This window comes from Oncorhynchus clarkii, chromosome 28, assembly GCF_045791955.1.
Source record: "Oncorhynchus clarkii lewisi isolate Uvic-CL-2024 chromosome 28, UVic_Ocla_1.0, whole genome shotgun sequence".
Classification (NCBI taxonomy): Eukaryota; Metazoa; Chordata; class Actinopteri; order Salmoniformes; family Salmonidae; genus Oncorhynchus; species Oncorhynchus clarkii.
In genome coordinates this window covers 47,287,320-47,431,498 of record NC_092174.1, presented here as the reverse complement: position 1 = coordinate 47,431,498, position 144,179 = coordinate 47,287,320, and the positions used below count along the sequence as shown (strand labels likewise).

Below are 144,179 nucleotides of genomic sequence, written 5' to 3'. Positions count from 1 at the left end.
CTGGTTTTCTGATCCAAACCGCTACCTCTTTATTAAGGTATCTGTGACCAACAGATGCAGATCTGTATTCCCAGTCATGTGGAATCCATAGATTAGAGCCCAATTCATTTCCATTGACTGATTTCCTCATATGAACTGTAACTCAGTAAAATATTTGACATTGTTGCATGTTGCGTTTATATTTTTGTTCAGTGTGTATTCTGGGGGGGGCGACAGGTAGACTAGTGGTTAGAGGGGAGGGACGGCAGGTAGCCTAGTGGTTAGAGTGGAGGGGCGGCAGGTAGACTAGTGGTTAGAGTGGAGGGGCGGCAGGTAGACTAGTGGTTAGAGTGGAGGGGCGGCAGGTAGCCTAGTGGTTAGAGTGGAGGGGCGGCAGGTAGACTAGTGGTTAGAGGGGAGGGGCGGCAGGTAGACTAGTGGTTAGAGTGTAGGGGCGGCAGGTAGCCTAGTGGTTAGAGTGGAGGGGCGGCAGGTAACCTAGTGGTTAGAGTGGAGGGACGGCAGGTAACCTAGTGGTTAGAGTGGAGGGGCGGCAGGTAGACTAGTGGTTAGAGGGGAGGGGCGGCAGGTAGACTAGTGGTTAGAGTGTAGGGGCGGCAGGTAGCCTAGTGGTTAGAGTGGAGGGGCGGCAGGTAACCTAGTGGTTAGAGTGGAGGGACGGCAGGTAACCTAGTGGTTAGAGTGGAGGGGCGGCAGGTAGACTAGTGGTTAGAGTGGAGGGGCGGCAGGTAGACTAGTGGTTAGAGTGGAGGGGCGGCAGGTAGACTAGTGGTTAGAGTGGAGGGGCGGCAGGTAGACTAGTGGTTAGAGTGGAGGGGCGGCAGGTAGACTAGTGGTTAGAGTGGAGGGGCGGCAGGTAGACTAGTGGTTAGAGTGGAGGGGCGGCAGGTAGACTAGTGGTTAGAGTGTAGGGGGGGCAGGTAGTCTAGTGGTTAGAGTGTAGGGGCGGCAGGTAACCTAGTGGTTAGAGTGTAGGGGGGGCAGGTAGCCTAGTGGTTAGAGTGGAGGGGCGGCAGGTAGCCTAGTGGTTAGAGTGTAGGGGGGGCAGGTAGTCTAGTGGTTAGAGTGTAGGGACGGCAGGTAGCCTAGTGGTTAGAGTGTAGGGGGGGCAGGTAGCCTAGTGGTTAGAGTGGAGGGGCGGCAGGTAGACTAGTGGTTAGAGTGGAGGGGCGGCAGGTAGACTAGTGGTTAGAGTGGAGGGGCGGCAGGTAGACTAGTGGTTAGAGTGGAGGGGCGGCAGGTAGACTAGTGGTTAGAGTGGAGGGGCGGCAGGTAGACTAGTGGTTAGAGTGTAGGGGGGGCAGGTAGTCTAGTGGTTAGAGTGTAGGGGCGGCAGGTAACCTAGTGGTTAGAGTGTAGGGGGGGCAGGTAGCCTAGTGGTTAGAGTGGAGGGGCGGCAGGTAGCCTAGTGGTTAGAGTGTAGGGGGGGCAGGTAGTCTAGTGGTTAGAGTGTAGGGACGGCAGGTAGCCTAGTGGTTAGAGTGTAGGGGGGGCAGGTAGCCTAGTGGTTAGAGTGGAGGGGCGGCAGGTAGCCTAGTGGTTAGAGTGTAGGGGCGGCAGGTAGACTAGTGGTTAGAGTGGAGGGGCGGCAGGTAGCCTAGTGGTTAGAGTGGAGGGGCGGCAGGTAGCCTAGTGGTTAGAGTGGAGGGGCGGCAGGTAGCCTAGTGGTTAGAGTGTAGGGACGGCAGGTAGCCTAGTGGTTAGAGTGGAGGGGCGGCAGGTAGCCTAGTGGTTAGAGTGGAGGGGCGGCAGGTAACCTAGTGGTTAGAGTGTAGGGGGGGCAGGTAGCCTAGTGGTTAGAGTGTAGGGGTGGCAGGTAGCCTAGTGGTTAGAGTGTAGGGGGGGCAGGTAACCTAGTGGTTAGAGTGTAGGGGGGGCAGGTAGTCTAGTGGTTAGAGTGTAGGGACGGCAGGTAGCCTAGTGGTTAGAGTGTAGGGGGGGCAGGTAGCCTAGTGGTTAGAGTGTAGGGGCGGCAGGTAACCTAGTGGTTAGAGTGTAGGGGCGGCAGGTAGACTAGTGGTTAGAGTGTAGGGACGGCAGGTAGTCTAGTGGTTAGAGTGGAGGGGCGGCAGGTAGCCTAGTGGTTAGAGGGGAGGGGCGGCAGGTAGACTAGTGGTTAGAGTGGAGGGGCGGCAGGTAGCCTAGTGGTTAGAGGGGAGGGACGGCAGGTAGTCTAGTGGTTAGAGTGGAGGGGCGGCAGGTAGCCTAGTGGTTAGAGGGGAGGGGAGGCAGGTAGCCTAGTGGTTAGAGGGGAGGGGTGGCAGGTAGCCTAGTGGTTAGAGGGGAGGGGCGGCAGGTAGCCTAGTGGTTAGAGGGGAGGGGCGGCAGGTAGACTAGTGGTTAGAGTGGAGGGGCGGCAGGTAGCCTAGTGGTTAGAGTGTAGGGGGGGCAGGTAGCCTAGTGGTTAGAGTGTAGGGGCGGCAGGTAACCTAGTGGTTAGAGTGTAGGGGCGGCAGGTAGACTAGTGGTTAGAGTGTAGGGACGGCAGGTAGTCTAGTGGTTAGAGTGGAGGGGCGGCAGGTAGCCTAGTGGTTAGAGGGGAGGGGCGGCAGGTAGACTAGTGGTTAGAGTGGAGGGGCGGCAGGTAGCCTAGTGGTTAGAGGGGAGGGACGGCAGGTAGTCTAGTGGTTAGAGTGGAGGGGCGGCAGGTAGCCTAGTGGTTAGAGGGGAGGGGAGGCAGGTAGCCTAGTGGTTAGAGGGGAGGGGTGGCAGGTAGCCTAGTGGTTAGAGTGGAGGGGCGGCAGGTAGCCTAGTGGTTAGAGGGGAGGGGCGGCAGGTAGACTAGTGGTTAGAGTGGAGGGGCGGCAGGTAGCCTAGTGGTTAGAGGGGAGGGACGGCAGGTAGTCTAGTGGTTAGAGTGGAGGGGCGGCAGGTAGCCTAGTGGTTAGAGGGGAGGGGAGGCAGGTAGCCTAGTGGTTAGAGGGGAGGGGTGGCAGGTAGCCTAGTGGTTAGAGGGGAGGGGCGGCAGGTAGACTAGTGGTTAGAGTGGAGGGACGGCAGGTAGACTAGTGGTTAGAGTGTAGGGGCGGCAGGTAGCCTAGTGGTTAGAGTGTAGGGACGGCAGGTAACCTAGTGGTTAGAGTGGAGGGACGGCAGGTAGCCTAGTGGTTAGAGTGGAGGGGCGGCAGGTAACCTAGTGGTTAGAGTGGAGGGGAGGCAGGTAGCCTAGTGGTTAGAGTGTAGGGGTGGCAGGTAGACTAGTGGTTAGAGTGGAGGGGCGGCAGGTAGACTAGTGGTTAGAGGGGAGGGGCGGCAGGTAGACTAGTGGTTAGAGTGGAGGGGTGGCAGGTAGACTAGTGGTTAGAGGGGAGGGGCGGCAGGTAGACTAGTGGTTAGAGGGGAGGGGCGGCAGGTAACCTAGTGGTTAGAGTGTAGGGGTGGCAGGTAGCCTAGTGTTTAGCGTGTAGGGGGGGCAGGTAGCCTAGTGGTTAGAGTGTAGGGGCGGCAGGTAGCCTAGTGGTTAGAGTGTAGGGGAGGCAGGTAGCCTAGTGGTTAGAGGGGAGGGGCGGCAGGTAGCCTAGTGGTTAGAGTGTAGGGGCGGCAGGTAGCCTAGTGGTTAGAGTGGAGGGGCGGCAGGTACCCTAGTGGTTAGAGTGTAGGGGCGGCAGGTAGCCTAGTGGTTAGAGTGTAGGGGTGGCAGGTAGCCTAGTGTTTAGCGTGTAGGGGGGGCAGGTAGCCTAGTGGTTAGAGTGTAGGGGCGGCAGGTAGCCTAGTGGTTAGAGTGTAGGGGCGGCAGGTAGCCTAGTGGTTAGAGTGTAGGGGAGGCAGGTAGCCTAGTGGTTAGAGTGTAGGGACGGCAGGTAGCCTAGTGGTTAGAGTGTAGGGGAGGCAGGTAGCCTAGTGGTTAGAGGGGAGGGGCGGCAGGTAGCCTAGTGGTTAGAGTGTAGGGGAGGCAGGTAGCCTAGTGGTTAGAGTGTAGGGGCGGCAGGTAGCCTAGTGGTTAGAGTGTAGGGGAGGCAGGTAGCCTAGTGGTTAGAGTGTAGGGACGGCAGGTAGCCTAGTGGTTAGAGTGTAGGGGAGGCAGGTAGCCTAGTGGTTAGAGGGGAGGGGCGGCAGGTAGCCTAGTGGTTAGAGTGTAGGGGAGGCAGGTAGCCTAGTGGTTAGAGTGGAGGGGTGGCAGGTAGCCTAGTGGTGTTCTCATAGAACTGATATGTTTCATCAGTATTTAATATGACGTTTATCTCATCAATACCTCTCAACATTAATGTCTCTCCCTCCCCAGATCCTGTTCATTAATCTGTCTGTCTGTCTGTCTGTCTGTCTGTCTGTCTGTCTGTCTGTCTGTCTGTCTCTCCCCAGATCCTGTTCATTAATTTGTCTGTCTGTCTCTCCCCAGATCCTGTTCATTCATTTGTCTGTCTGTCTCTCCCCAGATCCTATTCATTAATTTGTCTGTCTGTCTCTCCCCAGATCCTGTTCATTCATTTGTCTGTCTGTCTCTCCCCAGATCCTGTTCTGTACATTGAACACCCATAAGATCGACATGGAGAAGCTGCTTGGTGGTCAGATCGGCCTGGAGGACTTTATATTTGCCCACATTAAAGGGATTAAGAAGGAGGTGGAGGTGTTTAAATCAGAGGACGCCCTGGGCCTCACCATCACAGACAACGGGGTGGGATACGCCTTCACCAAGGTATGTAGGAGTTCATCTGTTGATACGATCGTCCATCCGTCCGTCTATCTGTCTGTCTGTCTCTCCCTCCCCAGATCCTGTTCACTTTATCTATCCGTCCATCTATCTGTGTGTCTGTCTGTCTGTCTGTCTGTCCCTCCCCAGATCCTGTTCATTAATCTGTCTGTCTGTCTGTCTGTCTCTCCCTCCCCAGATCCTGTTCACTTTATCCATCAGTCTGTCTATCTGTGTGTCTGTCTCTCCCTCCCCAGATCCTGTTCATTAGTCTGTCTGTCTGTCTGTCTGTCTGTCTGTCTGTCTGTCTGTCTGTCTGTCTGTCTCTCTCTCCCCAGATCCTGTTCACTTTATCCGTCCGTCTGTCTATCGTTTATCAATAATCTAACAGTCAATCAATCGAATAGATTGAATCAATGAAATCAATCAATTTATTGAATCGTATCTTATATATTATACAATGGTTGAATCATTAAAGGCCCAGTGCAGTCAAACACTATAACGATACAGGGCCCAGATGCAGTCAAACACTATAACGATACAGGGCCCAGATGCAGTCAAACACTATAACGATACAGGGCCCAGATGCAGTCAAACACTATAACGATACAGGGCCCAGATGCAGTCAAACACTATAACGATACAGGGCCCAGATGCAGTCAAACACTATAACGATACAGGGCCCAGATGCAGTCAAACACTATAACGATACAGGGCCCAGATGCAGTCAAACACTATAACGATACAGGGCCCAGATGCAGTCTAACACTATAACGATACAGGGCCCAGATGCAGACACTGGAGGCAGATGTTTAGAGTCTCTGATTATAAAACAAGGGGCAGGAAAGAGACGGGCCGTGGACAGGCAAAATATCAGAGACAGGTCGGAGTCCAGGAAGTACAGAGTGGCAGGCAGGCTGAATGGTCAGGCAGGCGGGCTCAATGTCAGGACAGGCAAAGGTCAGAACCGGGAGGACTAGAACAACAGAGACTTGGAAAAAGCAGGAGCACGGAAAAACACGCTGGTTGACTTGGCATGACAAGACAAACTGGCAACAAACAAACAGAGAACACAGGACTAAATACCCAGGGGATAATGGGGAAAACGGGTGACACCTGGAGGTGAGTGGAGACAATCACAAAGACAGGTGAAACAGATCAGGGCGTGACAAAAACATGATTTTCCTGCATTTTATATACTGTATATTTCCACACTATGAGGTTGGAATAATACTGGGAAATTGTCCCACTCAGACCCTCTCTACCAATAACAGCTAGGTTCCCTCCTCCACTCAGACCCTCTCTACCAATAACAGCTAGGTTCCCTCCCCACTCAGACCCTCTCTACCAATAACAGCTAGGTTCCCTCCTCCACTCAGAACCTCTCTGCCAATAACAGCTAGGTTCCCTCCCCACTCAGACCCTCTCTACCAATAACAGCTAGGTTCCCTCTCCACTCAGACCCTCTCTACCAATAACAGCTAGGTTCCCTCCCCCACTTAGACCATCTCTACCAATAACAACTAGGTTCCCCTCACCACTCAGAACCTCTCTACCAATAACAGCTAGGTTCCCCACCCCACTCAGAACCTCTCTGCCAATAGCAGCTAGGTTCCCTCCTCCACTCAGAACCTCTCTACCAATAACAGCTAGGTTCCCTCCCCACTCAGAACCTCTCTGCCAATAACAGCTAGGTTCCCTCCCCACTCAGACCCTCTCTGCCAATAACAACTAGGTTCCCTCCCCACTCAGACCCTCTCTGCCAATAACAACTAGGTTCCCTTCCCACTCAGACCACCCCCAGACAGTCCGAGCAAAATTCTTGCTTTAGAAATGATTCATGATTATTGAAGAGATGCAAGTTTAGTACTCCTTAAGGTCAGAGTTTTCCACCAACGTCTTGCATAGAGAGAGTGAAACCGATTGCTCCAAGACGCCACCTTGTGTTCGTGAAGCGTCATGTCATCATGGCATCTTCAGCGCATTACACACCAGTGATTTACTTTGTGCTTGATAAGGGTTTTGATTAATCAGCGTTTACATTGGACAGATAAGACAGACACCCCAACATCAGACAGACACCCCAACATCAGACAGACACCCCAATATCAGACAGACACCCCGACATCAGACAGACACCCCGACATCAGACAGATGCCCCGACATCAGACAGACGCCCCGACATCAGACAGACACCCAGACATCAGACAGACACCCCGACATCAGACAGACACCCCAGGGGACACAAACCTGCTTAGGGACAATGGCCTGAGTCCCAAATGGCACCCTACTCCCTATGTAGAGCACTACATTTGACCAGGGCTATTCCCTATATAGGGCACTACATTTGACCAGGGCTATTCCCTATGTAGGGCACTACATTTGACCAGGGCTATTCCCTATGTAGGGCACTACATTTGACCAGGGCTATTCCCTATATAGGGCACTACATTTGACCAGGGCTATTCCCTATATAGGGCACTACATTTGACCGGGGCTACTCCCTATGTAGGGCACTACATTTGACCAGGGCTACTCCCTATGTAGGGCACTACATTTGACCAGGGCCCATAGTAATAGTGGATATTGAGAAGTGGTATGCAAGGAGCTGGTCGTTGATGAGGATTTAGTGAGTGAGAAACTCCATCTCACAATTCAACGGCTCAGACACGAGACGTATGTGGTAGGGTCTACAGACAATCATGGACTACAAAAAGAAAACCAGCCAGGTCGCGGACACCGATATCTTGCTCCCGGACAAGCTAAACACCTTCTTCCCCCGCTTTGAGGAAAACACAGTGTCACCGACGCGGCCCCCTACTAAGGACTGTGGGCTCTCCTCCTCCGTAGCCGAAGTAAGACATTTAAATGTGTTAACCCTCGCAAGGCTGCCGGCCCAGGCGGCATCCCCAGCCGCGTCCTCAGAGCATGCTGGAGCTGGCTGGAGTGTTAATTAACGGACATATTCAATCTCTCTCTATCCCAGTCTGCTGTCCCCACATGCTTCAAGATGTCCACCATTGTTCCTGTTCCCAAGAAGGCAAAGATAACTGAACTAAATTACTATTGCCCCATAGCACTCACCTCTGTCATCATTAAGTGCTTTGAGAGACTAGTCAAGGATCATATCACCTCCACACTACCTGACACCCTAGACCCACTCCAATTTGCTTACCGCCCCAATAGATCCACAGACGATGCAATCTCAACCACACTGCACACTGCCCTAACCCATCTGGACAAGAGGAATACCTATGTGAGAATGCTGTTCATCGACTACAGCTCAGCATTCAAAACCATAGTACCCTCCAAGCTCATCATTAAGCTCGAGACCCTGGGTCTCGACCCCGCCCTGTGCAACTGGGTCCTGGACTTCCTGACGGGCCACCCCCAGGTGATGATGGTAGGAAACAACATCTCCACTCCACTGATCCTCAACACTGGGGCCCCACAAGGGTGCGTTCTCAGCCCTCTCCTGAACTCCCTGTTCACCCATGACTTTGTGGCCAAGCACGCCTCCAACTCAATCATCAAGTTTGCAGACGACACAACAGTATTAGGCTTGATTACCAGCAATGACGAGACGGCCTACAGGGAGGAGGTGAGGGCCCTCGGAGTGTGGTGCCAGGAAAATAACATCTCCCTCAACGTCAACAAAACAAAGGAGATTATCGTGGACTTCAGGAAACAGCAGAGAGAGCAGCCCCCTATCCACATCGACGGGACTGCAGTGGAGAAGGTGGAAAGCTTCAAGTTCCTCGTCGTACACATCACTGACTAACTGAATTGGTCCACCCACACAGACAGCGTGGTGAAGAAGGCGCAGCAGCGCCTCTTCAACCTCAGGAGGCTGAAGAAATTTGGCTTGTCACCAAAAACACTCACACACTTTTACAGATGCACAATCGAGAGCATCCTGTCGGGCTGTATCACCGCCTGGTACGGCAACTGCTCCACCCACAACCGTAAGGCTCTCCAGAGGGTGGTGAGGCCTGCACAACACATCACCGGGGGCAAACTACCTGCCCTCCAGGACACCTACACCACCCGATGTCACAGGAAGGCTGAAAATACTCATTTTCCACCATAATTTGCAAATAAATTCATAAAAAATCCTACAATGTGATTTTCTGGATTTTTTCCCCCTCATTTTGTCTGTCATAGTTGAAGTGTACCTATGATGAAAATTACAGGCCTCTCACATCTTTTTAAGTGGGAGAACTTGCACAATTGGTGGCTGACTAAATACTTTTTGCCCCACTGTATATAGAAAGGGAAACACTGGTCACTTTAATGTTGACATACTGCTTTACTCATTTCATATGTATATACTGTATTCTACTGTATTTCAGTCAATGCCACTTCAACATTGCTCATCCTAATATTAATATATTTCTTAATTCCATTCTTTTACTTTTAGATTTGTGAGTATTGTTGTGAATTGTTAGATATTACTGCACTGTTGGAGCTAGGAACACAAGCATTTCGCTACACCCGCAATAACATCCGGTAAAAAATGTTTTTGTGACAAATAAAATGTGATTTGATTTTTGTCAGCCTCAGCAGAATCAGCCTGTATTAGATTGATAATTAATATTCACACAGCAACCAAAACCCATCCAGCACAGAACAGATGCCCCTAAATTAGGAGATAAATCTGCATTGCAAATATCTGTTCTTTATTTAAACTCTCTGAAGCCTCTCATTATCAAAGAGAAGCCTTTCAACTTCTCCTTTATAGGACGTTTCTTGAAGCCATTTTTTTTTTTTTCGGGATTTACCTGTAAAGGATAAATCATAGCATCATTTATTTGTTGTAACTGATTGTAGTTAGAACGTTAAAACATATTTCAGAAGTAGTTTTTGTCTGAAATCAAAGAAGTCAAAAAGTTGTGATTGTAACTGATAATGAACCTGTAAGTCGATGTCGTTGTTTTTGTTTGTTTGAATTGTTTCCGTGTTCGCTATGCGGGGGAACGATAAGACAAGCGGAACTAAGTGGCTCAGAACTGTTGTAACGGGGACTATTGTCGTAGTAACACACTTAGCTAAGTTTTCATGTCTTCGGGGTTCGTTCTTAAAGGTTGAAGCGTGTATGTTAGGATGGTGACGTTATAATAATTAAGGGTGAAGCGTGTATGTTAGGATGGTAACGTTATAATAATTAAGGAGGAAGCGTGTATGTTAGGATGGTGACGTTATAATAATTAAGGGTGAAGCGTGTATGTTAGGATGATAACGTTATAATAATTAAGGGTGAAGCGTGTATGTTAGGATGGTGACGTTATAATAATTAAGGAGGAAGCCTGAATTCATGCCAGGAATAATAAATGTGAAGTTTTTTATTTCCTCCCTTCTGTAATAAGCAGCCAATGAGGTATTTTTCCTTTATTCATGTGTTTAATCTGATACTGTTATAGCTCCGGCTAAACTGTTTATGTATGTAAGCACTTCAGAGTTACACCAAGCTAATAAGTCACTAGTAAGACAAGAAGGTTGTAAGAGTGTGCTGAACTGTATTTTCATTTACTTTATAGTTCTCACAGAAGGTGATAATTCTGACTAAAACGACAGAATAAAGCCGCCAGATAAAATCAAGGAACGGTTGTGTTCTTGGTTACTGGAGGGAGCTACAGTGATAATGTTAACATTTGGCTTTTGATCTCTCTCTCAGTCGCTCTCTGTCTATATTCAATTAAATTCAAGGGCTTTATTGGCATGGGAAACATGTGTTAACATTGCCAAAGCAAGTGAGGTAGATAATATATAAAGTGAATATATAAAGTGAAATAAACAATAAAAATTAACAGTAAACATTACACATACAGAAGTTTCAAAACAATAAAGACATTACAAATGTCATATTATATATACAGTGTTTTAACAATGTACAAATGGTTAAAGGACACAAGATAAAATAAATAAGCAATAAATATAGGTTGTATTTACAATGGTGTGTGTTCTTCACTGGTTGCCCTTTTCTCATGGCAACAGGTCACAAATCTTGCTGCTGTGATGGCACACTGTGGAATTTCACCCAGTAGATATGGGAGTTTTTCAAAATTGGATTTGTTTTCTAATTCTTTGTGGATCTGTGTAATCTGAGGGAAATAGGGTCATACATTGGGCAGGAGGTTAGGAAGTGCAGCTCAGTTTCCACCTCATTTTGTGGGCAGTGAGCACATAGCCTGTCTTCTCTTGAGAGCCATGTCTGCCTACGGCGGCCTTTCTCAATAGCAAGGCTATGCTCACTGAGTCTGTACATAGTCAAAGCTTTCCTTAATTTTGGGTCAGTCACAGTGGTCAGGTATTCTGCCACTGTGTACTCTCTGTGTAGGGCCAAATAGCATTCTAGTTTGCTCAGTTTTTTTGTTCATTCTTTCCAATGTGTCAAGTCATTATCTTTGTGTTTTCTCATGATTTGGTTGGGTCTAATTGTGTTGTTGTCCTGGGGCTCTGTAGGGTGTGTTTGTGTTTGTGAACAGAGCCCCAGGACTAGCTTGCTTAGGGGACTCTTCTCCAGGTTCATCTCTCTGTAGGTGATGGCTTTGTTATGGAAGGTTCGTGAATCGCTTCCTTTTAGGTGGTTATAGAATTTAACGTCTCTTTTCTGGATTTTGATAATTAGTGGGTATCGGCCTAATTCTGCTCTCTCTCTCTGTCTCCCTCTCTGTCTCTACCTCTCTCTCTGTCTCTCGCTCTCTCTGTCTGTCTCTCTCTGTCTCCCTCTGTCACTATCTCAATTCAATTGACTTTATTGACATGGCAAGTTCCTTATTACTTACATTGTCAAAGTATACATATAGAAAAATAGAAAATATATATTTATATATCAATAAATGGTGGGACACACAGCAATAATAATAGTAGTAGTGGACATGAGATTACCATTAACAACAACTACAACAATATTAATGAGAACAACAATACATTAAAGCAATAGTAGTAGACTATATTAACATGACTGAGCCGACACATGACGTGGTAGTAGACCAGTGTCAACATGACTGAGAAGACACATGACCTGGTAGTAGACCAGTGTCAACATGACTGAGAAGACACATGACCTGGTAGTAGACCAGTCTCAACCTGACTGAGAAGACACATGACCTGGTAGTAGACCAGTGTCAACATGACTGAGAAGACACATGACCTGGTAGTAGACCAGTGTCAACATGACTGAGAAGACACATGACCTGGTAGTAGACCAGTGTCAACATGACTGAGAAGACACATGACCTGGTAGTAGACCAGTGTCAACATGACTGAGAAGACACATGACCTGGTAGTAGACCAGTGTCAACATGACTGAGAAGACACATGACCTGGTAGTAGACCAGTGTCAACATGACTGAGAAGACACATGACCTGGTAGTAGACCAGTGTCAACATGACTGAGAAGACACATGACCTGGTAGTAGACCAGTGTCAACATGACTGAGAAGACACATGACCTGGTAGTAGACCAGTGTCAACATGACTGAGAAGACACATGACCTGGTAGTAGACCAGTGTCAACATGACTGAGAAGACACATGACATGGTAGTAGACCAGTGTCAACATGACTGAGAAGACACATGACCTGGTAGTAGACCAGTGTCAACATGACTGAGAAGACACATGACCTGGTAGTGGACCAGTGTCAACCTGACTGAGAAGACACATGACTTGGTAGTAGACTAGTGTCAACATGACTGAGAAGACACATGACCTGGTAGTAGACCAGTGTCAACATGACTGAGAAGACACATGACCTGGTAGTGGACCAGTGTCAACCTGACTGAGAAGACACATGACATGGTAGGGGACCAGTGTCAACATGACTGAGAAGACACATGACCTGGTAGTAGACCAGTGTCAACATGACTGAGAAGACACATGACCTGGTAGTAGACCAGTGTCAACATGACTGAGAAGACACATGACCTGGTAGTAGACCAGTGTCAACATGACTGAGAAGACACATGACCTGGTATGAAGGACAAAACAAAACAAGATGGGATATATTATCAACATTACATTGCACTTTTCACTGGCTGTCCCTCAGGTTGTGGCAGAAGGACACATATTTGGCTGCCAAAACTGCACAGAACCAGTTGGCTGAGGGGGACTCTTCTCTTGTTTCATCTCTTGACATTTAAGGGCAGTGTGATGAAATGTCTTATAGATGTCTCTCTCTCCCCCCAACAGCGTATCAAGGAGGGCAGTGTGGTGGACAAGGTGAAGGTGATCTCTGTAGGAGACCACATAGAATGCATCAACGGGAAGAACATTGTGGGATCACGTCACTACGAGGTGGCTCGCATGCTGAAGGAGCTGCCGAAAGACCAGATGTTCACCCTCAAACTGGTGGAGCCCATGAAGGCCTTCGGTGAGTGGACAGCTGGGGACTAGTGTAGGCTTTAACATTTGTAGAGATGAAGGCCTTCGGTGAGTGGACAGCTGGGGACTAGTGTAGGCTTTAACATTTGTAGAGATGAAGGCCTTCGGTGAGTGAACAGCTGGGGACTAGTGTAGGCTTTAACATTTGTAGAGATGAAGGCCTTCGGTGAGTGGACAGCTGGGGACTAGTGTAGGCTTTAACATTTGTAGAGATGAAGGCCTTCGGTGAGTGGACAGCTGGGGACTAGTGTAGGCTTTAACATTTGTAGAGATGAAGGCCTTCTGTGAGGGCATAGGACAAGGGCAGAGGTCTCCAACTCTATAGGGGGCTGTAGGGTGTGCAGGCACTAACACAACTCATTGTAGTCCAGATTACCTGAAGTTATCACCTAGAGAGAGAGGTTGATGTGATTCTAGTTCTAGTGATTCTTGATGCTTTGTCACATATATACCAGCCCAGTTGTAAAAACACATTTGTATGTCAGAGATACATTAGCCACATTTAAAGCATTATCTCTGAAACCGTTTACTTGAAGTGTATTATTGTGCTGAACAGAGATGCTGGAGCCGCGGTCGAAGGGATCCAAGGAGGCCAGTGACAATAAGATGGGGACAGGGAGAGGGACTCTGAGACTTCGCTCCAGGGGCCCTGCTACCGTAGAGGAAGTGGTGGGTGTATTCATGTCCCCTTACACCCCTCCCAATACCACCCATGCCCCTTGTGATAGGGGGTTCCCGCTGATGTTGGGCTAAGCAGTGGTTTGTACCAAGTGATGTAATCATTTGTATCATTATCATTACTGTACAGTATATTATCTATTACTATACAGTATATTATCTATTACTGTACAGTGTATTATCTATTACTGTACAGTATATTATCTATTACTATACAGTATATTATCTATTACTATACAGTGTATTATCTATTACTATACAGTATATTATCTATTACTATACAGTATATTATCTATTACTATACAGTATATTATCTATTACTATACAGTATATTATCTATTACTATACAGTATATTATCTATTACTATACAGTATATTATCTATTACTATACAGTGTATTATCTATTACTATACAGTATATTATCTATTACTGTACAGTATCTATCACTATACAGTGTAGTATCTATTACTGTACAGTATATTATCTATTACTGTACAGTGTATTATCTATCACTATACAGTATATTATCTATTACTGTACAGTGTATTATCTATTACTATACAGTATATTATCTATTACTATACAGTATATTATCTATCACTATACAGTATATTATCTATTACTGTACAGTGTATTATCTATCACTATACAGTATATTATCTATTACTGTACAGTGTATTATCTATTACTATACAGTATATTATCTATTACTATACAGTATATTATCTATTACTGTACAGTGTATTATCTATTACTGTACAGTGTATTATCTATTACTGTACAGTATCTATCACTATACAGTGTAGTATCTATTACTGTACAGTATATTATCTATTACTATACAGTATATTATCTATTACTGTACAGTGTATTATCTATTACTGTACAGTATATTATCTATTACTGTACAGTATATTATCTATTACTATACAGTATATTATCTATTACTATACAGTGTATTATCTATTACTATACAGTATATTATCTATTACTATACAGTATATTATCTATTACTGTACAGTGTATTATCTATTACTGTACAGTATATTATCTATTACTGTACAGTATATTATCTATTACTATACAGTATATTATCTATTACTATACAGTGTATTATCTATTACTGTACAGTGTATTATCTATTACTGTACAGTATAATATCTATTACTGTACAGTATATTATCTATTACTATACAGTATATTATCTATTACTATACAGTGTATTATCTATTACTATACAGTATATTATCTATTACTATACAGTATATTATCTATTACTGTACAGTGTATTATCTATTACTGTACAGTATATTATTTATTACTATACAGTGTATTATCTATTACTGTACAGTGTATTATCTATTACTATACAGTGTATTATCTATTACTATACAGTATATTATCTATTACTGTACAGTGTATTATCTATTACTGTACAGTATATTATCTATTACTATACAGTATATTATCTATTACTATACAGTATATTATCTATCACTATACAGTGTAGTATCTATTACTGTACAGTGTATTATCTATTACTGTACAGTATATTATCTATTACTGTACAGTATATTATCTATTACTATACAGTGTATTATCTATTACTGTACAGTATCTATCACTATACAGTGTAGTATCTATTACTGTACAGTATATTATCTATTACTATACAGTATATTATCTATTACTATACAGTATATTATCTATTACTATACAGTATATTATCTATTACTGTACAGTATCTATCACTATACAGTGTAGTATCTATTACTGTACAGTATATTATCTATTACTGTACAGTATCTATCACTATACAGTATAATATCTATTACTGTACAGTGTATTATCTATTACTGTACAGTGTATTATCTATTACTATACAGTATATTATCTATTACTGTACAGTGTATTATCTATTACTGTACAGTGTATTATCTATTACTATACAGTATATTATCTATTACTATACAGTATATTATCTATTACTATACAGTGTATTATCTATTACTGTACAGTATATTATCTATTACTGTACAGTATATTATCTATTACTATACAGTATATTATCTATTACTATACAGTATATTATCTATTACTGTACAGTGTATTATCTATTACTGTACAGTGTATTATCTATTACTATACAGTATATTATCTATTACTATACAGTATATTATCTATTACTGTACAGTGTATTATCTATTACTGTACAGTGTATTATCTATTACTGTACAGTGTATTATCTATTACTATACAGTATATTATCTATTACTATACAGTATATTATCTATTACTGTACAGTGTATTATCTATTACTGTACAGTGTATTATCTATTACTGTACAGTATATTATCTATTACTATACAGTGTATTATATATTACTGTACAGTATATTATCTATTACTGTACAGTATATTATCTATTACTATACAGTGTATTATCTATTACTATACAGTGTATTATCTATTACTGTACAGTATCTATCACTATACAGTGTAGTATCTATTACTATACAGTATATTATCTATTACTGTACAGTGTATTATCTATTACTGTACAGTATATTATCTATTACTGTACAGTGTATTATCTATTACTGTACAGTATATTATCTATTACTGTACAGTGTATTATCTATTACTGTACAGTATCTATCACTATACAGTGTAGTATCTATTACTGTACAGTATATTATCTATTACTATACAGTATATTATCTATTACTGTACAGTGTATTATCTATTACTGTACAGTATATTATCTATTACTATACAGTATATTATCTATTACTATACAGTGTATTATCTATTACTATACAGTGTATTATCTATTACTGTACAGTGTAGTATCTATTACTGTACAGTATATTATCTATTACTGTACAGTGTATTATCTATTACTATACAGTATATTATCTATTACTGTACAGTGTATTATCTATTACTGTACAGTGTATTATCTATTACTGTACAGTGTATTATCTATTACTGTACAGTATATTATCTATTACTATACAGTATATTATCTATTACTGTACAGTGTATTATCTATTACTGTACAGTATATTATCTATTACTATACAGTATATTATCTATTACTATACAGTGTATTATCTATTACTATACAGTGTATTATCTATTACTGTACAGTGTAGTATCTATTACTGTACAGTATATTATCTATTACTGTACAGTGTATTATCTATTACTATACAGTATATTATCTATTACTGTACAGTGTTATCTATTACTGTACAGTGTATTATCTATTACTATACAGTATATTATCTATTACTATACAGTGTATTATCTATCACTATACAGTGTAGTATCTATTACTGTACAGTATATTATCTATTACTGTACAGTGTATTATCTATTACTATACAGTATATTATCTATTACTGTACAGTGTATTATCTATTACTGTACAGTATATTATCTATTACTATACAGTATATTATCTATTACTATACAGTATATTATCTATCACTATACAGTGTAGTATCTATTACTGTACAGTGTATTATCTATTACTGTACAGTATATTATCTATTACTGTACAGTATATTATCTATTACTATACAGTGTATTATCTATTACTATACAGTGTATTATCTATTACTGTACAGTATCTATCACTATACAGTGTAGTATCTATTACTGTACAGCATATTATCTATTACTGTACAGTGTATTATCTATTACTATACAGTATATTATCTATTACTGTACAGTGTATTATCTATTACTGTACAGTATATTATCTATTACTATACAGTATATTATCTATTACTATACAGTATATTATCTATCACTATACAGTGTAGTATCTATTACTGTACAGTGTATTATCTATTACTGTACAGTATATTATCTATTACTATACAGTGTATTATCTATTACTATACAGTGTATTATCTATTACTGTACAGTATCTATCACTATACAGTGTAGTATCTATTACTATACAGTATATTATCTATTACTATACAGTGTATTATCTATTACTGTACAGTATATTATCTATTACTCAGAGAGGAGTGTGGAATATCTTGTGTTTTCCAGCCGACAGAGTTTGAGGAGAGAGCAGTGAAGAAGGTGGATGACCTACTGGAGACTTACATGGGTATCAGAGATACAGAACTGGGTAAGTACACACGCACGCACACACACGCACACGCACACACACGCACGCACACACACAGTTTCAACAGCAACATTTCAACCACTGAGAGAGTTGTATAAATTTGTGAAAGCTCCCCGAGCTAACTAACCCTCTCCCCCCTCTCCCCTCTCCCCCCCTTTCTCCTCTCTCCTCGCTCCTCTCTCCTCTCCTCTCTCTTCTCTCCCCCCCTTTCTCCTCTCTCCTGTCTCCTCTCCCCCCCTCTCTCCTCTCTCTCCCCCCTTTCTCCTCTCTCCTGTCTCCTCTCCTCTCTCCTCTCTCCCCTCTCTCCTCTCTCCCCCCCTTTCTCCTCTCTCCTCTCTCCTGTCTCCTCTCCTCTCTCCTCTCTCTCCTGTCTCCTCTCCTCTCTCCCCTCTCTCCTCTCTCCCCCCCTTTCTCCTCTCTCCTCTCTCCTGTCTCCTCTCCTCTCTCCCATCTCCCCCCTCTCTCATCTCTCCTGTCTCCCCCCTCTCTCCTCTCTCCTGTCTCCTCTCCTCTCTCCCCTCTCTCCTCTCCCCCACTCCCTAGCGGCGACCATGGTGGAGGTGGGTCGGGACAAGAAGAACCCTGATGAGTTTGCCATGGCTCTGGACGAGGCTCTCGGGGACTTCGCTTTTCCTGATGAGTTTGTGTTCGACGTCTGGGGCGCTATCGGAGACGCCAAACAGGGACACGTTTTAACTTCCCCCTGATTCCCTAGCCTGGTCCCAGATCTGTTTACAGCTGGCAAGACCTCACAAACAGATCTGCGACTAGGGCTTTAGCCTGGTCCCAGATCTGTTTACAGCTGGCAAGACCTCACAAACAGATCTGCGACTAGGGCTTTAGCCTGGTCCCAGATCTGTTTACAGCTGGCAAGACCTCACAAACAGATCTGCGACTAGGGCTTTAGCCTGGTCCCAGATCTGTTTACAGCTGGCAAGACCTCACAAACAGATCTGCGACCAGGCTACCAATCCCCCAGAGTACCACAGCTCCACATCTTCAACCAGCCAACTGGACAAATACCAGCCAGTAGAAAAAGAGGCTACGGGTGCCTCTGTTTTGTAGGGTTACCAGTGTTGCACCCTAAAAGACAGAATCACTTCAGTCATGTCCCACTCAACCTAGTTTTCTGCTTGTGTCCCAAATGGCCCCCTCATATTCCCTTTATAGTGCACTACTCATAGGGCGCTGGCCAAACGTAGTGCACTATATAGGAAATAGTGTGCTATTTGGGATATACATTCTATGTCCTTTTTCCACAGGTTACAAAAGGGTTCTGATGTCTGAATCACCACTACAGCACTTGTCTTTAATGACTGTGGTGAACTGACACTGAGGATCACATACAGTAGACTACTGTATATCAGGGCTTTAATGACTGGTGAACCGACATGGTGATCACATACAGTAGACTACTGTATATCAGGGCTTTACTGACTGTGGTGAACCGACACTGAGGATCACATACAGTAGACTACTGTATATCAGGGCTTTAATGACTGTGGTGAACCGACATGGTGAACACATACAGTAGACTACTGTATATCAGGGCTTTAATGACTGTGGTGAACTGACACTGAGGATCACATACAGTAGACTACTGTATATCAGGGCTTTACTGACTGTGGTGAACCGACACTGAGGATCACATACAGTAGACTACTGTATATCAGGGCTTTACTGACTGTGGTGAACCGACACTGAGGATCACATACAGTAGACTACTGTATATCAGGGCTTTAATGACTGTGGTGAACCGACACTGAGGATCACATACAGTAGACTACTGTATATCAGGGCTTTAATGACTGTGGTGAACCGACACTGAGGATCACATACAGTAGACTACTGTATATCAGGGCTTTAATGACTGTGGTGAACCGACACTGAGGATCACATACAGTAGACTACTGTATATCAGGGCTTTAATGACTGTGGTGAACCGACACTGAGGATCACATACAGTAGACTACTGTATATCAGGGCTTTAATGACTGTGGTGAACCGACACTGAGGATCACATACAGTAGACTACTGTATATCAGGGCTTTAATGACTGTGGTGAACTGACACTGAGGATCACATACAGTAGACTACTGTATATCAGGGCTTTAATGACTGTGGTGAACTGACACTGAGGATCACGTACAGTAGACTACTGTATATCAGGGCTTTAATGACTGTGGTGAACTGACACTGAGGATCACATACAGTAGACTACTGTATATCAGGGCTTTACTGACTGTGGTGAACCAACACTGAGGATCACATACAGTAGAATACTGTATATCAGGGCTTTAATGACTGTGGTGAACCGACACTGAGGATCACATACAGTAGACTACTGTATATCAGGGCTTTAATGACTGTGGTGAACCGACACTGAGGATCACATACAGTAGACTACTGTATATCAGGGCTTTAATGACTGTGGTGAACCGACACTGAGGATCACATACAGTAGACTACTGTATATCAGGGCTTTAATGACTGTGGTGAACTGACACTGAGGATCACATACAGTAGACTACTGTATATCAGGGCTTTAATGACTGTGGTGAACTGACACTGAGGATCACGTACAGTAGACTACTGTATATCAGGGCTTTAATGACTGTGGTGAACTGACACTGAGGATCACATACAGTAGACTACTGTATATCAGGGCTTTACTGACTGTGGTGAACCAACACTGAGGATCACATACAGTAGAATACTGTATATCAGGGCTTTAATGACTGTGGTGAACCGACACTGAGGATCACATACAGTAGACTACTGTATATCAGGGCTTTAATGACTGTGGTGAACCAACACTGAGGATCACATACAGTAGACTACTGTATATCAGGGCTTTAATGACTGTGGTGAACTGACACTGAGGATCACATACAGTAGAATACTGTATATCAGGGCTTTAATGACTGTGGTGAACCGACATGGTGATCACATACAGTAGACTACTGTATATCAGGGCTTTACTGACTGTGGTGAACCAACACTGAGGATCACATACAGTAGACTACTGTATATCAGGGCTTTACTGACTGTGGTGAACCGACACTGAGGATCACATACAGTAGACTACTGTATATCAGGGCTTTACTGACTGTGGTGAACCGACATGGTGATCACATACAGTAGAATACTGTATATCAGGGCTTTACTGACTGTGGTGAACCGACATGGTGATCACATACAGTAGACTACTGTATATCAGGGCTTTTTAGAATAGTTCTTAAAATGTTGCTGTGGAGTCTGAACAGCAGCGATGTAGTTATAGTGATGTATTATATATCGATACCTCTGTTAAAGACCCCCCCACACCCCTCTACTCCATCGATACTTCTGTTAAAGACCCCCCCACCCCCCTCTACTCCATCGATAATGCTGTTAAAGACCCCCCACCCCCTCTACTCCATCGATAATGCTGTTAAAGACCCCCCCACCCCCCTCTACTCCATCGATAATGCTGTTAAAGACCCCCCACCCCCTCTACTCCATCGATAATGCTGTTAAAGACCCCCCCACCCCCCTCTACTCCATCGATAATGCTGTTAAATACCCCCCACCCTCCTCTACTCCATCGATAATGCTTTTAAAGACACCCCCACCCCCCTCTACTCCATCGATAATGCTGTTAAAGACCCCCCCACCCCCTCTACTCCATTGATAATGCTGTTAAAGACCCCCCCACCCCCCTCTACTCCATCGATAATGCTGTTAAAGACCCCCCCACCCCCCTCTACTCCATCGATAATGCTGCTAAAGACCCCCCCACCCCCCTCTACTCCATCGATAATGCTGTTAAAGACCCCCCACCCTCCTCTACTCCATCGATAATGCTGTTAACCACCCCCCACCCCCCTCTACTCCATCGATAATGCTGTTAAAGACCCCCCACCCCTCTACTCCATCGATAATGCTTTTAAAGACACCCCCACCGTCCTCTACTCCATCGATAATGCTGTTAAAGACCCCCCACCCCCCTCTACTCCATCGATAATGCTGTTAAAGACCCCCACCCTCCTCTACTCCATCGATAATGCTGTTAAAGACCCCCACCCCCTCTACTCCATCGATAATGCTGTTAAAGACCCCCCACCCTCCTCTACTCCATCGATAATGCTGTTAAAGACCCCCACCCCCTCTACTCCATCGATAATGCTGTTATTCTACACAGCATTGAGGATATTATGTCTTAAAAACAAGCCTGGCCTTTGGACCATAAGACTATACCTGTGACTGATATAGAGACTGATATAGTGACTGATATAGAGACTGATATAGAGACTGATATAATGACTGATATAGAGTCTGATATAGAGACTGATATAGAGACTGATATAGAGACTGATATAGAGACTGATATAATGACTGATATAGAGTCTGATATAGAGACTGATATAGTGACTGATATAGAGACTGATATAATGACTGATATAATGACTGATATAGAGACTGATATAGTGACTGATATAGTGACTGATATAATGACTGATATAGTGACTGATATAGAGACTGATATAGTGACTGATATAGTGACTGATATAGTGACTGATATAGTGACTGATATAGAGACTGATATAATGACTGATATAGAGACTGATATAATGACTGATATATAGACTGATATAGAGACTGATATAGAGACTGATATAGTGAATGATATAGAGACTGATATAGTGACTGATATAGTGACTGATATAGTGACTGATATAGTGACTGATATAGAGACTGATATAGTGACTGATATAGTGACTGATATAGAGACTGATATAGAGACTGATATAGTGACTGATATAGAGACTGATATAGAGACTGATATAGAGACTGATATAGAGACTGATATAGTGACTGCTATAGAGTCTGATATAGTGACTGATATAATGACTGATATAGTGACTGATATAGTGACTGATATAGAGACTGATATAGTGACTGATATAGTGACTGATATAATGACTGATATAATGACTGATATAGTGACTGATATAATGACTGATATAGTGACTGATATAATGACTGGTATAGTGACTGATATAGTGACTGATATAGAGACTGATATAGTGACTGATATAGTGACTGATATAATGACTGATATAATGACTGATATAGTGACTGATATAATGACTGATATAGTGACTGATATAGTGACTGATATAGAGATTGATATAGAGACTGATATAATGACTGATATAGTGACTGATATAATGACTGATATAGTGACTGATATAGTGACTGATATAGTGACTGATATAGTGACTGATATAGAGACTGATATAATGACTGATATAGTGACTGATATAGAGACTGATATAATGACTGATATAGTGACTGATATAGAGACTGATATAGAGACTGATAGTGACTGATATAGTGACTGATATAATGACTGATATAATGACTGATATAGTGACTGATATAATGACTGATATAGTGACTGATATAGAGACTGATATAGTGACTGATATAGTGACTGATATAGTGACTGATATAGTGACTGATATAGTGACTGATATAGTGACTGATATAATGACTGATATAGTGACTGATATAGTGACTGATATAGTGACTGATATAGAGACCGATATAGAGACTGATATAGAGACTGATATAGTGACTGATATAATGACTGATATAGTGACTGATATAATGACTGATATAGAGACTGATATAGAGACTGATATAGAGACTGATATAGTGACTGATATAGTGACTGATATAGTGACTGATATAATGACTGATATAGTGACTGATATAGAGACTGATATAGAGACTGATATAGAGACTGATATAGAGACTGATATAATGACTGATATAATGACTGATATAGTGACTGATATAGTGACTGATATAGAGACTGATAGTGACTGATATAGTGACTGATATAGAGACTGATATAGAGACTGATATAGTGACTGATATAGTAACTGATATAGAGATTGATCGAGACTGATATAGTGACTGGTATAGAGACTGATATAGAGACGGATCGAGACTGATATAGAGACTGATAGTGACTGATATAGTGACTGATATAATGACTGATATAATGACTGATATAGTGACTGATATAGAGACTGATATAGAGACTGATATAATGACTGATATAATGACTGATATAGAGACTGATATAGTGACTGATATGATGACTGATACAATGACTGGTATAATGACTGATATAGTGACTGATATAGCACCTTATTCCTCGTTATAGTGCGCTATATAGGGATTGGGGTTCCATTTGGGATACACGTGAGGGACAATTAGTATCTGATTGATTTAAAACCAGCAGTTCCTTATCAGATACAAATGTCTGAATCTGTGAGGAACATTGTGAAACACCATGTCTTCTAGAGCCTACAGAGGACTTTGCTGGGTTTTTATTCTAACTATGGAGAGTGAACTAACATTCACTTTTCGTATCATTTTTTTTCTACAGGCTGCTTAGTATGTAATTGAACTGTAGTAGATAAATACTTCTACTTTATTTTTTATTTGTTCAACTAGAAAATTGTTCACTTGATATTTTAAGCTGGAAAATGTTTTATACCATCTCAAGACCTGGCTCCACCAACAAGTGAAATTCTCTTTTGGAATTCAGAATTCTCTTTTGGAATTCAGATTTCTCTTTTGGAATTCGGATTTCTCTTTTGGAAATCAGAATTCTCTTTTGGAATTCAGAATTCTCTTTTGGAATTCAGAATTATCTTTTGGAATTCAGATTTCTCTTTTGGAATTCAGAATTCTCTTTTGGAATTCGGAATTGTCTTTTGGAATTCGGAATTGTCTTTTGAAATTCGGCAGCCATCTTGAAAGGCTATGGAGGTGTCACTGTTAAAAATGTCTTACACTGTTGAAAGAAACTACTGTAGATTGAAATGAAATCAACACACTGAATTGGAATAGTAATTCTTAGTGTAGTATTTGTATTGAGTTGTTTTCTATTGAACATTGCAGCTTCATAGTGTTTTCTGACAATACATAAAGGGATCAATCACTGTTAGATTCAAATAAAAAATACTAGTTCACAGCTGAGTGTTGTATTATTATTCATTCACTTCAAAGGAATCCATGTGTATATATTCTGTATGCTCCATTCAACAGACACTATTATCCAGTCACTTTTAGTCATCTGTGCATACATGTTACGTATGAGTGGTCGCGGGAATCGAACCCACTACCACTAGAAGCACCCTGCTATACCAACTGAGCTACAGAGGCCCGCAGGAGATCGAGCTGGACCACGACGTGTTATAGTCTTTGAATAGCCAGTCAGTGGTCCTGCTCTACGCATGACTAATTCAGCGTTCACGTGCTCGTCGGGAACGAGGAAACTGACATTTCCGACGTGCTTCGTTGAACCAGTCAACAACTTGAACGATTTCCAAGGGAAATCACATACAGCTGTTCTGTGTTGAGCAGTTAAGAAATCAAATGCTTCTCCTATATGCTTAATTTAGTTATTTTATGCAACTTTAGTTGGGCTATGTGTTTAGATGTTTAATACATTATAAGGCCGCATGATGCTACTAATGATGACATGAAAAAAAAAGTTGCATGAAGGGCACGAGCGCTGCTCTGCTGATTGCGCAGGTTGCACACTCTTTATCCAGTTTGACAAGCACATGATAATATTCTCAACCATCAGACTATGCTTCATGTTTATCAGTTGGAGTGGAATTATTATTATTATTAGAATGGCCCGTAAAAAAAACGGCATCCATATTCTGCACTGGAATAGCGAATGGAGGTGACATGCAAATCTAATCAAATGTATTTATATAGCCCTTCGTACATCAGCTGATGTCTCAAAGCGCTGTACAGAAACTCAGCCTAAAACCCCAAACAACAAGCAATGCAGATGTAGAAGCACAGTGGCTAGGAAAAACTCCCTAGAAAGGCCAAAACCTAGGAAGAAACCTAGAGAGGAACCAGGCTATGTGGGGTGGCCAGTCCTCTTCTGGCTGTGCCGGGTGGAGATTATAACAGAACATGGTCAAGATGTTCAAATGTTCATAGATGACCAGCATGCTCCAATAATAATAATCACAGTAGTCGTGCGTCTTTAATATGCTAGCATAGTCAGCGAGGCCATAGGGCTAGGGGAAGCTTTTCCTAAAGTAAATTGCCAAAATGATATAGCCTAATTAGCATACTCCTGTCTACAGAAATACAATAATTTAGAAAAGGCTACTAAAGCATGATTTGGCCACAGATATTCATTCGAGTCTTTAAAAAAATGGTGGATTGTTTTAAATCTTATTGCCTACAGTCAGTCAAAAGGAAAGGCAGCGCGTAATTTGGGCAGATTATTGTCAAATTGCTACTCTCTGTGAAAATTAGAGAGGCCAAACCAGGCATATTGAAATATTTCAAAATACAATCGCAGGAAAACATAGTTTGGAAAGCGAATAGTTATTGCTGTAAAGAGAAGACAATGAAAATACTAATCTCTCTTTTAGTTATAAAAATTCTAAAGTTAACTAAATTGTAGTTGAATTTAACTGTGGGCCTTTCTTATTGGCACCAGCAGAGGCTGGGCTGGAAGACTACCTGTCACGTTCTGACCTTTATTTCCTTTGTTTTGTCTTTGTTTAGTATGGTCAGGGCGTGAGTTGGGGTGGGCAGTCTATGTTTGTTTTTCTATATTTTCCATTTCTATGTTTGGACTGATATGGTTCTCAATCAGAGGCAGCTGTTTATCGTTGTCCCCGATTGAGAACCATATTTAGGTAGCCTGGGTTTCAATGTTGGTTTGTGGGTGTTTGTTTCTGTGTCTGTCACCACACTGGGACTGTTTCGGTTTGGTGACAAAATGGATGGCACTGTGAAAGACTGCATCCAATTTGCTGAGTAGAGTGTTGGAGGCTATTTTGTAAATGACATAGTCGAAGTCGAGAATCGGTAGAATAGTCAGTTTTACTATGGTATGTTTGGCAGCGTGAGTGAAGGAGGCTTTGTTGCAAAATAGGAAGCCGATTCTAGATTTAATTTTGGATTTGAGATGCTTAATGTGAGTCTGGAAGGAGAGTTTACAGTCTAACCAGACACCTAGGTATTTGTAGTTGTCCACATATTCTAAGTCAGAACCGTCCAGAGTAGTGATGCTAGTCGGGTGGGCGGGTAGCGATCGGTTGAAGAGCATGCATTTAGTTTTACTAGCATTTAAGAGCAGTTGGAGGCCATGGAAGGAGAGTTGTATGGCATTGAAGCTTATTTGGAGGGTTGTTAACACAGTGTCCAAAGAAGGGCCAGAAGTATACAGAATGGTGTCGTCTGTGTAGAGGTGGATCAGAGACTCACCAGCAGCAAGAGTGGCATCATTGATGTATACAGAGAAGAGAGTCGGCCCGAGAATTGAACCCTGTGGCACACCCATAGAGACTGTCAGAGGTCCAGACAACAGGCCCTCCGATTTGACACACTGAACTCTATCTGAGAAGTAGTTGGTGAACCAGGCGAGGCAGTCATTTGAGAAACCAAGGCTATTGAGTCTGCCGATAATACGGTGATTGACAGAGTCGAAAGCCATGGCCAGGTCGATGAATCCGACTGCACAGTAATGTCTTTTATCGATGGTGTTTCGTTCTTCTTCTTCACCTCTTCCTTTACTGACCGGTGCATGGTGTTTCGTTCTTCTTCACCTCTTCCTTTACTGACCGGTGCATGGTGTTTCGTTCTTCTTCACCTCTTCCTTTACTGACCGGTGCATGGTGTTTCGTTCTTCTTCACCTCTTCCTTTACTGACCGGTGCATGGTGTTTCGTTCTTCTTCTTCACCTCTTCATTTACTGACCGGTGCATGGTGTTTCGTTCTTCTTCTTATATTGGTGATCGCACAATTTAATCTGAATCCCGCCACCTACTGTGCAGGAAGTAAACAGGATTCCCAAAAATGGAACAAGATACTACCATAAAATAAATAAACTAAACTTTTCTGTAAAAAAAACAAAAACAGCTGATTCCTACAACTGATCCCTACACAACAGCTGATCCCTACACAAAAGCTGATTCCTACAACTGATCCATACACAACAGCTGATCCCTACACAAAAGCTGATTCCTACAACTGATCCCTACACAACAGCTGATCCCTACACAAAAGCTGATTCCTACAACTGATCCATACACAACAGCTGATTCCTACAACTGATCCATACACAACAGCTGATTCCTACAACTGATCCCTACACAACAGCTGATTCCTACAACTGATCCATACACAACAGCTGATCCCTACACAACAGCTGATTCCTACAACTGATCCATACACAACAGCTGATCCCTACACAACAGCTGATCCCTACAACTGATCCATACACAACAGCTGATCCCTACAACTGATCCCTACACAACAGCTGATCCCTACACAACAACTGATCCCTACACAAGTCAAGGGGAACCAGGGAGGGTGGGTCTTCCTTTAGACCCACAAACTTTCCTGCCGCAGCCAAAATAATGTTACGTTTCTTAGACTTCTTTGAGACTTGTGCGTACAGTTTATAACTGTGACAATGAACGCCACAAAATCCACCTTTTTAACACACAGGGTGTCTTTTGACTGGCACCAAACATTTACTACAGGCTGCGGTGTATCCACTACCAGAACTTCACTCAATTATGTTAATTCGTTTCAAGCATAGGAGATTCGATAGAGCAGTCAATATTTTGCCACCTCCATATCGGTCGCCTTTACAGGGCACACTCCAGGAACTCAGGATCCACACTACAATTACAACACGGTTATCCTTCTACACACCGTTCTTCAATATACTCTGTCCGTCTGCATACACTTTAAACATGGCATAATCCTTTATAATTCTTACACTGCAATGTTTTGGGGACAAAACGAATACAGCGTATTTTACATAACCAAGCATCACATGCGTGGGTATTTACTATTTATCAATAAACAACAAGCCTGAAAGACGTTCATGGTTTTCTCCATTCACCCAGCGGGTCAGACACCGGGCACTAACCACAGGAAATGTTCTTCAGGTATTCAACCTGAACAGCAATTATCCTTTTGGCTGAAAATCTCCACACTAAGAAATATTGGCACCTTGGCGGTGAGAAAACACATTTCCAATCCGCCAATCGTCGCCATTCAGCAACCGCGAGTTTCCTCCTGCGTCCCAGTTCCGCTGTGGACCTGTCTGGACCTGTGCTGCACCGGGTGACTGATCAACCCAACAGGCTACCCACGCTGTCTTTACACGGGTAAATGATTCAACTGTGGACTGTAAGACAAAGATAACAGCCCTGAAATAATACACGTTTCTCTCGGGTTTACTTTGAGCATCACATTTGTCTTGTTATCATGTCTGGCTTGCTGGCTATGTTACCCAGCTAGTTAGTTTAGCTATGGTTTCTTCAGTAACGTTAACCTTTATCTAACTGGTTAAATAGTCACCTCGCCAATCATCTCTGAACCTTTTATTTTTTTAGAAATGCATGAAATAAAAATAAAATTAACATGCTAAATGACAGATAGATAGGTAGCTGCAGATGTTATGTCTAGCTGAGTGTTAATGTTTTAACTAGGTGTTTATCTAGCTAGCTTGCTCGTTACTAACAATGTTATCTAGTTAACTAAATATCTCCATAGATATATATATATATATAGCCAGCTCAACCGTCAGTTTACTCAACAGCTTCCTTAATTTGTAACGAGGTCAATTCAACATTTCCACAGTGGTTAATCTGTAGTAAGAGAATAGATTCAGTGACTGAAACAGGTTACATTCATTCTGTAATGAGTATAGGCATACGTTTCCCGTTCGTCATTTGTTGTAAATGAATTCATGGAAATATTGTCTGTCTCTCCCTTTTTCAGATAAAGCCATGAACCAAGAGAAACTCGCCAAACTTCAGGCTCAGGTCCGGATAGGTGGAAAGGTAACTAACGACCATCTGTACATTTTGAATGGACATTTTATTATGACACAACTGTGAGGACACGTCTTCACTTTTCCATATCTGGTAATCAAATCAAATTGTATGTCACATGTGCCGGTGTAGACCTTACAGGGAAATGTTTACTTACAAGCCCTTAACCAAAAATGCAGTTCAAGAAATAGAGTTAAGAAAATATTTACTACATAAACTATAAGTATTTTTATTTTTTTAAAGTAACAAGATAATTACATAACAATAACAAGACTATATACAGGGGGTACCGGTACTGAGTTAATGTACAGGTTAGTCGAGGTAATTTGTAAAGTGACTATGCATAGATAATTAACAGCGAGTAGCAGCAGTGTAAAAACAAATGGGGGGAGGGGGGAGGGGGGAGGGGGGGGGGGTGTATCAATGTAAAAAGTCCGGGTGGACATTTGATTAATTGTTCTGCAGTCTTATGGCTTGGGGGGTAGAGGCTGTTTAAGGAGATTTTGGTCCAAGACGCTCTGGTACCGCTTGCCGTGCGATAGCAGAGAGAACAGTCTGACTTGGGTGACTGGAGTCTTTGACAATGTTTTGGGGTTTCCTCTGACACTGCCTAGTATAGAGGTCAATGTAATGGCCAGGGTTGGGTTACACAGTTATAACTGCCTAGTATATAGGTCAATGTAATGGCCAGGGTTGGGTTACACAGTTATAACTGCCTAGTATATAGGTCAATGTAATGACCAGGGTTGGAGGTTACCAAACCAACTGCTCCCTAACTGCCTAGTATAGAGGTCAATGTAATGACCAGGGTTGGAGGTTACCAAACCAACTGCTCCCTAACTGCCTAGTATATAGGTCAATGTAATGACCAGGGTTGGAGGTTACCAAACCAACTGCGTAAAACCACACAAAGTTTAAAAGGTTTGGTATGGGCCCCCATATCCACAAGGCCCAGTAGATCACTGGGGCCCAGCTCCCTGCCATCCAGGACCTCTATCAGGTGGTGTGAAAGGGAGGGCCAGAGAACTGTTAGTCTCCAGCCACCCAAGACATAAGACTGTCCGCTCTGCTTCTGCACGGCAAGCGGTACCGGAGCCTCAAGTCTGACACCAACAGGCTCCTGAACAGCTTCTATCCCTAAGACATAAGACTACTAAATAGCTAACAGAATGGCTAATTGGACTGAGTTGACCCTTTTGATATTTTTGTTCACTGCCTGTACACACTGACACTCCAACACACACATAACATGCAAACACATTTATACAGACTCCACACACACACACACACACGCTTGGATACAATCATCCTATACACTGCTGCTACTCTGTTTATCTTATATCCTGTTGCCTAGTCACCTTCCCCGTATACATATCTACCTCCATCACTCCAGTATCCCTGTCACCTTCCCCCTATACATATCTACCTCCATCACTCCAGTATCCCTGTCCCCTTCCCACTATACATATCTACCTCCATCACTCCAGTATCCCTGTCCCCTTCCCCCTATACATATCTACCTCCATCACTCCAGTATCCCCTTCCCCCTATACATATCTACCTCCATCACTCCAGTATCCCTGTCCCCTTCCCCCTATACATATCTACCTCCATCACTCCAGTATCCCCTTCCCCCTATACATATCTACCTCCATCACTCCAGTATCCCTGTCACCTTCCCCCTATACATATCTACCTCCATCACTCCAGTATCCCCTTCCCCCTATACATATCTACCTCCATCACTCCAGTATCCCTGTCCCCTTCCCCCTATACATATCTACCTCCATCACTCCAGTATCCCTGTCCCCTTCCCCCTATACATATCTACCTCCATCACTCCAGTATCCCTGTCTCCTTCCCCCTATACATATCTACCTCCATCACTCCAGTATCCCTGTCCCCTTCCCCCTATACATATCTACCTCCATCACTCCAGTATCCCTGTCCCCTTCCCCCTATACATATCTACCTCCATCACTCCAGTATCCCCTTCCCCCTATACATATCTACCTCCATCACTCCAGTATCCCTGTCCCCTTCCCCCTATACATATCTACCTCCATCACTCCAGTATCCCTGTCCCCTTCCCCCTATACATATCTACCTCCATCACTCCAGTATCCCTGTCTCCTTCCCCCTATACATATCTACCTCCATCACTCCAGTATCCCTGTCCCCTTCCCCCTATACATATCTACCTCCATCACTCCAGTATCCCTGTCCCCTTCCCCCTATACATATCTACCTCCATCACTCCAGTATCCCTGCCACCTTCCCCCTATACATATCTACCTCCATCACTCCAGTATCCCTGTCCCCTTCCCCCTATACATATCTACCTCCATCACTCCAGTATCCCTGTCCCCTTCCCCCTATACATATCTACCTCCATCACTCCAGTATCCCCTTCCCCCTATACATATCTACCTCCATCACTCCCCTATACAGACACACACACTGTCCCCTATACAGACACACACTGTCCCCTATATAGACACACACACTGTCCCCCATACAGACACACACTGTCCCCTATACAGACACACACACTGTCCCCTATATAGACACACACACTGTCCCCTATATAGACACACACTGTCCCCTATATAGACACACACACTGTCCCCCATACAGACACACACTGTCCCCTATACAGACACACACACTGTCCCCTATATAGACACACACACTGTCCCCTATATAGACACACACACTGTCCCCTATATAGACACACACACTGTCCACTATATAGATTCACACACTGTCCCCTATATAGACACACACACTGTCCCCTATACAGACACACACACTGTCCCCTATACAGACACACACACTGTCCCCTATATAGACACACACACTGTCCCCTATACATATTCACACTGTCCCCTATATAGACACACACTGTCCCCTATATAGACACACACTGTCCCCTATATAGACACACACACTGTCCCCTATATAGACACACACACTGTCCCCTATATAGACACACACTGTCCCCTATATAGACACACACTGTCCCCTATATGGACACACACACTGTCCCCTATACAGACACACACTGTCCCCTATACAGACACACACTGTCCCCTATATAGACACACACACTGTCCCCTATACAGACACACACACTGTCCCCTATATAGACACACACACTGTCCCCTATACATATTCACACTGTCCCCTATACAGACACACACACTGTCCCCTATATAGACACACACACTGTCCCCTATACAGACACACACACTGTCCACTATACAGACACACACACTGTCCCCTATATAGACACACACTGTCCCCTATATAGACACACACTGTCCCCTATATAGACACACACACTGTCCCCTATATAGACACACACACTGTCCCCTATATAGACACACACTGTCCCCTATATAGACACACACTGTCCCCTATATAGACACACACTGTCCCCTATATGGACACACACACTGTCCCCTATACAGACACACACTGTCCCCTATACAGACACACACTGTCCCCTATATAGACACACACACTGTCCCCTATACAGACACACACTGTCCTCTTTAAAAATGTATATTTTTGTACCCATTTCTTCTCAAATTGCAGTACTTGACGACAAATCGATGTCAATCACAAACCAGAAGATATTGAAGAGGAGGAGGACAACGTTCCAGGTATTGTTTCACACGACACACATCGTTGTTAAATGGCAGCATCATGTGACCTTTGACCTTTTACTGTGATGTAAATGATCACGTGGAGGTGCAGTATGTTGGTCTCCCTCCCTGGTGTGATATTGTGCTAGTACGCCATGGTGTTTAGGATTATCTCCATGTGATCTTGGAACAGTTTTCAGTCATTTTAAATATGTTCATTGCTAATCTGAGAACAGGTGATTTGCTTGAGTTTCACTTTGAAATTTGGTTTAGCAGAATAATAATTCTGGCCACGGCCAGCCTAGTTTCTCATAACATATTGAATTAAATAATTAGCATTTGCTTCATATGAGACTCGTCTGGAATTAACTCCCATCTCTCCTCTCCTCTCCTCTCCTCTCCTCTCCACAGATCTTGTAGAAAACTTTGATGAGGCGTCAAAGAATGAAGCAGACTAACCAATCCAACTCCAGCCACCTTCTACCCTCCACTTAGTACCAACTACCCAGTACCAACTACCCATTACCAACTACCCAGTACCAACTCAGTACCCCACCTACTACCCAGTACCAACTACCCAGTACCAATTACCCAGTACCAACTACCCAGTACCAACTACCCAGTACCAACTACCCAGTACCCTCCACCTAGTACCAACTACCCAGTACCAACTACCCAGTACCAATTACCCAGTACCAATTACCCAGTACCAACTACCCAGTACCAACTACCCAGTACCAATTACCCAGTACCAACTACCCAGTACCAATTACCCAGTACCAACTACCCAGTACCAACTACCCAGTACCAATTACCCAGTACCAACTACCCAGTACCAACTACCCAGTACCAATTACCCAGTACCAACTACCCAGTACCAATTACCCAGTACCAACTACCCAGTACCAACTACCCAGTCCCAACTACCCAGTACCAAATCTGGACCCCACCTACTACCCAGTACCAACTACCCAGTACCAATTACCCAGTACCAACTACCCAGTACCAACTACCCAGTACCAACTCAGGACCCCACCTACTTCCCAGTACCAATTACCCAGTACCAACTACCCAGTACCAACTACCCAGTACCAACTACCTAGTACCAATTACCCAGTACCAACTACCCAGTACCAATTACCCAGTACCAACTACCCAGTACCAACTACCCAGTACCAATTACCCAGTACCAACTACCCAGTACCAACTACCCAGTACCAATTACCCAGTACCAACTACCCAGTACCAATTACCCAGTACCAACTACCCAGTACCAACTACCCAGTCCCAACTACCCAGTACCAAATCTGGACCCCACCTACTACCCAGTACCAACTACCCAGTACCAATTACCCAGTACCAACTACCCAGTACCAACTACCCAGTACCAACTCAGGACCCCACCTACTACCCAGTACCAACTCAGTACCCCACCTACTACCTAGTACCAACTACCCAGTACCAACTCAGTATCCCACCTACTACCCAGTACCAACTCAGTACCCCACCTACTACCCAATACCTACTCAGTACCCCACCTGTTATCCAGTACCCCACCTACTACCCAGTACCAACTCAGTACCCCACCTACTACCTAGTACCAACTACCCAGTACCAACTCAGTATCCCACCTACTACCCAGTACCAAATCAGTACCACACCTACTACCCAATACCAACTCAGTACCCCACCTGTTATCCAGTACCCCACCTACTATCCAGTACCAACTCAGTACCCCACCTACTACCTAGTACCAACTACCCAGTACCAACTCAGTATCCCACCTACTATCCAGTACCAACTCAGTACCCCACCTACTATCCAGTACCAACTCAGTACCCCACCTACTACCCAGTACCAACTCAGTACCCCACCTGTTATCCAGTACCAACTCAGTACCCCACCTGTTATCCAGTACCAACTCAGTACCCCACGTACTATCCAGTACCAACTCAGTACCCCACCTACTATCCAGTACCAACTCAGTACCCCACCTACTATCCAGTACCAACTCAGTACCCCACCTACTATCCAGTACCAACTCAGTACACCACCTACTACCCAGTGCCCAAACCCTCTATCATGTGGGCTCAAACAGGGGCCTGTTCAGGAAGATGTAATGTTACAGAACGTTCAGCTAAAAGAAATGTAACGTATAGAACAGATATGTATTGTCAAATGCAATAGGGAATCATGTCTGCTCTATCCATTCTATTGATATCTGTGACGTTCAGAACGTTTCACATTTAACTGAATACACCCCGGACCTCTCTGTTATGGTGAAACTGTTGTTAAAGAAACGACCGTCATCGTCTGGTATTTTTAACCTCAGAGAAACCGACCTGGGCTCTGTCCCAAATGCCTCCCTATTCATAGTTCGCTACTTTTAACGAGAGCCCCATGTAGGGAATTTAGGGGAGGCCATTTTGGACAGAGGCCCAGTGTACCAACGCCATAGCAACAGTACGTGTATTTTAACATGGTACTCTTTGCCTCTTGTACTATTACAGTGAATAAATAAGAGTCTCATTTCGAACGCATCTTACTATCCTAGTAAGTTGGCAGTCGAACATCCCAGAAGGTTTAAAAGGCCCTTACTATAGCATGACGAACACGTTCCAACCCAGCCGTGTCAGACATCATTAGACTTATTGAATTGTTTTTTCTTCCTGTGTATTAAAAACAAAATATGTGATCCATTTTAATATTTCGGATGCTGTGTTTTTATTGGCTGTATTAGGGATCTGCATGTTCAATCCAACATTGTTTTATTAGCTGTATTAGGGGTATTAGCTGTGTTAGGGATCTGCATGTTCAATCCAACATTGTTTTATTAGCTGTATTAGCTGTGTTAGGGATATTAGCTGTGTTAGGGATATTAGCTGTGTTAGGGATATTAGCTGTATTAGGGATATTAGCTGTGTTAGGGATATTAGCTGTATTAGGGATATTAACTGTGTTAGGGATATTAGCTGTGTTAGGGATATTAGCTGTGTTAGGGATATTAGCTGTATTAGGGATAACAACAATGTGGTTTTCTTAGCTGTATTAGGGGTATTAGCTGTGTTAGGGATATTAGCTGTGTTAGGGATATTAGCTGTATTAGGGATATTAGCTGTATTAGGGATATTAGCTGTGTTAGGGATATTAGCTGTATTAGGGATAACAACATTGTGGTTTATTAGCTGTATTAGGGATATTAGCTGTATTAGGGATAACAACATTGTGGTTTTATTAGCTGTATTAAGGATATTAGCTGTATTAAGGATATTAGCTGTATTAGGGATATCAACATTGTGGTTTTATTAGCTGTCTTAGGGATATTAGCTGTGTTAGGGATATTAGCTGTATTAGGGATAACAACATTGTGGTTTTATTAGCTGTATTAGGAATATTAGCTGTATTAGGGATATTAGCTGTATTAGGGATATTAGCTGTATTAGGGATATTAGCTGTATTAGGGATAACAACATTGTGGTTTTATTAGCTGTGTTAGGGATATTAGCTGTATTAGGGATAACAACATTGGTTTTATTAGCTGTATTAGGGATAGCAACATAGTGGTTTTATTAGCTGTGTTAGGGATATTAGCTGTATTAGGGATATTAGCTGTATTAGTGATATAAGCTGTATTAGGGATAACAACATTGGTTTTATTAGCTGTATTAGGGATAACAACATTGTGGTTTTATTAGCTGTGTTAGGGATATTAGCTGTGTTAGGGATATTAGCTGTATTAGGGATATTAGCTGTATTAGGGATAACAACACTGTGGTTTTATTAGCTGTATTAAGGATATTAGCTGTGTTAGGGATATTAGCTGTATTAGGGATATTAGCTGTATTAGGGATAACAACATTGTGGCTTTATTAGCTGTGTTAGGGATATTAGCTGTGTTAGGGATATTAGCTGTATTAGGGTTAGTAGCTGTATTAGGGATATTAGCTGTGTTAGGGATATTAGCTGTGTTAGGGATATTAGCTGTATTAGGGATATTAGCTGTGTTAGGGATATTAGCTGTATTAAGGATATTAGATGTATTAGGGATATTAGCTGTGTAGGGGATATTAGCTGTATTAGTGATAACAACATTGTGGTTTTATTAGCTGTATTAGGGATATTAGCTGTATTAGGGATATTAGCTGTATGAGGGATATTAGCTGTATTAGGGATATTAGCTGTATTAGGGATATTAGCTGTATTAGGGATATTAGCTGTATTAGGGATATTAGCTGTATGAGGGATATTAGCTGTATGAGGGATATTAGCTGTATGAGGGATATTAGCTGTATTAGGGATATTAGCTGTATTAGGGATATTAGCTGTATTAGGGATATTAGCTGTATGAGGGATATTAGCTGTATTAGGGATATTAGCTGTATGAGGGATATTAGCTGTATTAGGGATATTAGCTGTATTAGGGATATTAGCTGTATTAGGGATATTAGCTGTATTAGGGATATTAGCTGTATTAGGGATATTAGCTGTATGAGGGATATTAGCTGTATGAGGGATATTAGCTGTATGAGGGATATTAGCTGTATGAGGGATATTAGCTGTATTAGGGATATTAGCTGTATTAGGGATATTAGCTGTATGAGGGATATTAGCTGTATTAGGGATATTAGCTGTATTAGGGATATTAGCTGTATTAGGGATATTAGCTGTATTAGGGATATTAGCTGTATTAGGGATATTAGCTGTATGAGGGATATTAGCTGTATTAGGGATATTAGCTGTATTAGGGATATTAGCTGTATTAGGGATATTAGCTGTATTAGGGATATTAGCTGTATTAGGGATATTAGCTGTGTTATGGATATTAGCTGTATTAGGGATATTAGCTGTATTAGGGATATTAGCTGTATTAGGGATATTAGCTGTATTAGGGATATTAGCTGTATGAGGGATATTAGCTGTATTAGGGATATTAGCTGTATTAGGGATATTAGCTGTATTAGGGATAGCAACATTGAATAGTTGAGATACAATGTGTGTGTCTGAACTGGCACCCTATATGGGGCTCTGGTGCATAGTGTAATGGTGTGTAGGAAATAGCTGCCATTTGGGAGGAATCCTGTGCATAGTGTAATGGTGTGTAGGAACTGGCTGCCATTTGGGAGGAAGCATGTGCATAGTGTAATGGTGTGTAGGAACTGGCTGCCATTTGGGAGGAAGCCTGTGCATAGTGTAATGGTGTGTAGGAAATAGCTGCCATTTGGGAGGAATCCTGTGCATAGTGTAATGGTGTGTAGGAACTGGCTGCCATTTGGGAGGAATCCTGTGCATAGTGTAATGGTGTGTAGGAACTGGCTGCCATTTGGGAGGAAGCATGTGCATAGTGTAATGGTGTGTAGGAACTGGCTGCCATTTGGGAGGAAGCCTGTGCATAGTGTAATGGTGTGTAGGAAATAGCTGCCATTTGGGAGGAATCCTGTGCATAGTGTAATGGTGTGTAGGAAATAGCTGCCATTTGGGAGGAATCCTGTGCATAGTGTAATGGTGTGTAGGAAATAGCTGCCATTTGGGAGGAATCCTGTGCATAGTGTAATGGTGTGTAGGAAATAGCTGCCATTTGGGAGGAATCCTGTGCATAGTGTAATGGTGTGTAGGAAATAGCTGCCATTTGGGAGGAATCCTGTGCATAGTGTAATGGTGTGTAGGAAATAGCTGCCATTTGGGAGGAAGCCTGTGCATAGTGTAATGGTGTGTAGGAACTGGCTGCCATTTGGGAGGAAGCCTGTGCATAGTGTAATGGTGTGTAGGAACTGGCTGCCATTTGGGAGGAAGCCTGTGCATAGTGTAATGGTGTGTAGGAAATAGCTGCCATTTGGGAGGAAGCATGTGCATAGTGTAATGGTGTGTAGGAAATAGCTGCCATTTGGGAGGAAGCCTGTGCATAGTGTAATGGTGTGTAGGAAATAGCTGCCATTTGGGAGGAATCCTGTGCATAGTGTAATGGTGTGTAGGAAATAGCTGCCATTTGGGAGGAAGCCTGTGCATAGTGTAATGGTGTGTAGGAAATAGCTGCCATTTGGGAGGAAGCCTGTGCATAGTGTAATGGTGTGTAGGAACTGGCTGCCATTTGGGAGGAAGCCTGTGCATAGTGTAATGGTGTGTAGGAAATAGCTGCCATTTTGGAAGGAAGTCTGTGCATAGTTTTGTTATTTTTTTATAACATGTTTTGATTTTTCTAGTTATTGAGGGCTCCAAAGCAGACTGGATCTGCATGGTCCCGAGTGGAGCAGTGGTCTCAGGCCAGAGGCGCCATTACAGACCCTGGTTCGATCCTGGGCTGCATCACAGCAGTTGTTCAGGTTTGGCCGGGGTAGGCCGTCATTGTAAAAAATAATTTGCTCCTAAATGACTTACCTGGTTAAATAAAGAATCACAAGACTACAGAATAGAGCCTCACCAGGAATGTGTGTGACAATGTAGAGGCTATTTTCTACCCTAGGTCACCTCTTAGCCTGACAGCCAGACTGTGATACCTCTGGTTATTGTTTGGAAAATACCTCTCACAAACCAGAATGTTAAATATAATTATATTTGAACATACTTTTCCGGTTGTCCGTGTGGTTGGTACTTTTGCAGGGAGGAAGGTGAGACACTATGTATCCACAGAGAAGTATAACTAAGTCACCTGTTCAGAGCGCAGGTCAACTGAGACATGCGCACCAGATGAAAACAGACGCGTTCATACCTGCGGAGATCGTGCACGTGTTTACATGGTTCTATCTACGCATGCTTCAGGTGAGCGCTTTGAAAAGTTGATCTAATTCTACTTTCCTGCGGATATATTTTCTCACATTCCTTCCTCCAAAAAAGGACCAACCGCACGGACAAGCAAGTTCACATATAATTTAATTCAATATACTGTCTGGAAACAACTTTCCTGATCATTAATTTCTGCCTGACATAAGAATTCATTGCAAATTCAACATCGGGGCTTCAGGCTAATCACATAACATTGCATGGTTCAATAGCCAATGTGAAAGCCTATGTCAAAATGATTGCATCGGTTACGTGTAATGATGGCGAGACTGAGTTCTATCTCATGTAGTACACTACTTTTGACTGCGTTGAACTAGATAGGGAATTGGGTGTCGTTTTAAGACGTATTTCCTCAGGATCAAGGGGCGCTGTGCTGCTGTTTATTCTTGCTCTGGCTTTGCGGCCTTTTCTGTTGTCTGGAAAAGCCCTCTCACAAGGTTATGAAATGAGTGTCGTTTTGACTTAACCGTGGAGCTCGTTTTTTAATGCCGGACTCGGTCACTATTCGGATGGGTTGAGCCAAGATGTCGTGCTTTTTACTGCTGTCGCAGCTCCGGTAACCGTTCCTCATGTTAACCCTTGGGGGAGGAGGGATTCTTGAGTGCTGTCGCACAACTATTACTTTCCGACTTCTGCTGTTCGAGTCTGGCAACAACAGAACTGGAAGTGGTTGTGGGTTCTGGTTTTCACGGCGAGACTTGTAAAATCTCATTTTTTTAAAAGGCGATCGTTGTAAATGATCTCTCTCTGTGTGTGTGTGTGAGAGAGAGAGAATGAGGGATACCAACGGGAGGATTTCGTGGCACTACTCGGGATGATGGGAATTCCACCGGTGAGTATAGTTTATACCGTGGGTTTGTTTTTCCATGTAATCTAGTCTCTGACGGTACACAGTCACTCGGCTTCGGCCATTGCGTCCTAATGCTGGCGATTATGTATTATATTTATGGCAGTCTGGAAGTCCTCATTATAAGATCTGATAGGGACATTTTATAAAGATGACGCATATGTGACTAATTGTAACATTGCCTACTTCAGTATCTTGTCTCTCGTTAGCCGCCAAACGTGGAGTAGCAAAGCCACACAAACAACATTAGCAAGCGAGCTAACCGACGGGATATAACGCCAGCTAATGTCTAGGCTGGTAGTGGACTACATTTAAGCTTCTTTAGGGTGTCAGCTTTGTTCAGAAACAATCGGTGCCCCAGGCTTTTAGCCATAATAATAATAATATAGGACGATATGCCTGTCCATGATCACAGCAACACAGTAGCCCCTGGTCAACTCGACCAGCCGCAACATTATACTGGTGATTTACAGGCGACAATATATCCGTTGTCCACAACAGCTACTTGGAAACATTATCTCTGGTGCTGCTATTTAGCTACATTTGATCGTGTTGATACAACATTGTAGCCTTCACGTTACTGACTGTAACTTGTGCTGCCTCTGCATCACATTTAGGTTTTAGCTACTAGCATATGACCCCAGCATCAGACCCTTGTGCTGATGGCAAACCCCATAAACTGCCTGGCCACAAGTTAACCATAAACAACTAACTAGCTGTTGCTTCTTTTAATGATAGCTAAGCTATGTTATAGTATATTATGAAATGTCACGACCTAGGGTTCCATTATTGTTGACAAGGTACTGAATGTGACCTAAGTGGAGCTTATTTTTGGCCTGTTATGGCTTCAACTACTTCACACAGCTGTTGTTGGGTAAGTGGTTCCCGGAGTGAAGTAGTAGCGTACTTTTAAGAGGCCAGACTAACGATCAACTGTTTAATGGAATAATAATAATAATAACAATAATAATATTTATTATTATTATTATTATTATTATTATTATTAAGTATTGAACTGATTCCTTGTGTAGGATGGTTGTGTTAGAGTAAGTGGAAGATCCTGGCCAATCCAAGAAGCTAGGTGACGTATTTATCAAGCCTCTTGAAGTTGGATTGCAGATTGATCCGTTCAGCCTTTGTAGATCCCCATTTTTAAAAAGTGAACATGTTTTGTGAATAAGGGAACTGATCCATCTCAGAAAAGGTTCCAGGAATCCAGGTAACCTGTTTTATAAGACTAACAATACTCCCAGCTCAGAGTAGGTTTTAGGGTGATTGATAAGACACTGCTCAGAGTAGGTTTTAGGATGATAAGATGCTGCTCAGAGTAGGTTTTAGGGTGATTTGTTAAGCCACTGCTCAGAGTAGGTTTTAGGATGATAAGATGCTGCTCAGAGTAGGTTTTAGGATGGTGATAAGACACTGCTCAGAGTTGGTTTTAGGGTGATTTGTTAAGCCACTGCTCAGAGTTGGTTTTAGGATGATAAGATGCTGCTCAGAGTAGGTTTTAGGGCGATTTGTTAAGCCACTGCTCAGAGTTGGTTTTAGGATGGTGATAAGACACTGCTCAGAGTTGGTTTTAGGATGGTGATAAGACACTGCTCAGAGTAGGTTTTTAGGAGGACGATAAGATGCTGCTCAGACAAACTCTTGAGTCAGGAGTAAAATCACCTTGTAAAAGTTTGTCAGCTGGTAAACATGACAGTTTGAGCTACTGCCGAAGGAAAGATGGCTGACCCTCGTTCACAGTTATTAGCTTAGTGCAGTGGTCACCAACCCTTTGATTGACTGGTCGGTCTCCAAGGCATTCCTAGTCGATCGCCAAACATTTCTGTAAAAAAACAAACAAAGATAACTCTTTTTTTTATTATTCGTTTTGTGTTGTTGGCGGTAGGTGCACTTGATTTAGCAGATTTAGTGTCGGAAGGCAAAGTGTTCCCATTTTGAATCATTTCATGTGTCTGAAGACTTCTACACGCCAGGCCTCGAGAACAAGTGCACCTACAGGCCTACCGTTGGCCAATCGGATAGCTCTGATCACCATGACTGCATCGTTTCCTCGAGCCATAAGACTGTAAAAAGAGAACCTTGAGCTCACTGACAAGTTGATACTGTGAGATTTCAAAACTGTTAAAACCGTGTGAAGGCTTCAACGAATACAGAGGCACGCTGCTGTTTTTATGACTACGTTCAAGTTGTTACTCAACACTGTCAACACGTTGTTCAACACTTTTTATTTTTATTAGCTATAAAATACGGTTTCTCCCTACTTCCACTCATGCTACAACCTGCACTGCAGCTGTAATGAATGACTACAACCTGCACTGCAGCTGTAATGAATGACTACAACCGGCCCTGCAGCTGTAATGAATGACTACAACCGGCCCTGCAGCTGTCATGAATGACTACAACCGGCCCTGCAGCTGTCATGAATGACTACAACCGGCCCTGCAGCTGTCATGAATGACTACAACCGGCACTGCAGCTGTCATGAATGACTACAACCGGCCCTGCAGCTGTCATGAATGACTACAACCGGCACTGCAGCTGTCATGAATGACTACAACCTGCACTGCAGCTGTCATGAATGACTACAACCGGCCCTGCAGCTGTCATGAATGACTACAACCTGCACTGCAGCTGTCATGAATGACTATAACCTGCACTGCAGCTGTCATGAATGACTACAACCGGTACTGCAGCTGTCATGAATGACTACAACCGGTACTGCAGCTGTAATGAATGACTACAACCGGCCCTGCAGCTGTAATGAATGACTACAACCGGCCCTGACGCTGTCATGAATGACTACAACCGGCCCTGCAGCTGTATTGAATGACTACAACCGGTCCTGCAGCTGTAATGAATGACTACAACCGGTCCTGCAGCTGTATTGAATGACTACAACCGGCCCTGCAGCTGTCATGAATGACTACAACCGGCCCTGCAGCTGTCATGAATGACTATAGCAAAGTGTTCTGATAAGCTTCAATTGTTATTATGAATTACTTAAAATAATATTTCGCTATCTGGACATGGGATTAACAACAAGAATTGGTTCACGAGTCAGAAATAATGCAGTACAACTTGAGTTTCGTCATCAGCTGTCCTCTTTTCACAATAAAACAAAAAAAAAAGATTATCACGCTCACTCGGCAAGTAATACAACATACCTGTGATCCTATACATGTTTAAATATCATTTCTACAACATACCTGTGATCCTATACATGTTTAAATATCATTTCTACAACATACCTGTGATCCTATACATGTTTAAATATTATTTCTACAACATACCTGTGATCCTATACATGTTTAAATATCATTTCTACAACATACCTGTGATCCTATACATGTTTAAATATCATTTCTACATGGTCTGAGAACATTGGCAGGGCAATTCACAGTGATAATGTATTGGGCTATAGACTACTACAAACCCCTTGGCTACACGACTGTTTTGAATGTTGGGGGGGGGGGGGGGGTCAGAATTTCTTGTTAGACTTTTGCCACCCAGTGTGTCATTGCCCCGTCATCGCTTTACCCCACGCCTGCTGTAGTAGTCCACTGTCATGGTTACAAAGACGCTTTCCTGCGTCCTTAATGGAACCCTATTCCCTGCATAGTGCACTACTTTAGACCAGAGCCCTATGGAACCCTATTCCCTATATAGTGCACTACTTTAGACCAGAGTCCTATAGAACCCTATTCCCTATATAGTGCACTACTTTAGACCAGAGTCCTATAGAACCCTATTCCCTATATAGTGCACTACTTTAGACCAGAGTCCTATAGAACCCTATTCCCTATATAGTGCACTACTTTAGACCAGAGTCCTATAGAACCCTATTCCCTATATAGTGCACTACTTTAGACCAGAGCCCTATGGAACCCTATTCCCTGCATAGTGCACTACTTTAGACCAGAGTCCTATGGAACCCTATTCCCTATATAGTACACTACTTTAGACCAGAGCCCTATGGAACCCTATTCCCTATATAGTGCACTACTTTAGAATAGAGCCCTATGCACTAAATAGGCAATAGGGCGCCTAATTCTTGTGTTAGGGTTAGGTGATGACCAGTCATTGCTGTTATGAGGTCAGGTAGTTGGGTGTAGGTATAGTAACTAACATCATACTACATACTCACTGCTACAATCCATGTAGCCTCCTGCACCTTCTCACACACACACACACACACACACACGTCTCTGTGAGGACAGGAGCCTGTCCGGTTCAGATTGAACCCTACATTGTGTCTCAACGCTGGATGGAGCGAGCCAACCCTGCTGTGTCACTGCCCTGAGATGCTGGATGGAGAGAGCCAACCCTGCTGTGTCACTGCCCTGAGATGCTGGATGGAGAGAGCCAACCCTGCTGTGTCACTGCCCTGAGATGCTGGATGGAGCGAGCCAACCCTGCTGTGTCACTGCCCTGAGATGCTGGATGGAGCGAGCCAACCCTGCTGTGTCACTGCCCTGAGATGCTGGATGGAGCGAGCCAACCCTGCTGTGTCACTGCCCTGAGATGCTGGATGGAGTGAGCCAACCCTGCTGTGTCACTGCCCTGAGATGCTGGATGGAGCGAGCCAACCCTGCTGTGTCACTGCCCTGAGATGCTGGATGGAGGCGGCCAACCCTGCTGTGTCACTGCCCTGAGATGCTGGATGGAGCGAGCCAACCCTGCTGTGTCACTGCCCTGAGATGCTGGATGGAGTGAGCCAACCCTGCTGTGTCACTGCCCTGAGATGCTGGATGGAGCGAGCCAACCCTGCTGTGTCACTGCCCTGAGACGCTGGATGGAGCGAGCCAACCCTGCTGTGTTACTGCCCTGAGATGCTGGATGGAGTGAGCCAACCCTGCTGTGTCACTGCCCTGAGACGCTGGATGGAGGCAGCCAACCCTGCTGTGTCACTGCCCTGAGACGCTGGATGGAGCGAGCCAACCCTGCTGTGTCACTGCCCTGAGACGCTGGATGGAGAGAGCCAACCCTGCTGTGTCACTGCCCTGAGATGCTGGATGGAGAGAGCCAACCCTGCTGTGTCACTGCCCTGAGATGCTGGATGGAGCGAGCCAACCCTGCTGTGTCACTGCCCTGAGATGCTGGATGGAGAGAGCCAACCCTGCTGTGTCACTGCCCTGAGATGCTGGATGGAGAGAGCCAACCCTGCTGTGTCACTGCCCTGAGATGCTGGATGGAGCGAGCCAACCCTGCTGTGTCACTGCCCTGAGATACTGGATGGAGCGAGCCAACCCTGCTGTGTCACTGCCCTGAGATGCTGGATGGAGCGAGCCAACCCTGCTGTGTCACTGCCCTGAGACGCTGGATGGAGCGAGCCAACCCTGCTGTGTCACTGCCCTGAGATGCTGGATGGAGAGAGCCAACCCTGCTGTGTCACTGCCCTGAGATGCTGGATGGAGGCGGCCAACCCTGCTGTGTCACTGCCCTGAGATGCTGGATGGAGCGAGCCAACCCTGCTGTGTCACTGCCCTGAGACGCTGGATGGAGGCAGCCAACCCTGCTGTGTCACTGCCCTGAGACGCTGGATGGAGGCGGCCAACCCTGCTGTGTCACTGCCCTGAGACGCTGGATGGAGCGAGCCAACCCTGCTGTGTCACTGCCCTGAGATGCTGGATGGAGCGAGCCAACCCTGCTGTGTCACTGCCCTGAGACGCTGGATGGAGCGAGCCAACCCTGCTGTGTCACTGCCCTGAGACGCTGGATGGAGTGAGCCAACCCTGCTGTGTCACTGCCCTGAGATGCTGGATGGAGCGAGCCAACCCTGCTGTGTCACTGCCCTGAGATGCTGGATGGAGCGAGCCAACCCTGCTGTGTCACTGCCCTGAGACGCTGGATGGAGCGAGCCAACCCTGCTGTGTCACTGCCCTGAGATGCTGGATGGAGCGAGCCAACCCTGCTGTGTCACTGCCCTGAGATGCTGGATGGAGCGAGCCAACCCTGCTGTGTCACTGCCCTGAGATGCTGGATGGAGCGAGCCAACCCTGCTGTGTCACTGCCCTGAGATGCTGGATGGAGAGAGCCAACCCTGCTGTGTCACTGCCCTGAGATGCTGGATGGAGCGAGCCAACCCTGCTGTGTCACTGCCCTGAGACGCTGGATGGAGCGAGCCAACCCTGCTGTGTCACTGCCCTGAGATGCTGGATGGAGCGAGCCAACCCTGCTGTGTCACTGCCCTGAGACGCTGGATGGAGCGAGCCAACCCTGCTGTGTCACTGCCCTGAGACGCTGGATGGAGGCAGCCAACCCTGCTGTGTCACTGCCCTGAGACGCTGGATGGAGGCGGCCAACCCTGCTGTGTCACTGCCCTGAGACGCTGGATGGAGCGAGCCAACCCTGCTGTGTCACTGCCCTGAGACACTGGATGGAGCGAGCCAACCCTGCTGTGTCACTGCCCTGAGATGCTGGATGGAGCGAGCCAACCCTGCTGTGTCACTGCCCTGAGACGCTGGATGGAGCGAGCCAACCCTGCTGTGTCACTGCCCTGAGACGCTGGATGGAGGCGGCCAACCCTGCTGTGTCACTGCCCTGAGACGCTGGATGGAGCGAGCCAACCCTGCTGTGTCACTGCCCTGAGACGCTGGATGGAGGCGGCCAACCCTGCTGTGTCACTGCCCTGAGACGCTGGATGGGGCGGGCCAACCCTTACCATATACTGTACATCTCCAGCAGCATTTTCTACTAGCAACCTCCTGTGTCTTCCACCCTGCAGTGTGTGTGGGGAGGGGGGGGGAGCTTGCATCTCAAACTAAGTGGAAAATGTGTGGAGTCGGCTCCTTTTTGTAAAGCAGTCACCTCAGAATATCAGGTCTCTGGTGTAAAGCCTGTGTCTCTCCTCTCTGGTTTATTGTCCTTGTTTATACTGGCATGACCCTGAAGTTGAAACGGTGTAGGTTTTACTCTGGCCAGGAGTGTTACTGTAGTCCAGCTCTTATTGGCCGTGTTACTGTAGTCCAGCTCTACTGTTCTGCTCCTATTTCTCTCTACCGCTTCTCCCTGAAGTGTGCACTCGTTCACTACCACTTCTCCCTGAAGTGTGCACTCGTTCACTACCACTTCTCCCTGAAGTGTGCACTCGTTCACTACCACGTCTCCCTGAAGTGTGCACTCGTTGTGAGAGAGATACAGGTGATGTAAATGGACACAAACTACGGGCCATTTCTTGACGAGCTCAAGTGTGACATGTTTTTGTCGTTGCAGGTATGGGCGCTTGGCGCTGGCCAGACTGGATGAGGAAGTGAGGCTGAGAGAGAGGTCTGCAGAGAGACAACGGCTACCTGGGACTGCGGCAGGAGAGGACCTTTGGGCAGAGGAGAGAGAGAGAGGTCTAAAAACGGCTACCTGGGACTGCGGCAGGAAGAGGACCTTTGGGCAGGTGAGGGGGGAAGGGACTCAGAGAAGCTTTTGAGTAGAGACTACCTGGGACTGCTGCTGAAGACTACCTCTGGGCGGGGGGGAGAGGAGGGGGGCTGAGAGTAGCCTGGGTAGAAGAGACGACCTGGGACTGCTACTGGAGAGGACTTCTAAGGGGGAGGGGGAGTCCTACTGATTGCTATGTTGTTAACCCTGTGGTATGAACAGGTTCCTGCAGCGTGTGTCAGGGTGGAGTTACCTGACCCATGGAGAATTACTTCCAGACAGAGGCCTTCAACCTGGACAAGGTGCTGGATGACTTTGAACAGAACCAAGGTGAGACCAATTAACCAATTAGCCAATTGTCAATGAAGCAATCAGATGTACTGTTGCTGGGCTGAGAGTCTCCTCTTCTCTCCAGAGTTTTATAGGACGTGTTATGTGGTTATTAAAGGAGGGTGGCGAGGGAATGCAGAGAATAGGATCAGCCTCTCCCTCAGGCTTCTGGGTAATTGGTGTCATATATATATTTGGGTTGAGGTGTGTGCGAGCACTTGTCTGTGTTCCAAGTGTGTGACGTTCACGTGGTTCTTCATCTTTAAAGTGTGTAGAATCTGGAGTCCTTAGCGTGTGGAACTGCCACATCCGTTTCCCATCAGAATCAAACTTTATCTGTCACAAGCGCCCGAATGCAACCTTACATTGATATGCTTACTTACAAGCCCTTAACCAAGAGAGTTAAGAACATATTGACCTAATAAACTATAGTAACACAATAACAACTCTATATATACAGGGGGTGCCAAGTCAATGTGCGGGGATAGAGGCTAGTTGAGGTAATTTGTACATGTAGGTAGGGGTATAGTGACTGCATAGATAATAAACAGCGAACAGCAGCAGTGTTAAAAACAGGGGGTGAGGGGGCAGCAGCATCAATGGAAATAGTCCACGTGTCCATTTGATTAATTGTTCAGCTGATTTATGGCTTGGGGATAGTAGCTGTTAAGGAGCCTTTTGGTCCTAGACTTGGTGCTCCGGTACCGTTTGCCTTAGCCGTAGCAGAGAGAACAGTCTGATTTGGGTGACTGGAGTCTGACACCGCCTAGAAAATAGGTTCTGGATGTTAGGAAGCTGATGTACTGGGCCGTACGCACTAGCCTCTTTGCCGCCAACTGCCAAGCAGTTGACATACCAAGCGGTGATGCAACCGGTCAGGAACTCTCGATGGTGCAGCTGTAGAACTTTTTGAGGATCTGGGGACCCATGCCAAATCTTTTCAGTCTCCTGAGGGGGAAAAGGTGTTGTCGTGCCCTCTTCACAACTGTCTTGGTGTGTTTGGACCATTCTAGTTTGTTGGTGATGTGGACACGAAGGAACTTAACTCTCGACCCGCTCCACTACAGCCCCGTCGATGTTAATGGGAACCTGTTCGGCCTGCCTTTTCCTGTGGTCCACAATCAGCTCATTTTGTATTTCTCACATTGAGGGAGAGGTTGTCTCTGACCACCTCCCTATTGGCTGTCGGTAATCAGGGCCTACCACTGTTATGCCAGTTGGTCCGCGCATGCTTTGAGTACATTTCCTGGTAATCCGTCTAGCTCCGCGGCTTTGAATGTTGATCTGTTTAAAGGTCTTGCTCATATAAGCTACCGAGAGCGTTATCACACTGTCGTCCGGAACAGCTGATGCTCTCATGCATCCTTCAGTGTTGCTTGCCTCGAAGTGAGCATAAAAGGCATTTAACTCTTCTGGTAGAGTTGTGTCACTGGGCAGCTCACGGCGCAGCGGTCTAAGGCACTGCATCTCAGGCGTCACTACAGACCCTGGTTCGATTCCAGGCTGTATCACAACCCGGCCGTGATTGGGAGTCCCATAGGGCAGCGCACAATTGGCTCAGCGTCGTCCGATTTAGGGTTTGGCCGGGGTAGGCCGTCATTGTAAATAAGAATTTGTTCTTAACTGACTTGCCTAGTTTTTAATAAAATTAAAATCAACATCCGATGAGCGTCAGTCGTACAGATTAGTGTCCCACTCCTTGAAAGCAGCAGCTCTCTGAGCCTTTAGCTCAGTGAGGATGTTGCCTGTAACCCAAGGCTTCTGGTCGGGATATGTACACCGTCACTGTGGGGACGACGTCGTCGATGCACTTAGTCATCGGCTTCATCAATAAGGTGGCGCATTCCTCAATGCCACGGGGTGAATCCCGGAACATTTTCCAGTCTGTCAAAACAGTCCTGTAGCTTAGCATCCGCGTCATCTGACCACTTCCGTATTGATCTAGTCACTGGTACTTCCTGCTTTAGTTTTTGCTTGTAAGCAGGAATCAGGAGTATATATTTATGGTCAGATTTGCCAAATGGAGGGAGAGCTTTATACGTGTCTCTGTGTGTGGAGTAAAGTTGGTCCAGAGTTTAATTATTTTTAAATGTTTCTTCCTGGTTGCTGATGTGACAAACCGGATTTAAGTTCCTCCTCCTGCTTCTGGGTGAGCATTTTCTTGTTTGAGACAACGAGATGTTCCTTCAAACAACCAACGCTGTGGGCGTTTTTAAAGTTAAATGTTACACACAAAATGTGACGATGCTAAATTCTAGCTGGTACCATCAGATGCATCGGAGTCATTTAGCAGATGCTCTTATCCATTAGTGAGTTCATACCAACTTGAACCTTTTTTTTCGTGCTTGTTCCCTTCTGGGAATCGATAAACCACAAACCTGGCGTTGCTCGCGCCAATGTCTTCCAACTGAGCCACACGGGACCAGTTGGCATGAGGTAACACAAGTGCATCAGACAATTTTAAATTTGTTGAAATAGTTAGATGTGTTCCAACACTTGTTCATGGATGGAAGTGTCCTTTAACTAACTAACTAGTCCAACAGCATGTCCTGATGATCAAAGCAACTATCAGGTCTATTTGACTGACTGGTGTATAGTCCACATTATTGTGGCAAGGGTTAGAATCTCATGCACCCCCCCCCCCCCCCCCCCCTTTAAATATTGATTTACAGAGTATTGACCCCTTGACTTTTTCCATATTTTTGTTAGGTTATGGCCTTATTCTAAAAATGTATTACATTTTGTTTTTTTCCTCATCAATCTAGACATAATAGCCCATAATGAAGCCATGAGGCCAAGGAATTGTCCGCAGAGCTCTGAGACAGGATTGTGTCAAGGCACAGATCTGGGGGAAGGGCACAGTGCCTATGTCATTCTTAAATGAAAGAAGTTTGGAACCACCAAGACTCTTCCTAGAGCTGACCACATTGCTAAACTGAGCAATCAGGGGAGAAGGGCCTTGGTCAGGGAGGTGACCAAGAACCTGATGGTCACTCTGACAGAGCTCCTCGTGGAGATGGGAGAACCTTCCAGAAGGACAACCAGTTCTGCATTTCTCCACCAATCAGGCCTTTATGGTCGAGTGGCCAGACGGAAGCCACTCCTCAGTAAAAGGCACATGACAGCCCGCTTGGAGTTTGCCAAAAGGCACCTAAAGGACTCTCAGATCATGAGAAACAACATTCTCAGTTCTGATGAAACCAAAGTTGACGCTTGGCATTCAGGCCAAAGACGTCACGTCTGGAGGAAACCAGGCACCGCTCATCACCTGGCCAATACCATCCTTCTGGTGAAGCATGGAGGAGGTGGCAACATCATGCTGTGGGGATGTTATTCAGCTGGGACTGGGAGACTAGTCAGGATTGAGGGAAAGATAAACAGAGCAAAGTACAGAGATCCTTGATGAAACCTGCTCAGGACCTCAGACTGGGGTGAAGGTTCACCTTCCAACAGGACAACGATCCCAAGCACACAGCCAAAGACAATGCAGGAGTGGCTTCGGGACAAGTCTCTGAATGTCCTTGAGTGGCCCAGCCAGAGCCTGGACTTGGCATCTCTGGAGAGACCTGAAAATAGCTGTGCAGCGATGCTCCCCATCCAACCTGACAGAGCTTGAGAGGATCTACAGAGGAGAATGGGAGAAACTCCCCAAATACAGGTGTGTCAAGCTTGTAGCGTCGTACCCAAGAAGACTCTAGGCTGTAATCACTGCCAAAGGTGCTTCAACAAAGTACTGAGTAAAGGGTCTGAATACTTACACTATCGTTCAAAAGTTTGGGGTCACTTAGAAATGTCTTCTTTCTTTTTTTTAAAGAAAAGCAAAAAAAAATGTGTCCATTAAAATGATATCAAATTGATCAGAATTACAGTGTAGATATTGTCAATGTTTTAAATGACTATTGTAGCTGGAAACGGATGATTTTTTTAATGGAATATCTACATAGGCATACAGAGGACCATTATCAGCAACCATCACTCCTGTGTTCCAATGGAACGTTGTGTTAGCCTTTAAAATTATAAACTTGGAATAGCTAATTGATCATTAAAAAACATTTTGCAATTATGTTGGCACAGCTGAAAACTGTTCTGATTAAAGAAGCAATAAAACTGTCCTTCTTTAGACTAGTTAAGTATCTAGAGCATCAGCATTTATGGGTTTGATTACAAGTGTCCAGAAACAAATACCTTTCTTCTGAAACTCGTCAATCTATTCTTGTTCTGAGAAATTAAGGCTGTTTCATGTGAGAAATTGCCAAGAAACTGAAATCCAGAACAACGCTGTGTACTACACTCTTCACAGAACAGCGCAAACTGGCTCTAACCAGAATAGAAAGAGGAGTGGAAAGAGGCCCCGGTGCACAACTGAGCAAGAGGACATGTACATTAGTGTCTAGTTGGGGGGGGACCCAGTGGCGCCGGGGGGGACAATCATTTCACTTTTGTGGATCTCAGCTTCTTCTATTCCGACATCATTGTATACAGTGGATAGCACAGTACAGTGTCTACTGTGTGTTGTTGCTGACTGTGTCTATTTAAGACTAGTGCAGAGATCAGCAGTATAGGGTTGGAGCCATGCTGTGATGAAGCTGGATGGGTCATAAAGAGATTGTTTTTCTCCCCCGCTGTTCCTGAAAGGTGACTCACTGTCGGGTGTGTGTGTGTGTGTTATGGGAAGTGAATGTTCAGGAATGTCGTCGACTCCCACATTACTCAGACTGTGTTCATGTACCAGAGTGATTGATGGGTCTCAGAGGAGAGAACAGGGGAGGAGGGATGGAAGAGCACACAGGGCGAACGGCAGAGGGCGAACGGGAGAGAGAAGCCTCTTACTGGCGCAGAGTCCACTATGGACGAAGCTTGCCCACCACTCAGTTTCATTTGCGGAGGCTTTCACACAAGCGGTGGGCAGAGCGGGTTTTGTATAGCTCAGGGTTGTCTGGGTTGTAGTCATTAAGGAAAACCGTTTACCATTTTAAGAACTAAACGGAAACAAACACACACTAGTTTCTTTTGGACAAATTCCTCTCCGTTCTGTTTGCTTCCGTTTTTTAAGAAATGTTTTGTTTCAGAATCGGCCTAATGAGTACGCCTCAGGGCATGTTCAATACAAAAAAAACAACAAAAAAAACGTTTTGGAAAGCTGCAGGTAGAACTGACATGATTCCTTGAATCAGAGGTTTGTTCTACATATCTATCTGAACATTTGCCAACGTTGTGTCCTGCTGAACGCAGCCCTGGAATATGCTTGTCCCTATGTGAAGCCAAAGTAACAAATAATTAATTTAATTTGTAAAGAGCCTTTCTCACACCCAAGGCACACATTTTAATGATGATGATGAAGATGATCCAGAACTGAGACAACAATCAAAGCTATATACGGGTGTCATCAGATCCGGAGGAGAACCGGATTAGCTGAGGTCCTTGAGAGCTTTTCTAAAGAGCACGTTCTTGAGCCTTAGAGGACAGAGACCATGCGGCCTCATAACTTAACGAAAATAGAAATGCAGTCATTTCAATCATTTTACTGTTAGTTTATATAAGGAAATCAGTCAATTCAAATAAATTAATTAGGCCCTGATCTGCAGTTGAGGCCAGTTGGATGTACTGCCAAATTCTCTAAAATGATGTTGGAGGCGGCTTATGGTAGAGAAATTAACATTAAGTTATCTGTAAACAGTTCTGGTGGACATTCCTGCAGTCAGCACGCCAAATGCACATTCCCTCAACCTGTGGCAATGTGACAAAACTGCACATTTTAGAGTGGCCTTTCTATCGTCCCCAGCACAAGGTTCATTTCTGTAATAATCATGCTGTTTAATCGGCTTCCTTGATATGCCACAGCTGTCAGGAGGATGGGTTGTCTTGGTAAAGGGAGAAATGCTCTCTAACAGTGACGTAAATATTTGTTTAGTGCATTCAGAAAGTATTCAGACCCCTTGACTTAAACCACGTTTCGTTACAGCCTTATTCTTAAATTGATTTAATTGTTTTTTAACCCCTCATCAATCTACACACTCCCCCATAATGACATCACAATACACCATAAAGACATCACAATACCCCATAATGACATCACAATACCCCATAATGACATCACAATACCCCATAATGACATCACAATACCCCATAATGACATCACAATACACCATAAAGATGAAGCGAAAACATTTTTTTATTTGTGCAAATGTATTAAAAATGTAAAAACAGACCTTATTTACATAAATATTCAGACCCTTTTCTATGAGACCTGAAATTGAGCTCAGCTGCATCCTGTTTCCATTGATCATCCTTGAGATGTTTCTAGAACTTGATTGGAGTCCACCTGTGGTAAATTCAATTGATTGGACATGATTTGGAAAGGCACACACCTGTCTATATAAGGTCCCACAGTTGACAGCGCATGTCAGAGTAAAAACCCAAGCCATGAGGTCGAAGGAATTGTCCGTAGAGCTCAGAGACAGGATTGTGTCGAGGCACAGATCTGGGGAAGGGTACCAATACATTTCTGCAGTGTTGAAGGTCCCCAAGAACACTGGCCTCCATTTTAAATGGAACAAGTTTGGAACCACCTAGATTCTTTCTAGAGCTGGCCGCCGGGCCAAACTGACCAATCAGGGGAAAAGGTCCCTGGTCTGGAAGATGACCAGGAACCTGATGGTCACTCAGAGCTCCAGAGTTCTTCTGGAGATGGGAGAACCTTCCAGAAGGAGAACCATCTCTGCAGCACCCCACCAATCAGGCCTTTATGGTAGAGTGGCCAGACAGAAGCGACTCCTCAGTAAAAGGCACATGACAGCCCACTCGGAGTTTGCCAAGAGGCACCTAAAGGACTCTCAGACCATGAGAAACAAGATACTCTGGTCTGATGAAAGCAAGGTTGAACTCTGGCCTGAATGCCAAGCGTAACGTCTGGAGGAAACCTGGCACCATCCCTACGGTGAAGCATGGTGGTGGTAGCATCATGCTGTGGTGATGTTTTTCAGTTGCAGCGACTGGGAGACTAGTCAGGATCAAGAGCGAGATGAACGGCGCAAAGTACAGAGATCCTTGACGATAACCTGATCCAGAGTGCTCAGGACCTCAGACTGGGGGTGAAGGTTCACTTTCCAACAGGACAAAGAGCCTAAGCACACAGCCAAGACAACGTAGGAGTGGCTTCGGTAGTCAGGTAGTCTCTGAATGTCCTTGAGTGGCCCAGCCAGAGCCTGGACTTGAACCCGATCTAACATATTTGGAGAGACCTCAAAATAGCTGTGCAGTGATGCTCCCCATCCAACCTGGCAGAGCTTGACAGGATCTGCAGTGAAGAATGGGAGAAACTCCCCAAATACAGGTGTGCCAAGCTTGTAGCTTCCTACCCAAGAAGACTTGTGGCTGTAATCGCTGCCAAAGGTGCTTCAACAAAGTACTGAGTAAAGGGTCTGAATACTTATGTAAATGTATTTCAGTTTTTTTTTTACTTGTAATTTGCTGTGTGGGAGGGTAATCACTACACTGTAGTGCTACGGGAGTAGGGATGGGTACACTAGCTAGATACCAACCTCCGCGTAACGTTAACAGAACTACCGTTAAAGAAGTGCTCGGCAGGCGGGGGTGAAGGACACTACTGCTGAAGGACACTACTGCTGTAGGACACTGTACTGCTGAAGGACACTGTACTGCTGTAGGACACTGTACTGCTGTAGGACACTGTACTGCTGTAGGACACTGTACTGCTGTAGGACACTGTACTGCTGTAGGACACTGTACTGCTGTAGGACACTGTACTGCTGAAGGACACTGTACTGCTGAAGGACACTGTACTGCTGAAGGACACTGTACTGCTGTAGGACACTGTACTGCTGTAGGACACTGTACTGCTGTAGGACACTGTACTGCTGTAGGACACTGTACTGCTGTAGGACACTGTACTGCTGTAGGACACTGTACTGCTGTAGGACACTGTACTGCTGTAGGACACTGTACTGCTGTAGGACACTGTACTGCACTGTACTGCTGTAGGACACTGTACTGCTGTAGGACACTGTACTGCTGTAGGACACTGTACTGCTGTAGGACACTACTGCTGTAGGACACTGTACTGCTGTAGGACACTGTACTGCTGTAGGACACTGTACTGCTGTAGGACACTGTACTGCTGTAGGACACTGTACTGCTGTAGGACACTGTACTGCTGTAGGACACTGTACTGCTGTAGGACACTGTACTGCACTGTACTGCTGTAGGACACTGTACTGCTGTAGGACACTGTACTGCTGTAGGACACTGTACTGCTGTAGGACACTACTGCTGTAGGACACTGTACTGCTGTAGGACACTGTACTGCTGTAGGACACTGTACTGCTGTAGGACACTGTACTGCTGTAGGACACTGTACTGCTGTAGGACACTGTACTGCTAGCAGCCGCCTCTGGTGTTTTTTCCCCCCAGCGGTTGGCATCGCTGGTGCGTCACCCCCACCTACTGTGCCCGGGAGATGGTGTCATCATGGTTTTATAGGTCACGTTCCCCTGCTCTGGTGTTGCATGCATCAACCAATGGGTGCATGCCACGTCATTGACTGTGCTGTGGGGCACCAGATAACGTATGTGGTTAGCTGATAGTTAAAATGCCTATCTAGTCGTTGTAACATCTGGCAACGCCTGCGCAGAAGAACGTGCCCATAATCCCTCTCCCCCTCTCTCTCTCTCTGCCCCTCTCTCTCTCTCTCTCTCTCTCCCTCTCTCTCTCTGCCCCTCTTCTAGATGATGAGACAGACAGTCCCACTCTGTCGGATGCTAAGTGGAGTCAGATCCTGGCCCCTCCGACCCACTTCCTGTCTCTGAACCCTGCTCTGGCTTTGACCCCTGACCCCAGGGACGGGGACAGTCCTCTCCCCTTCAAGACCCTCGACCCGTCCTCTAACGACTTCCAGGGGCCTGACTCCAAACGCCACCCCGCTGCCAAGCCTCCTTCCTGGGGAGAGGAGAGGCCAGGCCGCACTGCGGACGTCCACAGCCCTCCGCTCCCCCAACCCAACATCGGCAAGCTGGTGGGGGGTGAGGAGGGCTTGTCTCCCCCTGTGCCGGCTTCCTCTAGCCCCCCTCCTTACCACCACCACCACCTGGCCCTGGAGAACGGCTTCACCTCTATCAGGTCCTCTTGTCCAGCTCTCAACGGGCTCAGTGAGGAACCCTGCAAGGTGAACCAAACAAGGGTGACCCCTTCAAACCACCAGCCACCTGCCCCCTCTGACCCACGTCCTGATGCCCCTCTTGAGGTTAGGGAGGGGGAGAGGAGTGGTGGAAGCTCTCACATTAGTCATTCACACTTTACCTATGAGGAGAGCCTGGGAGGGGACAGACAGGTGGCAGACAGACAGGTGGCAGACAGACAGGTGGCAGACAGACAGGTGGCAGACAGACAGGTGGCAGTAGATGAGTCTAACCCCTGTCTGGAGCCAGAGAGCACTTGGGTTGCGTCACCCATACAGGAGAGGGACCGAGAGGAGGCTGACATGGCTGGGGGACAGTCACAGGACACTGGGGAGAGAGGACAGAATGGAGGATGGAGAGAGGGAAGACCGGGAGAAGACTCTGGGGGGAACGTACAGAATGGAGGGGTGATGGAAGAACTGAGAGGGGGGAGAAAAGAGTGTAGGAAGTCTTCTCAGAAGGAGAAGAGGTTGAACGGAGAGTTGGACAAGAGTGGAGGTCAGAATGGAGAGGTGGCTCTCACCAACGGCCTGGCTACTGCAGGAGAAGAAGAAGAAGAGAGAGGGTCTCTCACCCCTCCCCCCTCCAAGGAGGACTCTGTAACAGAGGAGAAGGAGATGGAGGAGAGCAAGCAAGAGCACGAAGGAGGAGGAGAAAGAGGTGGTAGCTCTTTACCCAAGAAACTGAACAACAGTTGTTTGCAGCCGGTGAGCTTGCCGTTCGGCGGGGCACGTCCTAAACAGCCGGTCAGTCTCAAACTCCAGATCCCCCGGCCCCTATACGAACAGGTCCAGAACCAGCTGGCGCCTTCTGCTAACACCGCCGGCAGCGTTACTGGTGGCGGAAAGAACAAGAACCTTGAGAACCGTGGCGGTGCCGGAATCATGGATACGGCAACTGTACTTGCCTCGGGCGACCCTGGTGGTGGTGTAAAGGGGGAGGTGCTAACCGGGGAGTCTCCATCATCATCGTCAGGCCTGGTGGAGGTGTCAGAGAGCAGCCCGGATAATGACTTCCAGGCAGGGCAGCATCATCAGGGGGCTCTGCCCAGGAAACAGCTCTCCTCCCTGGGGGATGTAGCCCCCGTGTGGGTCCCTGACTCCCAGGCTCCAGTCTGTATGAAGTGCGAGGTCCGCTTCACCTTCACCAAGAGGAGGCATCACTGCAGGGCCTGTGGAAAGGTGGGTGGAGTCTATACAGCAGGGCTTTTCAACCCTGTTCCTGGAGAGAAACCCTCCTGTAGGTTTTAACTCCAACCCTGTTCCTGGAGAGAGACCCTCCTGTAGGTTTTAACTCCAACCCTGTTCCTGGAGAGAGACCCTCCTGTAGGTTTTAACTCCAACCCTGTTCCTGGAGAGAGACCCTCCTGTAGGTTTTAACTCCAACCCTGTTCCTGGAGAGAGACCCTCCTGTAGGTTTTAACTCCAACCCCAGTGTTAATTCACCTGCTTCAGTTTATCAACCAGTTTCTAGTTAGAATCTGGTGAGCTAGATTAGGGAGTGTGTAGGCGTGTCTCAGCGCAGGCCGTTAACCCAATATAATGGTCTCTCTCTCCAGGTGTAATGTAATGGTGTGTTTGTGTGTCTGCCGGTGTAATGTAATTGTGTGTGTGTGTGTGTGTGTGTGTGTGTGTGTCTCTCTCCAGGTGTAATATAATTGTGTGTGTGTGTCTCTCTCTCTCTCCAGGTGTAATATAATTGTGTGTGTGTCTCTCTCTCTCCAGGTGTAATATAATTGTGTGTGTCTCTCTCTCTCCAGGTGTTCTGTGCTGCCTGCTGCAGCCTGAGGAGCAGACTGATTTACATGGACAGGAAGGAGGCCAGAGTCTGTATCACCTGTCACTCTGCCCTACTGAGTGGTGAGTCACTAATACTACTCGTCTAGGATCAGCTTACTACACCCCCTTTAGAATTGTATCCATTAGGATTTAAACACAATACTGGTCCTAGATCAGCATCTACTAGTACATCTTCCTTGGGTTCAGACGGGGTTGGGTGTTTTACGTTTCCAGATCCTATATCGATCTTGATCAAGTATCCTATTTCAACCCGGTCCCCGAGAGCTCCCTAGGTCAACCCGGTCCCCGAGAGCTCCCTAGGTCAACCCGGTCCCCGAGCGCTCCCTAGGTCAACCTGGTCCCCGAGCGCTCCCTAGGTCAACCCGGTCCCCGAGCGCTCCCTAGATCAACCCGGTCCCCGAGCGCTCCCTAGATCAACCCGGTCCCCGAGCGCTCCCTAGATCAACCCGGTCCCCGAGCGCTCCCTAGATCAACCCGGTCCCCGAGCGCTCCCTAGATCAACCCGGTCCCCGAGCGCTCCCTAGATCAACCCGGTCCCCGAGCGCTCCCTAGATCAACCCGGTCCCCGAGCGCTCCCTAGATCAACCCGGTCCCCGAGCGCTCCCTAGATCAACCCGGTCCCCGAGCGCTCCCTAGATCAACCCGGTCCCCGAGAGCTCCCTAGATCAACCCGGTCCCCGAGAGCTCCCTAGATCAACCCGGTCCCCTATAGCTCCCTAGAGCAACCCGGTCCCCAGATCAACCCGGTCCCCGACAGCCATGGAAACCCATTTAATGAAGCTCCCGTCGAACAGTTCTTGTGCTGACGTTGCTTCCAGAGGTGTTTTGGAACTCCGTAATAAGTGTTGCAACCGAGGACATATTTGTACGTTCTACACGCTTCAGCACTCGTCGGTCCCGTTCTATGAGCTTGTGTGGCCTACCACTTCACGGCTGAGCCGTTGTTGCTCCAAGACGTTTCCACCTCACAATAACAGCACTTACAGTTGACCGGGGGGCAGATCTAGCAGGACAGACATTTGACAAACTGACTTGTTGGAAATGTCTTATGACGGTGCCACGTTGAAAGTCACTGAGCTCTTCAGTAAGACCATTCTACTGCCAATGTTTGTCTATGGAGATTGCATGGCTGTGTGCTTGGTTTTTGTATACCTGTCAGCAACGGGTGTGGCTGAAATGGCCGAATCCACTCTTTGAAGGGGTGTCCACATACTTTTTTGTGTGTCTAAAACCCCAAAAAGTAAGCAATGCAAATGTAGAAGCACGGTGGCTAGGAAAAACTCCCTAGAAAGGCAGGAACCTAGGAAGAAACCTAGATAGGAACCAGGCTCTGAGGGGTGGCCAGTCCTCTTCTGGCTGTGTTGGGTGGAGATTATAACAGAACATGGCCAAGATGTTCAAATGTTCATAGATGAACAGCAGCGTCAAATAATTATAGTCACAGTGGTTGTCGAGAGGGCAACAGGAAAGCACCTCCGGAGTAAATGTCAGTTGGCTTTTCATAGCCGATCATTAAGAGTATCTCTACCACTCCTGCTGTCTCTAGAGTTGAAAACAGCAGGTCTGGGACAGGTAGCACGTCCGGTGAACAGGTCAGGGTTCCATAGCCGCAGGCAGAACAGTTGAAGCTGGAGCAGCAGTAAGGTCAGGTGGACTGGGGACAGACCGTAAGGAGTTATCAGGCCAGGTAGTCCTGAGACATGGTCCTAGGGCTCAGGTCCTCCGAGACGGAGAAAGAGTTAGAGGGAGCATACTTAAATTCACACAGGACAACCGGATGAGACAAGAGAAATACTCCAGATATAACAGACTGACCCTAGCCCCCCGACACCAAAACTACTGCAGCATAAATACTGGAGGCTGAGACGGGAGGAGTCGGATATAACCCCACCCACTTTGCCAAAGCACAGCCCGACACCACTAGAGGGATATCTTCAACCTACCACCCTGAGACAAGGCTGAGTATATTCCACGAAGATCTCCCCCACGGCACGAACCCGAGGGGGGGCGCCAACCTGGTCAGGAAGATCACGTCAGTGACTCAACCCACTCAAGTGACGCACCCCTCCCTGGGATGCCATGGAAGAGCACCAGTAAGCCAGTGACTCAGCCCCTGTAATAGGGTTAGAGGCAGAGAATCCCAGTGGAGAGAGGGGAACCGGCCAGGCAGAGACAGCAAGGGCGGTGCGGTTCGTTGCTCCAGAGCCTTTCCGTTCACCTTCACACTCCTGGGCCAGACTACACTCAATCATATGACCCACTGAAGAGATGAGTCTTCAGTAGAGACTTAAAGGTTGAGACCGAGTTTGTGTCTCTGACATGGGTAGGCAGACCGTTCCATAAAAATTGAGCTCTATAGGAGAAAGCCCTGCCTCCAGCTGTTTGCTTAGAAATTCTATGGACAGTAAGGAGGCCTGCGTCTTGTCACCGTAGTGTACGTGTAGGTATGTACGGCAGGACCAAATCAGAGAGATAGGTAGGAGCAAGCCCATGTAATGCTTTGTAGGTTAGCAGTAAAACCTTGAAATCAGCCCTTGCTTTGACAGGAAGCCAGTGTAGAGAGGCTAGCACTGGAGTAATATGATCCATTTTTTTGGTTCTAGTCAGGATCTAGCAGCCGTATTTAGCACTTACTGACGTTTATTTAGTGCTTTATCCGGGTAGCCGGAAAGTAGAGCATTGCGCAGTAGTCTAATCTAGAAGTGACAAAAGCAAAAACCAGTCAAAAGTTTGGACACAGCTACTCATTCAAGGGTTTTTCTTTAATTTTACTATTTTCTACGTTATAGAATAATAGTGAAGACATCACAACTATGAAATAACACAAATGGAATCATGTAGTAACCAAAACAGTGTTAAACAAATCCAAATACAGTGGGGCAAAAAAGTATTTAGTCAGCCGCCAATTGTGCAAGTTCTCCCACTTAAAAAGATGGGAGAGGCCTTTAATTTTCATCATAGGTACACTTCAACAATGACAGACCAAATGAGAAAAAAAATCCAGAAAATCACATTGTAGGATTTTTAATGAATTTATTTGCAAATCATGGTGGAAAATAAGTATTGTCACCTACAAACAAGCAAGATTTGAGGTGCAGTTCCCTCTAATGAATTTATCCAGGAGAGAGCCAGTTTCCTCATAGCGCTTGATGGTTTTTTGAGACTTGAAGAAACTTTCAAAGTTTTTAATTTTCCGGATTGATTGAAAAAAAAAATCCTATCCAATTGGCAGTTACAGTACGGACTCGGGAGAGGCAAAGGTCGCGAGTCGTGCGTCCTCCGAAACACAACACATCCAAACCGCACTGCTTTTTGACACAATGCCCACTTAACCCGGAAGCCGCATCAATGTGTCGGAGGAAACGCTGTACATCGCGTCCGGCCCACCACAGGAGTTCCTTCGCTAGTATGCGATGGGACAAGGACATTCCTGCCGGCCAAACCCTCCCCTAACCCGGACAATGCTGGGCCAATTGTGAGCCACCCCATGGGTCTTCCGGTCGGCTGTGACGGAGCCTAGACTCGAATCCAGATTCTCTAGTGGCACAGCTAGCACTGTGACAGTGCTTTAGACCGCTGTGCCACTCAGGAGGCCCTCTGACATTTGACTTAAGGTATGGACTTAGCCCTATTTGGTAAAAGACTGGGTAGTATACAGAAGACAATCTTGTCACAACACAACTGATTAACTCACACGTATCAAGAAGGAAATAAAATCCACAAATGAACAAGGCACACCTGTTAATTGAAATGCATTCCAGGTGACTAATTCATGAAGCTGGTTGAGAGAATACCAAGCGTGTGCAAAGCTGTCAATGCAAAGGCTGGCTACTTTGAAGAATCTTAAATATATTTGGATTTATTTAACACTTTCTTTGGTTACTACATGATTCCATATGTGCTATTTCATAGTTTTGATGTCTTCACTATTATTCTACAATGTAGGTCTGAACTTTTTGACTGGTACAGTGTGTGTGTGCGTGTGTCTCTGTCCTTTACTTCTCCCTTTATCTTGTTCCTCTGTCTCTCTCTGCCCTCAGCTCATTCGAGGGAAGGTTTGTGTGACATGTCTAACCAGAGTCCTAACCCCAACAACCCAGCGGATTACTGCAGTACCATCCCACCTCTGCAGCAGATCCAATCCTCAGGGGCGATGGCCTCCCTTCCCCCCACCGTCATGGTCCCTGTGGGAGTTCCTAAAACACCCGGCTCAGAGGGTAACCATCCCCCATAACCTGTGTTATAACTTTTTCACCGTCGCTAGTTTTTACTCTGATTTGTTCCTCTGTGTTTTAAGTATTTACCAACAGTGTCCTGTCTGTGCGTCACAGGGTCTCTTGCGCGGGAGCAGAGGAGGGTGTGTTTTGCAGACGGGATCCTACCCAATGGGGAAGCAGCGGAATCCCCCAAGCCCCCTGCTACCAGCCCCGCTCCCTCGCGTCCATTGGCCGTCTCGCAGTGTTCCAACAAATCCTCCACTGCTGATTCGTCAGAGGTACGGTCTGCACCACAGGTCAAAAAGTATTTTATTTTACAGTTTGTTGAAGAGGAACATTAGCAAAAGTTGACTATTTCCGGTTTAAAATTGATGTTCTGAGGTGACCTGGGGCTGGTGAGCTGGAGCTGGGTTAGGATTAGGAGGGAACCCACAACAGGGCAAATTGTCACTGCATTGACCTTAGCCAAGAGAGATGTTTGTAACCCTGTGCTAAAATAGTCTGGCTGACACCAGCTCTCGAAGTCTTCCTGACTCCCCCCCCCCCTCAGACTTCAAGGTTCCTGACTTGAGTCTGGAACGGCTGCGTTGATGTGTCTGCGCGAAGCTCCCATAATGAAGGGGCTGTGCCCTCAGACTTCAAGGTGGCACCCTATGCTGGTTGGACTTTATAATGAAAATGTTTTTTTAACTAGGCAAGTCGGTTAAGAACAAATTCTTATTTACAATGACGGCCTAGGAACAGTGGGGTTAACTGCCTTGTTCAGGGGCAGAATGACAGATTTTGACCTTGTCTGCACAGGGATTCGATCAAGCAACCTTTCGGTTACTGGGCTACCTGCCACCCCAGGATATCACTGTTTTTAGAATTGAACTAATCATGATCTGTTGTTTTACACAGGACCACCTCACACCTTCTGTTTATAGCCAGCCGCCCTTCCGGCTAGTACAAACCTTCGGAGTTCGGACATTTGAATAGGGCAAACTAAATCATCACACACATTTTCAAAACGTTACAACTCCTATACACTAAAACAAGTGACATATTAGACAACTGCAACTTGTTGAACATTACCATCTTGTGGTTAGCAAGTTGCCCATGAAAATGGCATGCATGACCAACAGATTATCTGTATTCCCAGTCATGTGAAATCCATAGATTAGGGCCTAATGAAATTATTTCAATTGATTGATTTCCTTCTATGAACTTTTAACTCTGTAAAATATTTGAAATTGTTGCATTTATTTTTGTTCAAACTAAAATATAATTATTTAGCCCTTTTTAGCATAAATTAGTTTAGGAATAAAATGTGGCTTATTAACAAATCACATGGAGAAACGTGTTTAAAAAAAAAAAAAATGTTTTATGTAAATAATTTAAAAAATTACATTTTAAGTTTCTAAATGTTTTCGTCACTTACACAAGATGATAGGGGTTGACCTGATTTCTGAGAATAGCCTCTGTCCCTCATACAGACAATATATCTGTTAGGTCCCTCAGTCAAGTATTGCAAATCAAGCACAGATTCAACTACAAAGACCAGGGTGCTTTTCAAAAGCCTGAGCGTTTCATATTTTTGTGAAAGTCCTACTAAACAGTCTCTGATGCGCGTCAGAAGTTTGCAAGCCCCGACACAATCATGGACTACGAAGGGAAACCCAGCCGCGAGCTGCCCAGTTGACGCAAACCTACCAGACGAGCTAAATGCCTTCTATGCTCGCTTCAAGGCAAACAACTTTGAACGGGTCAACATTCGCAAGGCCACAGGGCCAGACGGATTACCAGGATGCGTACTCAGAGCATGCGCTGACCGACTGGCAAATGTCTTCAGTGACATTTTCAACCTCTCTCTCTCTCTGTAATACCTACGTTTCAATCAGAGCACCGTAGTCCCTATGCCCAAGAACGCCAAGGTAACCAAGGTAACCTGCCTAAACGACTACCCCTCCCCACGTAGCACTGTAGCCATAAACATGCTTTGAAAGTCTGGTCATGGCTCACATCAACACCACCATCCCAGGAACCACGGACTCACTCCAATTCACATACCGCCCCAACAGATCCACAGACGACGCAATCTCCACCCTGCCCTTTCCCACCTGGACAAAAGGAACATCTATGTGAGAATGCTGTTCATTGACTACAGCTCAGCGTTCAACATCATAGTGCCCACGAAACTCATCACTAAGCTGAGGACTCTGGGATTCAACACCTCCCTCTGCAACTGGATCCTGGACTTGCTGACAGGCCGCCCCCAGGTGGTAAAGGTAGGCAACAACTCATCTGCCACGCTCATCCTCAACACGGGGGGCCCCTCAGGGGTGCGTGATTAGTCCCCTCCTGTACTCCCTGTGCACCCATGACTCAGTGGCCAAACACAACTCCAACAACAAGTTTGCTGACGACACAACAGTGGCAGGCTTGACCACCGACGACAGCCTACAGGGAGGTGGTCAGTGTGAACTGGCAGTGTGGTACCAGGACAACAACCTGTCCCTCAACGTGAGCAAGACAAAGGAGCTGATCAGGGACTACAGGAAAAGGAGGGCCAAACTCGCTCCCATTCACATCGATGGGGCTGCTGTCCACATCAGTAAGGACCTATCATGGTCCCCCCCAACACACACACACCAACAGTCGTGAGGAGGGCACGACAACACCAATTCTCCCTCAGGAGACTGTAAAGATTTGTTATGGGTCCCCAGATCCTCAAAGTTCTACAGCTGCACCATCGAGAACACCCTGGCTGGTTAGATCACCACCTGGTATGGAAACTGCTTGGCATCTGACCACAAGGCCCTACCTCGGGTAGTGCATACCGCCCAGTACATCACTGGTGCCGAGCTTCATGTCATCCAGGACCTCTATACCAGGCGGTGTCCTCTACTCAGTCCTAGACTGTTCATTCTGCTACCGCACGACAAGCTGTACCGGACCGCCAAGTCTGGGACCAAAAGGCGCCTTAACAGCTTCTACCCACCAAGCCATCAGACTGCTGAGCAGCTTCTACCCACCAAGCCATCAGACTGCTGAGCAGCTTCTACCCACCAAGCCATCAGACTGCTGAACAGCTTCTACCCCCCCCCCCCCCCCCCATACACACATTCATATTCCTTTTACGCCGCTGCTACTCTGTTTATCTATGCATAGACACTTTACCTCTACCTACATTACCTCAACTAACCTTTACCCCACATGGACTCTGTTTAAGTGCCTTGCTCAAGGGCACATCAACAGATTTTTCAGATAATCGGCTCAGGGATTCGAACCAGGGACTTTTCGGTCATTGGCCCAACGCTCTTAAGGCCTAGGCTCCCCGGAACACATTATTTACTGAATATGAAGGGATATCTTCCCATGACTAAAGATCATTCAACTTCAGTGTTCTAGAATAGAACCACTGCCCAAATAACTTTCTATCACTGTATTTACAACCAATCACAGCAGAGATCTGTCCACTTCACCAGTCCACCTGCATTTGACAACTACCACTTTATGCTGTAACCACACCCCTCCCTCCAGGCGTTGTCCCCGGCCCCTGCAGCCCCAGTGGGAAGCCCTGTAGGCAGCTCCATCAGTCTAATTCCGGAGGACGGACTTCCTCCCATCCTCATCTCCACCGGAGTTAAAGGAGGTACGGGAGGCCACAGCACAGGTGCTTGACTTCAGTCATCCTCACTGTCGATGATCCTGCTGTATGCTGTGTGGGGGCTGCTTTCATGGGCCCATGTTGCATGCTGGGAGGGGTCTGGGTCTGCTTTCATGGGCCCATGTTGTATGCTGGGAGGGGTCTGGGTCTGCTTTCATGGGCCCATGTAGCATGCTGGGAGGGGTCTGGGTCTGCTTTCATGGGCCCATGTAGCATGCTGGGAGGGGTCTGGGTCTGCTTTCATGGGCCCATGTTGCATGCTGGGAGGGGTCTGGGTCTGCTTTCATTTAGGCCATGTTGCATGCTGGGAGGGGTCTGGGGGTACATGTACACAGGGAACCCTCTTCAGTGGGGTTGGATGTGAGATGTTTGAAAGCTTTTGTTTTTCCTCCCACCACCCTCAGACTATGCTGTGGAGGAGCGCCCCTCTGAGATGGTTCTGATACAGCAGCTGGAGGAGGGAGGTCCTGACCCCTTGGTGTTTGTGCTCAATGCTAACCTGCTGGCCATGGTCAAACTGGTCAACTGTGAGTTAACGTCTTCCAGTTCCATTGTTGGTGATTGATTAGAAAGTACGCTCTCCTAGGTCTGAATTTGTCCCTGACTAGAAAGAGAAAATGAGAACCTGAGTGTTTAGCTCTCCGAGATGGTTAGTGAATAACCCTGCTATACACTGTACGGTATCTACCCCTCTCCCCCCCCTAGGCTGCTACGGTATCTACCCCTCCCCCCACCCTAGGCTGCTACGGTATCTAACCCCCTCTCCCCCCCTAGGCTGCTACGGTATCTACCCCTCACCCCCCCTAGGCTGCTACGGTATCTACCCCTCACCCCCCCCTAGGCTGCTACGGTATCTAACCCCCTCTCCCCCCCTAGGCTGCTACGGTATCTAACCCCCTCTCCCCCCCTAGGCTGCTACGGTATCTAACCCCCTCTCCCCCCCCTAGGCTGCTACGGTATCTAACCCCCCCTTAGGCTGCTACGGTATCTAACCCCCCCCTAGGCTGCAACGGTATCTAACCCCCTCTCCCCCCCTAGGCTGCTACGGTATCTAACCCCCTCTCCCCCCCTAGGCTGCTACGGTATCTAACCCCCTCTCTGGTGTCCCTTCTCCCCTTGTAGACGTAAACAGGAAGTGTTGGTATGTGACCAGTAAGGGGATGCATGCAGTGGGCCAGGCTGAGGTGGTGGTGCTGCTGCAGTGTCTGCCTGACGAGAAGAGCATTCCCAAAGACCTCTTCAGCCACTTCGTACAGCTCTACCAGGAGGCCCTCACAGGTTAGTTTAACATACTGTACCTCTACCAGGAGGCCTTAACCGTATGTATAATATTCCTCCATCAGGAGGCCCTCACAGGTTAGTATAATGTACCTCCATCAGGAGGCCCTCACAGGTTAGTATAATATTCCTCCATCAGGAGGCCCTCACAGGTTAGTTTAATGTACCTCCATCAGGAGGCCCTCACAGGTTAGTATAATGTACCTCCATCAGGAGGCCCTCACAGGTTAGTATAATATTCCTCCATCAGGAAGCCCTCACAGGTTAGTATAATGTACCTCCATCAATAGACCTCCACCAGGAGGCCTACTAAGATATTTTACATCTCTACCAGGCCTTCACAGGTATAATAATACCTTTGTTACCTCAACCAGGAGGTCTACTTAGGTGATATTATACAGCATTGCCAGGAGGCACTCTGTAGTGTCCCACTAATGTTCTGTGTGCATCCAAAATGTCTCCCTATTTCCTATAGTGCACTACTTTAGACCAGAGCCCTATGGCACCCTATTCCCTATTATAGTGCACTACTAGCCCTGTGGGACTTGGTCAAAACAAGTGCACTACGTAGGGATTAGGGAGACATTTTGGACGCCGCGTCTGTCTCACCACCTTATGCTGCGGGTTAAAATATTGTGTGACATTGATGTCTCTGTGCCTCAGGCTGTTGTTGTTTAGATATACACAGCGGAACCAGGGGAAAGACGACAGTCTGTGGGGATGACAGACATATTGTTTGTGTCCTTGCTGGTTCAGTCCTAGTCAGTCAGTACGGTGATGGCGAGAATGTTGCATCATCGTCCTTAGCAGTTCTAGCGTTGTGGATTATCTAAATCAGGCCTGCCCAACCTTCTTCCTGGAGAGAGACCCTCCTGTAGGTTTTAACTCCAACCCTGTTCCTGAAGAGAGAGCCTCCTGTAGGTTTTAACTCCAACCCTGTTCCTGAAGAGAGAGGCTCCTGTAGGTTTTAATTCTGACCTTCTTCCTGGAGAGAGACCCTCCTGTAGGTTTTAACTCCAACCCTGTTCCTGAAGAGAGAGCCTCCTGTAGGTTTTAATTCTGACCTTCTTCCTGAAGAGAGAGCCTCCTGTAGGTTTTAATTCTGACCTTCTTCCTGGAGAGAGACCCTCCTGTAGGTTTTAATTCCGACCTTCTTCCTGGAGAGAGACCCTCCTGAACATTGCCTTCAGAAAGTGATCATACTCCTGGACTTATTCCACATTTTTGTTGTGTTACAGCCTGAATTAAAATAGATTCAATACAATAAAAATGCTCACCCATCTACACACAATACCCCATAATGATACATTGAAAACAAGTGAAAATGTTTTTTGAAAATTAAATACAGAAATGTCAGTACTTTGTAGAAGCACCTTTTGGCAGCGATTTACAGCTGTGAGTCATTCTGGGTAAGTCTCTAAGAGCTGTAAGTCTTTCTGGGTAAGTCTCTAAGAGCTGTGAGTCTTTCTGGGTAAGTCTCTAAGAGCTGTGAGTCTTTCTGGGTAAGTCTCTAAGAGCTGTGAGTCTTTCTGGGTAAGTCTCTAAGAGCTGTGAGTCTTTCTGGGTAAGTCTCTGAGAGCTGTGAGTCTTTCTGGTTAAGTCTCTGAGAGCTGTGAGTCTTTCTGGTTAACTCTTTAAGAACTTTCCACACCTGGATTGTGCAACATTTGCCTGTTTATTATTTTCAAATATTCTTCAAGCTCTCTCAAATTGTTATGTTAGGGTTGGACTGAAAACCTACAGGACAGTAGATCTCCAGGAAGAGGGTTGGACTGAACCTACAGGACAGTAGATCTCCAGGAAGAGGGTTGGACTGAACCTACAGGACAGTAGATCTCCAGGAAGAGGGTTGGACTGAACCTACAGGACAGTAGATCTCCAGGAAGAGGGTTGGACTGAATCTACAGGACAGTAGATCTCCAGGAAGAGGGTTGGACTGAACCTACAGGACAGTAGATCTCCAGGAAGAGGGTTGGACTGAACTTACAGGACAGTGTTTATGTGGGTGTGGCTTGATGTCGTTAGTCAATAGGTTGACTAATGACATCAAGACGACTAGGTTACCTACTGACCTTGAATCTGGAACGTCACGTGGCAACTTGGCTTTCTGCTTTGAGTGTGTTTTTATTTGAACCTTTTTATTTAACTAGTCAGTGGAGGGGGGGGGGGGGTACCTAGTCAGTCAGTGGGGGGGAGGGGTTACCTAGTCAGTCAGTAGTGGGGGGGGGTTCCTAGTCAGTCAGTCAGTCAGTGGGGGGGGGGAGGTTACCTAGTCAGTGGGGGGTGGTTACCTAGTCAGTCAGTAGTGGGGTGGGTACCTAGTCAGTCAGTAGTGGGGGGGTACCTAGTCAGTCAGTAGTGGGGGGGGGTTCCTAGTCAGTCAGTCAGTCGGGGGGGGGGGGGGTTACCTAGTCAGTGGGGGGTGGTTACCTAGTCAGTCAGTAGTGGGGGGGTACCTAGTCAGTCAGTAGTGGGGGGGTACCTAGTCAGTCATTGGGGGGGGGGGTTTTACATCTGAATGCCTTCAACTGAAATGTGTCTCCAGCATTTAACCTCTGAAGAGAGGTGCTGGGGGGGCTGCCTTAGTCAACATCCACGTCTTCGGGGAACAGTGGGTTTACTGTCTTGCTCAAAGGCAGAACGACAGATTTTTTTTACCTTGTCAGCTCGGGGATTCGATCCAGAAACCTTTCGGTTACTGGCCCAACACTCTAACCCGCCAGGCTACCTTCCGCTGAGTCACAGGCTATGTGTATGGTCCAATGTATAAAATAGTGAACAGTTTATCAATATGTTATTTGGCCTGTTTCTGGAGGTGGAAATTATATTTGCGATTCTGTCAGCATCATTTTATTTTCTTTAATTTTGGAATAGAATGGTCATTTAAAATAAACTTTCCAGAACTGAGCATCTTACTCCTACATTAAAATTCTCCCTAGGAGAACTCCGGACGAGAGGTCTTCACAGGAACAAAAAGTTGGACATGTTCCCGAAATGTATCCGTAGCTTTCCCACCCAACCGGATGTGCATAATTAAAATATAAACAAGAGACTTGGACCCATTCCGAAAAGGACAGTGGAAACTGACCTGTGCTGGTTCCGGATCCAACAGTAGAACGAGAGAGAAAGAAATCTCGAACTGGCCACTGCCATCAATAAACAAGCCATATTGGCCAAATGATGTTTACTTAACTGCCTATAACAAATTGAGAAAAAAAACGAGTAGCATATTCAAAATGTTATAGTCTATTGATTTCTCCTTTCCTAAAACTGCGCAAATATTTGTTATATTGTTAGGTTATAGGAGTTACTCTGGTAGTCCTGAAACGATCTTCCTCACCTCCCAAGTTCAATTGTTGGAGTTAGTTGGTGTGCCGGTGCTCACGGCCTTCATAGGCCCGCGGTGGGCCTCACGGCCTACATAGGCCCGCGGTGGGCCTCACGGCCTACATAGGCCCGCGGTGGGCCTCACGGCCTACATAGGCCCGCGATGGGCCTCACGGCCTACATAGGCCCGCGGTGGGCCTCACGGCCTACATAGGCCCGCGGTGGCCTACATAGGCCCGCGGTGGCCTTCATAGGCCCGCGGTGGCCTTCATAGGCCCGCGGTGGCCTTCATAGGCCCGCGGTGGCCTTCATAGGCCCGCGGTGGCCTTCATAGGCCCGCGGTGGCCTTGCGGTCTTCATAAAGAGACTGTCACCATACAGTCATGGAAGTCAACAGTAAATGGACAGTTGAACATAGCCAATCAGAGTTGCTAATTCACCAGGGACACATGCCAGCATGGCACCGACTGGTTGGCATCACTCACTCGGGCCCAGGGGTATTACAGTGGAAGGGGGCACCTCCTTACAAGACTACATTATTAGTAGTGGTTATGTCTTCCGTGACTCAGGACTGGTGTCTGGTCACTGCCTCATCCGCTCATCATTATTTTCTCCTAGAGAATACACAATGTTGTTGCTTGTTTGACATATTTTTTTGGTGTAAGCTGAAGCCCTCAAATGATATCTAGCTAGTTTGCCAGATTTTTTTATTTAGCAGATATCTTATAGTAGCTAGTCAGTTGGAGTTTAAACATTGAACGCAAGCTGTTAACATGCATTAAACATGTCATTAGGTTTACTTGATTATGAGCTAGCTAACGTTAGCTAGCGTAGCACATGGGTATGTGTGACACTTACTCCTCAGCCTGAAGTGTCATCTGACCATAGCACTGGTTCCAATCCAAGTGCCAATGGCGTTTAGCCAACTTTCATGTCATCCACATTTGTTGGATTGTCTGTAAATAGTTCTTTGGTCTACTGGTCCTGGGGCCTTGTTAAGGTCAACGGCATCATCTCAGATGACATGTAAATAGAGTTCTTTGGTCTACTGGTCCTGGGGACTTGTTAAGGTCAACGGCATCATCTCAGATGACATGTAAATAGAGTTCTTTGGTCTACTGGTCCTGGGGCCTTGTTAAGGTCAACGGCATCATCTCAGATGACATGTAAATAGAGTTCTTTGGTCTACTGGTCCTGGGGCCTTGTTAAGGTCAACGGCATCATCTCAGATGACATATAATTTTGCACGCCCAATTTTTCAGTTTTTGATTTGTTAAAAAAAGTTTGAAATATCCAATAAATGTCGTTCCACTTCATGATTGTGTCCCACTTGTTGTTGATTCTTCACAAAAAAATACAGTTTTATATCTTTATGTTTGAAGCCTGAAATGTGGCAAAAGGTCGCAAAGTTCAAGGGGGCCGAATACTTTCGCAAGGCACTGTAAATAGTTCTTTGGTCTACTGGTCCTGGAGCCAGGTAATGTTCTGACCCACCTGGGCCTCTCGTTCCTCTCTCTCCTCCCTCCTCTCTCTAAGTAACGTTCTGACCCACCTGGGCCTCTCCCCCTCTCTAGGTAACGTTCTGATCCACCTGGGCCTCTCGTTCCTCTCTCCCCTCCCTCCTCTCTCTAGGTAACGTTCTGACCCACCTGGGCCTCTCGTTCCTCTCCTCCCTCGTTCCCTCTCCCCCTCTCTAGGTAACGTTCTGACCCACCTGGGCCTCTCGTTCCTCTCCTCCCTCCCCGTCTTCCATCCAGGTAACGTTTTTCTCTCTCCTCCCCTCCAGGTAATGTCCTGACCCACCTGGGCCATTCGTTCTTCACCCAGAGTTTCCTGGGCAGCAGGGAGCATGGAGGGTTCCTCTACGTCTCCCCGTCCTTCCAGTCCCTCCAGGACCTGATGCTCCCCAACCCCCCCTACCTGTTTGGGGTGTTGCTGCAGAAGTGGGAGACCCCCTGGGCCAAGGTGTTCCCCCTCCGACTCATGTTCCGGCTGGGTGCAGAGTACAGATGTGAGTACAGAGGCATTGCTTTCTTTTGGCTGGATAATTTTTTGGCTTGTTAGAAGAGAGAGTGATGTAATTTACGTTATGTTTTCAGTCTACCCCTGCCCTCTGTTCAGTGTGCGGTTTAGAAAACCCCTCTTTGGAGAGACCGGCCACACCATCATGAACCTGCTAGCAGTAAGAACTTGTCTTTTTTTTCTTTTGAATGATTTTAAGTGTTTTGTTTACTTTCTGATTTTTTATCTTTTTGTTATTTTTTTTTGCCTCAATGTCTTGTGTTGACGAGCAGCACTTCCGTAACTACCAGTACACGTTGTCCCTGGTGAAGGGTCTATATAATATAATGTATCTACAGGACTTCCGTAACTACCAGTACACGTCCCTAGTGAAGGGTCTATATAATATAATATAATATAATGTACCTACAGGACTTCCGTAACTACCAGTACACGTTGTCCATGGTGAAGGGTCTGGTGGTGGACATGGAGGTGAAGAAGACCTGCATCAAGATCCCCAGCAACCGATACAACGAGGTGAGGCTCTCAACCAATCATATTAGTTCCCAGTGGGGCTTAGCCAATCAGATTCCTACTCAGGGGGGCTCAACCAATCACCCCCCCCTTTGCAGTTATGTTCCCAGCCAGTCATTAGTCGCCATGCTCCTCAACCAGAGGCAACAGACCCGTGTTAATTTCATCAACAAAAATAGTGAGTCATATTCATAGGACACTTAATTTTTCAGTGGCAATTGACTTAAGACAATCTTCTCTGTGACTAAGTGGACTGGACGGGAGCTTTTTTGCTAATGAACACGATTAAGGTGCTAGGGCTCAGTATTTTCATTTTTGGAAAAAAAAACGTTCCCGTTTTAAATGGGATATTTTGTCAGGAAAAGATGCTAGAATATGCATATAATTGACAGCTTTCGATAGAAAACACTCTATCGTTTCCAAAACTGTAAAGATATTGTCTGTGAGTATAACATTATCTTCTGTACTACTTCTGGTCTTCAATATGCTGCATCATCTAGAATGTTGATAACAATGGAAACGACGCGACTGCGGTGCAACCCCATACTTGTCTCTCACACTCATTCTGCAACCCCATACTTGTCTCTCACACTCATTCTGCAACCCCATACTTGTCTCTCACACTCATTCTGCAACCCCATACTTGTCTCTCACACTCATTCTGCAACCCCATACTTGTCTCTCACACTCATCCTGCAACCCCATACTTGTCTCTCACACTCATCCTGCAACCCCATACTTGTCTCTCACACTCATTCTGCAACCCCATACTTGTCTCTCACACTCATTCTGCAACCCCATATTTGTCTCTCACACTCATCCTGCAACCCCATACTTGTCTCTCACACTCATTCTGCAACCCCATACTTGTCTCTCACACTCATTCTGCAACCCCATATTTGTCTCTCACACTCATCCTGCAACCCCATACTTGTCTCTCACACTCATTCTGCAACCCCATACTTGTCTCTCACACTCATTCTGCAACCCCATATTTGTCTCTCACACTCATCCTGCAACCCCATACTTGTCTCTCACACTCATTCTGCAACCCCATATTTGTCTCTCACACTCATTCTGCAACCCCATACTTGTCTCTCACACTCATCCTGCAACCCCATACTTGTCTCTCACACTCATCCTGCAACCCCATACTTGTCTCTCACACTCATTCTGCAACCCCATACTTGTCTCTCACACTCATTCTGCAACCCCATATTTGTCTCTCACACTCATCCTGCAACCCCATACTTGTCTCTCACACTCATTCTGCAACCCCATACTTGTCTCTCACACTCATTCTGCAACCCCATACTTGTCTCTCACACTCATTCTGCAACCCCATACTTGTCTCTCACACTCATTCTGCAACCCCATACTTGTCTCTCACACTCATTCTGCAACCCCATACTTGTCTCTCACACTCATTCTGCAACCCCATACTTGTCTCTCACACTCATTCTGCAACCCCATACTTGTCTCTCACACTCATTCTGCAACCCCATACTTGTCTCTCACACTCATCCTGCAACCCCATACTACTTAGTAGCACCATCTGGTGATGTGTGCTTCTCGCTGCCTGTACTTGTATGTGTCTGTTTAGTATGTCATGTTCAATATCCATCTAGGCTGAATTTAAGATTTCATATTTCTGCTGTTGGCAAGAGAATAGGATGTTTAATCAGGAATATACAGTATGTTGGTAGGGGCCGGGCTCTGTTGGTAAATCAAATCAAATCACATTTTATTTGTCACATACACATGGTTAGCAGATGTTAATGCGAGTGTAGCGAAATGCTTGTGCTTCTAGTTCCGACAATGCAGTAATAACCAACAAGTAATCTAACTAACAATTCCAAAACTACTGTCTTATACACAGTGTAAGGGGATAAAGAATATGTACATAAGGATATATGAATGAGTGATGGTACAGGGCAGCATAGGCAAGATACAGTAGATGGTATCGAGTACAGTATATACATATGAGATGAGTATGTAAACAAAGTGGCATAGTTAAAGTGGCTAGTGATACATGTATTACATAAGGATGCAGTCAATGATATAGAGTACAGTATATACGTATGCATATGAGATGAATAATGTAGGGTAAGTAACATTATATAAGGTAGCATTGTTTAAAGTGGCTAGTGATATATTTACATCATTTCCCATCAATTCCCATTATTAAAGTGGCTGGAGTTGAGTCAGTGTCAATGTCAGTGTGTTGGCAGGGGCCGGGCTCTCGCTTTCTTACGCTTTCTCCGTATTCCCCAAGGTGTCTACAGCACTGTGACGTAGTTTTACGCATTTCTGTTGAAGAATAGCCGTAGGCGGCCACATTGCGACTCCGAGAGAGATTCTCGCGTAAAATACAGAGGTAGCCATTACTCCAATCGGTCCTAGAGAAAAACTAATTGTCCCGACGGATATATTATCAAATAGATATTAGAAAAACACCTTGAGGATGGATTCTAAACAACGTTTGCCATGTTTCTGTCCATATTATGGAGCTAATTTGGAATATTGTTCGGCGTTGTGGTGACCGCAATTTCCGGGTGATTTCTTAGCCAAACGTGAAGTACAAACGGAGCTGTTTCGCCTACAAAAATAATATTTTTGGAAAAAGGGAACATTGGCTATCTACCTGGGAGTCTCGTGAGTGAAAACATCTGAAGTTCATCAAAGGTAAACTATTTAATTTGATTGCTTTTCTGATTTCCGAGACAAGGTTGCCTGCTGCTAGCAAGGCATAATGCTATGCTAGGCTATCGATAAACTTACACAAATGCATGTCTAGCGTTGGCTCTAAAGCATATTTTGAAAATCTGAGATGACAGGGTGATTAACAAAAGGCTAAGCTGTGTCTCAATATATTTCATTCGTGATTTTCATAAATAGAAATATTTTCTAGGGATATTTATGTCCGTTGCATTATGCTAATTAGTTTCAGGCGATGATTACGCTTCCGCATGCGGGTTTGGGAGTCACTAGAGGTTAATATTAGCAGCAGAGATGCGCAGTCCTGTTCAGCAGTGGGAAGGACGAGCCACACCTGGTACACACGGCCTATATCAGCTGGTGAGCTGTGGGGGGATAAGTGTGGGCAGACAGGCTCCGCCTCCGATTATACATATCGCCACAGGCAACTCTCTTGCTTCCCCATTGCTAACTAGCCGTTTACCCTGTCGGCTACGGAGGAGGAGCCGCTTGCCCTGTCGGCTACGGAGGAGGAGCCGCTTGCCCTGTCGGCTACGGAGGAGGAGCCGCTTGCCCTGTCGGCTACGGAGGAGGAGCCGCTTGCCCTGTCGGCTACGGAGGAGGAGCCGCTTGCCCTGTCGGCTACGGAGGAGGAGCCGCTTGCCCTGTCGGCTACGGAGGAGGAGCCGCTTGCCCTGTCGGCTACGGAGGAGGAGCCGCTTGCCCTGTCGGCTACGGAGGAGGAGCCGCTTGCCCTGTCGGCTACGGACCTCCCGGTCGCGGCCGGTTACGACAGAGCCTGGGCGCGAACCCAGGGACTCTGATGGCACAGCTGTACTGCAGCGCCCTTGGAAAATAAAAAGAAATCAGCCAAGACCTCTGGGGGGGGGGGGGGGGGGGAATAAAGAAATCGGATCTAATTTAGAGTCCTGTTCATACTGTAACCACGTTTGAACAGGCAGAACTGATCTGGTTTAGAGGGTCTATGTCCCAACCCCATTTCCCCAAACCTCTACACTCCAGGGCATGCTATTGTTTTAATTAAATATGATTTTTTTCTCACAGCTACAACAGAGACGAATGAAATGTTATTTCTACCCTCGTTATGAACAAGTGACAGGGTTCGTCCAGTGACATGACAGATTGGGACCTTTTAATGACACAACCACATTCTCTGTCCCCTCCAGCTAATGGAGGCTATGAACAAGTATTTATGTCCCCTTGCAGCTAATGAAGGCTATGAACAAGTCCAATGAGCACGTCTTGGCCATGGGGGCGTGTTTCAACGAGCGGGCCGACTCCCACCTGGTGTGTGTACAGAACGATGACGGAAACTACCAGACACAGGCCATCAGCATTCACCATCAACCACGCAAAGGTAGGGTCGACACACAACAACGTGGAGTCATAGTCTGGGAAGTGGACTAACAAAACTATAGGTGGCGTTAGTGTTGAATCCCGCCCCTTCAGATGGCTTACGATTTATATGGAAATGTCATGCCGATTTTAAAACCAGTATTTGTTGTTTTTCTTCCAGTGACCGGCGCCTGCTTCTTCGTGTTCAGTGGTTCTCTCAAGGCAGGACAACTGGCCAAGACCAGCATCGTTGAAGGTACTCCCGTTTACCCACCTGTTATTTTCTTAATAGGATGTACCCACCTTGTTATTTTCTTAATAGGATGTACCCACCTTGTTATTTTCTTAATAGGATGTACCCACCTTGTTATTTTCTTAATAGGATGTACCCACCTTGTTATTTTCTTAATAGGATGTACCCACCTTGTTATTTTGTTAATAGGATGTACCCACCTTGTTATTTTGTTAATAGGATGTACCCACCTTGTTATTTTGTTAATAGGATGTACCCACCTTGTTATTTTGTTAATAGGATGTACCCACCTGTTATTTTGTTAATAGGATGTACCCACCTTGTTATCTTGTTAATAGGATGTACCCACCTTGTTATTTTCTTAATAGGATGTACCCACCTTGTTATCTTGTTAATAGGATGTACCCACCTTGTTATTTTCTTAATAGGATGTACCCACCTTGTTATTTTCTTAATAGGATGTACCCACCTTGTTATTTTCTTAATAGGATGTACCCACCTTGTTATTTTGTTAATAGGATGTACCCACCTTGTTATTTTGTTAATAGGATGTACCCACCTTGTTATTTTGTTAATAGGATGTACCCACCTTGTTATTTTGTTAATAGGATGTACCCACCTTGTTATTTTGTTAATAGGATGTACCCACCTGTTATTTTGTTAATAGGATGTACCCACCTTGTTATCTTGTTAATAGGATGTACCCACCTTGTTATTTTCTTAATAGGATGTACCCACCTTGTTATCTTGTTAATAGGATGTACCCACCTTGTTATTTTCTTAATAGGATGTACCCACCTTGTTATTTTCTTAATAGGATGTACCCACCTTGTTATTTTCTTAATAGGATGTACCCACCTTGTTATTTTCTTAATAGGATGTACCCACCTTGTTATTTTCTTAATAGGATGTACCCACCTTGTTATTTTCTTAATAGGATGTACCCACCTTGTTATTTTCTTAATAGGATGTACCCACCTTGTTATTTTGTTAATAGGATGTACCCACCTTGTTATTTTCTTAAATAGGATGTACCCACCTTGTTATTTTGTTAATAGGATGTACCCACCTGTTATTTTCTTAATAGGATGTACCCACCTGTTACGCTACATTAGTGGTTTGGGTTTACAGGTATCACCAATGTCTACCTATCACCTATATTACCCACTGTCATCAGGGTTTAAATTACACCGTGGTTCCGCTGTAGACGGGGGGGGGGTGATATACCTGTTGTTCCCCTGTAGACGGGGGGGGGGGGGGGGGAATAGACCTGTTGTTCCCCTGTAGACGGGGGGTGGGGGGGGGGGGGTGATAGACCTGTAATTCCCCTGTAGACGGGGGGGGGGGGTTATATACCTGTTGTTCCCCTGTAGACGGGGGGGGGGGGGGGGGGGGTGATATACCTGTTGTTCCCTGTAGACGGGGGGGGGGGGGGGTGATAGACCTGTTGTTCCCCTGTAGACGGGGGGGGGGGGGGGGGGGGGGGTGTGATAGACCTGTAATTCCCCTGTAGACGGGGGGGTGATAGACCTGTAATTCCCCTGTAGACGGGGGGTTATATACCTGTTGTTCCCCTGTAAGGGGGGGGGGGGTGATATACCTGTTGTTCCCCTGTAGACGGGGGGTTATATACCTGTTGTTCCCCTGTAAGGGGGGGGGGGGGGGTGATATACCTGTTGTTCCCCTGTAGACGGGGGGGGGGGGGGGGTGATATACCTGTTGTTCCCCTGTAGACGGGGGGTGATATACCTGTTGTTCCCCTGTAGACGGGGGGGGGGGGGGGGGGGTGATTGTCCTGTAATTCCCCTGTAGACGGGGGGGGGGGGGGGGGTGCGGGTGATATACCTGTTGTTCGCCTGTAGACGGGGGGGTGATATACCTGTTGTTCCCCTGTAGACGGTGTGATGGTGCAGATCACAGGAGAGACTATGGATGCTCTACGGCAAGCCCTGAGGGACATGAAGGACTTCAGTATCACCTGTGGCCTGGTCGACCAGGAGGACAGGCAGGAACATGTTCACATACAGTGGATAGAAGATGACATCAACTTCAACAAGGGGTAAGGGGAGAGGTGGAGGGAGAGGCAGGGAGGAAGAGGCAGGGAGAGGGAGTGGAGGGAGAGGCAGGGAGGAAGAGGAAGAGGCAGGGAGAAGGGAGGAAGTGGAGGGAGAGGCAAGGAGGGAGAGAAGGGAGGAAGTGGAGGGAGAGGCAGGGAGAAGGGAGGGAGGGAGGAAGTGGAGGGAGAGGCAGGGAGGAAGTGGAGGAAGTGGAGGGAGAGGCAGGGAGGAAGTGGAGGGAGAGGCAGGGAGGAAGTGGAGGGAGGAAGTGGAGGGAGAGGCAGGGAGGAAGTGGAGGCAGGAGGAAGTGGAGGGAGAGGCGAGAGGAAGTGGAGGGAGAGGCAGGGAGGAAGTGGAGGGAGAGGCAGGGAGGAAGTGGAGGGAGAGGCAGGGAGGAAGTGGAGGGAGAGGCAGGGAGGAAGTGGCGGGAGGAAGTGGCGAGAGGAAGTGGAGGGAGGAAGTGGCGAGAGGAAGTGGCGGGAGGAAGTGGCGAGAGGAAGTGGAGGGAGGAAGTGGCGAGAGGAAGTGGAGGGAGGAAGTGGCGAGAGGAAGTGGAGGGAGGAAGTGGCGAGAGGAAGTGGAGGGAGGAAGTGGCGAGAGGAAGTGGAGGGAGAGGCAGGGAGGAAGTGGAGGGAGAGGCAGGGAGGAAGTGGAGGGAAAGGCGAGGAGGAAGTGGAGGGAAAGGCAGGGAGAAGGGAGGAACACTTACACATAGTGGATAGATGACATCAACTTCAATGAGGGGGTAGGGGTGGGGGCAGAGAGAAGGGAGGAACACATACAGTGGGTAGGTGACAATCACAATTTCAACAAGGGGTGAGTGTTTTCTGAATTCCAAATCAACTCCACAACACTCCTTTAGATCTGAGGGGATTAGATGGATATCAACCCCTAGTCCCTACACTCCTATAGATCTGAGGTGATTAGATGGATATCAACCCCTAGCCCCGACACTCCTATAGATCTGAGGGGATTAGATGGATATCAACCCCTAGCCCCTACACTCCTATAGATCTGAGGGGATTAGATGGATATACAGTGAGGCAAAAAAGTATTTAGTCAGCCACCAATTGTGCAAGTTCTCCCACTTAAAAAGATGAGGCCTGTAATTTTCATCATAGGTACACTTCAACTATGACAGACAAAATTAGAAAAAAAATCCAGAAAATAACATTGTAGGATTTTTAATGAATTTATTTGCAAATTATGGTGGAAAATAAGTATTTGGTCAATAACAACAGTTTATCTCAATACTTTGTTATATACCATTTATTGGCAATGACAGAGGTCAAACGTTTTCTGTAAGTCTTCACAAGGTTTTCACACACTGTTGCTGGTATTTTGGCCCATTCCTCCATGCAGATCTCCTCTAGAGCAGTGATGTTTTGGGGCTGTTGCTGGAAAACACGGACTTTCAACTCCCTCCAAAGATTTTCTATGGGGTTGAGATCTGGAGACTGGCTAGGCCACTCCAAGACCTTGAAACGCTTCTTACGAAGCCACTCCTTTGTTGCCCGGGCGGTGTGTTTGGGATCATTGTCATGCTGAAAGACCCAGCCACGTTTCATCTTCAATGCCCTTGCTGATGGAAGGATGTTTACACTCAAAATCTCACGATACATGGCCCCATTCATTCTGTCCCACACACGGATCAGTCGTCCTGGTCCCTTTGCAGAAAAACAGCCCCAAAGCATGATTTTTCCACCCCCATGCTTCACAGTAGGTATGCTGCTTAGGTTGTGGACAGGTGTCTTTTATACTGATAACAAGTTCAAACAGGTGCCATTAATACATGTAACGAGTGGAGGACAGAGGAGCCTCTTAAAGAAGAAGTTACAGGTCTGTGAGAGCCAGAAATCTTGCTTGTTTGTCCACCATAATTTGCAAATAAATTCATAAAAAATCCTACAATGTGATTTTCTGGATTTTCTTTCTAATTTTGTCTGTCATAGTTGACGTGTACCTATGATGAAAATTACAGGCCTCTCTCGTCTTTTTAAGTGGGAGAACTTGCACAATTGGTGGCTGACTAAATACTTTTTTGCCCCACTGTAAGCCATTTAGTAATAGCTTAATCTTGTCTTCTGATTGGGTGGGTGACAAGGTAATGTTGCTATATTTCTTCCAACGATCCAATCCTGTCTCTCAATCTACAGGAGTGGCTGGAGGTTAGGGATCGATTTGGACAATTTTTATTTATTTAAATACAGTACTCTCTGCCTTTCTTGTGTCCATCTATGACTGACAGTAAATGTTAACTATACCCCCCCCCCCCAACACAGAGTGATCAGTCCTATCGATGGGAAGTCTATGGAGTCCATCACTAGTGTGAAGATCTTCCAAGGGTCGGAGTTCAAGGCCAACGGGAAGGTCATCCGCTGGACAGAGGTATGTAACGTGTTGTCATCCTCCCTTCACCCTTCTCCCCAGAGGTTCAGCCCCTCTGAAGGGATGGGAGGCGAGGCTTCTCCCCAGAAGTTCAGCCCCTCTGAAGGGATGGTTCATTCCCCTTCATGGATTTAAAAGGAATGGATTGGTGTTGGAAATATTGATGTCTAATTTCCCCCTCTCGCTCTCTCTCTCCAGGTGTTCTACCTCCAGAGTGATGACCAGGCTCAGCCCAACAGTCTGAGTGACCCTGCTGATCACAGCCGTTTGACGGAGAACGTAGCGAGGGCGTTCTGTGTGGCGTTGTGCCCTCACCTGAAACTGTTGAAGGAGGATGGCATGGCCAAGCTGAGCCTACGCGTCACCCTCGACTCAGAGCAGGTAGATGTTTTTTTATTTTTTTTAATTATATTTTCATCAAAGGTACAATCCAGAGTCCCTTGTGACAGCAGAGCAAGGGGTAAATGCTATTGACACGATTTCTGCCAATCAGGGCAGCCAAAGCATCTGTTAATTGTCTTCTAAACCAGGGTAAGGAACAACAAGCTGTTTGTGATGACTTTGTTCCGGACTAGGTGACAGAGTAATGTAGCTGTGTTCTACAGTAACCTGTGTGTGTGTGTGTGTGTGTGTGTGTGCACGCGCGCCCAGGATAGATTGATTGGAAATTTTTCTTGTGCTTTTTCAATACATTTCTGTGTTCTATTCATGTGCTGTTCTAATAACCCATTTCTGTGTTCATGCAAGTGACTGAACAAATGAATCCTCACTTATCAGTATCTGCAATTTGGCAGGACGCCCAGACCTTGTTTTGAGAATGAAAAATATCAAAGTTTCAAGGTCTCCCGCTTGGAGAGAAGAAGCCTTGTGTGGCATTGGTCTGTCAGATGAATGAAACAAACTTTAATCAATTATGAATTGATGAATAAGCTAAATCATGCAAATATGACTTGTCAGTATATAAGGGAACTAACGGGACCGTCCCGTTTGAGCTTCTGACAGACCTTCACTATGGTGCGCGCCGACAATAAAAAAAAAAAGATTAATTTAAGATTGACTTCAAGTGGTAATTTCCACAACATTGTGTAGAATTTCCATGACAATAGATCAATAGATCGATCAATCATAACTACCCGTCTCTGTCCTGTTGCTAGGTGGGTTACCTGGCGGGCAGTAACGGCCAGCCTCTCCTCCCCCGTTACCTGAGCGACCTGGACAGTACCCTGATCCCTGTCATCCACAGCGGGGCATGTCAACTCAGTGAGGGCCCTGTCATCATGGAGCTGGTTTTCTACATCCTGGAGATTGTCTCCTAGGAGACGGATGCAACGGACCCCCCCCCCTCCCGTCTCCTGGTTCTCCCTTTCTCTCTGCCACCACCTCTTTTTTTTCCCCCCCTCCCATTCTGCCTCGCCTCCCATCCCTTCAGAGGGGCTGAAAACTGAGCAGGGCAGCTAGCTAATGTTACTGTCCCTTCACCAGATGGACAGCTAGCTCTGCTGGTTAGCTACCAGCTAGCTAATGTTACTGTCCCTTCACCAGACGGACAGCTAGCTCTGCTGGTTAGCTACCAGCTAGTTAATGTTGCTATCCCTTCACCAGACGGACAGCTAGCTCTGCTGGTTGGCTACCAGCTAGCTAATGTTGCTATCCCTTCACCAGACGGACAGCTAGCTCTGCTGGTTAGATACCAGCTAGCTAATGTTGCTATCCCTTCACCAGACGGACAGCTAGCTCTGCTGGTTAGCTACCAGCTAGCTAATGTTGCTATCCCTTCACCAGACGGACTGCTAGCTCTGCTGGTTAGAGACCAGCTAGCTAATATTGCTATCATTTCACCAGACGGACAGCTAGCTCTGCTGGTTGGCTACCAGCTAGCTAATGTTGCTATCCCTTCACCAGACGGACAGCTAGCTCTGCTGGTTAGCTACCAGCTAGCTCATGTTGCTATCCCTTCACCAGACGGACAGCTAGCTCTGCTGGTTAGCTACCAGCTAGCTAATGTTGCTAACCCTTCACCAGGCGGACAGCTAGCTCTGCTGGTTGGCTACCAGCTAGCTAATGTTTCTATCCATTCACCAGACGCACAGCTAGCTCTGCTGGTTAGCTACCAGCTAGCTAATGTTGCTATCCCTTCACCAGACGGACAGTTAGCTCTGCTGCTTAGCTACCAGCTAGCTAGCGTCCCTCTACTCCACCTATGCACCATCTCTTCTCTGTCCTTGGACCAGATCACATGATCCAGGAAGTCTGAGTAGCATTCCAGTTCCACTGTGGTAGCTAGAGGACAAAGCAGAAGCACTGCACTCTGGGAAATGTATTCTCTGAAGGCCTTGTTGTAGCATGGGGGTGCTCTGAGGACCTGATGGAGAGGTGTCCAGAGCTCTGCCTGATGAAACGGCGCTTCGATCTCCGCTGACAGGGACTTCACGCGGTCCGGTGAGCTAGGAAGATTAAAGAAACTCAGATAAGTGGAGAAGGAGGAAGCCATCCTCCTGTTGAAGCGGTTTCATTTGCACCCCGGTGCTCAGTGTCAGTGCCTGCAGGCACAGCTCTTCACAGAGGAAGGAAGGGTTTAAGGAATGATTGAAGGAAGGATGCAAGAAAAGGAAGGACTCTCCTCGGGTCTTAAGTCTGGCCTCTTTTAGCTTTATCCAATGATCACCAGATTCTTTATTTCCTGACGCGGACCGACTACAGTTTGTTTGCTCTAGTTGTGTTGTTGGAATGTTTTCTAGGCAGCACAATTGTAGTTGTCTCACTAGATCCTCCTGTAGCAGAGATGCAGAACAGCATCCTACTCCCTTATTTAGGGCACAACTTGACCCCATAGGCCTTTGGTGAAAAGTCGTGAGCTATATAAGGGATAGGGGTCCATAGATTTGGGATGCAGCCCAGCCCAGGACTGCCCTCTGCTGTGTGAATAAGGACCTAAACAGATTTGTAAGAATAATGTAGTTCTGTTCTTGAGGATGAGAAACTGTAAGGTCTTTATTTTTGTCGATTTAAATTTGGCAGACCCCCCCCCCATAGACATGCGGACATTTCGTAAAGATAGTGACGGTAAATCGGAAGTTGTGTGTAAACAAAGATCAATATATTATTAAGTACTTGAGACATGACCATTGTGGGTTTGTTGGTATAAAACCAATATGCCTACGATATGAACGAGCAGCGCTACGATAGATCGATAGACAAGTCTCATCTGTAAACTCAGACAATCACGCATGAATATCTGCAGGAGATGCATTGACAAACATCATTTAAGGTATACGTTTGTATACCATATGTATTAAAGAGAGTCATTTTATTGTCACGATAAAATAAATGTGGTTGGCAGGACAGTATTGAGGACGTAGTATAATGAGGACAATGAATAAACAAACTGCTATGGACAAATTACATTAAAATGGTTATTGTTGGAGGGTTTCATTCCTCCTGGGTCGTGTTCATTTAGGCACCAAACGGAAGAAAACAGACTGTGACAGGAAGGGACTAACTGAACTATCTGTCCAATGAGGAACACTTGTTTTCATTTTCCACTGCAAAACGTTTTGCGCTAATTTAATACGGCGTTGGAGTTGTCCAATAAGAAACAGTCTTTTTTTTTTTTTTTTTTGGTGTCTTTTGCAAAAATATTTTCTGTAACATCCCCTAATGAACAGCACCCAGTTTTCTGGAGAGGGGGACGATCATTGTCATTGTGTGTGTCAGTGCAACTTCAATAGGAAATATTTTAAAGATTATTTTGGTCCCAAGATTTTCCATGGATGTATTGGAACCAAACGAAACGGCGCGGGACCTACCTAAAATGGTAGATAGAAACTCTCTTGTTATGACCAATCATTTCCCGTTTGCTTACGGTGTACACTAGTGAACACACCCTTTTGACTCCCCTCCCTCCCTTGGCATTACTTCAGGTGTGCATTACCCGAAGGTGTAATTGTTTTTCTTGATGGTAGCATTTTGTTATTGAATTAAACAGACTTCTACCAGAACTCGTACTGCATGTATACAGAAACCAACTAAACAAGCTCGCAATGGTGACGAGAGCAATCCAACTTCTCTGCAGACAATATTCTGCCGTCGTGTGGATTGAGTCCAACACAAAAACAGCCATTGAATCAGCCTTGAACATGGCTGGATTTTCAGAAAATCCTGTTTTCTTCTTAATTTTAACATTTTGATATCATCAATCAACCAAAAAAATACATCTGTATGAAAAGCCAAAAACCCTGTACATCTTACTGTTCACTACAAATGTCTAAACCAGTCTATCAAACTGTAGTATAATAAAAATGTATATAAAAGTTAAAAGCATCTTTCCTTTTTTTCCCCTCCCAAATACACATTCAGGGATGTCACACTAGAACCTATAAGCTGTACACTGAAGTCTCTTTAAAATAAACATTAGAACCAAGTGGAGCGGAGGGGGGAACATATTGGAGCGGAGGGGGGGGAGACATATTAGAGCGGAGGGGGGGGGAGACATATTAGAGCGGAGGGGGGGGGGGACATATTAGAGCGGAGGGGGGGGGACATATTGGAGCGGAGGGGGGGGACATATTGGAGCGGAGGGGGGGGCATATTGGAGCGGAGGGGGGGGCATATCGGAGGGGGGGGGGGGGCATATTGGAGCGGAAGGGGGGGGGGCATATTGGAGCGGAAGGGGGGGTCATATTGGAGAGGAGGGGGGAACATATTGGAGCGGAGGGGGGGGACATATTGGAGGGGGGGAACATATTGGAGCGGAGGGGGGGACATATTGGAGTGGAGGGGGGGGACATATTGGAGTGGAGGGGGGGCACATATTGGAGTGGAGGGGGGGACATATTGGAGCGGAGGGGGGGGACATATTGGAGCGGAGGGGGGGACATATTGGAGCGGAGGGGGGGGACATATTGGAGCGGAGGGGGGGACATATTGGAGCGGAGGGGGGGACATATTGGAGCGGAGGGGGGGACATATTGGAGCGGAGGGGGGGACATATTGGAGCGGAGGGGGGGGCATATTGGAGCGGAGGGGGGGGGCATATTGGAGCGGGGGGGGGGGAACATATTGGAGCGGAGGGGGGGAACATATTGGAGCGGAGGGGGGGGACATATTGGAGCGGAGGGGGGGAACATATTGGAGCGGAGGGGGGGGGAACATATTGGAGCGGAGGGGGGGGGGGGGGACATATTGGAGCGCAGGGGGGGGACATATTGGAGCGCAGGGGGGGGACATATTGGAGCGGAGGGGGGGGGGGGACATATTGGAGCGGAGGGGGGAACATATTGGAGCGGAGGGGGGGGACATATTGGAGCGGAGGGGGGGAACATATTGGAGCGGAGGGGGGGGACATATTGGAGAGGAGGGGGGAACATATTGGAGAGGAGGGGGGAACATATTGGAGGGGGGGACATTGGAGCGGAGGGGGGGAACATATTGGAGAGGAGGGGGGAACATATTGGAGCGGAGGGGGGGGACATATTGGAGCGGAGGGGGGAACATATTGGAGAGGAGGGGGGAACATATTGGAGAGGAGGGGGGAACATATTGGAGGGGGGGAACATATTGGAGCGGAGGGGGGAACATATTGGAGAGGAGGGGGGAACATATTGGAGCGGAGGGGGGAACATATTGGAGAGGAGGGACATATTGGAGCGGAGGGGGGAACATATTGGAGAGGAGGGGGGAACATATTGGAGCGGAGGGGGGGGACATATTGGAGCGGAGGGGGGAACATATTGGAGCGGAGGGGGGAACATATTGGAGCGGAGGGGGGGACATATTGGAGCTGAGGGGGGAACATATTGGAGCGGAGGGGGGAACATGTTGGAGCTGAGGGGGGAACATGTTGGAGCTGAGGGGGGAACATATTGGAGCTGAGGGGGGAACATATTGGAGGGGGGGAACATATTGGAGCGGAGGGGGGAACATATTGGAGAGGAGGGGGGAACATATTGGAGCGGAGGGGGGAACATATTGGAGAGGAGGGGGGAACATATTGGAGAGGAGGGGGGAACATATTGGAGCGGAGGGGGGAACATATTGGAGAGGAGGGGGGAACATATTGGAGCGGAGGGGGGAACATATTGGAGCGGAGGGGGGAACATATTGGAGAGGAGGGGGGAACATATTGGAGCGGAGGGGGGAACATTGGAGCGTTTTTTTTTGCCAATGTATTAAAATGTTTTAAAAAACAGACTCCTTCTTTACACAAGTATTCAGACCTGTTGCAATGAGACTCGAAATTGAGCTCAGGTGCATCCTGTTTCCATTGATCATCCTTGAGATGTTTCTAGAACTTGATTGGAGTCCACCTGTGGTAAATTCAATTGATTGGACATGATTTGGAAAGGCACACACCTGTCTATATAAGGTCCCACAGTTGACAGTGCATGTCAGACAGAAAACCAAGCCATGAGGTTGAAGGAATTGTCCGTAGAGCTCTGGGATATTGGATTGTGTCGAGGCACAGATCTGGGGGAAGGGTACCAAAAAATGTCTGCAGCATTGAAGGTCCCCAAGAACACAGTGGGCTGCATCAGGATGAGCCTGCAGGAAGTGTACCACATGAGGGAGGAGGATGTCTTCCCTGTAACGCACAGCGTAGAAGTTGCCTGCAATGACAAGCTCAGTCGGATGATGCTGTGACACACCGCTCCAGACCATGACGGACCCTCCACCTCCAAATCGATCCCGCTTCAGAGTACAGGCCTCAGTATAACGCTCATTCCTTCGACAATGAGCGCAAATCCGACCATCACCCCTGAACTGCACTTTTTTTCCCAGTCCTGTCTGGTCCAGCGATGGCGGGGGGTTTGTGCCCATAGGCGACATTGATGCTGGTGATGTCTGATAAATACCTGCCTTACAACAGGCCTACAAGCCTTCAGTCCAGCCTCTCTCAGCCTATTGTGGACAGTCTGAGCACTGATGGAGGGATTGTGCGTTCCTGGTGTAACTCGGGCAGTTGTTGTTGCCATCCTGTACCTGTCCCGCAGGTGTGATGTTCGGCTGTAACGATCCTGTGCAGGTGTTGTTACACGTGGTCTGCCACTGCGAGGACGATCAGCTGTCCGTCCTGTCTCCCTGTAGCGCTGTCTTAGGCATCTCACAGTACGGACATTGCAATTTATTGCCGTGGCCTCATCTGCAGTCCTCATGCCTCCTTGCAGCATGCCAGGCACATTCACATAGATGAGCAGGGACCCTGGGCATCTTTCTTTTGGTGTTTTTCAGAGTCAGTAGAAAGACCTCTTTAGTGTCCTAAGTTTTCATAACTGTGACCTTAATTTCCTACCGTCTGTAAGCTGTTAGTGTCTTAACCACCGTTCCACAGGTAAATGTTAATTAATTGTTTATGATTCATTGAACAAGCGTGGGGAAACGGTGTTCAAACACTTTACAATTTTACAAGATCTGTGAAGTTAATTCGTAAAAATCCATTTACCTTTTTCATCCTGAAAAAGGGATGTTTCTTTTTCTGCTGTTTATGAAAGTATACAGCACCAGTCACAAGGCTGGACAAACTTCATTCAAGGGTTTTTCTTGATTTGTACTATTTCCTACATTTGTAGAATAATAGTGATGACAAATGTAATCATGTAGTAACCAAAGAAGTGTTAAACAATTAAATATATTTTATATTTAGCCAGCCGTGATGACAGCTTTGCACACTCTTGGCATTCTCTCAACCAGCTTCATGAGGAATGCTTTTTTGACTGCAGAGGCCAGGTCATCTGATGCAGCACTCCATCACTCTCCTTCTTGGTCAAATAGCACTTACACAGCCTGGAGGTGTGTATTGGGTCATTGTCCTGTGGAAAAACCAATTATAATCCCACTAAGCGCAAACCACATGAGATGGTGTATCACAGCAGAATGATGTGGTAGCCATGCTGGTTAAGAGTCCCTTGAATTTTAAATAAATCACTGACAGTGTCACCAGTGTACCCGATGTGAAATGGCTAGCTAGTTAGCGGTGGTGCGCGCTAATAGCGTTTCAAGCCGTGACGTCACTCGCTCCGAGACCTTGGAAGTAGTGGTTCCCCCTTTGCTCTGCAAGGGCCGCGGCTTTTGTGGAGCGATGGGTAACGATGCTTCGAGGGTGGCTGTTGTCTATGTGTGCAGAGGGTCCCTGGTTCGAAAGTTAGACTGTAACACCAGCAACAGCACACCACCACCTCCATGAAAATTACCACATCTAAGTGTGCTCACTTGTCAGAATATTGTTGTTCAATGTCATATTCTTCCTGGGTGTGTATATTAGCAGATTTGAATCAGATTTCATGTTGCTAAAAATGGAGCCAGTTCCACAGCCCTAACCAGAATAATTGCAAACCAACCCAGAAAGAGATCTGGGAAAGCCTGAGGATCAACGACATGAGCTGGCAGGCTTGTGGTGAGTTGGTTGCTAGTCAGGTCATGTGAGCTCTTTTACCTGGCTGAGTTCCAGCTGTTGGATACAACCGACATCATTTAATTTGAGCTCAAGGAACACCAAAAGAGAGAGTTGAAGATTTTGTGATTAAACAATATTTTATACACATTGTCTTTTTTTGGTCTGCAGAAAATTTGTAAGAAGTCGCTCAGTGGTGAGTCTTGAACAGGGCGATTTGATCAACCAATCGTGGTCCGTTGTGGTGTGCATACCGGATACTTCCTCTATGGCGAGACTATTTAAACCACTGCCCGCGAAAAAATACACGAATGATCGTCTTTCTGACGCCTTCTGAGAGGGTCTGCTGGTTTCATTTAATGTTATTCTGCCCAGGTCATCAACACAGCGTTTGATACTAGTTTATTCTGCTCACAGTTCGCGGGGACTGTCCTGTCGTTTTGGAAGAACTATCCGCGTAAGTATCCCGCTGTTATGATCTCTGAGTTATACGGGTTTGTTTTTAGGTCAAGACTGTCGTGACATGCGTAAATCCAGAAATATTAATGATCAATAAAGGAAGCTATATGTTTATACATGAATACATCGTTCAAGTATACACAGAGTTAGTATAAAGAAGACAGTTCTTGATCGAGCACCTTGTCATCGCAGCTGATCTGTCTCAAATGTTATCGCGCCATTTTCTAGGTCTATCAGGTGGCTGATATCCTGTTTTCTTCTCACGGTGACCGACAACTTCATGGACATTTCGATTTTGGTATCCTAAAACATATGATACGATTTTGAATCAGGTAAGACATGTATTAATGTTGATTCATGTAAACCATAGTTAAATCAAATGTTCAAGGAAAAATGTTCCGGACTGCAACCTACCTTTTTTTTTTTTATAAAGGTCGTTTTCTCAAATAATTTTGAGCTGTAGTTCGAATCAGAGTTCGACTCTTTGCTACATTATAGTGTGCACACCAGTCCAAATGAACCGAATAGTCCGAACTAAGGGGGTCGACGCACCAGAGTTCAGAAAACCGCACCAAACCAATATGAGAGTAAGAGTCAAGAAGGAAACCACTTTCATGAATCATAATATTTTTTTATTTAACATTTTATTTAACTAGGCAAGTCAGTTAAGAATAAATTCATATTTACAATGACGGCCTACACCGGCCAAACCCGGACGATGCTGGGCCAATTGTGCGCCGCACCATGGGACTCCAAATCACGGCCGGTTGTGATACAGCCTAGATTAGGGCGGGAAAGTACATTGCATGGAGGGTGCTATCAAAAACTCGAAATAATTAAGAGAATAAATCAGTCTCAATAATTCGAGAATAAAGTAGAAATATTTTCAGAATACATTTTTTTATAAAATTGAAAATAAAGTAGAAATAATATTTAGAGAATAAAGTCATTTTGGAGGGAGAAGGCTACAGCAGGATATTTTTCTCAGCCACAATCACATGACTACTGGGATCAGCATGGTACGGAATACATATTAGGAACTCATTCCATAACTGACTAGGGGAGGGTTTAGGAGGAGTGGTGATACTTGACTAGGGGAGGGTTTAGGAGGAGGGGTGATACTTGACTAGGGGAGGGTTTAGGAGGAGGGGTGATACTTGACTTGTGCAGGGTTGACACTTGACTAGTTAAGGAGTAAGGTCTGAGGAGGAATGATGTTCTTGAAATTAAATTTACACTTTATTATTTAAATAAGTTTAATTTAGACTAGTCTCAATATAATACAACTTTATTCTCAACATTCTGAGAATTTGAAGTGTTATTCATGCATTTAAAAAAAATATATTTGTAAAAAAAATAATTAAAAAAAAGTCAACTTTGGGTACAAAAACAGTCCGACTCTGCTTCTTTCTCAATTTTCAGACAGAAATGGGGTGTGGCATAAGTGGTTCATCCATGTGTTTTTCTGGTCATGCGCGCAGCAACCAATGTTGCTAGTTTGTTAGCTAAGCTAGCCACTGTAGCTAGTTTGTTAGCTAAGCTAGCCACTGTAGCTAGTTTGTTAGCTAAGCTAGCCACTGTAGCTAGCCAGTAACTCCTCCAGCACAGGATGTTGGTGGCACCTTAATTTGGGAGGACAGGCTCGTGGTATTGGCTGGAGCGGAATAGGTGGAATAGTATCAAACACATGGTTTCCTATTTGTTTGATGCCGTTCCATTCGCTCCTTTCCAGCCATTATTATGAGCCGTCCTCCCGTCAGCAGCCTCCACTGCCCTCCATTACGTGTTGACGTCATTTTACAGGATTTTGTTTTTGGACGGAAGCTGTAAAGATCAGTAAGAAATGGCACTTCTGTAGCTAAATATCTTATTCAGCCATTTTGTTTTTAAACATTAAATGACCTGGTATGATGGTGTATTGATAAATTATACAGTTTAAAGCCGTTGTTTTTCCCCAAAGTCAACCTTTTTAAGTACATCATTTTATTTTCTGCTCTCTTCGCTTAGCCCTAATACTCTTCTGAAGTTGATTTACCGTTCTCCTAGCAGCAGGATATTATGCTGGCGGCACGATTGCAGATTTCTTCCCTTCAAAGTAAGAGTCCCGCTGCATAGACATGCTAAACTTTGGGAAATAAATTATCATTTGACGTATTTTATTGGTAATATTGTATTTATTGAACAGCCAGTTAACCCACTGTTCCTAGACCAGTTAACCCACTGTCCCTAGACCAGTTAACCCACTGTCCCTAGACCAGTTAACCCACTGTCCCTAGACCAGTTAACCCACTGTCCCTAGACCAGTTAACCCACTGTCCCTAGACCAGTTAACCCACTGTTCCTAGACCAGTTAACCCACTGTTCCTAGACCAGTTAACCCACTGTCCCTAGACCAGTTAACCCACTGTCCCTAGACCAGTTAACCCACTGTCCCTAGACCAGTTAACCCACTGTCCCTAGACCAGTTAACCCACTGTCCCTAGACCAGTTAACCCACTGTTCCTAGACCAGTTAACCCACTGTCCCTAGACCAGTTAACCCACTGTCCCTAGACCAGTTAACCCACTGTCCCTAGACCAGTTAACCCACTGTCCCTAGACCAGTTAACCCACTGTCCCTAGACCAGTTAACCCACTGTCCCTAGACCAGTTAACCCACTGTCCCTAGACCAGTTAACCCACTCTTCCTAGACCAGTTAACCCACTCTTCCTAGACCAGTTAACCCACTGTTCCTAGACCAGTTAACCCACTGTTCCTAGACCAGTTAACCCACTGTCCCTAGACCAGTTAACCCACTGTCCCTAGACCAGTTAACCCACTGTCCCTAGACCAGTTAACCCACTGTCCCTAGACCAGTTAACCCACTGTCCCTAGACCAGTTAACCCACTGTCCCTAGACCAGTTAACCCACTGTCCCTAGACCAGTTAACCCACTGTCCCTAGACCAGTTAACCCACTGTCCCTAGACCAGTTAACCCACTGTCCCTAGACCAGTTAACCCACTGTCCCTAGACCAGTTAACCCACTGTCCCTAGACCAGTTAACCCACTGTCCCTAGACCAGTTAACCCACTGTCCCTAGACCAGTTAACCCACTGTCCCTAGACCAGTTAACCCACTGTTCCTAGACCAGTTAACCCACTGTTTCTAGGCCAGTTAACCCACTGTTTCTAGACCAGTTAACCCACTGTTCCTAGACCAGGTTAACCCCACTGTTCCTAGACCAGTTAACCCACTGTTCCTAGACCAGTTAACCCCACTGTTCCTAGACCAGTTAACCCACTGTTCCTAGACCAGTTAACCCACTGTTCCTAGACCAGTTAACCCCACTGTTCCTAGACCAGTTAACCCACTGTTCCTAGACCAGTTAACCCACTGTTCCTAGACCAGGTTAACCCCACTGTTCCTAGACCAGTTAACCCACTGTTCCTAGACCAGTTAACCCACTGTTCCTAGACCAGTTAACCCACTGTTCCTAGACCAGTTAACCCCACTGTTCCTAGGCCGTCATTGAAAATAAGAATTTGTTCTTAACTGACTTGCCGAGTTAAATAAAGAAATAAACATGTATACCAGCATTTCTTTAAAACAATGTACACAAATACTGGTCTGTTGAAAGCTGTTGTGTAGGTTCTCTCTCCAACCCTGTTCCTGGAGCGCTCCCGCCCTGTAGGTTCTCTCCAACCCTGTTCCTGGGGCGCTCCCGCCCTGTAGGTTCTCTCTCCAACCCTGTTCCTGGAGCGCTACCGTCCTGTAGGTTCTCTCTCCAACCCTGTTCCTGGAGCGCTACCGTCCTGTAGGTTCTCTCTCCAACCCTGTTCCTGGAGCGCTACCGTCCTGTAGGTTCTCTCTCCAACCCTGTTCCTGGAGAGCTACCGTCCTGTAGGTTCTCTCTCCAACCCTGTTCCTGGAGCGCTACCGTCCTGTAGGTTCTCTCTCCAACCCTGTTCCTGGAGAGCTCCCGTCCTGTAGGTTCTCTCTCCAACCCTGTTCCTGGAGAGCTCCCGTCCTGTAGGTTCTCTCCAACCCTGTTCCTAGAGCGCTACCGCCCTGTAGGTTCTCTCCAACCCTGTTCCTAGAGCGCTCCCGCCCTGTAGGTTCTCTCCAACCCTGTTCCTAGAGCGCTCCCGCCCTGTAGGTTCTCTCCAACCCTGTTCCTAGAGCGCTACCGCCCTGTAGGTTCTCTCCAACCCTGTTCCTAGAGCGCTACCGCCCTGTAGGTTCTCTCCAACCCTGTTCCTAGAGCGCTCCCGCCCTGTAGGTTCTCTCCAACCCTGTTCCTAGAGCGCTCCCGCCCTGTAGGTTCTCTCCAACCCTGTTCCTGGAGCGCTCCCGCCCTGTAGGTTCTCTCCAACCCTGTTCCTGGAGCACTCCCGCCCTGTAGGTTCTCTCCAACCCTGTTCCTAGAGCGCTCCCGCCCTGTAGGTTCTCTCCAACCCTGTTCCTAGAGCGCTCCCGCCCTGTAGGTTCTCTCCAACCCTGTTCCTGGAGCACTCCCGCCCTGTAGGTTCTTTCCAACCCTGTTCCTAGAGCGCTCCCGCCCTGTAGGTTCTCTCCAACCCTGTTCCTGGAGCGCTCCCGCCCTGTAGGTTCTCTCCAACCCTGTTCCTAGAGCGCTCCCGCCCTGTAGGTTCTCTCCAACCCTGTTCCTAGAGCGCTCCCGCCCTGTAGGTTCTCTCCAACCCTGTTCCTAGAGCGCTCCCGCCCTGTAGGTTCTCTCCAACCCTGTTCCTAGAGCGCTCCCGCCCTGTAGGTTCTCTCCAACCCTGTTCCTAGAGCGCTCCCGCCCTGTAGGTTCTCTCCAACCCTGTTCCTAGAGCGCTCCCGCCCTGTAGGTTCTCTCCAACCCTGTTCCTAGAGCGCTCCCGCCCTGTAGGTTCTCTCCAAACCTGTTCCTAGAGCGCTCCCGCCCTGGAGGTTCTCTCCAACCCTGTTCCTAGAGCGCTCCCGCCCTGGAGGTTCTCTCCAACCCTGTTCCTAGAGCGCTCCCGCGCTGTAGGTTCTCTCCAACCCTGTTCCTAGAGCGCTCCCATCCTGTAGGTCTTTGCTCCAACCCTGTTCCTAGAGCGCTCCCATCCTGTAGGTTTTTGCTCCAACCCTGTTCCTGGAGAGCTACCACCCTGTAGGTTCTCTCTCCAACCCTGTTCCTGGAGAGCTACCACCCTGTAGGTTTTCGCTCCAACCCTGTTCCTGGAGAGCTACCACCATGTAGGTTTTCGCTCCAACCCTAATCTAACGTACCTGATTCTAATAATTAGCTGGTTGATAAGCTGAATCAGGCTAGTTTGCACCTGGGGATTGAGTGAACATACAGGACGGGAGCGCTTCAGGAACAGGGTTGGAGAGAACCTACAGGACGGTAGCGCTCCAGGAACAGGGTTGGAGAGAGAACCTACAGGACGGTAGCGCTCCAGGAACAGGGTTGGAGAGAGAACCTACAGGACGGGAGCGCTCCAGGAACAGGGTTGGAGAGAGAACCTACAGGACGGTAGCGCTCCAGGAACAGGGTTGGAGAGAGAACCTACAGGACGGTAGCGCTCCAGGAACAGGGTTGGAGAGAGAACCTACAGGACGGGAGCGCTCCAGGAACAGGGTTGGAGAGAGAACCTACAGGACGGTAGCGCTCCAGGAACAGGGTTGGAGAGAGAACCTACAGGACGGTAGCGCTCCAGGAACAGGGTTGGAGAGAGAACCTACAGGACGGTAGCGCTCCAGGAACAGGGTTGGAGAGAGAACCTACAGGACGGTAGCGCTCCAGGAACAGGGTTGGAGAGAGAACCTACAGGACGGTAGCGCTCCAGGAACAGGGTTGGAGAGAGAACCTACAGGACGGTAGCGCTCCAGGAACAGGGTTGGAGAGAGAACCTACAGGACGGTAGCGCTCCAGGAACAGGGTTGGAGAGAGAACCTACAGGACGGTAGCGCTCCAGGAACAGGGTTGGAGAGAGAACCTACAGGACGGTAGCGCTCCAGGAACAGGGTTGGAGAGAGAACCTACAGGACGGTAGCGCTCCAGGAACAGGGTTGGAGAGAGAACCTACAGGACGGTAGCGCTCCAGGAACAGGGTTGGAGAGAGAACCTACAGGACGGTAGCGCTCCAGGAACAGGGTTGGAGAGAGAACCTACAGGACGGTAGCGCTCCAGGAACAGGGTTGGAGAGAGAACCTACAGGACGGTAGCGCTCCAGGAACAGGGTTGGAGCGCCCTGGTGTATATTTAAAGAAATACACTATAACAAATGTATGTTATTGGAATGACTTAATAGAATCTGCAAAACTTTAAAAGTTTCTCTATTGTGCTGGGCAACAGGTTGAATACAGAGGACTGGTGACTCACTCCATTCACTGCAATACATAGTATATGAGATACTTATTGGCTTGTAGAGAAAAAACGTATACTTCCGGTCTTATGAACTAGGGTGGAAAATACAGGTCTATTAAACAAATACGGATAGTTTTTGGAGGGGGACTGTGGTACATATCCAGCAACACAGCTTTAAATGAAAGGCAAAAGGCAAACTTTCAAATATATATATTTTTCTAAATGACCATCTAATTTATTTACAAGTTAAATGTCATGAATATTAACCAGGTTATTGGGACACAGTATAATCAGTCTTTAACGAACAGCGATGGAGAAAATGATTTACAAGTTGTAGGCCGATATGTGCTGCTTGTCTATCAAGGTTAGCAGTAAAAGCATAGGACTATCACCTAGTTGTCAAAAAGTTTATTTACAAACTAGATTATCAAGGTCAGCAGAGGCAAGGCTATCAGCGCGCAGAGGCAAGGCTATCAGCGCGCAGAGGCAAGGCTATCAGCGCGCAGAGGCAAGGCTATCAGCGCGCAGAGGCAAGGCTATCAGCGCGCAGAGGCAAGGCTATCAGCGCGCAGAGGTGTTGCTTTTCTGTCAAGGTTAGAGTATACTGTAAAGTCTTATTACCTAGTTTTCTAAACCAATAACGACAAGATTGAAATATAATACAGAGACGTGATGATTATCAAGGTCAGCAACGGTATTTTCTGTCGTTTTTTTAAATGTTATTTTCTCTAACTCGTATGAAACGCTTCAGTGTAAAACCTACCGTAACGCTTCAGTGTAAAACGTACCGTAACGCACCGTGTGCAGGGTATGAGGTAATAACATGGCTATATATACAGGGTACCAGTACTGAGTCGATGTGCAGGGTACGAGGTAATAACATGGCTATATATACAGGGTACCAGTACTGAGTCGATGTACAGGGTATGAGGTAATAACATGGCTATATATACAGGGTACCAGTACTGAGTCGATGTACGGGGTATGAGGTAATAACATGGCTATATATACAGGGTACCAGTACTGAGTCGATGTGCAGGGTATGAGGTAATAACATGGCTATATGTACAGGGTATGAGGTAATAACATGGCTATATATACAGGGTATGAGGTAATAACATGGCTATATATACAGGGTATGAGGTAATAACATGGCTATATATACAGGGTATGAGGTAATAACATGGCTATATATACAGGGTATGAGGTAATAACATGGCTACATATACAGGGTACCAGTACTGAGTCGATGTGCAGGGGTACGAGGTAATAACATGGCTATATATACAGGGTACCAGTACTGAGTCGATGTGCAGGGGTACGAGGTAATAACATGGCTATATATACAGGGTACCAGTACTGAGTCGATGTGCAGGGTACGAGGTAATAACATGGCTACATATACAGGGTACCAGTACTGAGTCGATGTGCAGGGGTATGAGGTAATAACATGGCTATATATACAGGGTACCAGTACTGAGTCGATGTGCAGGGTATGAGGTAATAACATGGCTATATATACAGGGTACCAGTACTGAGTCGATGTGCAGGGTATGAGGTAATAACATGGCTACATATACAGGGTACCAGTACTGAGTCGATGTGCAGGGGTATGAGGTAATAACATGGCTATATATACAGGGTACCAGTACTGAGTCGATGTGCAGGGTATGAGGTAATAACATGGCTATATATACAGGGTACCAGTACTGAGTCGATGTGCAGGGTATGAGGTAATAACATGGCTACATATACAGGGTACCAGTACTGAGTCGATGTGCAGGGTACCAGGTAATAACATGGCTATATATACAGGCTACCAGTACTGAGTCGATGTGCAGGGTATGAGGTAATAACATGGCAATATATACAGGGTACCAGTACTGAGTCGATGTGCAGGGTACGAGGTAATAACATGGCTATATATACAGGGTACCAGTACTGAGTCGATGTGCAGGATACGAGGTAATAACATGGCTATATATACAGGGTACCAGTACTGAGTCGATGTGCAGGGTACGAGGTAATAACATGGCTATATATACAGGGTACCAGTACTGAGTCGATGTGCAGGGTATGAGGTAATAACATGGCTACATATACAGGGTACCAGTACTGAGTCGATGTGCAGGGTACCAGGTAATAACATGGCTATATATACAGGCTACCAGTACTGAGTCGATGTGCAGGGTATGAGGTAATAACATGGCAATATATACAGGGTACCAGTACTGAGTCGATGTGCAGGGTACGAGGTAATAACATGGCTACATATACAGGGTACCAGGTAATAACATGGCTAAAAATACAGGGTACCAGGTAATAACATGGCAATATATACAGGGTACCAGTACTGAGTCGATGTGCAGGGTACGAGGTAATAACATGGCTACATATACAGGGTACCAGGTAATAACATGGCTATATATACAGGGTACCAGTACTGAGTCGATGTGCAGGAGTGCGAGGTAATTGAGGTAGAAATGTGAATGTATGTATGGATAAAGTGACAAGACAACAGGATAATAAAAATTGTAGTTTTCATAATTGGTCCTAAATATTTTTTAAATCTCATAAATAACTTATGGCCTTTTATTGCTGGCACAATATAATTTTAATCACTGTCCAATTTTATCTTATTATTCAACTAATTATTACAATGTGTTGAAATGCAAGCTTTTATTTTGAAGGTTTCCTCATTACCATACGGAAGTGGCATCTTTGATTGTGCTGCTGGCAGAATTGAACTGTGCTGTTGCCTGAACATAAAACCATGGGAGATCTAGGGCAGAAACAACAGAAACTGGACCCATTTTTGAAGGTATTTTGAAAGGAGTTCTACCAAACCAGCGTTCTACAACTTGAGTCCCCCCCAGAACCTACAAAATGTGATGGTGTTTTTTCTAAATTACAGAAGATTACTAGTCCAAGTAACACTTCAAACAACCAACAACAAACTCCTGACCAATCTCCAGGAGCTGATGCCAAGGTGACACACACACACTCTGTCATGTTACTTAGTTTTCTTAGTCTTAATCTTAGTTTTATTTTATTAGTGTGACTTGCTTCAGCAGTTACACTTTAAATATTGTACAACTTATTTCTGACTCTTCTTTGGAAAGCAATTTTTTTTTGTATACTGTGTCGTGGAAATCCTTACACAGTCAATCTTTAAATAAACCATTGTTTATTGTCAGCGTGCTAGTACACATGTCGATCAGGAGCTCTGCCTCATAAGGCCCAGCAGTTGTCTTATACACGGCTATACACAGACAAGTTTTATATTTGCATGATTTAGCATAATTAATGAATCATTACCGTTTTGTTCTATTCGTGTGACGGACCAAGGCCGGTTCGTAACACGTGACACCTTACGAGGCTCCTCCTCTCTAAGCTGAAACCTTGAAACTGAGATATCTTTTGTTTGTTCTCCAAACAAAATCTGGTTGTACTGCCAAACTGCAGCTACTGATAGTGAGGATTTGTACAGTCAGCCACTTGCATGAACACAGAAATTGGTTACTAGAACAGCACATGAATAGAAGACAGAAATTAGTTAAAAGAAAAGTACAAACAATTAAATTCCCTTAGCACTGACAAATCATCAACATGTGTAGTTAACTAGTGATTATGAAGGATTGATTGTTTTTTATAAGGTAAGTTTAATGCTAGCTAGCAACTTACCTTGGCTTACTGCATTCGAGTAACAGGCAGTCTCCTTGTGGAGTGCAACAAGAGGCAGGTCGTTATTGCGTTGTACTAGTTAACTGTAAGGTTGCAAGATTGGATCCCCCGAGCTGACAAGATGAAAATCTGTCTTTCTGCCCCTGAACAAGGCAGTTAACCCACTGTTCCTAGGCCGTCATTGAAAACAATAATGTGTTCTTAACTGACTTGCCTAGTTAAATAAATATTAAATAAAGGTGTAAAAAAAAAAAAAATCAGTGTCCAAAGATACCGATTTCCGATTGTTATGAAAACTTGAAATCGGCCATTCCATTAATCGGTCGACCTCTAATACTAGCCCCAATTTTTCAACATTAGCCTCTAACAATTTAAACTTCAGAAATGATTCCACTAACATACAAAGACAGCTGAAGCAAGTCACACAATTTGTTTGGGTGAAAAAGACAATTTTCTTGTAATTGTAGTTGATGTATATGTTGTAACTCATCAGGGTAAATCCTTCTGCAACCAGCCAGGAACATCTCGCCAATCTCAGGATCCTCATTTCAAGGTTAGACATGCATTCATCTGCCTGTATTTGCTTTAGTTGGTACTGTTTAGCTTTTCCAATTTATTTGCCTGTTCATTAATAATAGTAAATTATGAGTTATTTTTAATATAGTCTTCTATTTTACAAGCTGATGTAGTGGAGGTGAGGCGGAGTCACTCTCTTCCTGCGTCTTAAACTCGGTGTCACTCTTGGACCAAGGGGGAATTTCCTCTTGGCCTTATGGTTGACATTGGTTTCCTGAGAGGGAGACTGTGGTTCTAATCCCCTGAGCCTTAACACTTACATCTCTTCTGTCACAGAAAGAAGCACATGATGAAAGCCATTCCTTCCGATACCGCTTCAAATTCAAACAATACAGTGTTACATGCCATACTCATGGAACGGTCCTGGGTGCACTGCGAACAAGTGAGATGTTCGAGAATACGACAAAGAAAAAACAGGGGATGGAAATTGTCATCCAAAGAGAGAAAGAGCCACGGGCAGCTGTCAGTACACATTTCCCCTGCCATTTAATTGATAACAATGAGCTACTGACAGTCAGCTTCATCAGGGTTCTAAATGGTAGTTCTTCAGATACCCGGGGCCTTTACAAACAGAGTAACCCACCAAAAATACGACCTGACAAGTTGATGACTTTCTGTGTTGAAACTGAGGGTGGAAAAGGTATTAAAACGAAAGTAATGAAAAACCCAGCGCTAAGGAAGAATGTAAAGTATGTTTGTGTGTACGCATACAAAGGGGAAAAGGTGAAGCAAGCCTTGAGGAGAGATGGGCGATTTGATAAAACCGTCTTTAAAACACGCTGTGTTCTTTCTGAGCCAGAGACCGGTGTCGACACAGAGATGTCCCAGCTTGTTGATGGTCTTGATGGGAAAAGTCGTAAAGGTGAAATGTTGATTGTGAAGGTTAAACGTATCGGTCGTGTATCTCAGCCACAGCCAGATAGTCTTGAGGATTGGGACAACACACCAACTGAAGAGCTGTCCGTCCCCTCTGGTGTAACATCGGAAGCAGCTCTCTCTCCTCAGAGTCCTACCACAACAGACACAGTTAAAACACAGTTGCAGTCAAAAGAGGCAGGAAAAGATGGTAGTTCTCTGGTAGTGAAGCAAAAGATTCCAAACTCTAAAGAGATCCTAAGCATCCTGCGTTCCCAATATGCAGGTTTGGTAGATCACTTGAAAGAGAGAGAGAATTTGAAAAAGCCTTCAGATGTGCAACAATTCTTGAGAGTAGAGTTTGGAAAGAAAACACAGAGCTTCCAAGAGGTGAAGAAAGTGAAGAGACTAATAGAGCTGAGTGCTTCTGTTTGTCAGGTGAGAATTGAAGGGAATGCAAAAGGAACTGGCTTCCTTCTGTTTGAAAAGTTCATCCTTACAAACGCCCATGTTGTCCATCAAATCTATGAGCCGATAACTAACAAGCTGCAACAATCGGTAACAGTCACGTTTGACTTTGAAGACCTGGATGAGAGAACGCAGCAGATACCAGTGCAAAGTGAGGTTGTAGCCTATGGAAAAGTTGATTCTGGGAATCTTGACTTTGCTTTGCTGGAGCTTAGCTCAGATCCTGACATCACTTTGCCTTCAAGCTTGCTTGACATCTTCAGCTTTCCGTCTCTAGAGGGTGGAATCTGCATCGTCGGCCACCCCGAGGGCGGGGTGAAAAAGACAGACCCCTGCTTTATCATTCAATATGGAGATCGTAAACAAGCTTTAGAAAAACATGTAACAGAAAATGAGGAATTCTTATATGTTATAAACAACAGATATTTTGAGGAGAAATGGGACATCGACACACATCTACCAAGGGACACAGAAAAGATTACCTATGACACCTGTTTCTTCCACGGTGCCTCTGGCTCTCCAGTCTTCAATGAGTACTGCCAGCTGATCGCTATGCATACAGCAGGCTACTCCTACCAGGGTAAAAGAGGGAAAACCCAGAGTGTCATAGAGTATGCCATTCCCCTGTCAGGCATACTTGAGGAGATCATCATTCAAGCGGTGCGTAGGAAAAGAGTTGATGTGCTACAGGAATTCCTGAGCCAGAGGAGTATGAAATTAGACGTAGTGATGGAAAGAGTCGAGGCACAGTCTGATAATGCCAGCCTGGTCAAGGCATTTCAGGAGAAGCTGCCGTTTAACAGTAACTCTTCGGCGACAGATCAGAGAACCTTCCACCAGTTCCTCTTTGATAAAGCCACAGGGGTCGACGCCACAGGGGTCGAAGCCACAGGGGTCGACGCCATGGATGTGGATGATGACCAGTGGTGGAAAAAGTGCCCAGTTGTCTTGAGTAAAAGTAAAGATACCTTTTAATAGAAAGTGACTCAAGTGAAAGTGGGAGTCGCCCAGTAAAATACTTCTTAAGTAAAAGTCTAAAAGTATTTAGTTTAAAATAGCCTTAAATATCAAAAGCAAATCATTTCAAATTCCTTACGGTTAAGCAAAGCAGACGGCACCATTTTCTTGTTTTGAAAATGTATGGATAGCCAGGGGCACACTCCAACACTCAGACAACATTTACAAACGATGCATTTGTGTTTAGTGAGTCCTCCAGATCAGAGGCTAGTAGGGATGATCAGGGATGTTCTCTGTTTAGTGAGTCCTCCAGATCAGAGGCTACAAGGGATGACCAGGGATGTCCTCTGTTTAGTGAGTCCTCCAGATCAGAGGCTAGAAGGGATGACCAGGGATGTTCTCTGTTTAGTGAGTCCTCCAGTCCAGAGGCTAGAAGGGATGACCAGGGATGTTCTCTGTTTAGTGAGTCCTCCAGATCAGAGGCTAGTAGGGATGCCCAGGGATGTTCTCTGCTTAGTGAGTCCTCCAGGGATGTTTTCCTGAACATCTTCCTGTCCTGTTAAGCATTCAAAATGTAACATACTTTTTGGTGTCAAGGAAAATGTATGGAGTAAAAATCATTTTATAATACAATTTTCTTTAGGAAAGTAGTGAAGTAAAAGCTGTCAAATATAAACAGTAAAGTAAGCTACAGGTATCCCATAAAACAACTTAAGTAGTATTTTAAAGTATTTTTTACTAAAGTACTATACACCACTGATGATAATGATTAATGAAATTAGTGACGTGTATATTATTAAAATCCATACTTTTAATCTAAACTGTATTACTACGTTTTCATATATTAATGAGTTTATATTTCATTATTACATTCCTCAATACAGACCTGTTCTTAGGCAGATCATGATTACATTCCTCAATACAGACCTGTTCTTAGGCAGATCATGATTACATTCCTCAATACAGACCTGTTCTTAGGCAGATCATGATTACATTCCTCAATACAGACCTGTTCTTAGGCAGATCATGATTACATTCCTCAATACAGACCTGTTCTCAGGCAGATCATGATTACATTCCTCAATACAGACCTGTTCTTAGGCAGATCATGATTACATTCCTCAATACAGACCTGTTCTTAGGCAGATCATGATTACATTCCTCAATACAGACCTGTTCTTAGGCAGATCATGATTACATTCCTCAATACAGACCTGTTCTTAGGCAGATCATGATTACATTCCTCAATACAGACCTGTTCTTAGGCAGATCATGATTACATTCCTCAATACAGACCTGTTCTTAGGCAGATCATTATTACATTCCTCAATACAGACCTGTTCTTAGGCAGATCATGATTACATTCCTCAATACAGACCTGTTCTTAGGCAGATCATGATTACATTCCTCAATACAGACCTGTTCTTAGGCAGATCATGATTACATTCCTCAATACAGACCTGTTCTTAGGCAGATCATGATTACGTTCGATGCATCATTCATGTAACCTTCTACTATCGAGTCAAATAAACCTGAGATCTTTCCATGGAAATTGTAGTTTAACATACTCTAGTCTGACCTGATTGTATTGTTTTCTGCCGAGGAGACGTACTGTAACCATTGTTTGTTTTAATCTTCAAAATAAAAGCACAGGAGAAGCTTTTCTACTGTATTATTGACTGCATGTTTGTTTATTCCGTGTGTAACTCTGTGTTGTTGTTTGTGTCGCACAGCTTTGCTTTATCTTGGCCAGGTCGCAGTTGTAAATGAGTTGTTCTCAACTGGTCTACCTGGTTAAATAAAGGAGAAATAAATAAGATAGTATACTTGTAAACATGTTTTATTTTCTTCAAGCAGAAATTAAACTTAATAATCATAAGTAATATGGTTAAAAACAAGAGTACAACACTGTTAATATAATGTTAGACAATCAGGTTCCTATCATAGTAAATCTAGGTTTTAATGGATTGTCAAAATGCTTTAGTAGTTTTCTTAACAGGAAATAAAAACAGCCCTCTGCTTTGTGAAAGACCAAGGACCAGAACAGAATATTCAGGACAGAGAGGAGAGCTGGTAGCAGAGAGAGACACAATCCTGGTCCTGGATCAACTGTAACCTCTAATATAATAGTTCAGAGCAAATGATGAATGATCCAGGATCTGTAATTAGTAATTGAACCTGGGAACGAGGTTAAGGATTTGATGGAGGAGGACACAACCTAATAACAATATGGTGTCAAACACACAGTACACGACATGACAGATGATTCTGACTAGGCCCCAAATGGCACCATATTCCCTACATAGTGCACTACTTTAGACCAGAGCCCTATGGAACCCTATTCCCTATATAGTGAACTACTTTAGACCAGAGCCCTATGGCACCCTATTCCCTATATATAGTACACTACTGTAGACCAGAGCCCTATGGCACCCTATTCCCTATATAGTGCACTACTTTAGACCAGAGCCCTATGGCACCCTATTCCCTATATAGTGCACTACTTTAGACCAAAGCCCTATGGCACCCTATTCCCTACATAGTGCACTACTTTAGACCAGAGCCCTATGGCACCCTATTCCCTATATAGTGCACTACTTTAGACCAGAGCCCTATGGCACCCTATTCCCTATATAGTGCACTACTTTAGACCAAAGCCCTATGGAACCCTATTCCCTATATAGTGCACTCCTAGCCCTATGGGCCCTGGTTGAAAGCAGTGCACTACATAGGGAATAGGGTTCCATTTGGGCCTGATTTCAGAATCAGGGTGCGTAGATCTCCCCACTACAGGTCCCTGTAGTTGTTGCTGAGTAGTTTGGGGTAGGAGGTTCCGATGGATCGCCCCTGACGATACACCACCATCTCTAGCAGGTACTCGTCCACCTTCACCACGGCCGTGGTCACCTGTACATAAACCACAAGGCTAACGTTAGCCAATACATCCACCCATTTATATACTGGCTAGGGTTCTCCTCATCAACACCAACGTTGGGCTGCATCCCAATTCACAACCCTTTTCCAGAACTGTGCTGATTCAGACTGGAGGGGTCATGTTATGTATTCAGTCTGGAGGGGTCATGTTATGTATTCAGTCTGGAGGGGTCATGTTATGTATTCAGTCTGGAGGGGTCATGTTATGCTGGTCAGAACAGTAGTTTATTCAGTCTGGAGGGGTCATGTTATGCTGGTCAGAACAGTAGTTTATTCAGCCTGGAGGGGACATGTTATGGCTGGTCAGAAGAGTAGTTTATTCAGCCTGGAGGGGACATGTTATGGCTGGTCAGAAGAGTAGTTTATTCAGCCTGGAGGGGTCATGTTATGGCTGGTCAGAACAGTAGTTTATTCAGTCTGGAGGGGATCATGTTATGTATTCAGTCTGGAGGGGTCATGTTATGGCTGGTCAGAACAGTAGTGTATTCAGTCTGGAGGGGTCATGTTATGTATTCAGACTGGAGGGGTCATGTTATACTGGTCAGAACAGTAGTTTATTCAGCCTGGAGGGGACATGTTATGTATTCAGTCTGGAGGGGTCATGTTATGGCTGGTCAGAACAGTAGTGTATTCAGTCTGGAGGGGTCATGTTATGGCTGGTCAGAACAGTAGTTTATTCAGCCTGGAGGGGTCATGTTACCACCATCTAGGCATTTTAAGTTTAATCCAATAGCAAAAATACAAGATACACATTTATGTTATTTTTGAAGTACTGAATAGAAAGAATAGATCGTCAATATAATTTATTATATTATCATTTTCCAGAATTTCACTATAACTTGACATAAAGTTTTCTATCACGACTCAGGAGGCAGATAGTACAGTTCTCAGATAATTTATTACAAACATGGGGCAGGTGGAGGACAGGCAGGGGTTCGTGATCAGGTCAGTCAGGCAGATACAGAACGGCAGGCAGGCTCGGAGATCAGGGCAGACAGAATAGTCAGAACCGGGAAAACTAGGAAACAGAACTTGAGAAAAAGGGAGATGGGAAAGCAGGCTGGTAAGACCTGACAAGATGAACTGGCAACAGACAAACAGAGAACCCGGATATAAATACCCAGGGGATAATGGGGAAGATGGGCGACACCTGGAGGGGGGTGGAGACGAGCACAAGGAAACAGGTGAAACAGATCAGGGTGTGACAGTTTATCATTTGTATCCAATGGCAGTTTGTGAGCATGTTGAGAAACATGTCAGTCTTTAACATTTTCATTATCCTTAAACAATCATCAGAAATAAAACAGTTGGCTACTTTAAAAACATGTTGTACAAGAGCAACTTTTTATATACGACTTATTAACTCATACGGTATTGCCTGTCTCTTTGCTTACAGTGTATCAATGAAATTCCGATAATGGGTGGAATATATTGTTAGAAACAACACAGGTATTTCAGCAGTACATTGTACACAACACTATCATTCATAATGGCAGCACAGAGAGTGACTTTTTCCACCTATTGAAGCACACTGGCTGATGGAGAATGAGGATGTAGCATTTACAGACACATCCATATCGTTTTTTTTATAACCTTTATTTAACCAGGCAAGTCAGTTAAGAACATTCTTACTTACAATGACGGCCTAGTGGGTTAACTGCCTTGTTTCATTGGCAGAACGACATATTTTTACCTTGTCAGCTCGGGGATTCTCAACCGTTCGGTTACTGGCCCAACGCTCTAACCACTAGGCTACCTGCCCCCCCTACACTCTAACCACTAGGCTACCTGCCCCCCCCTACACTCTAACCACTAGGCTACCTGCCGCCCCTACGCTCTAACCACTAGGCTACCTGCCCCCCCTACACTCTAACCACTAGTCTACCTGCCCCCCCTACACTCTAACCACTAGGCTACCTGCCCCCGCTACACTCTAACCACTAGGCTACCTGCCGCCCCTACGCTCTAACCACTAGGCTACCTGCCCCCCCTACACTCTAACCACTAGTCTACCTGCCCCCTACACTCTAACCACTAGGCTACCTGCCCCCGCTACACTCTAACCACTAGGCTACCTGCCCCCAACGCTCTAACCACTAGGCTACCTGCCCCCCCTACACTCTAACCACTAGGCTACCTGCCCCCTACACTCTAACCACTAGGCTACCTGCCCCCCCTACACTCTAACCACTAGTCTACCTGCCCCCCCTACACTCTAACCACTAGTCTACCTGCCCCCCCTACACTCTAACCACTAGTCTACCTGCCCCCCCTACACTCTAACCACTAGGCTACCTGCCACCCCTCCACTGTAACCACTAGGCTACCTGCCCCCGCTACACTCTAACCACTAGGCTACCTGCCCCCGCTACACTCTAACCACTAGGCTACCTGCCCCCAACGCTCTAACCACTAGGCTACCTGCCCCCCCTACACTCTAACCACTAGGCTACCTGCCCCCTACACTCTAACCACTAGGCTACCTGCCCCCCCTACACTCTAACCACTAGTCTACCTGCCCCCCCTACACTCTAACCACTAGTTTACCTGCCGCCCCTACATTCTAACCACCAGTCTACCTGCCGCCCCGCCAGTCTACCTGCCCCCCCTACACTCTAACCACCAGTCTACCTGCCGCCCCGCCAGTCTACCTGCCCCCCCTACACTCTAACCACCAGTCTACCTGCCGCACCTACACTCTAACCACTAGTCTACCTGCCACCTCTACACTCTAACCGCCAGTCTACCTGCCTCCCCGCCAGTCTACCTGCCTCCCCCCCAGTCTACCTGCCTCCCCCCCAGTCTACCTGCCCCCCCATCAAACTGCCCATATAATTTGGTTTCCTGGAGCAAGGCAGTTCACCGTAACTGATTGTCAGTCACTCTGGATAAGAGCCTCTTCTAACTGACTGAAATGTAAGGTATAAACATGAATAGATGAGGAATAAAATAAGACATTTACAAGGTTCAGCAGTTATCAAACTATATACGTTAGCTATTAAACCCTAATTACATAGTGCCTAGTTATCAGTTTTAACTAGGCACTATGTAATTAGGGTTTAATAGCTATCAGTTTTAACTAGGCACTATGTAATTAGGGTTTAATAGCTATCAGTTTTAACTAGGCACTATGTAATTAGGGTTTAATAGCTATCAGTTTTAACTAGGCACTATGTAATTAGGGTTTAATAGCTATCAGTTTTAACTAGGCACTATGTAATTAGGGTTTAATAGCTATCAGTTTTAACTAGGCACTATGTAATTAGGGTTTAATAGCTATCCGTTTTAACTAGGCACTATGTAATTAGGGTTTAATAGCTATCAGTTTTAACTAGGCACTATGTAATTAGGGTTTAATAGCTATCAGTTTTAACTAGGCACTATGTAATTAGGGTTTAATAGCTATCAGTTTTAACTAGGCACTATGTAATTAGGGTTTAATAGCTATCAGTTTTAACTAGGCACTATGTAATTAGGGTTTAATAGCTATCAGTTTTGAGCAGTTTGATGTTGTATTGTTAACATAACAAGAAAATCATATCAAAAGTAAAGTGAATATTGCATTTTGAAAAGCAGATCATTAGATCGAATTTGTATCCTAATTGAAAGTGATTTGGTGCAGTGAACAAGTGACTTTGTGAATTTGTTTTCTGTGACTCAGTCAATTGAACATGTGCTTTAGAGTTTCGAAACATGAGCCACTCTGATCTGTTTGTGATTTTGTGCTGAACGACATGCTTGTGAAAATTGTACCAAAGTGATTTAAAAAGAAAACGGTAACTTCCAAGGCTCTGTGAAGTACAAACTGCTCGTTGATTCCCCACTGGGCCAGGTATGAATGCTCTGGGGGCATAAGCCTAACCCTAACCACCTTGAATACAATGAGGAGCTCATCAACCATCAGAAGACCATTAAGTATGCTAAATTGAGAGACTTTCTCAGGTATGTATCTACGAGGTATGTATCAGATGCTCAACATGCTCTGCTCACACCGACTGTGATGGTCCGGGCCTAAACCACACGAAAACAACACTAGACACTATGGAACACAAAGATTTTACTGTCTCATTCTGGAATATACAAGGTCAGAGGTCATCTGCATTTGGCCTAAAGAGCAGGAACCCAAACTTCATCAATGAAATTGGAAATACAGACATTGTCATCCTACAAGAAACCCGGTATAGAGGAGATGGACCCACTGGTTGTCCTCTAGGTTACAGAGAGCTGGTAGTCCCATCCACCACACTACCAAGTGGGTGGTATAGAGGAGACGGACCCACTGATTGCCCTCTAGGTTACAGAGAGCTGGTAGTCCCATCCACCACACTACCAGGTGGGTGGTATAGAGGAGATGGACCCACTGGTTGTCCTCTAGGTTACAGAGAGCTGGTAGTCCCATCCACCACACTACCAGGTGGGTAGTATAGAGGAGACGGACCCACTGGTTGCCCTCTAGGTTACAGAGAGCTGGTAGTTCAGGTCTGTATAGAGGAGATGGACGGGGCCAACAGGGCCAGGCAGAGAATAGAGCAGACCTAACCCACATCTGGCTAGAAATGAATAAGATAATTATCTCAACAGAGAAAACTGTCCTCCTGTGTGCTACCTAAATCCCCCTAATAGAATCCCCATACTTTAATGAAGACAGTTTCTCCATCCTGGAGGGGGAGATCAACCATTTCCAGGCTCAGGGACAGTCAGCTCTGAGACCTTGAAGTAGTTGTTCCCCCTTTGCTCTGCAAGGGCTGCAGCTTTTTGTGGAGTGATGGGTAACGATGCTTCGAGGGTGTCAGTTGTTGATGTGTGCAGAGGGTCCGTGGTTCGAGCCCAGATTGTGGCGAGGAGGGGGACAGAAACAAAACTGTTACATTGGTACCATGACCACATAACCAACAAAAACGTATGCCCACCGACACCCCTATCAGATCAGCAAGGGTAGCATTCCAGAGGGACATCAGAGACTGTAACGTTCTTTGCTTCACGGAAACGTGGCTTACTGGAGAGACGCTATCCGAAGCGGTGCAGCCAACAGGTTTCTCCACGCATCGCGCAGACAGGAAAAAACATCTTTCTGGTAAAAAGAGGGGCGGGGGCGTATGCCTTATGACTAACGTGACATGGTGTGATGAAAGAAACATACAGGAACTCAAATCCTTCTGTTCACCTGATTTAGAATTCCTCACAGTTAGCCCACTGACACCCCTATCAGACCACAGCAAAATTACAGTCTACTTGAACAGAGCAATACTCAATCATGAGGCACCAAAGCCAAAGGAACTGAGTAATATTAAGAAATGCTATAGATGGAAGGAATGTAGTTTGGAAACCTACCAAAACACAATTAGGCAACAACAAATTCAATCCCTTTTAGACAACTTCCTGGACAAAACATTTCACTGTAATAGTGAAGGTGTAAACTTGGCAGGAGAAAACCTAAACAGTATATTTGACCTCTCAGCTTCCCTATCAAATCAAGCAGACAACCTAAGAAAATTAACATCAATGACAAATGGTTTGATGAAGAATGCAAAAAACCTAAGAAAGAAATTGAGAATCCTGTCCAACCAAAAACATAGACCCAGAGAGTCTACGCCTTCATTATAGTGAATCACTAAAACAATACAGAAATACACTTCGGAAAAATGAGGTTCAGTACATCAGAAATCAGCTCAATGTAATTGAAGAATCCATAGAATATAACCCCTTCAGGGAAAATTGGAAAACACTAAACAAACAACAACACAGAGAGTTATCTAAACCTCCCTCACTGTGTCTACCTCTCTCTATATTCTGTCTTTCTCTCCATGCTAACAACATTTGCACAAGTAATGCAAATTTCCATGTAGGCTGCTGGCTAAATATGGAAATGAGCGCAAAGGAAAATAAATGAATTGCAAAGACAGGCAGTCTTAAAGTTATACATCTATAGGTATGAGCTACCGAATGTTATTTTTTGGTGAGTTTGGACATTTTACAAGCGAATGTGAACGAGAGACATTATGCAAATTAACAACTTTTTGGAGGAAGAACCGTACTGGCTCTGGAGTCGCTATGGCAACAAGCCTGCTCTGAGAAGAGGGTGGAGGAGCAGAGAACGGAGAGGAGAAAAAAACAAGGAAGTAAACGGATAACAGTAGCAGCTGCACAGATAACCGATCCGAAGGGCTTTGACTTCTCAAACACGGCAGGAAGCTAACGCAACATGATGCCCCATCACCTTATTAATTCAGCCACTTAAACTAGATAGAAAGTTCAACGTAGGGTTCGTGTTATAATGCAGAAACTGCGTTATTTTACGCAGGAACATTTTTGTAAACGCAGATCTTAGAGGCTTCTTATTGTAATTTCTACTCGGCTTCAGACTCATTTTGTGATTCAGTAGCACTTCTCCACGCATGACAATTCACAAACAAGCATTTTCTCAGCAGACAGCGCTCTGACTGATGTGGGGCTTCTTGTTCTTTTCTCCTGTAAAATGCACTCCCTTCACCTGGTATATACAGTATACCACCCACACCTGCTCCCTTCACCTGGTATATACAGTATACCACCCAAACCTACTCCCTTCACCTGGTATATACAGTATACCACCCACACCTGCTCCCTTCACCTGGTATATACAGTATACCACCCACACCTGCTCCCTTCACCTGGTATATACAGTATACCACCCACACCTGCTCCCTTCACCTGGTATATACAGTATACCACCCACACCTGCTCCCTTCACCTGGTATATACAGTATACCACCCACACCTGCTCCCTTCACCTGGTATATACAGTATACCACCCAAACCTACTCCCTTCACCTGGTATATACAGTATACCACCCACACCTGCTCCCTTCACCTGGTATATACAGTATACCACCCACACCTGCTCCCTTCACCTGGTATATACAGTATACCACCCACACCTGCTCCCTTCACCTGGTATATACAGTATACCACCCAAACCTACTCCCATCACCTGGTATATACAGTATACCACCCAAACCTACTCCCTTCACCTGGTATATACAGTATACCACCCACAACCTGGTATATACTCCCTTCACCTGGTATATACAGTATACCACCCACACCTGCTCCCTTCACCTGGTATATACAGTATACCACCCACACCTGCTCCCTTCACCTGGTATATACAGTATACCACCCACACCTGCTCCCTTCACCTGGTATATACAGTATACCACCCACACCTGCTCCCTTCACCTGGTATATACAGTATACCACCCAAACCTACTCCTTCACCTGGTATATACAGTATACCACCCAAACCTACTCCCTTCACCTGGTATATACAGTATACCACCCAAACCTACTCCCTTCACCTGGTATATACAGTATACCACCCACACCTGCTCCCTTCACCTGGTATATACAGTATACCACCCAAACCTACTCCTTCACCTGGTATATACAGTATACCACCCACACCTGCTCCCTTCACCTGGTATATACAGTATACCACCCAAACCTACTCCTTCACCTGGTATATACAGTATACCACCCAAACCTACTCCCTTCACCTGGTATATACAGTATACCACCCAAACCTACTCCCTTCACCTGGTATATACAGTATACCACCCACACCTGCTCCCTTCACCTGGTATATACAGTATACCACCCACACCTGCTCCCTTCACCTGGTATATACAGTATACCACCCACACCTGCTCCCTTCACCTGGTATATACAGTATACCACCCACACCTGCTCCCTTCACCTGGTATATACAGTATACCACCCAAACCTACTCCTTCACCTGGTATATACAGTATACCACCCAAACCTACTCCCTTCACCTGGTATATACAGTATACCACCCAAACCTACTCCCTTCACCTGGTATATACAGTATACCACCCACACCTGCTCCCTTCACCTGGTATATACAGTATACCACCCACACCTGCTCCCTTCACCTGGTATATACAGTATACCACCCACACCTGCTCCCTTCACCTGGTATATACAGTATACCACCCACACCTGCTCCCTTCACCTGGTATATACAGTATACCACCCACACCTGCTCCCTTCACCTGGTATATACAGTATACCACCCACACCTGCTCCCTTCACCTGGTATATACAGTATACCACCCAAACCTACTCCTTCACCTGGTATATACAGTATACCACCCAAACCTACTCCCTTCACCTGGTATATACAGTATACCACCCAAGCCTACTCCTTCACCTGGTATATACAGTATACCACCCAAACCTACTCCTTCACCTGGTATATACAGTATACCACCCAAACCTACTCCCTTCACCTGGTATATACAGTATACCACCCAAACATACTCTCTTCACCTGGTATATACAGTATACCACCCAAACCTACTCCCTTCACCTGGTATATACAGTATACCACCCAAACCTACTCCCTTCACCTGGTATATACAGTATACCACCCAAACCTACTCCTACACCTGGTATATACAGTATACCACCCAAACCTACTCCCTTCACCTGGTATATACAGTATACCACCCAAACCTGCTCCCTTCACCTGGTATATACAGTATACCACCCAAACCTGCTCCCTTCACCTGGTATATACAGTATACCACCCAAACCTACTCCCTTCACCTGGTATATACAGTATACCACCCAAACCTACTCCTTCACCTGGTATATACAGTATACCACCCAAACCTATTCCCTTCACCTGGTATATACAGTATACCACCCAAACCTACTCCCTTCACCTGGTATATACAGTATACCACCCAAACCTACTCCTTCACCTGGTATATACAGTATACCACCCAAACCTACTCCTTCACCTGGTATATACAGTATACCACCCAAACCTACTCCCTTCACCTGGTATATACAGTATACCACCCAAACCTACTCCCTTCACCTGGTATATACAGTATACCACCCAAACCTACTCCCTTCACCTGGTATATACAGTATACCACCCAAACCTACTCCCTTCACCTGGTATATACAGTATACCACCCAAACCTACTCCCTTCACCTGGTATATACAGTATACCACCCAAACCTACTCCTTCACCTGGTATATACAGTATACCACCCAAACCTACTCCTTCACCTGGTATATACAGTACACCACCCAAACCTGCACCCTTCACCTGGTATATACAGTACACCACCCAAACCTGCTCCCTTCACCTGGTATATACAGTATACCGCCCAAACCTACTCCCTTCACCTGGTATATACAGTATACCGCCCAAACCTACTCCCTTCACCTGGTATATAGAGTATACCGCCCAAACCTACTCCCTTCACCTGGTATATACAGTATACCACCCAAACCTACTCCTTCACCTGGTATATACAGTATACCACCCAAACCTGCCCCCTTCACCTGGTATATACAGTATACCACCCAAACCTACTCCCCTTCACCTGGTATATACAGTATACCACCCAAACCTACTCCCTTCACCTGGTATATACAGTATACCACCCAAACCTACTCCCTTCACCTGGTATATACAGTATACCACCCAAACCTACTCCCCTTCACCTGGTATATACAGTATACCACCCAAACCTACTCCCTTCACCTGGTATATACAGTATACCACCCAAACCTACTCCTTTACCTGGTATATACAGTATACCACCCAAACCTACTCCTTCACCTGGTATATACAGTATACCACCCAAACCTACTCCTTCACCTGGTATATACAGTATACCACCCAAACCTGCTCCCGTCACCTGGTATATACAGTATACCACCCAAACCTACTCCTTCACCTGGTATATACAGTATACCATCCAAACCTACTCTCTTCACCTGGTATATACAGTATACCACCCAAACCTACACCCTTCACCTGGTATATACAGTATACCACCCAAACCTACTCCCATCACCTGGTATATACAGTATACCACCCAAACCTACTCCCTTCACCTGGTATATACAGTATACCACCCAAACCTACTCCTTCACCTGGTATATACAGTATACCACCCAAACCTACTCCCTTCACCTGGTATATACAGTATACCACCCAAACCTACTCCTTCACCTGGTATATACAGTATACCACCCAAACCTACTCCCTTCACCTGGTATATACAGTATACCACCCAAACCTACTCCCTTCACCTGGTATATACAGTATACCACCCAAACCTACTCCCTTCACCTGGTATATACAGTATACCACCCAAACCTACTCCCCTTCACCTGGTATATACAGTATACCACCCAAACCTACTCCCTTCACCTGGTATATACAGTATACCACCCAAACCTACTCCCCTTCACCTGGTATATACAGTATACCACCCAAACCTACTCCCTTCACCTGGTATATACAGTATACCACCCAAACCTACTCCCTTCACCTGGTATATACAGTATACCACCCAAACCTACTCCCTTCACCTGGTATATACAGTATACCACCCAAACCTACTCCCTTCACCTGGTATGTACAGTATACCACCCAAACCTACTCCCTTCACCTGGTATATACAGTATACCACCCAAACCTACTCCCTTCACCTGGTATATACAGTATACCACCCAAACCTACTCCTTCACCTGGTATATACAGTATACCACCCAAATCTACTCCCTTCACATACTGTATCTCTGTCTCTCCGGGGTTGTGTTCAGTAGGGCACAAATTATTATTTTTTACAAATTTATTTTACCTTTATTTAACTAGGCAAGTCAGTTAAGAACAAATTCTTATTTACAATGACGGCCTACCCCGGCCAAACTCAGGTAACGCTGGGCCAATTGTGCATCGCCCTATGGGACTCCCAATCGCGGCCGAATGTGATACAGCCCGGATTCAAACCAGGGACTGTAGCGACGCCTCTTACACTAAGAGGCAGTGCCTTAGACCGCTGCGCCACTTGAGAGCCCTGTAGCAAACCGTTTTGTAACAGAACATGTTTGGATTGACAAAATGACAGCAATGGTCGGGAAATTCAAACTATTTTTTTGTATAGAGCACACTTCTGATAACATAGAGGAAAAACATCCTTGTGATTTTCTTCCATTTTCTGCAATGTTGCCAACTAGCTAGCGTACGAAACAACTTCCCTCAAAAACTATATCCTACCCGGTCAGAAAACGGTGACAAACATAACTCCTACCACACACTTCAATGCGCACGTGGGGGGGGAGGGTTCTTAAAATGTAACATCCAATCAAAATCTTGTTCCCAGCAGACCATTCAAAACGTTTTTACTATACAACATTCTCCAGACCTACAAGGGAGGCGGGACAATGATATGACGTTGGTATGGCAACACGAGAATAGGACAAGGTTACTGTTTCACCTCATTTAAAAAAAAACATGTATCTCCCGTTTTGTACCTGCTAAAGATATCCGCTGATGTGTCTCTGTCCTCTCACTGGTCTAGATGGAGGTCACCAGTCCTGATGTGTCTCTGTCCTCTCACTGGTCTAGATGGAGGTCACCAGTCCTGATGTGTCTCTGACCTCTCACTGGTCTAGATGGAGGTCACCAGTCCTGATGTGTCTCTGACCTCTCACTGGTCTAGATGGAGGTCACCAGTCCTGATGTGTCTCTGACCTCTCACTGGTCTAGATGGAGGTCACCAGTCCTGATGTGTCTCTGACCTCTCACTGGTCTAGATGGAGGTCACCAGTCCTGATGTGTCTCTGTATTCTGGTCTAGATGGAGGTCACCAGTCCTGATGTGTCTCTGTCCTCTCACTGGTCTATAGATGGAGGTCACCAGTCCTGATGTATCTCTGTATTCTGGTCTAGATGGAGGTCACCAGTCCTGATGTCTCTGTATAATGGTCTAGATGGAGGTCACCAGTCCTGATGTGTCTCTGTATTCTGGTCTAGATGGAGGTTACCAGTCCTGATGTGTCTCTGTATTCTGGTCTAGATGGAGGACACCAGTCCTGATGTGTCTCTGTCCTCTCACTCGTCTAGATGGAGGTCACCAGTCCTGATGCGTCTCTGTATTCTGGTCTAGATGGAGATCATCAGTCCTGATGTGTCTCTGTATTCTGGTCTAGATGGAGGTCACCAGTCCTGATGTGTCTCTGACCTCTCACTGGTCTAGATGGAGGTCACCAGTCCTGATGTGTCTCTGTCCTCTCACTGGTCTAGATGGAGGTCACCAGTCCTGATGTGTCTCTGTCCTCTCACTGGTCTAGATGGAGGTCACCAGCCCTGATGTGTCTCTGTCCTCTCACTGGTCTAGATGGAGATCACCAGTCCTGATGTGTCTCTGTATTCTGGTCTAGATGGAGGTCACCAGTCCTGATGTGTCTCTGTATTCTGGTCTAGATGGAGGTCACCAGTCCTGATGCGTCTCTGTATTCTGGTCTAGATGGAGGTCACCAGTCCTGATGTGTCTCTGTCCTCTCACTGGTCTAGATGGAGGTCACCAGTCCTGATGCGTCTCTGTATTCTGGTCTAGATGGAGGTCACCAGTCCTGATGCGTCTCTGTATTCTCTGGTCTAGATGGAGGTCACCAGTCCAGTGTGAAATAAACATATTGACACCTAAGTACACCACACCTCCAGTCTTTTTTAGTCCAAACCTGAAAGTTGCTGCATCAGCAAACAACAAGATGGAGGTGTATTTAGGTCAGATATCAGCTCTTAGGATCTGGATAATTTAGCTTCCTTAACACCAACTGTTGTCAGTAGGTCAACAATGTCAAACAGTGTCAATATGTTTATTTTACACTTTGCTTCCTCAGCAAACATAACGGTGGACGTGTCGCGTGTCCCATTAGAGAAAACATATGGGAACATATTTGTCAACTAATGTTGCAATAAGGGTTTGGAAACAGGAATTGACCAGCTCTCTGTATAGATTCCCAATGAAGCTCGATACAGTATGTGTCTGGTCATACTGCCTCCCTTGACTAGAGTATTGGTCCCCCCCCCTGCTTCACAGTTGGGATGGTGTTCTTCAGCTTGCAAGCGTCCCCCTTTTCCCTCCAAACATAACAATGGTCATTATGGCCAAACAGTTCTATTTTTGTTTCATCAGACCCGAGGAAATTTCTCCAAAAAGTATAATCTTTGTACCCATGTGCAGTTGCAAACCGTAGTCTGGCTTTTTTTATGGCGGTTTTGGAGCAGTGACTTCTTCCTTGCTGAGCGGCCTTTCAGCTTATGTTGATATAGGACTCGTTTTACTGTGGATATAGATACTTTTGTACCTGTTTCCTCCAGCATCTTCACAAGGTCCTTTGCTGTTGTTCTGGGATTGATTTGCACTTTTCGCACCAAAGTACGAACGCGTCTCCTTCCTGAGCGGTATGACGGCTGCGTGGTCCCATGGTGTTTATACTTGCGTACTATTGTTTGTACAGATGAACGTGGTACCTTCAGGAATTTGGAAATGTCTCCCAAGGATGAACCAGACTTGTGGAGGTCTACAATTTGTTTTCAGAGTTCTTGGCTGATTTCTTTTGATTTTCCAATGATGTCAAGCAAAGAGGCACTGAGTTTGAAGGTAGGCCTTGAAATACATCCACAGGTACACCTCCAATTGACTCAAATTATGTCAATTAGCCTATCAGAAGCTTCTAAAGCCATGACATAATTTTCTGGAATTTTCCAAGCTGTTTAAAAGGCACAGTCAACTCAGTGTATGTAAACTTCTGACCCATTGGAAATGTGATACAATGAATTATAAGTGAAATAATCTGTCTGTAAACAATTGTTGGAAAAATTACTTGTCATGCACAAAGTAGATGTCCTAACCGACTTGCCAAAACTATAGAAATTTGTGAAGTGGTTGAAAAACAAGTTTTAATTAATGACTCCAACATAAGTGTATGTAAACTTCTGACTTCAACTGTATACAATACAACTACATGCCCTAAAGCCAGTCACAGGACCAGGTAATGACTTCCCTCAGGCCTACAACAGCACAGGCATACATTTTCTGCTTCCGTTCTTGTTTTTACATGTCTAGTGATTAACTCCATGTTGACCCAGCTCTCATTCACCTGAGCTCAGCCTTTATTCTGCTTGCACATGTCTCTAAATTAACCCTATGTTGATTCTGCTTGCACATGTCTCTAAATTAACCTTATGTTGATTCTGCTTACTACTTCTGGGAGAACAGTCTAGATACAGAAAAATCACCCATAAGTCATGAATTTTCTCCTACAATATGCTACATGCTTTACGGACACACACACACACACACACACACACACATACACACACACGCACACAGCACCAAGAATAGCTGCTCCTCATCTCATTAAAACTCCCAGAATGCATCATCTCTGTGCTAACAGGCTGCAGACACTGGTCAATCAGAGAGCTATAAATGTGAAGATTTTTTATTTTTTTTTAACTACAAAAAAATGTGTTGTTTTAACAAATAAATGTGAATCACATTTTCATTTGGCTTACCCCCAACGGCTTTGTGCGTACCCCTGGGGGAAATACCTGCCCTAGAGCACACAAACTATACATACCTCGGCCTAAACATCAGCTCCACAGGTAACTTCCACAAAGCTGTGAACGATCTGAGAGGCAAGGCAAGAAGCCTTCAAAAGGAACATAAAATGAAACATATCAATTAGGATCTGGCTAAAAAAATACTTGAATCAGTTATAGAACCCATTGCCCTTTATGGTTGTGAGGTCTGGGGTCCGCTCACCAACCATAAATTCACAAAATGGGACAAACACCAAATTGAGACTCTGTGTGTACAATGTAAAACACCAAATAATGCATGCAGAGCAGAATTAGGCCGATACCTGCTAATTATCAAAATCCAGAAAAGAGTCGTTCAATTCTACAACCACCTAAAAGGAAGCGATTCCCAAACCTTCCATTACAAAGTCATTACCTGCAGAGAGATGAACCTGGAGAAGAGTCCCCTAAGCAAGCTGGTCCTGGGGCTCTGTTCACAAACACAAACACACCCCACAGAGCCATCACCTACAGAGAGATGAACCTGGAGAAGAGTCCCCTAAGCAAGCTGGTCCAGGGGCTCTGTTCACAAACAAATCAAAATGTATTGGTCACATACACATGGTTAGCAGATGTTAATGCGAGTGTAGCGAAATGCTTGTGCTTCTAGTTCCGACCATGCAGTCATATCTAACACGTAATCTAACAATTTTACAACAACTACCTTATACACACAAGTGTAAAGGAATGAATAAGAATATGTACTTATAAATATATGGATGAGCAATGGCCAAACGGCATAGGCAAGATGCAGTAGATGGTATAGAGTACAGTATATACATATGAGATGAGTAATGTAGGGCATGTAAACATTATATGAAGTGGCATTGTTTAAAGTGACTCGTGATTTAATACATCCAATTTTTTATTATTAAATTGGCTAGAGATTTGAGTCAGTATGTTGGCAGCAGCCACTCAATGTTAGTGATGGCTGTTTAACAGTCTGATGGCCTTGAGTTAGAAGCTGTTTTTCAGTCTCTCGGTCCCAGCTTTGATGCACCTGTGCTGACCTCGCCTTCTGGATGATAGCGGGGTGAACAGGCAGTGGCTCGGGTGGTTGTTGTCCTTGATGATCTTTATGGCCTTCCTGTGACATCGGGTGGTGTAGGTGTACTGGAGGGCAGGTAGTTTGCCCCCGGTGATGCGTTGGGCAGACCTCACTACCCTCTGGAGAGCCTTACGGTTGAGGGCGGAGCAGTTGCCGTACCAGGCGGTGATACAGCCCGACAGGATGCTCTCGATTGTGCATCTGTAAAAGTTTGTGAGTGCTTTTGTTGACAAGCCAAATTTCTTCAGCCTCCTGAGGTTGAAGGGGCGCTGCTGTGCCTTCTTCACCACACTGTCTGTGTGGTTGGACCAATTCAGTTTGTCGTTGATGTGTACACCGAGGAGCTTAAAACTTACTACCCTCTCCACTACTGTCCCGTCAATGTGGATAGGGGGGTGTTCCCTCTGCTGTTTCCTGAAGTCCACAATCATCTCCTTTGTTTTGTTGACGTTGAGTGTGAGGTTATTTTCATGACACCACACTCAGAGTGCTCTCACCTCCTCCCTGTAGGCCGTCTCGTCGTTGTTGGTAATCAAGCCTACCACTGTAGTGTCGTCTGCAAACTTGATGATTGAGTTGGAGGCGTGCATGGCCACACAGTCGTGGGTGAACAGGGAGTACAGGAGAGGGCTGAGAACGCACCCTTGTGAGGCCCCAGTGTTGAGGATCAGCGGGGTGGAGATGTTGTTTCCTACCCTCACCACCTGGGGGCAGCCCGTCAGAAAGTCCAGGACCCAGTTGCACAGGGCGGGGTCGAGACCCAGGGCCCTGAGCTTAATGATGAGTTTGGAGGGTACTATGGTGTTGAATTCTGAGCTGTAGTCGATGAACAGCATTCTTACATAGGTATTCCTCTTGTCCAGATGGGATAGGGCAGTGTGCAGTGTGATTGCGTCGTCTGTGGATCTATTTTGGCGGTAAGCAAATTGGAGTGGGTCTAGGGTGTCAGGTAGGGTAGAGGTGATATGATCCTTGACTAGCCTCTCACAGCACTTCATGATGACAGAAGTGAGTGCTACGGGGCGATAGTCGTTTAGCTCAAACAGACCCCACAGAGCCCCAGGACAGCAACCCAATTATACCCAACCAAATAATGAGAAAACTAAAAGATAATTACTTGACACATTGGAAAGAATTAACAAAAAAACAGAGCAAACTAGAATGCTATTTGGCCCTAAACAGAGAGTACACAGTGGCAGAATACCTGTCCACCGTGACTAACTCAAAATGAAGGAAATCTTACTGAGCTGCACTTCCTAACCTCTTGCCAAATGTATAACCATATTAGAGGCACATATTTCCCTCAGATTACACAGATCCACAAAGAATTTGAAAACAAACCCAATTTTGATAAACTTCCATATCTACTGGGTGAAATACCACAGTGTGACATCACAACAGCAAGATCTGTTGCCACAAGAAAAGGTCAACCAGTGAAGAACAAACACCATTGTAAATACAACCCATATTTAGGTTGATTTATTTACCTTCTGTGCTTTAACTATTTGTACATTGTTACAACACTGTATATAGAAATAATATGACATTTGAAATGTGTCTATTCCTTTGGATCTTCTGTGAGTGAAATGTTTACTGTTAATTTTTTGTTTATTTCACTTTTGTTTATCTATTTATCTATCTAATAAAGCTCTTGAATTTAATTGATTTGTACCTATTGTTAATAATGCGGAGAGTATTTCCTCACAACCGTTCCTCCGCAAGCCGAACGGTGTCACGTGATCAGGCCTTTACGTTCTGCAGGGAGCGGATTAGGTTCATCTGGCTCGGGCGCATCTGGCGGGCTTTGCACCAGGTGAACATTGATTGCATTCGTTTTGGAATAAAACAATATATATTATGTAAAATAGAAGTTATATTTGTTGCTGAAAAATGCACCATGCCTTGTTGATAATATGACCGAGCAGCGCAGATGACTGTTCGCTTTGAGAGGGTGCTCCTCCCTCACCGTTTCTTTCCCCTCGGATCAGCACAATCAAATTTGCCCAATGCCTGGTGCACAAGGTAGATGGAGACTCCACTTAAGGACCAATGGAATGGTCTACAATGTGCAAACCCCGCCCCCACGCCCCGCCCAGACGCGTTTTCATATGTTTGTAATGTTATTGGACAAACATCAGGGACTTTTTGGCCGACAGCTCAGATAACCGTCTTCATGCAAACTGTTTATTGCTGAAGAAGGGATGCGAGGTCGGAAGTAACTTTACTCACTGAAGAATTAACTATGGCACGGAGGTGAGTTACATTTTAGGCTAAATTCTCACATACATGCTGTTGAATTGCAGTGATCAACCGCAAATAATGATAGATATACTTTTGGCAACAAAAAAACATATATTGTATTAGTGTATGTTGATTGCTCAATTGTATCTTTTTTTTGTGATGTTATTTTTGCGTTTGATCTTTAAATCAAACAGCCTGCTACGAAAAATATTAGTTAGTTGAACACTAATGTAAATCAAAGTTGATTTGTCACATGCGCCGAATACCTTACAGCACATGTTTTTTAAAGTGCAAAGGTTGTTATTTTAATTGTAAAATGGGTTCCTGATTAATAACGGCAGGCAGGTAGCCTAGTGGTTAGAGCGTTGGACTAGTAACCGAAAAGTTGCTAGATTGAATCTCCGAGTTGACAAGGTACAACATCTGTCGTTCTGCCCCTGAACAAGGCAGTTAACCCCACTGTTCCTAGGCCGTCATTGAAAATAAGAATGTGTTCTTATGAACTGAATTGCCTAGTTAAATAAAATAACAACAGGATCAGAAATGACGGTGATGGTACTGTTATTGCGTCTTTAAATAGAAGCCTGGATCTTTGGAAATGTTTCTTTAAAATGTGGCTGTTTTTGTTTGTAGGGACCCGTTAGTGAAACTAACAGCATGACATGTCATTTCCTCCTGTTGAACTAAAACTGTTGGCGGACATGCAATGCAAGTGGTACTTGGTGTTTTATAACCGCAGGAACAATATACCGAATATTGACCTTGCGTCTCCATATGCAAACGTCATGTCAACAGCCACTACTGACGTGGTATTTATCTGGATCTGTCTTGGTTTCTGTTGACGTATCCTCCTGAATACTCAACAAAGGGGCTTGATTAGATACAAACAAAGACACATTCGGGACTATTAAGCACGTGTGACAAATACAATTTGATTTGAATTCATCTCATACTATATCATTAATATTAGTCATAGCATGCTATGTTTTGATTGAAAGATCAAAACGCAAAAATATAACATCACAAAAAAAAAAAAAAAGATAAAGTTGAGCAATCAACATGCACTAAAACGATAGTTTTTCTGCCAAACAACTGTTCCATGCTAATTACTGAGTCAGCTAAATGCTGTAGGTGGCTGAAAAGTCCTTTTGATGTTCCAAGATGAAACAGCAGCAGGATATGGGGATGATATTCATTAGCTCACCAAACTACACTTCTGAAACCAACACAGGAAGTAGATCAGCTCAGGCCGCTATCTGACTCCGTTGGCTGTTCTCTGTCTGGCCCCGTTGGCTGTTCTCTGTCTGGCCCCGTTGGATGTTCGCTGTCTGGCCCCGTTGGCTGTTCGCTGTCTGGCCCCGTTGGCTGTCTGGCCCCGTTGGCTGTTCTCTGTCTGGCCCTGTTGGCTGTTCTCTGTCTGGCCCCGTTGGCTGTTCTCTGTCTGGCCCCGTTGGATGTTCGCTGTCTGGCCCCGTTGGATGTTCGCTGTCTGGCCCGTTGGATGTTCGTGTTATTATGTTATAACTAAGTCTATGATTTGATAGAGCAGTCGGACTGAGTGGTGGTAGGCAGCAGCAGGCTCGTAAGCATTCATTCAAACAGCACTTTAGTGTGTTTTGCCAGCAGCTCTTCGTTGTGCGTCAAACATTGCGCTGTTTATGACTTCAAGCCTATCAACTCCCGAGATGAGGCTGGTGTAACCGATGTGAAATGGCCAGCTAGTTAGCGCGCGCTAATAGTGTTTCAAACGTCACTCTCTCTGAGCCTTCTAGTAGTTGTTCCCCTTGCTCTGCATGGGTAACGCTGCTTTGATGGTAGCGGTTGTCGTTGTGTTCCTGGTTCGAGCCCAGGGAGGAGCGAGGAGAAGGACGGAAGCTACACTGTTACACTGGCAACACTAAAGTGCCTATAAGAACATACAATAGTCAAAGGTTAATGAAATACAAATGGTACAGAGGGAAATAGTCCTATAAATTCCTATAATAACTACAACCTAAAACTTCTCACCTGGGAATATTGAAGACTCATGTTAAAAGGAACCACCAGCTTTTATATGTTCTCATGTTCTGAGCAAGGAACTGAAACGTTAGCTTTCTTACATGGCACATATTGCACTTTTACTTTCTTCTCCAACACTTTGTTCTTGCATTATTTAAACCAAATTGAACATGTTTCATTATTTATTTTAGGCTAAATTGATTTTATTGTTGTATTATATTACGTTAAAATAAGTGTTCATTCAGTATTGTTGTAATTGTCATTATTACAAATAACACAAAAAAAATCATCAGATTAATCGGTATCAACTTTTTTGGTCCTCCAATAATCGGTATCAGCGTTGAACAATCCAATCGGTCGACCTCTATTTTGTAGTTATATTTTGGTAGATGGTTTCCTGTCACAAGCGATTTCACAATATTTTGTGCCCCTGTTCTATCTAGGTTGTTTTAGACACTGAGGTTACGGGGTCCTCTGGTGAGGGGTTAAGAGTGACCCAAATAGCACCCGAATCAAAAACTATTGGGCACTGGTCTTTTCTATGAGAATGAATGGTTACTTTTTTTTTTAAGTGTCCCAGATGTTGTTATTTTAAGGGAAGTGAAGGCCACAGTGGTAACTGGATGTGGCTGTGGCTGTTAACAGGAAGTTAACATATCCACGGGCTATTGGTTTATCAAACCTCCACGGTATTGTCTCTGTTATAGTAGCCTCTGTCTCGGTCCCCAACAACCGGATTTTCCAGTTTTGGACATATTAACAAGACAACACTCCATCTCAACTCCTTCTCTAGTTTCAGGCGTTTTCTTTTTACGCCTGTTCACGTTAGGTTACCATTATAGCAATGCAGAGGCACCAGCTAAGTATCAACATAGATCCCTGTAGGTTACCATTATAGCAATGCAGAGGCACCAGCTAAGTATCAACATAGATCCCTGTAGGTTACCATTATAGCAATGCAGAGGCACCAGCTGAGTATCAACATAGATCCCTGTAGGTTACCATTATAGCAATGCAGAGACACCAGCTGAGTATCAACATAGATCCCTGTAGGTTACCATTATAGCAATGCAGAGGCACCAGCTAAGTATCAACATAGATCCCTGTAGGTTACCATTATAGCAATGCAGAGGCACCAGCTGAGTATCAACATAGATCCCTGTAGGTTACCATTATAGCAATGCAGAGGCACCAGCTGAGTATCAACATAGATCCCTGTAGGTTACCATTATAGCAATGCAGAGGCACCAGCTGAGTATCAACATAGATCCCTGTAGGTTACCATTATAGCAATGCAGAGGCACCAGCTGAGTATCAACATAGATCCCTGTAGGTTACCATTATAGCAATGCAGAGGCACCAGCTGAGTATCAACATAGATCCCTGTAGGTTACCATTATAGCAATGCAGAGTCACCAGCTAAGTATCAACATAGATCCCTGTAGGTTACCATTATAGCAATGCAGAGACACCAGCTGAGTATCGACATAGATCCCTGTAGGTTACAATTATAGCAATGCAGAGGCACCAGCTGAGTATCAACATAGATCCCTGTAGGTTACCATTATAGCAATGCAGAGGCACCAGCTAAGTATCAACATAGATCCCTGTAGGTTACCATTATAGCAATGCAGAGGCACCAGCTAAGTATCAACATAGATCCTTGTAGGTTACCATTATAGCAATGCAGAGGCACCAGCTGAGTATCAACATAGATCCCTGTAGGTTACCATTATAGCAATGCAGAGGCACCAGCTGAGTATCAACATAGATCCCTGTAGGTTACCATTATAGCAATGCAGAGACACCAGCTGAGTATCAACATAGAGATTGAACATAGATCTCTGTAAGTTACTGGAAAGAGATTGAACATAGATCTCTGTAGGTTACTGGAAAGAGATTGAACATAGATCTCCCTAGCAGTATCTCTATGCTTTTGTCCCCCCCCCCCCCCCCCCCCCCCCCCCCCTCCTGTAGCATTATATCTATAGCAAGGGTCTTTTTCTTGCATTGCAATGGGAAAGTATGATATCATATCGATGTGTCTATTGCCTGTCTGTGTATTAGTCAAGGTGTGAACCACGAGCTCTCTGAGATTCTGAACCAGCTGTGGAGTCGGGATACAAACCGTCTCAAACCTGGGACTGACTACACCATCTCCCTACAGGTACGGATGTCAGGGTTACCGTACTACTACTTGGCGAGATTAAATTTAGGAGCACCAGAAAATATTTTGTTATTTGATTGAGATACAGACTATATGATTTCTAGTTACTTTTGAAGGACAGTTACTTTTGTGCCCTATAAATTATTTTTATTGATCCTTAATTTAGACAGGGAGTCAATGCTGAGACCGAGGTGTCTTTATTTAGACAGGAAGTCAATGCTGAGACAGGGAGTCAATGCTGAGACCGAGGTGTCTTTATTCAGACAGGGAGTCAATGCTGAGACAGGGAGTCAATTCTGAGACCAGGGTGTCTTTATTTAGACAGGGAGTCAATGCTGAGACCGAGGTGTCTTTATTTAGACAGGGAGTCAATGCTGAGACCAGGGTGTCTTTATTTAGACAGGGAGTCAATGCTGAGACCGAGGTGTCTTTATTTAGACAGGGAGTCAATGGTGAGACCAAGGTGTCTTTATTCAGACCTGGGAGTCAATGCTGAGACCGAGGTGTCTTTATTTAGACAGGGAGTCAATGGTGAGACCAAGGTGTCTTTTCCAGGTGAACCCTGTACACATCAAAATACACTAAACACATTAAACTACACAACAATACACAAAAAAACAAAATCATAAACATAACATATACTTCAGTAAAAAGGTCCCCTAACAACCGTCTGAAACGCCCTAGAGGGTCCCCTAACAACCGCCCGAAAGGCCCTAGAGGGTCCCCTAACAACCGTCTGAAACGCCCTAGAGGGTCCCCTAACAACCGCCCGAAAGGCCCTAGAGGATCCCCTAACAACCGCCCGAAAGGCCCTAGAGGATCCCCTAACAACCGCCCGAAAGGCCCTAGAGGGTCCCCTAACAACCGTCTGAAACGCCCTAGAGGATCCCCTAACAACCGCCCGAAAGGCCCTAGAGGGTCCCCTAACAACCGCCCGAAAGGCCCTAGAGGGTCCCCTAACAACCGCCCGAAAGGCCCTAGAGGGTCCCCTAACAACCGTCTGAAATGCCCTAGAGGATCCCCTAACAACCGCCCGAAAGGCCCTAGAGGGTCCCCTAACAACCGCCCGAAAGGCCCTAGAGGGTCCCCTAACAACCGTCTGAAACGCCCTAGAGGGTCCCCTAACAACCGTCTGAAACGCCCTAGAGGATCCCCTAACAACCGCCCGAAAGGCCCTAGAGGGTCCCCTAACAACCGTCTGAAACGCCCTAGAGGGTCCCCTAACAACCGCCCGAAAGGCCCTAGAGGGTCCCCTAACAACCGTCTGAAACGCCCTAGAGGGTCCCCTAACAACCGCCCGAAAGGCCCTAGAGGGTTCCCTAACAACCGTCTGAAACGCCCTAGAGGGTCCCCTAACAACCGTCTGAAACGCCCTAGAGGGTCCCCTAACAACCGTCTGAAACGCCCTAGAGGATCCCCTAACAACCGCCCGAAAGGCCCTAGAGGGTCCCCTAACAACCGTCTGAAACGCCCTAGAGGGTCCCCTAACAACCGCCCGAAAGGCCCTAGAGGGTCCCCTAACAACCGTCTGAAACGCCCTAGAGGATCCCCTAACAACCCCCCGAAAGGCCCTAGAGGGTTCCCTAACAACCGTCTGAAACGCCCTAGAGGATCCCCTAACAACCGCCCGAAAGGCCCTAGAGGGTCCCCTAACAACCGTCTGAAACGCCCTAGAGGATCCCCTAACAACCGCCCGAAAGGCCCTAGAGGATCCCCTAACAACCGCCCGAAAGGCCCTAGAGGGTCCCCTAACAACCGTCTGAAACGCCCTAGAGGATCCCCTAACAACCGCCCGAAAGGCCCTAGAGGGTCCCCTAACAACCGTCTGAAATGCCCTAGAGGATCCCCTAACAACCGTCTGAAACGCCCTAGAGGGTTCCCTAACAACCGCCTGAAACGCCCTAGAGGATCCCCTAACAACCGCCCGAAAGGCCCTAGAGGGTCCCCTAACAACCGTCTGAAACGCCCTAGAGGATCCCCTAACAACCGCCCGAAAGGCCCTAGAGGGTTCCCTAACAACCGTCTGTAATGCCCTAGAGGGTCCCCTAACAACCGTCTGAAAGGCCCTAGAGGGTCCCCTAACAACCGCCTGAAATTCCTCCAATTTTAAAATGTGTTGTAGATCATTCCACACGTAAGGTGGAAGGAAATGAAAAGTTGGAAGTTTGTGGAGCAGGGCTTTGTAAACAGAAAGAGGGTAATGATGTGATCTACCTGACTTTTAAAGAGGTCCAGACAATGTTTTGTAACACTGTAAATACATATGTTTTTATTATAAAACCTCAAATTCATTTGTGAAATATTAGGTTTTTTAAATTGTACAAATTGCACTATTTTCCTTTTTAAGATGCGTTACATTTGAAGATGGTATACTCTCTTTATAAAAACATCAGGTGTGTGATGACTACATGCAAGAGATCTGGCATTCATTCATTCCAAAGGAATACCTGGCTGGCACATGTGTTTCCCCATGTGTAACGGATGTGAAACGGCTAGCTTAGTTAGCGGTGCGCGCTAACTGGGTATGGGCGAGGCGACGGTCTAAAGTTATACTGTTACACATGCTTCAGTTCAAGGTCAGAATACCCATAGAAAGGTTAATGAAGTTGCCACTACGTGTAACTCTGGTCCGACTCCCCCCTAGAGAGGCAGGTATCGTGACTGGGAGCTAGCTATCCAAATAGAGACAGGAAGGAATTTAGCTTATTCAGGGTTGAGGTCAGGCCCACAGAGTAGTTTTCGTGGTGTTGTTGGCAGATGTGATGGCCTTATTCATATAGTATGTTTGTCTATCCAGGGAAAGGCAGGTTACGTGGCCCAGGGTAGTAACACTGCCAGAGACATGGCTAGGGCTCCTCTGTTCGCCTATGTCAACGAGGGCAAACTGAAAAACATCAAGACCTACGCCTGTAAGTCCTTTCTACCTCTACTCCGCCCTTCCTTCACTCCTCCCTTCCTTCATTCCTCCCTTACTTCACTCCTCCCTTCCTTCACTCCTCCCTTCCTTCACTCCGCCCTTCCTTCACTCCTCCCTTCCTTCACTCCTCCCTTCCTTCACTCCTCCCTTCCTTCACTCCTCCCTTCCTTCACTCCGCCCTTCCTCCACTCCTCCCTTCCTTCACTCCTCCCTTCCTTCACTCCTCCCTTCCTTCACTCCTCCCTTCCTTCACTCCGCCCTTCCTTCACTCCTCCCTTCCTTCACTCCTCCCTTCCTTCACTCCTCCCTTCCTTCACTCCGCCCTTCCTTCACTCCTCCCTTCCTTCACTCCTCCCTTCCTCCACTCTCTCTACCTCCTCTCCTCTCTTCCTGTTATTGAAGGCATATCCTCTCTACCTCTTCTCCTCTCTTCCTGTTATTGAAGGCATATCCTGTCTACCTCCTCTCCTCTCTTCCTGTTATTGAAGGCATATCCTCTCTACCTCCTCTCCTCTCTTCCTGTTATTGAAAGCATAGCCAGTATTTCACAAAGCATTCTTCAGAGTGATATATGTTTCTTGTGTGCAGTGTTCATGCGTCTCCTGGACAACTATGAGATGTCTACAGGCGTGTCGGAGACCGTCACCTCTGAGGAACTGATGGAGAACGATCTCTTCCTCAATGCCATTCTGGAGACCGAGGTCATGAAGGTAGTGTGTGTGTGTGTGTGTGTGTGATCTGTCTCTGTGTGCCCACAGGTAAACGTGTGGGTTATAGTCCTTATTGCTTGGTTGAGCACATATAGCTATGTTCTGTCGTCATTTATATCCATAGCCAGGACTCCTGGAGAACCTGTCTGTTCTGGAGAAGGGCCCTTAACCTGTCTGTTCTGGAGAAGGGCCCTTAACCTGTCTGTTCAGGCCAGGACTCCTGGAGACAGGCCCTTAACCTCCATGAGTTAGTCAGATGGTGTTCTGTCACTGTGGACATGTGTTTTGTCTTGTTACTTAGTCTTAGGTGTGGACTCCACAACACACAAAGCAATGTGTCAACTGATGTGTCGGTCTAATCCTTGTGTGTGTGTCAGTGTGCCCACAAGTATCTGGTGAGTAAGGGTCACTCCCCGTCCGACCAGCAGCAGTTCAAGAGGCAGCTCTATGACATGTGGTTCAGACTCTATCACCGAGACCGCAGTGGAGGGTGAGTGTGTGTGTATGTGTGTGTTTTATTATGCTCGCATACAGTGAGCAGTTTGAGCTTGTTTTAGTTGTACCTGTATGTGTGTGAAAGAGACAGAGAGCGACACGCAGAGGGAGAGAGAGGGAGATTTGCAAATAGTAGGACATTTTAAAATGTCTTTTATTATTTTGGAACTTTTGTAAGTGTAATGTTTACTGGTAATTTGTCACTTGCTTTTGTCTTGTCTTTGTCTTTGTCTTTGTCACTTGCTTTTGTCACTTGCTGTCACTTTTCATTTCACTTGCTTTGGCAATGTTAACATGTTTCCCATGCCAATAAAGCCCTTAAATTGAATTGAATTGAGAAAGAGACACACACACACACACACACACACCGAGACAGAGAGAGAGAGAGACACGCAGGGAGAGAGGGAGAGAGACAGAGAGACGCGGAGAGAGACAGAGAGACGCGGAGAGAGACGCGGAGAGAGACAGAGACGCGGAGAGAGACAGAGAGACGCGGAGAGAGACAGAGAGACGCGGAGAGAGACAGAGAGACGCGGAGAGAGACAGAGAGACGCGGAGAGAGACAGAGAGACGCGGAGAGAGACACAGAGAGACGCGGAGAGAGACAGAGAGACGCGGAGAGAGACAGAGACGCGGAGAGAGACAGAGACGCGGAGAGAGACAGAGACGCGGAGAGAGACAGAGAGAGACGCGGAGAGAGACAGAGAGACGCGGAGAGAGACAGAGAGACGCGGAGAGAGAGAGAGACGCGGAGAGAGAGAGAGACGCGGAGAGAGAGAGAGATGCGGAGAGAGACGCGGAGAGAGAGAGAGACGCGGAGAGAGAGAGAGACGCGGAGAGAGAGAGAGACGCAGAGAGAGAGAGAGAGACGCAGAGAGAGAGAGAGAGACGCAGAGAGAGAGAGAGAGACGCAGAGAGAGAGAGAGAGACGCAGAGAGAGAGAGAGAGACGCAGAGAGAGAGAGAGACGCAGAGAGAGAGAGAGACGCAGAGAGAGAGACGCAGAGAGAGAGACGCAGAGAGAGAGAGAGAGAGAGAGAGACGCAGAGAGAGAGAGAGAGAGAGAGACGCAGAGAGAGAGAGAGAGAGAGACGCAGAGAGAGAGAGACGCAGAGAGAGAGAGAGAGAGAGACGCAGAGAGAGAGAGAGAGAGACGCAGAGAGAGAGAGACGCGGAGAGAGACAGAGAGAGACGCAGAGAGAGAGAGAGACGCGGAGAGAGACGCGGAGAGAGACGCGGAGAGAGACGCGGAGAGAGACGCGGAGAGAGACGCAGAGAGAGACGCGGAGAGAGAGAGACGCGGAGAGAGAGAGACGCGGAGAGAGAGAGACGCGGAGAGAGAGAGACGCGGAGAGAGAGAGACGCGGAGAGAGAGAGAGACGCGGAGAGAGAGAGAGAGACGCGGAGAGAGAGAGAGATGCGGAGAGAGACGCGGAGAGAGAGAGAGAGATGCGGAGAGAGACGCGGAGAGAGAGAGAGAGACGCGGAGAGAGAGAGAGACGCGGAGAGAGAGAGACGCAGAGAGAGAGAGAGAGACGCAGAGAGAGAGAGAGACGCAGAGAGAGAGAGAGAGACGCAGAGAGAGACGCAGAGAGAGAGAGAGACGCAGAGAGAGAGAGACACAGAGAGAGAGAGAGACGCAGAGAGAGAGAGAGACGCAGAGAGAGAGAGAGAGAGAGAGACGCAGAGAGAGAGACGCAGAGAGAGAGAGAGAGAGAGACGCAGAGAGAGAGAGAGACGCAGAGAGAGAGAGAGAGACGCAGATAGAGAGAGAGAGACGCAGAGAGAGAGACGCAGAGAGAGAGAGACGCAGAGAGAGAGAGACGCAGAGAGAGAGAGACGCAGAGAGAGAGAGACGCAGAGAGAGAGAGAGACGCAGAGAGAGAGAGAGACGCAGAGAGAGAGAGAGACGCAGAGAGAGAGAGAGACGCAGAGAGAGAGAGAGACGCAGAGAGAGAGAGAGACGCAGAGAGAGAGAGAAAGAGACTCAGAGAGAGAGAGAGAGAGAGACGCAGAGAGAGAGAGAGACGCAGAGAGAGAGAGAGAGAGAGACACGCAGAGAGAGAGAGAGAGAGAGAGAGAGACACGCAGAGAGAGAGAGAGAGAGAGACACGCAGAGAGAGAGAGAGACACGCAGAGAGAGAGAGAGACACGCAGAGAGAGAGAGAGAGATAGACACACGCAGAGAGAGAGAGAGACACGCAGAGAGAGAGAGAGACACGCAGAGAGAGAGAGAGAGATAGACACACGCAGAGAGAGAGAAACACACAAGGACCGAGACCGAGAGAGACTGATTACATATTTTTTTTTAAACATATTTTCTTATGTTTCCAATACAGTGAGGACTCCTGTGGTTTTGAGCATGTGTTTCTTATGTTTCCAATACAGTGAGGACTCCTGTGGTTTTGAGCATGTGTTTCTTATGTTTCCAATACAGTGAGGACTCCTGTGGTTTTGAGCATGTGTTTCTTATGTTTCCAATACAGTGAGGACTCCTGTGGTTTTGAGCATGTGTTTCTTATGTTTCCAATACAGTGAGGACTCCTGTGGTTTTGAGCATGTGTTTCTTATGTTTCCAATACAGTGAGGACTCCTGTGGTTTTGAGCATGTGTTTCTTATGTTTCCAATACAGTGAGGACGCCTGTGGTTTTGAGCATGTGTTTCTTATGTTCCCAATACAGTGAGGACTCCTGTGGTTTTGAGCATGTGTTTCTTATGTTTCCAATACAGTGAGGACTCCTGTGGTTTTGAGCATGTGTTTCTTATGTTTCCAATACAGTGAGGACTCCTGTGGTTTTGAGCATGTGTTTCTTATGTTTCCAATACAGTGAGGACTCCTGTGGTTTTGAGCATGTGTTTCTTATGTTTCCAATACAGTGAGGACTCCTGTGGTTTTGAGCATGTGTTTCTTATGTTTCCAATACAGTGAGGACTCCTGTGGTTTTGAGCATGTGTTTCTTATGTTTCCAATACAGTGAGGACTCCTGTGGTTTTGAGCATGTGTTTCTTATGTTTCCAATACAGTGAGGACTCCTGTGGTTTTGAGCATGTGTTTGTTGGTGAGTCTAAGAAAGGGAAGGAGATCACGGGGTTCCACAACTGGGTTCAGTTCTATCTGCAGGAGAAGCACGGCAATGTGGACTACAAGGGTTACAAGGCCCAGGGCAACAGGAACACTGTAAGACATTCTAGAACAATCTCCCTATCTTATCGGCAGAGTTACATTTCACACAGGTCCATACACAAGAGACTTGTTTTCAGAAATGTAGCTCTATGGTTGTTGTCTTGCTCTGGTAAATAGTTCAACTTTTGTGTGTGTTTTTTAGTGTTTACATTTTACTGACTGATTTCAAGACACCCAAAACTGTGGCCACCACTGTAAACTTCCCAAATCATACATTATATTTAACCGTATGTTATGTGCGGCAGGGTAGCCTAGTGGTTAGAGCACTAGAGTAACCGAAAGGTTGCAAGTTCATATCCCCGTGCTGACAAGGTACAAATCTGTCGTTCTGCCCCTGAACAAGGCAGTTAACCCACTGTTCCTAGGCCGTCATTGAAAATAAGAATTTGTTCTTAACTAGTTAAATAAAGGTAAATAAAAATGTAAAACATGTACACCACACGGCTGTAAACTTCCCAAATCATACATTATATTTAAAAATGTTATGTACACCACACGGCATGTTTATTATAGTCATTATATCACATCTGTTACCTTTAATAACTCTACACTATGTGCGTCAGTCAGATGAGGAAGTCCACGTCCTGAAATACCATATTACACATGAATAACACCTTTATTATAGGGGTGGCAGGTAGCCTTGTGGGTAGAGAGTTGGGCCTATAACCGGAAGGTTGCTGGATCGAATCCCCGAGCCGACAAGGTTTTTTTTAAAAAATGTTGTTTTGACCTCTCTGTGCAGCCAGATGAGGATGACCACGTTCTGAACCTTCAATTCAGCTGGAAGGGCCTGGTCAAGCCTGTGGGAAGCTCCTTCATCGGGGTCAGCCCAGAGTTCGAGGTCGCCCTCTTCACCATTCTCTTCCTCGCGTCGACTGAGAAGGTGAGCGGTTGCGTGATTGACCACACGGGGTTCAAACCTGGGTCTATGAGACTGTGTTGGCCTGTAGTGCTGAAGCCTAGGCCCTAGAAGACATTAGCTTGGGGAGCTAGTGCTCGATCTCAGATCTCAGGCTGGGTTACTCATGGTTCCCTGAACCACCCTGATGACACGTCTTATCAACCTGAAGTCATCATAGCTAACATTACCCCTCCAGACTGAATAAACTACTGTTCTGACCAGCATAACATGACCCCTCCAGACTGAATACACTACTGTTCTGACCAGTATAACAGGACCCCTCCAGACTGAATAAACTACTGTTCTGACCAGCCATAACATGTCCCCTCCAGGCTGAATAAACTACTGTTCTGACCAGTATAACAGGACCCCTCCAGACTGAATAAACTACTGTTCTGACCAGTATAACAGGACCCCTCCAGACTGAATAAACTACTGTTCTGACCAGTATAACAGGACCCCTCCAGACTGAATACATAACCTGACCCCTCCAGTCTGAATAAACTACTGTTCACCAGTATAACATGACCCCTCCAGACTGAATAAACTACTGTTCACCAGTATAACAGGACCCCTCCAGTCTGAATAAACTACTGTTCACCAGTATAACAGGACCCCTCCAGACTGAATAAACTACTGTTCACCAGTATAACAGGACCCCTCCAGGCTGAATAAACTACTGTTCTGACCAGTATAACAGGACCCCTCCAGACTGAATAAACTACTGTTCTGACCAGCATAACATGACCCCTCCAGACTGAATACATAACATGACCCCTCCAGACTGAATACATAACATGACCCCTCCAGTCTGAATAAACTACTGTTCTGACCAGTATAACATGACCCCTCCAGGCTGAATAAACTACTGTTCTGACCAGCATAACATGACCCCTCCAGACTGAATAAACTACTGTTCTGACCAGCATAACATGACCCCTCCAGACTGAATAAACTACTGTTCTGACCAGCCATAACATGACCCCTCCAGTCTGAATCAGCACAGTTCTGGAAAAGGGTTGTGAATTGGGATGCAGCCCAACGTTGGTGTTGATGAGGAGAACCCTAGCCAGTATATAAATGGGTGGATGTATTGGCTAACGTTAGCCTTGTGGTTTATGTACAGGTGACCACGGCCGTGGTGAAGGTGGACGAGTACCTGCTAGAGATGGTGGTGTATCGTCAGGGGCGATCCATCGGAACCTCCTACCCGAAACTACTTAGCAGCAACAACAGGGACCTGTAGTGGGGAGATCCACGCACCCTGATTCTGAAATCAGGCCCAAATGGAACCCTAATCCCTATGTAGTGCACTGCTTTCAACCAGGGCCCATAAGGCTAGGAGTGCACTATATAGGGAATAGGATGCCATTTGGGGCCTAAGTCAGAATCATCTGTCATGTCGTGTACTGTGTTTTTGACTCCATATTGTTATTAGGTTGTGTCCTCCTTCATCAAATCCTTAACCTCGTTGCCAAGTTCAATTACTAATTACAGATCCTGGATCATTCATCATTTGCTCTGAACTATTATATTAGAGATTACAGTTGATCCAGGACCAGGATTGTGTCTCTCTCTGCTACCAGCTCTCCTTTCTGTCCTGAATATTCCGTTCTGGTCCTTGGTCTTTCACAAAGCAGAGGGCTGTTTTTATTTCCTGTTAAGAAAACTACTAAAGCATTTTGACAATCCATTAAAACCTAGATTTACTATGATAGGAACCTGATTGTCAAACATTATATTAACAGTGTTGTACTCTTGTTTTTAACATATTACTTATGATTATTAAGTTTAATTTCAGCTTGAAGAAAATAAAACAAGTTTACTATCTTATTTATTTCCCCTTTATTTAACCAGGTAGGCCAGTTGAGAACAACTCATTTACAACTGAGACCTGGCCAAGATAAAGCAAAAGCTGTGCGACACAAACAACAACACAGAGTTACACACGGAATAAACAAACATGCAGTCAATAATACAGTAGAAAAGCTTCTCCTGTGCTTTTATTTTGAAGATTAAAACAAACAATGGTTACAGTACGTCTCCTCGGCAGAAAACAATACAATCAGGTCAGACTAGAGTATGTTAAACTACAATTTCCATGGAAAGATCTCAGGTTTATTTCACTCAATAGTAGAAGGTTACATGAATGATGCATCGAACGTAATCATGATCTGCCTAAGAACAGGTCTGTATTGAGGAATGTAATCAGGATCTGCCTAAGAACAGGTCTGTATTGAGGAATGTAATCATGATCTGCCTAAGAACAAGTCTGTATTGAGGAATGTAATCATGATCTGCCTAAGAACAGGTCTGTATTGAGGAATGTAATCATGATCTGCCTAAGAACAGGTCTGTATTGAGGAATGTAATCATGATCTGCCTAAGAACAGGTCTGTATTGAGGAATGTAATCATGATCTGCCTAAGAACAGGTCTGTATTGAGGAATGTAATCATGATCTGCCTAAGAACAGGTCTGTATTGAGGAATGTAATCATGATCTGCCTAAGAACAGGTCTGTATTGAGGAATGTAATCATGATCTGCCTAAGAACAGGTCTGTATTGAGGAATGTAATCATGATCTGCCTAAGAACAGGTCTGTATTGAGGAATGTAATCATGATCTGCCTAAGAACAGGTCTGTATTGAGGAATGTAATCATGATCTGCCTAAGAACAGGTCTGTATTGAGGAATGTAATCAGGATCTGCCTAAGAACAGGTCTGTATTGAGGAATGTAATCATGATCTGCCTAAGAACAGGTCTGTTTTGAGGAATGTAATCATGATCTGCCTAAGAACAGGTCTGTATTGAGGAATGTAATCAGGATCTGCCTAAGAACAGGTATGTATTGAGGAATGTAATCATGATCTGCCTAAGAACAAGTCTGTATTGAGGAATGTAATCATGATCTGCCTAAGAACAGGTCTGTATTGAGGAATGTAATCATGATCTGCCTAAGAACAGGTCTGTATTGAGGAATGTAATCATGATCTGCCTAAGAACAGGTCTGTATTGAGGAATGTAATCAGGATCTGCCTAAGAACAGGTCTGTATTGAGGAATGTAATCATGATCTACCTAAGAACAGGTCTGTTTTGAGGAATGTAATCATGATCTGCCTAAGAACAGGTCTGTATTGAGGAATGTAATCAGGATCTGCCTAAGAACAGGTATGTATTGAGGAATGTAATCATGATCTGCCTAAGAACAGGTCTGTAATTGAGGAATGTAATCATGATCTGCCTAAGAACAGGTCTGTATTGAGGAATGTAATCATGATCTGCCTAAGAACAGGTCTGTATTGAGGAATGTAATCATGATCTGCCTAAGAACAGGTCTGTATTGAGGAATGTAATCATGATCTGCCTAAGAACAGGTCTGTATTGAGGAATGTAATCATGATCTGCCTAAGAACAGGTCTGTATTGAGGAATGTAATCATGATCTGCCTAAGAACAGGTCTGTATTGAGGAATGTAATCATGATCTGCCTAAGAACAGGTCTGTATGGAGGAATGTAATCATGATCTGCCTAAGAACAGGTCTGTATTGAGGAATGTAATCATGATCTGCCTAAGAACAGGTCTGTATTGAGGAATGTAATCAGGATCTGCCTAAGAACAGGTCTGTATGGAGGAATGTAATCAGGATCTGCCTAAGAACAGGTCTGTATTGAGGAATGTAATCATGATCTGCCTAAGAACAGGTCTGTATTGAGGAATGTAATCAGGATCTGCCTAAGAACAGGTCTGTATTGAGGAATGTAATCATGATCTGCCTAAGAACAGGTCTGTATTGAGGAATGTAATCATGATCTGCCTAAGAACAGGTCTGTGTGGAGGAATGTAATCATGAAATATAAACTAATTAATATATGAAAACGTAGTAATTACAGTTTAGATTAAAAGTATGGATTTTAATAATATACACGTCACTAATTTCATTAATCATTATCATCAGTGGTGTAAAGTACTTTAGTAAAAAATACTTTAAAATACTACTTAAGTAGTTTTCTGGGATACCTGTAGCTTACTTTACTGTTTATATTTGACTTTTACTGAGTGGACAAAACATTAGGAACACCTGCTCTTTCCATGACAGATTGACCAGGTGAAAGCTATAATCCCTTATTAATGTTAATTTCTTGTTAAATCCACTTCAATCAGTGTAGATGAAGGCGAGGAGACGGATTTAAAATAGGATTTCAGCCTTGAGACCATTGAGACATAGATTGTGTATGTGTACCATTCAGAGGGATGACTGGGTAAGACTAAAGATTTAAGTGCCTTTGAACTGGGTATGGTAGTAGGTGCCAGGCGCAACGGTTTGTGTCAAGAACTGCAACACTGCTGGGTTTTTTCCACACTCGACAGTTTCCCCGTGTGTATCCAGAATGATCCACCACACAAAGGACATCCAGCGAACTTGACACAACTGTGGGAAGCATTGGAGTCAACATGGGCCAGCATCCCTGTGGAACGCTTTCAACACCTTGTAGAGTCCATGCCCCAACTAATTGAGGCTGTTCAGGGGGCAAAAGGGAGGACAAAAGGTGTTCCTAATCTTTTGTCCACTCAGTGTATATAATAATTTCTGTGTCCTTCAGGAGATGTGTTGATGTCCCAGTTCTCCTCAAAATATCTGTTGTTTATGACATATAAGAATTCCTCATTTTCTGTTCCATGTTTTTCTACAGCTTGTTTACGATCTCCATGTTGAATGATAAAGCAGGGGTCTGTTTTTTTCACCCTGCCCTCGGGGTGGCCGACGATGCAGATTCCACCCTCTAGAGACGGAAAGCTGAAGCTGTCAAGCAAGCTTGAAGGCAAGATGATGTCAGGATCTGAGCTAAGCTCCAGCAAAGCAAAGTCAACACAACCCAAATCAACTTTTCCATAGGCTACAACCTCACTTTGCACTGGTATCTGCTGCGTTCTCTCACCCAGGTCTTCAAAGTCAAACGTGACTGTTACCGATTGTTGCAGCTTGTTAGTTATCGGCTCATAGATTTGATGGACAACATGGGCGTTTGTAAGGATGAACTTTTTAAACAGAAGGAAGCCAGTTCCTTTTGGTGTCCCTTCAATTCTCAGCTGACAAACAGAAGCACTCAGCTCCATTAGTCTCTTCACTTTCTTCACTTCTTGGAAGCTCTGTGTTTTCTTTCCAAACTCTACTCTCAAGAATTGTTGCACGTCTGAAGGCTTTTTCAAATTCTCTCTCTCTTTCAAGTGATCTACCAAACCTGCATATTGGGAATGCAGGATGCTTAGGATCTCTTTAGAGTTTGGAATCTCTTGCCTTTTTTGCTTCACTACCAGAGAACTACCATCTTTTCCTGTCTCTTTTGACTGCAACTGTGTTTTAACGGTGTCTGTTGTGGTAGGACTCTGAGGAGAAAAATGTCTGAAAACACAACAGCCAGCTGGTCTGCACATGCTCTGAAGGGTGCGGCATGGGATGCGGCAGCTTTGCGAGGTTTAACGCGTTGGAATGACTTACATACATCTTCCGTGGAGACAGGAAGTACACAGCCCACTTCATCCTCAGTGGCTCTCCTCGGCAGTTCACAACCTTCGTTGAGAAAATGGTGTTCAGTTCATCCGGTAGCCCCGATGACATCTTTGCACACACTCTTGGCATTCTCTCAACCAGCTTCATGAGGTAGTCACCTGGAATGCATTTCAATTAACAAGTGTGACTTGTTAAAAGTTCATTTGTGGAATTTCTTTCCTTCTTAATGCATTTGAGCCAATCAGTTGTGTTGTGACAAGGGAGGGGTGGTATACAGAAGATAGCCCTATTTGATAAAAGACCAAGTCCATATGATGGCAAGAACCGCTTAAATGAGCAAAGAAAAACGACAGTCCATCATTACTTTAAGACATGAAGGTCAGTTAATGCGGAAAATGTAAAACATTTAGAAAATGTATTCAAGTGCAGTCTGGAAA

General features: G+C 45.5%; 4 protein-coding genes across 11 annotated transcripts in view; all 4 read left to right on the top strand.

The window, feature by feature from the left end:
• LOC139387117 (GIPC PDZ domain containing family, member 2) overlaps nucleotides 1-19,121 on the top strand; it is a 44,850-nt gene extending 25,729 nt beyond the window's left edge. Inside the window, exons 2-6 of the mRNA XM_071133135.1 lie at nucleotides 4,448-4,633; nucleotides 12,819-12,999; nucleotides 13,567-13,679; nucleotides 17,760-17,841; nucleotides 18,385-19,121. Of these exons, the coding sequence (XP_070989236.1) occupies nucleotides 4,448-4,633; nucleotides 12,819-12,999; nucleotides 13,567-13,679; nucleotides 17,760-17,841; nucleotides 18,385-18,548 (726 nt within the window). The 3' untranslated portion in view covers nucleotides 18,549-19,121. The remainder of the gene's footprint in view (nucleotides 1-4,447; nucleotides 4,634-12,818; nucleotides 13,000-13,566; nucleotides 13,680-17,759; nucleotides 17,842-18,384) is intronic.
• Nucleotides 19,122-40,498: 21,377 nt separating this feature from the next.
• Nucleotides 40,499-87,783, top strand: LOC139386611 (zinc finger, FYVE domain containing 9a). Of its 5 annotated transcripts, none has more exons than XM_071132322.1 (20): nucleotides 40,751-40,991; nucleotides 48,228-48,402; nucleotides 48,609-48,716; nucleotides 57,461-58,077; nucleotides 58,123-59,091; nucleotides 59,670-59,769; nucleotides 63,750-63,926; nucleotides 64,041-64,204; nucleotides 67,449-67,581; nucleotides 67,980-68,102; nucleotides 68,698-68,853; nucleotides 73,967-74,191; nucleotides 74,280-74,362; nucleotides 74,614-74,718; nucleotides 78,640-78,790; nucleotides 78,950-79,024; nucleotides 80,918-81,080; nucleotides 83,361-83,466; nucleotides 83,665-83,847; nucleotides 84,621-87,783. In XM_071132322.1, the coding sequence occupies exons 3-20, from the start codon at nucleotides 48,647-48,649 to the stop codon at nucleotides 84,780-84,782; spliced, it is 3,762 nt and encodes a 1,253-aa protein (XP_070988423.1). In that variant the 5' UTR covers nucleotides 40,751-40,991; nucleotides 48,228-48,402; nucleotides 48,609-48,646; the 3' UTR covers nucleotides 84,783-87,783. The 5 variants fall into 5 exon arrangements, with proteins under 5 accessions (XP_070988421.1, XP_070988419.1, XP_070988423.1 ...); XM_071132321.1 differs by having other exon boundaries at nucleotides 57,461-58,092; XM_071132320.1 differs by having other exon boundaries at nucleotides 40,499-40,991; nucleotides 57,461-59,091; nucleotides 67,449-67,560.
• A 4,366-nt stretch (nucleotides 87,784-92,149) lies between these two features.
• On the top strand, nucleotides 92,150-106,855 carry LOC139387460 (serine protease FAM111A-like). Of its 4 annotated transcripts, XR_011629170.1 has the most exons (7): nucleotides 92,150-92,309; nucleotides 92,540-92,643; nucleotides 101,323-101,453; nucleotides 101,547-101,621; nucleotides 102,810-102,869; nucleotides 103,169-105,405; nucleotides 105,552-106,842. XR_011629170.1 is itself a non-coding variant. In XM_071133652.1 (6 exons), the coding sequence occupies exons 3-6, from the start codon at nucleotides 101,406-101,408 to the stop codon at nucleotides 105,188-105,190; spliced, it is 2,205 nt and encodes a 734-aa protein (XP_070989753.1). In that variant the 5' UTR covers nucleotides 92,150-92,309; nucleotides 92,540-92,643; nucleotides 101,323-101,405; the 3' UTR covers nucleotides 105,191-106,855. The 4 variants fall into 4 exon arrangements, 3 of the variants coding, with proteins under 3 accessions (XP_070989753.1, XP_070989751.1, XP_070989752.1); XM_071133652.1 differs by having other exon boundaries at nucleotides 103,169-106,855; XM_071133650.1 differs by lacking the exon at nucleotides 105,552-106,842 and having other exon boundaries at nucleotides 102,801-102,869; nucleotides 103,169-105,486.
• Nucleotides 106,856-125,728: 18,873 nt separating this feature from the next.
• LOC139386624 (uridylate-specific endoribonuclease C-like) lies at nucleotides 125,729-140,216 on the top strand. The gene is made up of 8 exons (XM_071132355.1): nucleotides 125,729-125,868; nucleotides 129,922-130,021; nucleotides 132,819-132,930; nucleotides 133,527-133,648; nucleotides 134,026-134,138; nucleotides 137,168-137,321; nucleotides 138,070-138,210; nucleotides 139,355-140,216. Exons 1-8 carry the CDS (start codon nucleotides 125,858-125,860, stop codon nucleotides 139,472-139,474), a joined length of 873 nt encoding a protein of 290 aa, XP_070988456.1. The 5' UTR covers nucleotides 125,729-125,857; the 3' UTR covers nucleotides 139,475-140,216.
• The last annotated feature ends 3,963 nt before the right edge of the window (nucleotides 140,217-144,179 follow it).

Excerpts from the sequence above, each read along its gene's own strand:
- LOC139386611 (XM_071132318.1), top strand. The coding sequence starts at position 48,647 with ATGGAGAATTACTTCCAGACAGAGGCCTTCAACCTGGACAAGGTGCTG. Across the intron at positions 63,927-64,040 it reads TAAAACACCCGGCTCAGAGG|GGTCTCTTGCGCGGGAGCAG; the intron begins GTAACCATCCCC and ends TGTGCGTCACAG. Across the intron at positions 74,363-74,613 it reads CCATCATGAACCTGCTAGCA|GACTTCCGTAACTACCAGTA; the intron begins GTAAGAACTTGT and ends ATGTACCTACAG.
- LOC139387460 (XM_071133650.1), top strand. The coding sequence starts at position 101,406 with ATGGGAGATCTAGGGCAGAAACAACAGAAACTGGACCCATTTTTGAAG. Across the intron at positions 101,454-101,546 it reads AACTGGACCCATTTTTGAAG|AAGATTACTAGTCCAAGTAA; the intron begins GTATTTTGAAAG and ends TCTAAATTACAG. Across the intron at positions 102,870-103,168 it reads CTCAGGATCCTCATTTCAAG|AAAGAAGCACATGATGAAAG; the intron begins GTTAGACATGCA and ends CTTCTGTCACAG.
- LOC139386624 (XM_071132355.1), top strand. Across the intron at positions 133,649-134,025 it reads TGGAGACCGAGGTCATGAAG|TGTGCCCACAAGTATCTGGT; the intron begins GTAGTGTGTGTG and ends TGTGTGTGTCAG. Across the intron at positions 137,322-138,069 it reads CCCAGGGCAACAGGAACACT|CCAGATGAGGATGACCACGT; the intron begins GTAAGACATTCT and ends CTCTCTGTGCAG.